Source organism: Enhydra lutris, unplaced genomic scaffold (assembly GCF_002288905.1).
Source record: "Enhydra lutris kenyoni isolate GAN:26980312 unplaced genomic scaffold, ASM228890v2 scaffoldscaffold13, whole genome shotgun sequence".
NCBI classification, from domain to species: Eukaryota; Metazoa; Chordata; class Mammalia; order Carnivora; family Mustelidae; genus Enhydra; species Enhydra lutris.
Window position 1 is genome coordinate 47,544,022 of NW_019154097.1, and position 134,242 is coordinate 47,678,263.

A 134,242-nucleotide genomic window follows, 5' to 3' on the forward strand; every position below is an offset into this window, starting at 1 on the left:
CCCCTTCCAAGGCTCCCTGGAAGCTGGAAGACCCAGACCCTGTAACTCCCAACACATTCTTCTACCAACATGACTCGCCGGCTGTGAATTGGAACTCAAGACCTGCCCCCATCTTGGCTTGCCTGAGCCCTGGGCACTTCTGACTGGCGGGGGTCAGGATTGCACCCTGTATTTTCTGCTGCTTTGGTATAACGATGAGTACAACCCACGCTGGATTCTTTTTTTCATATTCTTCACTATTATACTCACGTTTTTGTCTGATTCAAAAGAAATTAAAACATTTTTGTGGGTCCCTAAAAATACGTGGGCAGAGATACTCCATTCAACTGAGCCGCTGGGTTGGGGGTACAGTACATTTAGGGTGGGAAGGAGACCCCCCTGCTAACACTTCAGAATGTCAACCTTGTGCATTTCCAGCACCCATGACCACCCATGTCACTCCCCTGCTCCAAACCCTGCCCAGGAAAACGTCAGAGCTCTCCCCACAGTTGAGGCCCTCCACCAGCCACTTCCTATCTGCTTTCCCAGTCTCCTGGACCCTCGCTTCCTACTCTGCCCTCTTGGATGTTTCCAGAACATTCCAGGCTTCATCACACCTCCCCACCTGGGCTCAGGCTGCTCCCCGCATGGAGAGTGTTGCCTTCCCACCTGCGACCACATAGCGGACACGCCTTCCGGTCCTCCCTGACCCAGCTCAAATGCCACTTTCTCTGTGAGGTCTCCTGAGCACACCTCCCCCTCCATACTCCCCATTCGTGCTCTAGCACTTACCCACCCCTCTATGCACATTTCTTTCCTTTGACTGTGAACCCCTTGAGGGCAGGGACCAGGGCCTTGCACACAGCAGGTGCTCAATGAGTGCTGAGTCCATAAGCAGGTGGCTGAGTAAAGGACCAAATGAACAAGGAGCATAGGAAACAAGGGCCCCGTAAAGGGGTCTGCTCTGCCGTCCTCCACAGAGGAAGGGTCTGGACCCTGGGGTGGTGGAGCCAGGGCTGGGCACCCCTCATGGCCCTGACTCTGACTCACCCCTCCCCAGAGACTGATTTCTGGGAACACAATGACAGCTTGCTGGCCTCCCTGGCTGAATCCTCTCTGTTGACCGTGTTCTTCCTGGGGAGTCTCAGTGCTCAGCGGCAGTGCTCCCAGGGTGCATGGCCAAGGCCGAGACAGTGGTGGCTGGGGGGTGGGGGGAGTGCTCATGTGTCTGCGGCAGGGACCGTAGGTGGGGAGGGGGGCAGAATGGCAGGGGGAAGGCAGAGCACGAGGCCAGCCAGCTGCAGCCCCCACAGAGCCTCTGCCTTCCTGCAAAGTGGGGCTCACTGCTGGATGCCAAGCCTCCCCTCCCGAGATGCCATGGGAAGCTCAGGGAAAAGGGGGTGACGGCACCTGAACCCCCTTCCTCTATCCAGGGCTGTCCTCCCTCTCCCCTGCCCCATCTTCTGAGGTAGGTCCCTCCCAGCGCAGGTGCTGATGGCGCTGTCACTGGCCTTCTCACCCTGCATTGATGGGGCAGGGCAGTGGGGGGGATGCCACAGAGAGGTACTTGTGACAGCAACACCCTGGCATCCAGTGTCGGCCGAAATAAGGGGTCTGTGGTTAGGGCCAGCGCCGGGGGTGTCCTGACAAAGCCACTTTTGGCATTTGCTTTGAGACGTTGTTCTTGGCTGGGTACAACCTTTGGGCCTGGTTCTTGTCCTCCCAGAGAATCTGTGACACACTCCATAGCCTTCTAAAGAATCCCTTTCGGTTTAAATTAGTCAGAGCTGGTTTCTGTTGCTTGGAACCAGAAACCAGAGCAGCGTGGCCCAAAAAAGCTAAGGGGGTTGTGGGTGGCATCATTAAAGGTCTAGTGCCCAGACAAAAGGAGGGTTTGGTCTGTTCGTGTTTGCTTTGTGCAGCACAGCACAGCAGGGAGGCTCAACCCTTCTCCAGAAGCCACACTCCAGAAAGGCCTGTGACAAACTGGAGGCTTTCTAGGGACAATGACCAGGTCAGCGTGGGATCTAGAACTCATGGCAGGAGAAGGGAGCCTGGCTTGGAGCTGAGTAGGCAGAAGGCTCTGGGGAGAACAGCCATGGTTTAGGCTCCAAAAGTCCACTCTGGTAGCTTAGTGGGGTGGGGGGCGGTGGCAGGCCTGGCTCACAGCTGGAATAGTTTGAAGATGGACAGAGCTGCCTCGGGAGGAGGTGAGCTCCCCAGTTTTGGAGGTAAACAAGGTTGGATCCTGAAATGGACAAAAGAGCCCAGCCTGGGCTTCCCTGGCTCCGCTTGAGGGTGTGGGTCTCCAGGGTAGGGGAGAGATCAGCCTGCAGTAGCCCCCAAACATCAGACTTGACAGAAGCTCCATTGTCCACCACTCACCAACCAGGTCTCCATAACAGCCCACAGTGTGGGGGAGGAAGGGCGTGAGACCCCCATCTACCAAGAAGCCAACAAAGCTGCTTCTCACTCTCCAGGTGACCTGGGGTTGGAACACGCCTAAAGAATGACAAGGCAGAGGGGAGCAAATCTCAGTGACCATGAAGACTGAAGATGTCCCTGATAAACTACCTGAAGACATAGCCTTGGGTACCCTGAGAAACCATAATTTTCCCACGGATGATGCAGATGAAGATCACAGATTGATAACGGGGCATGCTGGGGACAACAAGGGGGAGCCGGCACGCTCCTGGAGGTCCTGTGTCCTCGGAACCACCACCGTGGCCAGAAATCTGCATCCCGCGTACGCACATCTTCTGGCCCAGGGATTCCGCTTCTAGGAATTTATCCTTAGCTGCATCTGCTAACATACGAAATGATGTGTGAGCCAGGCTATTGTCTGGTGAAAGGAACAGCCCATCCACGCACGGCAGAGCTGTGGAAGGGATGGGGGTGCATCCCCACACTGGAAAATGGGGCAGTTTGGCAGAGAATGAGAATCTGTTTAATGTATAAATATGTATGGCTTTCCAAGATAAAGTAAGAGAAACTGTAAGCAGAACCCGTTAGCCATTATTTGCATGTAAAAGGCAGACACATATGTCTGCTCTCGCCTTGTAGTCAGAGAATGTCTCCAGCAGGCTGTGCAAGGAATCGGGGCATGTGGGTGCCTTGGGGGAGGGAATGTGTGTGGCTGGGAGAGACGAGAGACTGACTTTTCATTGAAAACGTTTATTTACTTTTTACTTTTATTATATATATAAAGTAGGCTCTAGTGCCCAGTGTGGGGCTTGAACTCACAACCTTGAGATTAAGCATTGCATACTTGGGGTGCCTGGGTGGCTCAGTGGGTTAATCCTCTGCCTTTGGCTCAGGTCATGATCTCAGGGTCCTGGGATCGAGCCCCACATCGGGCTCTCTGCTCAGCGGGGAGCCTGCTTCCTCCTCTCTCTCTGCCTGCCTCTCTGCCTTCTTGTGATCTTTGTCTTTCAAATAAATAAATAAAATCTTAAAAAAAAAAAAAGGAGTTGCGTACTTTACCAACTGAGTCAGCCAAACGCCCTGAAAGCATCCTTTAATTTTTAAAAATTTATTATTATTTTTTTAAGATTTATTCATTTGAGAGAAAGACAGAGACAGTGGCAGAGGGAGAGAATCTCACTCAGACTCTCCACTGAGCAGGGAGCCCCACGTGGGGCTCCATCCCACCATCCCTGAGATTATGACCTGAGCCGAAACCAAGAGTCGGAGGCCCAACCAACTGAACCACCCAGGTGCCCCTATTTTTTTTTTTAAGATTTTTTTACGTATTTGAAAGAGAGTGAGAGAGTGCACGAACCGGGGGTGGGGACCAGTGGGAGGGGGAGAAGCAGACTCCCCACTGAGCATGGGACCCCCCCCATATAGGGATCAATCCCAAGACCCCAGGATCAGGACCTGAGCAGAAAGCACACGCTTAACTGACTGAGCCACCCAGGCGCCCCCAAAAGCATCTTTTAAAAGTAACCTCTAGGGGTGCCTAGGTGGCTCAGTCATTAAGCATCTGCCTTCAGCTCAGGTCATGATCCCAGCATCCTGGGATCGAGCCCCGCAGCAGGCTCCCTGCTTGGCGGGAAGCCCGCTTCTCCCTGTCCCACTCCCCCTGCTTGTGTTCCCTCTCTTGCTGTGTCTTTGTCAAATAAATAAATAAAATCTAAAAAAAAAAAAACAAAAAAACCCAAAAAACCTAAGGTGGAGCTCCAACTCACAATCCCCAGACCAAGAGTCACATGCTGAGCCAGCCAGGCACACTTTTTTTTTAAAGTAACTATTGAAAACATTGTAAACATTTAATATCTTTTGCATTTAGCCAAGTGTGCATGTGTTGTATACATAACAAAACAGGAAAAGAAAACAGAAAGTAAGAGAAAAATAGAACGGGTGCTAGGCACCCACACATACAGTGTTTCCTGGATGTCAATGGCAGGTGCCACTGCTCCCTCTTCGCGGGTGATGAAATGAATTCAGCTCATAGAAGATCAGAAAGCCACTCAGAGTCAGTGACTGGCAAGGGAGTGGTGAAGCTGGGTCTGGGACCCAAGTGTGCAGTGATGTTTGGGGCAGTGCCTTCCGGGGCAGACAGATGCCTAGGGCCAGCTGTGGCTGGGCTGGCCTCAGGACTGTGACCTCTCCATTTGGGAGAAAACCACGAAGGGGTTGCTCCTAGAAACCCAGCTCTGGACACTGAGTCTGGGAGAAGGATGGTGCCCCTCACGGAAAGGCCGGTGCTCATGGAGTAGCAGGGAGGCCAAGCCTAGCTCTGATCCCGCAAAACGCGTGACCTCTAGCAAGTGATTTTCCCTCTGTGAACCTGAGCGCCTCATCCAAATTCCCACTGCTGGGAAGGCAGGAGGCCTAAGTGAGGTGACAACTGAGAAAGCCCCCTCCTCCTCCGGGTTAGGTTCCCAAAAATAAACCTGATCTTTCAGACTCAAAAGCGTGGTCCCCAAAGCTCTGAACTGCCCTGGCTCTCGATGCCTCCTTCTGGGTCCAGGTGGCTCTAACACAAACAGACATACTGTTTGCTAAGTGCGTCCGATTGTGCATTCATTCATCTTACACCTAAGCAGGGTGTCCCACGCGCCAGACTCAGGTGGCCAGGGCGGTCCGCCGTGCGCGTCCCCGGCCCGCGTGTCCCCGCACTTGCCCACGCCTCTGAGCACATACTAGGGCCCATAGCCCCCGTGCACCTGGAGACTGGCACTCTGGGACCACGCCTGCCGCCCACGCGTACTGGCGGCACAGGCCACCCGAGCGCCGACCGTCGCGCCCTCACCCCACTGTGACCACCAGCCCGCGGCGAGCCAGCAGGGTAACAGCCCTGGGCGCAGGCCCCGCCCCTACCCCCAGGCGGCCAATGAGCGCCCTGACCCGATCCGGCCCCGCCCACCCGGGGGGCTCCGGCCGCCCATTGGCGGGCCCCGGCGCTGAGGCCCCCGCACGTGGGGCGGGGGCGGGGGTGAATGAAGTGGAAGAGATTCCCCCGCCCCCGCGCTTACCTCCCGAGCCCTGCGCGGCCCGCCCCCCGCGGCGCCCAGTCCCGCGCCCGCCTGCCCGCCGGCTGCACGCGACCCTGCGGTCCGGCTCCCTCGGGCGCCGACCCCGCGTCGCGGACCCGCGATGGCCAAGCGCAGCTCGCTGTCCATCCGCATCGTGGAGGGGAAGAACCTGCCCGCCAAGGACATGTGAGCGCTGCCGGGGGTGGGGGCCCCAACTTTTTGGGGAGGGGCACTGCCCCTTCCTTAAGCCTCACCTTTCTAGGGTCCACACGGCCCGCCCGCAAGTGGAGCAGCGGCGAGGGTGTGGCGAGTGTGGCCGCCGTGGGGGACTGGAAGGGAATGGGGACGGTAAGATTTGTTGCGAGCACGGGGCGGGGGTGGGGCGGGGGGACAAGGAAGGTCCGTGGACGGGGGAGGGGACGGGGGGTCAGTAAGGGGCCTGAGCTAGCAGGGAACTAGCGAACGGCGCTCAAGAAGGGAAGGGGCTTTAATAGGACAGGGACTGAGCGTGGGGGGCACCTCACAGGGAGATGTCTCCGTGAACTGCGGGGGTGTGGCTGGAGGGGGTGGGGGTGCCCCTGGGAAACGAGGGGTCTTCCTCGGTAGTTCCGGAACCTTAGGACCCGAGAGTGTGCACCTGAAAAAAGCCCCGGGGGGCCGGGCCTGTCCCGGGGCTTCCAGCTGTGCGCCGGAGTGAAGGGTGAACCGGTAGGTCAGGAGGCTGGGACCGTGCAAAGATGGGGTGGCCAGGGAGCAGCTGTTCCTTGTGCCCTGGGCTTTATCTGAGCCCTGCGGTGGCTTTACCTCCTCACAAGGACTTAGCAAGGCAGTTCTCATCATTCCATTTTACAGATAAGGAAACCGAGGCTGGGAGACCTGAAAATGCCGGCTCCAAATGGCAGAGGAAGGGCTTGGGTCCAGAGCTCCTAACGCCCGCCAACATCTAGAGCATTCCCTGGTCCCTGGCCAGATTTGAGGAGGTTTCCCAAGCCCCTTGTCCCAGTGCCTTTCTCAGTAGTCCCAGAGCTGAGGTTCCCCATCTTAGCTCTGAAGCCTCAGTTTCCCTTTCTGTAGACTGGAGGTCAAAATCCCTTAAGCACAGGGATGTTGGCTGGCTCAGTTGGTAGAGCATGGGACTCTTGGTCACGGGGTTGTGAGTTAGAGCCCTAAGTTGGGTGTAGAGATTACTTAAAAATGAAATCTTATTTATTTATTTATTTAAAAAGATTTTATTAATTTATTTGACAGAGACACAGCGAGAGAGGGAACACAAGCAGGGGGAGTGGGAGAGAGAGAAGCAGATTTCCAGCTGAGTAGGGAGCCCAATGCGGGGCTTGATGTGGAGCTTGATGTGGGGCTTGATCCCAGCACCCTGGGATCACGACCTGAGCCGAAGACAAGACAGACGCTTAACGACTGAGCCACCCAGATGCCCCTGAAATCCTTAAAAAAAAAAAAAAAAAAAAAAAAAAAAACCAAAAAAAAGACTCTAGGTGAACTGGCCCCCTGGAGCAGGGAATGGGGGAAGGGGAGCCCAGAGGCTGCATAGGGTCCAAAGTTCACTGTCTGGAATGCCCCCCCCACGCCCTTCCCCTGCCGGCCCAGGGCTTCTCAGCCGGCTCCTGGATGCCAAGAGGTGGCGAATGGGGAGGGGTGCAGGAGGCCGGGGCGAGGGCGTCTCTCGCACCCGGACAGTGGCCCCTTGTGAGTTAGCCTGCTCACTCAGCGCCTTGAGCAGTTCTAGTTCAAGGCCCCCTGGGCCTGGTGAGGCCAGGCTCAGCAGTTGCTATGGCAATGGGTAAGGGAGGGGGCTGGGCAGGCCGTCTCCTGGTGGGTTTCTCGTCTAGGGGCTAGGTGGGGTGGACGCTGGGAATGCGGTCTCCCGGGAGAGCCAGGAGGATGAGCTCTGAGGAGGGTCTCAGACTCCCGGCCCAGCCTCTAAGCAGCCCCCCCCAGGCTGGCACTGCTAACTAGGTCAGCTTGGCCTCCTCTGGCTGGTGGCTGCTGGGAGGAGCAGCCCCTCCGTCTGTCGCCTCCCTCCCCATCCCCGCAGGCCCTAGTGCCTGGCTCTAGGCTTTCCCCAGCCCCGGGGCAGTGAAGCCAAGGCCTGGGTCTCCCTGGGAGCCAAGGTGCCAGGTTCTCGGCCCAGCCCTGCCTCTGCCCAGCCCGGGGATCCTGGAGCTCCATCCCTGGGGGGTCGCCACTAAGTCCTGTTGGTTTAGCCTTTCATGGCCTGGCCCCCTGCCTGCTGACCTCTGTCACCTCCTGAAGCCTCTGGTCAGAGGGCTTCCTGTCACCTGGTTCCTAAATCCAGCTGTAACTCCCCCCCAACCCCCCACATTCGAAGCCCTGCCTTTGCACAGGTTTAAGGGGCTTCTGTCTTCAGACATTCCCACTCGGAGTCCTCCAGAAAACTCCTGTTCATCCTTCAGGACCCCTCTCAAACTTAGGCTGTGTTCCAGGGTTTTCCCTGGTGCCTCCAGCAGCACTGGTTCTCGTGCCCCGTCTTGTGCCCTCCGGAGTCAGGAGGATGCTCTTGGTAGCAGTCCCTGCCATGCTGTGTGACCATGAAGGATAGGGACCGTGACTCATTCGTCTTGGCATTCCAGGAGCCCTAGGGGGGGCTCCTGGCTTGTGGCAGAGGAGACTAAGGGTTGTGGAGGACCCTTCCATTCAATCCTTGTATTAGTTCTAGAAGGTAGATATGCTCAGTTTGCAGAAGGGGAAACTGAGGCTCGGGGTGGGTAAGTCCCTTGCCAAGGCCACATAGCGTTTAGGGAGAGAAGCTGGGATTCAAACCCACTCTTTCTGCTGCTGACAGGCCGAGAATCCTAGCTGGGCCGAGGCTGCAGCCTTACCATGGGCTTCAGTGGGGACTGAGCCTTGCAAATGCCATGCAAACCACTTGGCTCAGGGACAGCAGGGGTTCAGAGACCCCAGGAGGCCATCACTGGGTGCCGGAGGCTGGGAAGGGGCAGAGGCTGGGAAGGGGGTGGGCCTGCCTCACTGTGCCTCATCATCCTGTCTCCTGAGCAGCCTCCCTTCCAGCCAGGACTTGCACACCTCTGAGGACGGGGAGCTCACCACCTTTCATAGTGACTCATCTCAACAGAGACAGTTCTGAGGAGGGACACATCATCACAGCTGCCATTTCCACTCATGGGCTTTTAGTTCTCTTAAGGGCACAGAGCACAGCTGTGCTCCCTGTCACTGACCGTTTTCAGAGCCCACCTGTTCCCGTTCTATTGCCATCCACTGTCTCCCATCCTTGCGTGCCTGGATCAGCCAGACAGGAGCTAAGTCTCATAATGACTGGTGACCGACTGGCTCCCACGCCCAGTGGCCCTGGGGACCGGCCCAGGACTATTTCAGGGTTTACCCTGATCCTTCCCTTCCACAGCCTGGAAACTGCCAAGGGGCTAAATATAGAGGACTTGCAAGTAGCCAGGCTGGCTTCCCCAAGTGGCTTGGGGAAGGGGAAGGGGAAGTGGGGCAGGGGACCAGTCCCAGGGCCTCATCAGGACAGAGGGCACTAGGCAGGGGCACAGGTCCCAACAGCTGGCCGGGGATCATGGGTGGGCCTCTGTCCTCAGCCTGCTCCTGACACTGTCCCCTTTGCCCGGCTCTGATCCAGCCACCCAGCTTCTCATAGCCCCTGCACACCCAGGTCTGTTCCTGCCTCTGGGCCTTTGCCCACCCCGTGACCTGGCCCCGAACCCAAAGCCCAAACCTCACAGTTCATTCAGAGATTCATTCATTGAGTGAGAGCTGCACCGTGGGCAAAGTTGGGCTCACAGGGGTGCCATCCCAGGAGGCAGAGGCAGGGTAGAGGAGGCCTGTCCCCCACCCCCACCCCACCACTTTTCAGAGCACACGGACATCTTTCTCCTTCCCAGTTCCTTGTGCAAATATGCATGCAGCTGCTGGGGCCTGCTACCCAGCCCAGCTCTGGGAGTGCACAGGGGCCTGATTGCTGGAGGTCCGGAGTCCCCCAGATTTGGGGGGGGGGTGGGATGCAAGCTGAGGTGTTCCCAAGGGGCTCTCTGGAGGAGAGGGCTCCTAAGTGACAGGGAAAGGGGTGGCAGGCAGAAGAGCAGGGAGTCTAGGGCCATGCGAACATTTATTGAACACCTGTCATGGGCGGGCCCTCCCGTCAGACCGGGCACCTGGGGCAGCCACCCTGTGGGTGGTCATTCCGCGCCCCACTGCTCTGTGTGGGGAACTGAGTCCTGGCAGACGTTTCTGGTCAGTTTCCAGTCAGGTCAGTTTCCGGTCAGCATCGGGAGGACCTTCAGAGATCAGGGCTTCCTCTGTAGGAAGAACCCCTTTTGAGATGAGAAGTGGAGCTTGGAATTCCCCAGCCTCCCACATGCAAGTCATTTCCTTTTTATGGACACAGTCTGAAAGGCACTCCTGGAAACAGTCCTTACCTCCTCTCTTGCCTGGGACCAGCCCTAGGCCTGGCTGGGAGTGCCCCCCAACCCACCCCAGGAACTCCCTACCAACCGAGACCAGGGAGACCAGAGCACCTGAGCAGTCCCAGGTTCGTCTTCCTTTTCCTTCTTTCCCAGATGGCCAAGAGCTCGAGGCCAGCCTGTTAAATTTGTTCATTTATCCAGCAAACACCCCCGGACCCCCTGTCTTGTGCCCTGTCCTAGACCCTGGAGACACAGAAGCGGCCCCTCCCTCAGGTGGTGTGGGGACGGTGGTGGCAGCTGAGGACAGTGCATCGCTAGCAGTCCTGGGATGGAGGGAAAGACAGAGTTTGCAGGCACTGGGCCTGCAGAGGAGACCTTACTCCCTGCCTCTGGGGCGGGGCCGGGCTCTGAGAGGCCGGGGCCAAGGCTTGCAGGGGGAGGGGGGGGCGGGCAGCAGGAGCAAGGACTCCAGGGAGAGAGAACAAGGCGCCCACTTGGGTGTTGGGGATGGGGTTTCTGGACCTGGCCTGGGGCTGTTTCTGTCCTCCTTGGGGCAGAGCAGGGTGTGTGGGGGAAGGGGTGGCCGGCAGGAGCGTCCTTATCCCCCTGCAGGAGCAGGCGTGGCCTCAAGCCCTTGCTCCCCTGGTGCAGGGAGCCTCACGCAGGTTCCTGCCTTTTGCTCACCACCAGCCTCCCAGACAGATGGGGGGCACGGGGTACACGTTTTGAGCCGTTGGACCCCAGCCCAGGCTCCCCTTGCCTCAGACTTGATTGTCCTTTCCCTGGGGTCACCAAGGGCCGAGCTGCCTGGGAGCCCCTGGGCGCTCCTACCCTCTCCCCACCTGCCGCCGCTGCCGGCCAGCCCTGCCCTGCTCTTGTGTCTTGCAGCACTGGCAGCAGTGACCCCTACTGCATCGTGAAGGTGGACAATGAGCCCATCATCCGGTACGGCCCCCGCTACCCAGCACCTGCTCCTCCCCACGCTTCCCGCTCACACCCCGGTAGGGGAGGGGGCGGGCTCCGAGAGCAGCCGATCCCCAGGCCGGCTCCCCTGCCCTGACGCACCTGCTGGGAGGTGAGAAAACCCACCTCTGACTCTTCCTGCTGATTACTGACCTGAACGCCCATCCAGGGGTTGGATCCAAGGGCTTCTCGCCAGCGCTGTTCCTTTCTGTGATCTTTACGGCCCTCGGAAGGGACAGGATGATGATTAGTAACAGCGGCTGTGACTTCTGGAGTGCGGTCCGCCGGGCCCTGTGCTGAACCTTTTGTCTGCCCATTCATAACTTGCAAGGAGCTCGATGTGATATTATTAAGTTGCATTTACAGAGGAGGAGGAACCCGGGGACTGAGAGAGGGTAACTTGCTCAGGGCAAGTCAGACTGGAGCCCAAATCTGGCTGACCCCAAAGCCCGAGCCTCGTCCCCCTCTCTTATCCTGGCTTTCCCTCGGGTTTCCTGTGCCCTGAGAGATGCCCACCATGGTTATACCCCGGAAAGGCTGCTTCAGGCAAGGGGGCCCCAGCCTGTACCCAGAAGGGCCACTTTCCCTGGATGTGCTTTTGTCCCTGGGCTCCACGATTCTGGGCAGGCTCTTCGAGGTCCCGTTCCTTTTGTGTCTCTGGCCTCGACCTTGAACTTCATGACCAGAGCTGCCCCGCAGTTCTGCCCACCGGAATGCCCGTTGCTGACGGCCAGCCAAGGCTGTCGGGCTCGTGGTTCTTCCCCCTTGCAAATAGGACCCCAGGTCCTTCTTCCACATTTTGTCCAAACCAAGATACCAAGAAGGGGGGCGGGCAGGATGGCTCTGATTGTCTCTATGACAGACAGGGAAACTGAGGCCCCAGCGTTCAAGTCGCCTGTCGGAGAAGTGCTTGGGGTCAAGGTGATCATTTGAGCTTTCGTCCTTGGCCCGCCTTGGGGGTTTCGGCTCCCCAGCCCCCAGCATTCCCTGCTGAGTCCCCTGGGCTGAAGGCTCTGTCCTGGGTCTGGCCACGTAACACCGCTCTGGGTCAGGCTCTGCCACCGTCCTGTTCATGTGGCCTGAGGCTAGCTATGGCCCCCTGTGGTCTCAGTTTCCCCAAATGGAAAATGGCCTGCTAGATGCAGCCCTGTGCCCCACCCAGGGCAGAGAGGACTGTCAGGAGGGAACGGCTGATGGTGGGCAGTGGGGTCGAGGACCAGGAGAATCGTCAAATCCCGTGGGTGGGCCTGGGGCCTGCGGGTGGCCCGGCCAGGCACTGAGGGTCCTTTGCTGTAGGACAGCCACTGTGTGGAAGACCCTGTGTCCATTCTGGGGCGAGGAGTATCAGGTGCACCTGCCTCCCACCTTCCATGCGGTGGCCTTCTACGTCATGGATGAGGATGCCCTCAGGTGGGTGGGCCCCACCCTTCAAATGGGGCCCTGACCCTGCCAGCTGACCCCGCCAGCTGACCCCCTAGCCCATGTCATTGCTGGGCCTGCTGGGCCTGCCGGGCCTGCCGGTCACTTTGTGTCCTCTTTGTGGCCTGGAGCGGCGGGGAGCCCTGGGAGGGTCTGAGCAAGCAGGGGTCTACGGGGGCGGAGGTGTTCACACCGCTCACACCACATCACCCTTGTGCACGTGCGGGAGTAAAGGCACAGGTGTGCTGGGCTGTGCGTGGGGGCGCGCGAGCTAGGGAACCCAGGACAAACTTGGCATATATGTGAGCCCGTGTGTCTGTCCACGTGTAGCAACCTAGCACATGCCCGTGAGCGTGTCCAGAATGCAGGGCCCGCAGGAGGGTCACGGGTCCTGCTCTGATCGGCTCCTGCAAATGACTGGAGTGTCAGCCTCCCTGCTTCCCACAGGGCCCCTGAACTGGGCGGGGGGGCGGTGGGGGCGGGAGGTCCCAGGCTCCCTTCGGAGCCCTGCCCAGCTCTGGCCCCCTCTCCATCCTCCAGTCGGGACGACGTTATCGGGAAGGTCTGCCTTACCAGGGACACCCTGGCTGCTCACCCGAAGGGTAAGATTCCTGGGAGGGAGCCCATGGCCTGCTCCTGCTTCCTCTCCCCCGCCCCCTCCTGTCGCCCCTTACTGGAGGCCCTGTCCCTGGCCTTCCCCCAACTCAGAGATGCTTCCTCTAGGCTCCTTCACAGCCCATGCTCAGGGAAAGCCATGTGTGCCCTCCCTAGAAGGGCCTCTGGCCCATCTCCTGGCCCCGGCCTCAATGTCCTGGGCCCCATTCTGTCCCCTGCTGGGACTGCGTGCCTCTAGGGCAAAGAAAGGTTGCCAGTGCTGGGATCTGAGGCCTCTGCAGGCACAAGAAGGAGCCTCTCCACACTTGCAGAGGTGCAGAGACCCCTCCTGCCATCGGGCTGGCTCTTCCGGTACCCTTGGTGTCCCCTTAGCCTGGGCCCCGGGGCTGCTCTGCCCTAAGCCCTCCCGGCCAAAGTGGTGGGCCTGCGGCTAGGCTAGGCCCCTTGGATGATGGCTGGGATGCTGACACTGTTTTGAGGGGTCAGCCCTGCCCCATCCTCACTGTGGGACCTAGGGTAGCTGCTGCCTCCTCCAGGCTGGCTTCCTGGCTGCCAGTGAGGGTTCCAACCTGGAACTCTCAGGCGGTTCAGGTTTGGCTTGTGCAGCCCCTGTGACTCCTCCCGGGCCTTCCCAGCACACACCTGCTCCTGTCTGTGAGGCCGGGGTGGGCATGCGGGGGTGGGGGACTTTGCTGACTCATGGAGCCTCTCGGCCCCTGCCAGGCCCAGAGGCCTCTCCTGCCCGAGGCCCCCGCAAGCCCCTCGGGGTCCAGTGGCCCAGGGGATGCTGGGCCCTTAATGCTTCCCCCCCTGGGCTCGGCCCCTCCTCTGGCAGCCCCAGACAAGAGCCGCTGTTTTATGATGGAGAAACTGAGGCCAGAGAAAGAGGTTCTATCACAAGTTAGGTTCGGGGGCGGGGGGGCACGAGAGGAAGGACACAGGGGTCGCTGGACTTGGGTTCGCATCAAGCTTCTTCCAAGAGCCGCTGCTCAGCTTCTGTCCCGTGTCCCCATCTGTCCCTGGGGACGATGGCCCCTGCCCCCCCGGAGTTGGAGACGACCCCGAGCGGCCGGTGCAGGGGCGCTGTGGTGCCCGGCGGGGCTGAGCCGCTAGTCCCACAGGTTTCAGTGGCTGGGCCCACCTGACGGAGGTCGACCCTGACGAGGAGGTGCAAGGCGAGATCCACTTGCGCCTTGAGGTGGTCCCGGGGACGCCGGCGGGCCGGCTGCGCTGCTCTGTGCTGGAGGCCAGGTGAGACGGGAGGGGCCCCTGCGGGCGGGCGGGCTGGGGAAGTTGCCTGACCTCAAGGTGTTTCCTGGGTGACCCGGCCGAGGACGCCATGTCTCTTAAGGGACAGGGTGATGTTCTAATGGTGGGACTTCGGGCATCGTAAAGCAGGAGGCATAGCAGGTGAGAGGAGATCCCAAGCTCTGCACATGCAGCCCCCGTGCCAAGCCTGGGCTTCCCCTGGGGGTTTAACTACAGTATGAACTTGGCCTGGTGTGTGTGTGTGTGTGTGTGTGTGTGTGTGTGTGTGTGTGTTGCGGGGGGTGGGGTGCGGTTCTCTCCAGGAGGAACAGTGACTTGGGCAGAAAGGTGGGCCTGAGTCACCTACGACAGGCCTCCCTCCCCTCCCCATCCCCGGTATTTTTAGCTGTGGGCTCCCCTCCCGTCGGGGCCTGAGTGTGAGTCACACACGCTCCCTGAGGAGCTCCTTCCCTTGTGGCTCCAGGCCGCCTCCACAGGGTCCCTTGGCTGCCTCTGGGGCAGGAGGGCAGAGCCAGGCCAGTGCCCGTGGGGGAGCCGGTCCCCACAGGGGTGAGGGGGTGAGGGCTGTCAGCTTGCGGGGGGAGCGGGGGGGGGAGATCTCTCTCCAGCAGGTGGGGACGGTGGCTCCCCAGCTGGATTCCCTGTCCTGGGGCTGGAGTGTGGATGAGGAGGCAGCGGGAGAATGTGCAGACTTGGGCAGGGGCCGCTCACACCCTCACACTCGGCCCTTCCCGCCCTCTGGCTCACACGCACGTGCTGCTGACACTCCTGGGGACGCGGGGGCTGGCCCAGCCTGGCCTCCACTCAGCAGGTGCCTGGGCGGGAGGAGCCGTCTGTCCAGACCTCTGTGTGGAGCGTGGGGGGGTCTCGGCCCCCACCGCCCCCCGCTCAGACCACACTGGCATTCCAGGAGGCCCGAGAAGCTGTCTGTGCAGAAAGAACGTTTCTTCTCATCTTTCTGGGCAGATTCTCAAGTTCATGTTCTGGAATTCTCTTGGCTCTGAGGAGGCAAGAAAAGCCGGCACAAGAGGCTTTAAACTAAAAATATGGAGAAGAGCAGAAAATAGTACTTACAGTAAAAAGAAGAGGTTTGGGCTTTGCTGTTGCCCCACGAAGGGCTCTGAGCTGGGGTGCTGGGGTGCTGTGAGCGGATTTGGGCTTTGCAGAGCATTGGCAGGATGGCCCAGCAGGACTGCTCCCCAAGACCCACCTCCCCCACTGTGGGGCAGGCCTTCTAGAAGCCCGTGATCTCAGTTGTGGGGGTTATCTTCTATACTCTGCAAAGGGGAAACCGAGGCTTGGAGAGATGGCCCCAGCTCAGGGCTGCTCTGGCAGTCGGGGGGGGTGGGTGGGGGACACAGCCCAGGCTGTTCCACGATGTACTTGCCTCCCTGACTCCCCAGAGCAGACGATAAGTTCACAGCCCACCTGCGGCTGTCAACCCAGAGGAGCCATGGCAGGGGCCTGGTCTGGTGTGGGTGCCCCGTAGAGGCCTGTGGGGGGAACACTGAGGGAATCAGCATCCCGGGGAGAGGCGCTGGGCACAGATGAGCCCAGCGCGGTGGGGTGACCCCACAGCGGTCAGATGACAGTCTGGGGAGGGAGTGTGAGAAGTGGATGCCCTGCTTCCCTCCCAGGGACCTGGCCCCCAAGGACCGGAACGGTGCATCTGACCCCTTCGTCCGAGTGCGCTACAACGGCCGGACACAGGAGACCTCGGTGAGGGGGCTGAGGGGGGCGGGGAGCCCTCATCAGCTGGGCGGTCAGGCTGGGACTGTGGTCTCACAGAAGAGATTTAAGAAAGGCTGGGTGACCCTGGGGCATAGCAGGTCCCGGCTCTTCTGTCACCAACCCCTACAGCCCCAGCTGCCTTTCACTCCCGGCCTCCTGGCCCAAGACAGCTGGTGTGGGGTTCAGCTGCACAGTCCGATAGCTACCCCCGCATTGTTCTCCCCCAGGAAACAGCCAGGGTGGTGGGTGTAGCCCTGGGGTGGGCCAGGGGTGGAGGCCTGGTTTCTCAGTGCAGTTTGCTGCTACCTTTGTGCTGTGTGGCCTTGGACAAGTACCTTGCCCACTCTGGGCCTCCATTCCCCCCTTGAGAAATGAGCAGGAGTTTGGACAGGAAGGTTATACCTCTGCTGTTGCAAGGCCCCTGCAGGGATCCCAAGTGGGGTGTTTGGAGTGGCTGTGCCCTTGGCTGGGCCTTGCTTGGAGGCCCCCTTGGGGTCAGCCCACCTCTACTCGCCCCGTTCTGGACAGATTGTGAAGAAATCATGCTACCCACGCTGGAATGAGACATTTGAGTTTGATCTGGAAGAGGGGGCTGCGGAGGCGTTGTGTGTGGAAGCCTGGGACTGGGACCTTGTCAGCCGGAATGACTTCTTGGGCAAAGTGAGTGCCCCACTCCTTCGGGCTGCACCTGCCTCCATTCCGGCACCGCCCCCAGTCTCCCCCTGCCCCCCACTGCCCCAGAGGGGCACTCCCCAGAACCAGCCACTGGTGCTCAGGGACCCCGAGGAGGGACTCCCCCAAAAGGAACAGTAGTTGACTCTGCCTTACGCCCCAGGTGGTGTTCAATGTCCAGAGACTGTGGGCGGCCCAGCAGGAGGAGGGCTGGTTCCGGCTGCAACCCGACCAATCCAAGAGTCGGCGGGGAGAGTGAGTGCCTGGGCTTGGCAGTGGGGCTGGTGGGCTCCGGGCCCCAGGGGGTTGGGGGTGGGCGGGGATTCCTGACCATTGGCTCCAGCAGGCAGGCTGCACAGTGGGGGGCAGACCCTTTCCCTCCGGGCCAGACTCTTATCCTGACGGGTCCTGCGGCCTGGCCCTTCTCGCAGCCGTGGACTTGGCCCTGTCCTCTAAGCTCCAAGGCAGTACAGGTCTCCTGCTTTCTACCTTCTAGCAGATTCTGGAATAGGCCATCAGACTTTTTCCCTTTAAGGCTTTCCCAGCAGACCTCATACCAGGGTTCAAGTCCCCAGAGGTCTGACTCTCCCCCAGATTTTCCAGGAATGAGGTTGCCAGATAAAATATAGGATGTCCACGTAAAGCTGAATTTCAGGCAAACAGTGAATCATTTTTCCATGTGGTACTTCCGTGCAGCGTCGGAGACAGACTTAGGCTAAAGATACTCAAACTTACTGGGCGTCTTGTAGTTTTATTTTGGTTAAATTTGGCAACCCTATCAAGGAAGCCCTCTGGCCTCCTTGCCCACCACTCAACCCGGAAGTGGAGGGTCAGCAGTGTCCCCCACTGTGGATGGTTCAGCTCCGTCTCTCTGCAGAAAGTCCCAGACCCCCCATCCCTACCATGGACAGGGCGGGGGCGGGGGCAGACGGCTGTGTCCAGCCGCAAGGCATATCCAGAGAACCAGCCGGCACCGTTTGGAGGGCTTCTGGGGATGAGGCCGTGCTGAGCAGCAAACTTAGTGAACTGCACTGTGCTTCTGGAAGGGGTGTGTGGCTGAGAGACTGCTGAGGCTTGGTCAGCAACCCCGACAGGAGGGATCCGCCAGGAGGGATCCGAGCAGGAGAGCTTGGCAGTTAGATCTGTTGTGGCAAGTTCTCCAGCCTGCTCGAGCCTCAGTTGCCCCGGCAGGTTGTTAAAACCGTTGGGGACTTGCTTCCAGCTTAAAGCGTGTACACGAAGGAGCTGTTCTCTGAGAGTTTACAGATCTGAGGCTGGGCAGCCCAGCATGTTCGCATGGGTCAAGCTCAGAGTCCAAGGGGTCTAGAGGGAGCAGGGAGCCAGGCGGTGGAGATGGCTGGAGGCGGGAAGGGCTTGCCCAGCAGGGAAGGAAAGCAGCTTGAGGGGAAAGAACAGGAGCTGGGCCGTGCAGGGGGTGGGCAGGTGGAGGGTACAAGCCGAGAGACAGGCTGGCGCTGAGTAGGGAATATGGAGCCAGCGGGGAGGGGCCCAGCGCAGGCGGCCTGGGTCCCTGGTGGAGAGGTCACAGGCTGCCCGTTCCAGGGGCAGCCTGGGCTCCTTGCAGCTGGAGGTGCGGCTGCGGGACGAGACGGTACTGCCCTCCGGCTGCTACCAGCCCCTGGTGCAGCTGCTGTGCCGTGAGGTGAAGCTGGGCACCCAGGTGAGGGGGCCCCGGGGGAAGGTGGGAGGGTCCGGGGCCAGTAGGCCAGTCCTCCCTGTCCTACACCCGCTCTGAAGAGCAAAGCCCTCAGTTCTCAGGACGGTAAGAACTAGCCAGTACCCAGGGCCCCTTGCCATCCCTTGGGAAAGCACCCCCCTTCCCCGCGGTCCTCTGAGGTCCTCAGAGTGAAGGGTTTGGGTTCCCCTGTGGGTCCTCTAACCCTGTCTCTCCTTGCCGCTTCCTGCAGGGCCCAGGGCAGCTGATACCTCTTATAGAGGAGACAACGAGCACAGAGTGCCGCCAGGGGGTGGCCACCAACCTGCTCAAGCTCTTCCTGGGGCAGGGACTGGCCAAAGACTTCCTGGACCTGCTCTTCCAGCTGGAGCTGGGTCGCACCAGTGAGGCCTGGGAGGGGGTGGCCTGTCTGAGGGTGTGGTGGAGAGGGGGCCAGGAGCCAAGGACTGCAGAGATGCTGAGAGCGGAGAAATCTGGGAAGGCTTCCTGTAGGAAGCTGCTGGGTCCGATTAGGAGGCAAAGGAAGGAGCAAAAGGCATAGGTGGGGCAGTGTGCTGGGAAGGGGCAAGGAAGGTCCTTACAGAGGGGCCAGCTTAGGGCCCCCAGCCCCGTGGTCCTCCCTTCCCCAACCCCGTACCCACCAGAACCTCTGCTTGCAGGTGAGGCTAACACCCTGTTCCGGAGCAACTCTCTTGCCTCAAAGTCCATGGAGTCTTTTCTGAAGGTGAGGTTGAGTGGTATATGTCTTTGTTGCCTAGATGAGGAGACCGAGGTTCAGAAGGGACAAGAGATAAAGAAGTTCATGCATCTACTCGCGTGTTCATTCGCGCAGCAGCACTTGGTCTCGCTGTCCCCTTTGTGGGCCTGGCTCTACCCCGAGCGGACACAGCAGGCAGATGGCCCCCGGGGGGGGGGGGGGGGCTGGGAGGCCAGCTGCAGGGAGACGGCCCGGGAGCTGGAGGCAGGAGGCGGGACCAACGCCACCCCCCCCACGGCCCCCAGGTGGTGGGGATGCGGTATCTGCATGGCGTCCTGGGCCCCATCATCGACAGGGTGTTTGAGGAGAAGAAGTACGTGGAGCTGGACCCCAGCAAAGTGGAGGTCAAGGACGTAGGGTGAGGCCGGATGTGATCCCTGGGGCGGGGGCGGCGGTGCCAGGCCCTTTTTGCAAGTGGATGTTTTGGCTCCTCTGCCCGGGTCTACTTTTCCGTCGCTCTGCCCACCTGTGCGTTGCCTTTGTCCCTGCCTCTGCTGACGCCTTATTGCGCCTGTCTCCGGGAACCCCGCGAGAGTCCCGTGCAGGGGTGCTGACCTCCATCCTCTATGCGGGATCCACTCAGGTGCTCCGGGCTGCACCGCCCACAGACCGAGGCCGAGGTGCTAGAGCAGAGCGCGCAGACGCTGCGCAGCCACCTGGGGGCGCTGCTGAGCGCGCTCAGCCGCTCCGTTCGCGCCTGCCCCGCTGTGGTCCGCGCCACCTTCCGGCAGCTTTTCCGGCGCGTGCGCGAGCGCTTCCCCGGCGCCCAGCACGAGGTGCGCCCCCTGTCGGTGGGGCCGGGCGGAGGGAAGGAAGCAGTGTTGCGGGGTTGGTTAGAACCGCAGGCGGGGGCAGGGGGGCAGGCAGAGGCCGGGACAGCACCGAAGGCCCGCGGGCAGCCCAGCCCCGCTCTCCCGCGCCCCCCAGAACGTGCCGTTCATCGCCGTCACCAGCTTCCTGTGCCTGCGCTTCTTGTCTCCCGCTATCATGGCGCCCAAGCTCTTCCACCTGCGGGAGCGGCACGCGGACGCGCGCACCAGCCGCACCCTGCTGCTGCTGGCCAAGGTGGGTGCCCGCGGGGCTCCGCCCGCACGGCAGTGTGTCCCCGACTGGCTCCAGGGTCGCCCGTGGCACCACACTTGACACTGGACAAAGCTTTCTCGTGGTCACCCGAGCCCATGGACAAGGAAGCGGGTCCCTGCGGGGAAGGAGATTCGGCCCCGGAGCCTGTGTGTGTGAACGCGGGCCCTTTAGCCCCCAGATCGGCCTCTTATTCCCAGGCGGCCCCTAGCTGCCTGCCACCAGGCTGGGGCCGGCGTACCCAGGGGAGCAGTCTTCTCTTAAACTTGCCGAGGAAGGCCGGCGGGTTGGTCTCAAGTAGCCTCAACCGTCCGGTCCCGAAAGGCCTCACACCCCGTGTCGGTTCAGCCCCGAGCCGCAGTAGGGATGGAACGAGCCCCTGAGCAGAGCTTGTGCTGCTGCGGCCTCGGGTTCTACTACGGGAGTGGCACCCGATTTGGTGGCGGGGTGGGGGAGGTTGCGGGGGCGGGGGGGTGTTGACCCAGCAGGCCTGGCCCTTGCTGCCGTCCCGGGCAGGCGGTCCAGAACGTGGGCAACATGGACACGCCGGCTTCCAGAGCCAAGGAGGCTTGGATGGAGCCGCTGCAGCCCACCGTGCGCCAGGGCGTAGCTCAGCTGAAGGACTTCATCACGAAACTGGTGGACATCGAGGAGAAGGAGGGTGAGCACTCCCGGTTTGCCCCGCCCCCGTGCCCGGGGCCCCACCCACACTGGCCCCTCCTATGGCCCCGCCCACAGCCTCCCTGTCCAGTTTGCTCTGTCCTCTGGCCCAGGCCCCCACTTATCTTATCTCTGTGGCTTTTTGGTCGCACCCACAGCCTCTTCATCACGTTTGCACGGCCTTGCCCACCTGCTGCCTGTGCCCCTCCCCTCGCGTCTCTGCCCACCTCCCACTACATCCCTGGGCTCACATTTTATCCCCCTCCCGGCCCCGCAGAGCTGGACCTGCAGCGGACCCTGAGTTTGCAGGCCCCGCCGGTGAAGGAGGGGCCGCTCTTCATCCACAGGACCAAGGGCAAGGGCCCTCTCATGTCCTCCTTCAAGAAACTCCACTTTTCCCTTACCACCGAGGCCCTCAGCTTCGCCAAGACGCCCGGCTCTAAGGTGGGTGAGGAAGGAGGTGGGCAAGTGGGGATGCGAGGGGTTTATAACAGCTAGGAAGCACCCGTGCTCTGTGTGGCTGGGGTCACTCACAGAGTCACTGGGGTCACTTACAGAGCCGGGTCCGTGATGCTAACTCCCCAGGCTGTAGGAGGGGAGACTAAGGCCCAGAACTGGGACATAGAGGGGCCCCGGCTTGGACCCTGAGTCTCCCTGTCTCGGCCCACTCCAGAAAAGTGCCCTGATCAAGCTAGCCAACATCCGGGCAGCGGAGAAGGTGGAGGAGAAGAGCTTCGGCAGCTCGCATGTCATGCAGGTCATCTATGAGGACGATGCGGGCAAGCCCCAGACCGTGTACCTGCAGTGCAAGGTGGGGGCCGTGTGGTGCGCACTTGGGGAGGGCTGCTGGGGGAATGTCCGCCTGGGGGGCGCAGCTAGAAGGAGGCCCCAGTGAGCCTACTACCCCGTGTCAGCTCTATCAGGCCCAGCAGGTGTGAGATCTGATGTGTGTATGTGTGTGTGTGTGTGTGTGTGTGTGTCGTGGGCTCTGGGGGGCCTGGGGCCCCGTGCCCGTGGCTTTCCCTGGGCCTAAGCACCCACATCTAGGTCTGCGTGGTCCGGTATAGGACGTGTACGTTCCCGTCAGTCGGAGCGTCACACATTGTGCATGTTCGTTAGAAACTGGTTTTGTGAGTATCTTTGTTGGTGCCTGTGTGTTTGCGGTGCGATCGACACGCAGTCATCACGTTCGTGCAGGCGTGTGACTCTGGGTGCATGCTCTCCAAGTCTCGTCTCTTTATGCATTAACTCATCCATTCATCTGAGAAGTATTTGCAGAGCGTCCACAAGGCTCCAGGCGCGGGTTGTGGTGCTGGGGTACAGCAGCAGGTGAAACTGCCCTGCCCTCATGGGGCTGTCTCCCAGGGAGGCGGATGGACCGCTAAGTATTTCACGTCAGATGGTGGCAGCGCCTTGAAGGGCACAGAGGAGACTAAAGGGGAGAGGCAGGGGACAGAGTAGCATTCAGTAGGGGTTACTACTCTCTAAAGTGTGGGTGGGAGGGCCTCTGGCAGGTGGCCTCTGAGCAGGGGCATCGTGAAGGGGAAAACATCTAGGGGCAGCACACGGAGATCAAGAAGGAAGGCTGAAGTCAGAGGGGTTTGGCTTATCCCCGAGAGGGACTGTCCAGAGCCACAGGGTAAAACGGTGCCTACTCTGTACAGTTGGCAGGTTGTACACTGCTCAGGGCACGGCCATGGGGGGCAGCGGCTGACATCCAGCTGCCGCTCTGCTCATCAGGCCATGTGCCGGGGAGCTCCAGGAAGGGAGGGCGGGCTTCCTGGAGGAGGTGAATGCTGGTGTCCCCCTACACCCCTGCAGTGTGTGAACGAGCTGAACCAGTGGCTGTCTGCGCTGCGGAAGGTGAGCATCAGCAACCCCGGCCTGCTGGGCTCCTACCACCCTGGCGTCTTCCGCGGGGACAAGTGGAGCTGTTGCCACCAGAAGGATAAATCAGGTGGGAGCGGAGGCCTGGGCCCCCCTACACGGCACCTGGGCTCCCTGGCCGGGGCACGGGGCTTCCAAGCCGTGGCTGGCTGGCCTGGCTGGGGGGCCACCTGTGCACCTGGGGGAAGTCGGGGAAGTCAATGGTGGCAGGTTGGTCCCTGCAGGGATTCCAGGCGGGAAGGGTTCCGGGACAGGAGTTTGGGAAATGCTGTGTGGTGTGGGTGCCGTGCGTGTGTTCATCGAAGGCTCTGAGGAGGCCTGGAAACGAGCTGGAGTGCCATCCATCACGCTGTGTAACGCAGCACTCCCTCGCCCACATGACAGGGACCCTCTCTTGCCCGGGGAGGGAGGGGTCTGTGAACCAGGGCTTCTAGGGACACACCGTAGGGACTCCTTGCTGCCTTGGGCACAGGAGGGCCCCTGAGCTTCACTTTCCCACCTGGCGGCCTGATGCTGGAGCTGCGGGGGTGGGGGCGGTCCCCGGGCACCAGAGGGACGGCAGAGACAAGCTGCTGCTAGAACTTTCCGTGATGGTGGCAGCGGTGCCCAGGACTGTGTGTGTGCTTGTCACGAACACGTGTGACCAGACTTAAAGTGTGCCCAGTGTGGCCCAGGAGCTGAGACTTAAGTTCGTTTTAATTTATGCAATTTTAACGATTTTGCATTTAAGTGGCATTATGCGGCCAGCTGGCTTCCCCGTGGGGCACCTCAGTTAAGACCTTCCTTCTCTTACCTTCATCTGCTTTGCAAAACTCTTGCTCCCTGGTCTCAGAAGAGACCCGGCCCTCGGAGCCGGCTACACGGGGAGTCCCTGGGAGGCCGCCGCACCTGCTGCAGCCCGGCCCGGGTCTGGGAGGGGACAGCAGCTGCTCTATACAACAGTGTCACTGGTTGGTTGGCCGCTGGCTTTGACCTTTGTGGCGATGGCCTTTGTTATTGGTAAGGGGGGGGGGCTCCCTAGGGCTCTAGGAGGCAGGGTCTGGTAACCCATTCTATGGAGGAGAAAACGGAGGCTTCATGGAGGGGCCAGTGCCTCTGCCAAGGTCGTAAGACCAGCTCATTCCAGCTTCCGTCCCCATGGTCTTATGGTCCCAGGCCACTCCCTTCTTCCTTCCAGGCCGGCAGCCACCGGGAAAGCTGTCCAGCCCCCTGAGCTGTCTCCTGTGTGGCTCCCGTGCTCGGCCGTTGTGCATCTCTGGGCTCGGAGGCTGCCCCCAACAGAGATGAGCTGCTGCCCCTCCTGGGGCCCCTGCGCCCGTTCCTGTCCCTCTGCAGGCCTCGGTGTCCCCACCTGTACTGCCACGAAGTTGGACATAAGCTCTCACGGAGCCTATCTGCAACCCTGCCCTCTTTGTGTCCCCAGATCTGGGCTGCGACAAGACCCGGTCGCGGGTGACCCTCCAGGAGTGGAATGACCCTCTGGACCATGACCTGGAGGCCCAGCTTATCTGCCGGCACCTGCTGGGCGTGGAGGCCGCACTGCGGTGAGGAGGCCTGTGTGGCCCGCGGAGTGTGGTGGGAGAGGGCAGGAGCTGGGGCCCAGAGGCTGGTCTCCTGCTGTACATCAGGTCTGGCCCCTTCCTGCCTGTGGCCCCGCACCGGGGGAGGGGCACGTGGGTCTCCACGGCAGGAGGCGGGCTCACCCAAGGATGAAGGCCCAAGGATACAGAGGCCCCGGGTCACTGCCACGGCTATGTCTGGCCTCGGGCTGACCCAGCCTCCCAGCCTGTCCGGCCTTCCCGTTGTGCCCTGAGCACAGGGATTGTCCCCAGGCAGCTGCTAATGCCTGGTCCCGGCCCTGGCTCCCGCACAGAAACAACCAGAATGCCTGTGGCCGCCCCCACAGACTCAGAATTTCTGGAGGCGCAGTGCTGTGTGGGCTTACCTCCGAGTAGCCCCTGTTTCCCTAAGTGTGCTGGGATCGGGGCAGTTTTCTTTTCTTTTTCTTTTTTTTTTTTTTTTTTAAGGATTTTATTTATTTATTCGGTAGAGATCACAAGTAGGCAGAGGCAGGCAGAGAGAGAGGGGGAAGCAGGCTCCCTGCTGAGCAGAGAGCCCGATGTGGGACTCGATCCCAGGACTCTGAGAACATGACCCGAGCTGAAGGCAGAGGCTTAACCCACTGAGCCACCCAGGTGCCCTCGGGGCGGTTTTCTGTCGCACACCCCCATGCCTGCGTCCTGGAGGGGTGGTGGCTGTTGTCCTTGTTCCTCATCCACTTTTCCAGGGCGTTATTTCGTCCTCAGAAACCCTTCTGGGGCTCATGGGGTCGGACGAGAACCGCGCACTCCCCTGGGAGCTGCAGTGTCCAGTAGCTTCCAGGTCACTCCTGTCACCGGCCCCCTCTCCACCCCTCGTCTGGCCCCCTGGCTCGGGGACATCGTCCTCCACCTACCAGATACAGGCACCACCCTGTCTGCTCTTTTCTGGGGACCCACAGTTGTGTCCCCCATTTAAGCCAGGAAGCGGCGGAGCAAAGACTCGATCCCAGGCTACCTTGGGTTCAGGTGGTTCCCGCCATGGGACCAGTGCCATGGGCCTGACCACAGCCCCGTGCCTTGAGAGCCTCCGCATTTATGGAATCGCTTGGCCCCCCTTCTCTCGTTCGGCCTCGCCTCCTTGCCATCCTGCAGCGTCTGCCCTGGCCCTTCTGCCCCACCGGCTCATCTGGTCCCCTGACGCAGTGGCCTGGGGCTGCTGTAACTGATCACTGGACGCTTGGCTGGGAATGACCCAAATGTCTTCTCTTGCAGTCAGGGTTGAGTTAACAAATGAGCGGAGCGGGTCAGGGACCGACCCCACAGCCTAGAAGGCATCTGAGGGAGGAGGAGCGTGTTAGATCTTAGCAGAGGGACACAGCTCTTCCCAAATGGGTCAGGGAGACCGTCCAAAGGACCAAGCCAGTGGAATTCCTAAGTAAGGAGCTTCAAGCCTGGGGTCCCCGTGGCTGCTGGTTCTCCCTTCATGGAAGCTCCCAGGATCGCACCTCAGAGGGCTCGGGGATCTCCGGTGAACCCTGGTTAGGAATCGTGCTTAAATTGTCATTGTCTCCTACTCCCCTAAGAAGGAAAGTCGTTTCACGGCCAGTTAATACTGGGGACTTTCGGGCCCCAGTTGGCCCCTTCCCCCAGGGTCCTCTGTGGTTCGAACTTGGTTTCCACAGCACCTTCCGCCGTCCTACTATTGCGGAGGTGGGGAGGACCCGAGGAGGCTGGAAGAGGGAAGGTGGCAGGTGGCCGGGGGACCACGACCTGGGCCTCTGTTACTTCCCCCCAGATTGAAGGGGTCAGCCCCTCCCTCCCAGAATCCCCTCCCACTCAGGAGGCCCACATGGGGTTCCCTGGCCTTCTTGGCAAGGGCTCCACGAGCTGTCCCTCTGTCCTCCCCTGCAGAGAGAAGCACCGGGAGCTGAGTGCGGGCACAGAGGCAGGCTCTGTGCACACTGGCCCGGGGGAAGGTAGGTTGCTCCCAGCTGGACTCCCACAGTGGCCTGAGCTCCGTTTTGGGGTGCTGTGGGCGGGGCCGCATCCCCCGGGAGCCTCTGGCCCTGGCTGCTCTGCCCTCATCGTGCCTCTGCCTCCAGCCCCCGAGGACGCGCTGGCCCAGCTTCTGCAGGTGCTGCGGGACCTCCAGGAGGCCCACCGCTCCGGCCTGGCCAGTCCGCCGCCTTCGGAGCCCCGCCACCCCGGGCCACTGCAGACGTGAGGCCTGCCCCCCGCCCAGTGCCCTCGCCGAGCCCCCTGCCGGGTGCTTGGAGACCCCCGGTGCGCTTTTGGCTCTTCACTCCCACTCCTGGGGGAGCAGGGCTTAGGGCTGTCATGGGCTGGGTGAGTTGGAGGTCCAGGGGGTCCAGAAGGCCCGTCATTGGCTGCCCGAAGTCTCTAGGGGACTTGGCGTGCTCTTGCTCTTCTGTGAAGCCTGGCTGCTCCCCACGGCTCTTGTGGGCATCGCTGGCGCTCGCCCAGACTCTCCAGGGACCCTCCCTCCTGCCCAGGGCAGACCTGGCCAGAAACCACCCCTAGGATGGCCCGAACCCAGGGGAACTGATGCTCCTTGGACCCAGAGAGGTGGAAGGGAACACGGAGCGCAGGCGCCCAGGCCTTGACCTCAGCATCCCCTAGCTCCTGGCCGCCACGCCCCCTCTCCCCTCCAGCCACAGGCTGGGCGCCCTGGGAGAGCTTCGCCGGTGCTCTGTTGCTGACAATAAACCTGCTGTGACTGCTGGGCTCTGGGGTCTTGTGACGGGGGTCGGTGGAGGGCCTGGGCCTGGGGACTCCCGTGGCTCCTTGGGGTTGGCCAATGACCGGCACCGCATCCTTAGCCTTTGTGTAACCCATCTGCCCACCCCCCCACATCGCAGGGGGACTCATTTCTCCCCCAAACTGCTGTCCCCACCATATCCCTGGGTCCCACTGCTCCATCCCTCACAGGGTAGAGCCTGAATGTGCCTCACCTTCCCTTCCTGGCCCTGGGGCGGCTGAGTCTGCACCGCCCCTCCCCCATCGCCAACAACACCCTGTTCTCTGGCTCCTTCTTCAGGGCCTCACACAAGCCCTCATGTCTGTTCAGCCTCCTTGGGTTTCCAGGACCTTGTGGTCAGGAAGTACAGACCCCAGGGTCTACTGCACCCTAATACAGAACATGAAGGGACAAGAGAGGCGTGCCTTTATGGGGCTGCCACTGGGGCCGGAGTGGGGACGCACACACAGCCGCCCAGCAGCGACACCTTCCACCCTCTCCTCCAGAACGGTCCAGGCGTGGGGTGGCCGCTGCAGCCTGAAGAGGGGTTATAGTAAGTGCCTGGCCCTGGCCCTGCTGCCCATGTACCCCCTGCCCCCTGGGTTCTACCAGGCAGAGAGGGAGGCCCCCTCCCCCCAGCCAGCCCAGTTAATAGCATCCTTGGCCCAGACTTGGCCAGGATGGCCCGGAGGGTGGAGGTTCCAGCCCTAGGGCACCATCCCCTCAGTGCCTTCTGTCCCTTCCCAGTTAAAGAGCCCCCCTCTCCCACCACTTGGCCTGGAGAGTCAAGGCTGGTGTGGGTCTCAGGGGGAATGACACTTCCTCGGCCCAGGGCCCAAGGCTCAAGTAGGAGATGGCTCTTCTCAGAAAGTGGTGTGGAAGCTTCTGGTTTCCTTCACGGGTCCTCAGCTGCTGTGGCTCCAGCAGCTAATGGGAGACCCAGCCCCTTCCTTCAGACAGCGCGGTGGGGCCTTGATGACAAGCTGCAGTCTGCAAACTACCCGCCGTTCCCAGCGGGCTCCAACACTGGGCCCTCCAAGCCCCTCTCTCCCCGCTGGGTACACCTGCCTGACCCCCGCCCTCACCCGCTGTCTGCCCGACAGGCGACCAGCGGCTCAGGCCACATGCCCACTGGGCAAGCCGGCGACAACACGGTCGGGGAGGAGGGGGCCTCTGGTGGCAGGTAGCCTCGGCAGAGGGTTTAACAGCACCCGCCCCGATCGGGGCCCGGACGCCCACGAGGCTTCCCCGCCCCCCCCGCGCCGGTCCCCCTGCGCCGCGGCTCCATTCTCCACTTGAGGGCCCCGCGCTGGGTGTTCCAAAGGCACATTTCCAAAGAAGGATCACGGGGAGCGGAGAGAGGCCGTTGCACCGCGCACAGAGCAGTCCCGGGCGCTGCCAGCGGGGCCCCAAGCACAGCTACCGGGCGGCGAACGCGTGGATGCAACCCGGTTCACCCATGCGCAGAACCACCGGCCCCTCTCTGTCCCCGGGCTTTTCTCGCGCCTGCACTACATCCCCCGGGCCGCTAGGGGGCAAGCAGCCGGACTTCGCGGGTGGGGAGGGCGTTGGGGGCGTGCGGAGCCGCAACCCGGAAGCAGTCGCTAACCCGGAAGAGGTGGTGTTATAGGGCTTTGCTGGCGGTGGTGGCGGCTGTTGCGACTTTGGACGTTGGTGCGGCGCTAGGATGAACGCGCCTCCCGCCTTCGAGTCGTTCTTGCTCTTCGAGGGCGAGAAAAAGTAAGTGGAGCCGGCGAGGGGTGGGCCGGGGTCGCAGGCGGACTCTGGGGCTTCTCGGGCTCGTCCACAGCGGGGAGACGGAAGCAGCTTTTACTGTGTCTGCGGACTTGAGCCAGCCCTGCGGGGCGGTTGTCAGTGGCCCCGTGCTGCAGAGGAGGAACCCGAGGCGCGGAGAGGCTAGGGACCTGCCTGGGCCCACGGGAAGGGGCGGTGTGTATGGGAACCAGGGTGCCCGGCGCCACAGTGCTTTCCCTGTGGGATCCGGCAGCCTCCTGGCCGCCGCCTTTGCAAGCCAAGGGCTGGCTCTCCGGCTCACGACCGATCCTCAGTGGCCTGTGAGGAGCTTACAGGGGCTCCTTGCCTGCAGCGAGCAAGGGAATGTGGTCCCCTGGTCTCTCCGCCTGGCTCCCTCACTTAACGTCTTCATGTCTTTGGGCAAATGACTTAAGCTGCCCGAGGCGTGTTTTCCTTCTCTGGTAAACAGGCTTCCTGCTGCATTCAATCACAGGATGTTCTCCGAGGGGAGCTTAACGAGGTAATTTACTGAAAGTGCTTAGGCCAGGGCTCAGCACGCAGAAGACCCTCTGAAACACTGGCTTTTTCTTTTTTAAGATTTTATTTACTTGACAGAGAGATCACAAGTAGGCAGAGAGGCAGGCAGAGAGAGGGGGGGGAGCAGGCTCCCCAACTGAGCAGAGAGCCCGATGCGGGGCTCGATCCCAGGACCCTGAGATCATGACCCGAGTGGAAGGCAGAGGCTTAACCCACTGAGCCACCCAGACGCCCCAACGCTGGCTTTTTCTTAACAGCCTGGTATGCAGGGCTCTGCGGTCTAGCCCTTGCCAGCCTCTTCGTCGTCCTTGAGAACAGTGGTTGGCATCTGGGGCCATTTTGCTCCCCAGGGGACTTTTTCAACGTCTGCCAACAGTTCTGATGGTCACAAAGGGGGTGCTGCTCGTGAGTACAGACCGGGAAATGGTGCTCATATCCTACGGTGTACAAGACAGCGCCCTACGGAGTAGAATTATCCACCCTAAAATGTCACTGGTGCCAAGGAGCAGTCCAGAGCAGGTGAGGGTCTTGCAGAATCAGGGTGTAGCCCCTCTGCTGCTCTGAATCCGAGAGGTCTTTATGGCTGAAGAGATTGTGTCCTCACCTGTTGCTTCGTCCTCTTCCCAGGATTACCATTAACAAGGACACCAAGGTACCCAATGCCTGTTTGTTCACCATCAATAAAGAAGACCACACGCTAGGAAACATCATTAAATCGTAAGTTCCACGTCAAAGGCTCTTGGAAAGCGTTTATTGGGGGTCTTTGAGGCAAAGCACACATTCGGGAAGATTTCCCGCAGTCTCTGAGCTGCAGGAAGGTCTGGGGGATTGCTTTGGCAGTTCCCGCATTCCAGTTCATTCTCTCCAAGATGACGCTGACCTCGATCCGATCACACTGCCGTGTGTCTGAGTTATCTGGGGCGAGCCAGAGAAACGTGGCCTGCTTGTGTTTCTGTGCTGAAGAGCAGGGAGGGGCGGTCGGGCGTGCTGCCACCCACCCCTCTTCGGGACGATGGTCTCTGGGACAGCTGGTACACACAGACAGATGTGCCAGACATTGGCTCTTATTAGGAGGGGAGAAGGTGGGAGAGGCTCTGCGGCTAGCCAGTGCCCCGGTGGACAGCGGTTGTGGGCCGGTGGGTGCGTGTTTACACCAGTGTAGTCCTGAGCAGCTAGGAGGTTGGCGATGTGGTCACTGTTCTGGTCTGAGGTCTTGTCGTTTCTCTGCTGAAGGCACCATGGGTGAAGCCGGGTCTTTCCGCGGTGTGCACGTGTGGGGTCCCGGGCGGGAGCCCAGGAGGTGGAGTTGGCGGTCTTCTGCCACGCCAGTGGTGCCCCCAGGCCCTTCTAGGGCTTTGTTGATCCCCTGCTCTGGGAGCCGTGTCCCCACCTATGCAAGGGCCCTCCCTCGTGGTGCGCACCGCTGACCGAGCTGCTGTCGAGGACCCCGTGGGCCCAGGGCATGGCGCGCGGACGCACACGCAGGCCGCACAGCCTTGCAGACAGGGCCCCAGGGCTGCGGGCGGCAGCTGCCAGCCTGTGCTGCCCGGAGGACTTCCATTCACCAACTGCTCAGGGCCCGAACCTTCTCCCCCTGTTGCCTTTATAGCTGTCGGATGCTCGTCCTGGGCAGGCTCCTTGAGGCAGTCGCAGGGTCCCCTGCTTCCTGAGGGAAGAGTTTGCTGGAGATCCTGCTTAGCAGCTGGGGTCCTTGGAGGGGGTGTGTGTGTGTGTGGTCCCCATGGGGGGTGGTGATGGTGGGGTGTGTGTGTGTGTGTGTGTCTTTGTCTTTTTTGGAATGTTTCACTTGGTAGATTTTTGCGGGGGGCGGGGATCAAGAGCAGGGAACCTGCTGGGGTCAGCCCCCCCAGCTGTACTGGCTTCCAGGCCTCAACCCAGTGGGAAGAGGCCTTGGTTAGAGCTTGGTCATCCCCAGGGGTGCTCGGCTCAGCGCCCCGTGTCACATCCCCCCGCAGACAGCTGCTGAAGGACCCGCAGGTGCTGTTCGCTGGCTACAAAGTCCCCCACCCCTTGGAGCACAAGATCATCATCCGGGTGCAGACCACCCCGGACTACAGCCCGCAGGAGGCCTTCACCAATGCCATCACGGACCTCATCAGCGAGCTCTCCCTGCTGGAGGAGCGCTTCCGGGTGAGCGGCGCTGGGTCTGCCCGGAGCTGCGGTGTCCTCGTGCCCACAGCCCGGACAGCCCGTGGAGAGTGTCCTAAGCTCTAGGGGGCGTGGGGGGAGGTGGTTCCAGAGGACGTGGACGAGGGGCAGGGCGTTAAGGCTGGGGGCCTGTTGGGTGCAGGCACGGGTGGGAACCGGAGTGCTTGCTCCAAGGGCTCCTGCGGCCCTTTGGGACTGCTCCCCCGAGCCTTCTCTGGTAAGGCCTAGCCACTTCCGGGGTGTTTGTGTAGGGGCAGCTCATCCCAGGGTGGGGCCCCACAGTTAAGGAGGCCGAGAGGGGTGGTCACACCTGTCCACGCAGAGGGCCTCAGAGTCTGACCTGGGTGTAGGGGAGAGACTCCTGCTTGGGGGGCTGGGAGGCCAGCTGCAGGGAGACGGCCCGGGAGCTGGAGGCAGGAGGCGGGACCAACGCCACCCCCCCCACGGCCCCCAGGTGGTGGGGATGCGGTATCTGCATGGCGTCCTGGGCCCCATCATCGACAGGGTGTTTGAGGAGAAGAAGTACGTGGAGCTGGACCCCAGCAAAGTGGAGGTCAAGGACGTAGGGTGAGGCCGGATGTGATCCCTGGGGCGGGGGCGGCGGTGCCAGGCCCTTTTTGCAAGTGGATGTTTTGGCTCCTCTGCCCGGGTCTACTTTTCCGTCGCTCTGCCCACCTGTGCGTTGCCTTTGTCCCTGCCTCTGCTGACGCCTTATTGCGCCTGTCTCCGGGAACCCCGCGAGAGTCCCGTGCAGGGGTGCTGACCTCCATCCTCTATGCGGGATCCACTCAGGTGCTCCGGGCTGCACCGCCCACAGACCGAGGCCGAGGTGCTAGAGCAGAGCGCGCAGACGCTGCGCAGCCACCTGGGGGCGCTGCTGAGCGCGCTCAGCCGCTCCGTTCGCGCCTGCCCCGCTGTGGTCCGCGCCACCTTCCGGCAGCTTTTCCGGCGCGTGCGCGAGCGCTTCCCCGGCGCCCAGCACGAGGTGCGCCCCCTGTCGGTGGGGCCGGGCGGAGGGAAGGAAGCAGTGTTGCGGGGTTGGTTAGAACCGCAGGCGGGGGCAGGGGGGCAGGCAGAGGCCGGGACAGCACCGAAGGCCCGCGGGCAGCCCAGCCCCGCTCTCCCGCGCCCCCCAGAACGTGCCGTTCATCGCCGTCACCAGCTTCCTGTGCCTGCGCTTCTTGTCTCCCGCTATCATGGCGCCCAAGCTCTTCCACCTGCGGGAGCGGCACGCGGACGCGCGCACCAGCCGCACCCTGCTGCTGCTGGCCAAGGTGGGTGCCCGCGGGGCTCCGCCCGCACGGCAGTGTGTCCCCGACTGGCTCCAGGGTCGCCCGTGGCACCACACTTGACACTGGACAAAGCTTTCTCGTGGTCACCCGAGCCCATGGACAAGGAAGCGGGTCCCTGCGGGGAAGGAGATTCGGCCCCGGAGCCTGTGTGTGTGAACGCGGGCCCTTTAGCCCCCAGATCGGCCTCTTATTCCCAGGCGGCCCCTAGCTGCCTGCCACCAGGCTGGGGCCGGCGTACCCAGGGGAGCAGTCTTCTCTTAAACTTGCCGAGGAAGGCCGGCGGGTTGGTCTCAAGTAGCCTCAACCGTCCGGTCCCGAAAGGCCTCACACCCCGTGTCGGTTCAGCCCCGAGCCGCAGTAGGGATGGAACGAGCCCCTGAGCAGAGCTTGTGCTGCTGCGGCCTCGGGTTCTACTACGGGAGTGGCACCCGATTTGGTGGCGGGGTGGGGGAGGTTGCGGGGGCGGGGGGGTGTTGACCCAGCAGGCCTGGCCCTTGCTGCCGTCCCGGGCAGGCGGTCCAGAACGTGGGCAACATGGACACGCCGGCTTCCAGAGCCAAGGAGGCTTGGATGGAGCCGCTGCAGCCCACCGTGCGCCAGGGCGTAGCTCAGCTGAAGGACTTCATCACGAAACTGGTGGACATCGAGGAGAAGGAGGGTGAGCACTCCCGGTTTGCCCCGCCCCCGTGCCCGGGGCCCCACCCACACTGGCCCCTCCTATGGCCCCGCCCACAGCCTCCCTGTCCAGTTTGCTCTGTCCTCTGGCCCAGGCCCCCACTTATCTTATCTCTGTGGCTTTTTGGTCGCACCCACAGCCTCTTCATCACGTTTGCACGGCCTTGCCCACCTGCTGCCTGTGCCCCTCCCCTCGCGTCTCTGCCCACCTCCCACTACATCCCTGGGCTCACATTTTATCCCCCTCCCGGCCCCGCAGAGCTGGACCTGCAGCGGACCCTGAGTTTGCAGGCCCCGCCGGTGAAGGAGGGGCCGCTCTTCATCCACAGGACCAAGGGCAAGGGCCCTCTCATGTCCTCCTTCAAGAAACTCCACTTTTCCCTTACCACCGAGGCCCTCAGCTTCGCCAAGACGCCCGGCTCTAAGGTGGGTGAGGAAGGAGGTGGGCAAGTGGGGATGCGAGGGGTTTATAACAGCTAGGAAGCACCCGTGCTCTGTGTGGCTGGGGTCACTCACAGAGTCACTGGGGTCACTTACAGAGCCGGGTCCGTGATGCTAACTCCCCAGGCTGTAGGAGGGGAGACTAAGGCCCAGAACTGGGACATAGAGGGGCCCCGGCTTGGACCCTGAGTCTCCCTGTCTCGGCCCACTCCAGAAAAGTGCCCTGATCAAGCTAGCCAACATCCGGGCAGCGGAGAAGGTGGAGGAGAAGAGCTTCGGCAGCTCGCATGTCATGCAGGTCATCTATGAGGACGATGCGGGCAAGCCCCAGACCGTGTACCTGCAGTGCAAGGTGGGGGCCGTGTGGTGCGCACTTGGGGAGGGCTGCTGGGGGAATGTCCGCCTGGGGGGCGCAGCTAGAAGGAGGCCCCAGTGAGCCTACTACCCCGTGTCAGCTCTATCAGGCCCAGCAGGTGTGAGATCTGATGTGTGTATGTGTGTGTGTGTGTGTGTGTGTGTGTCGTGGGCTCTGGGGGGCCTGGGGCCCCGTGCCCGTGGCTTTCCCTGGGCCTAAGCACCCACATCTAGGTCTGCGTGGTCCGGTATAGGACGTGTACGTTCCCGTCAGTCGGAGCGTCACACATTGTGCATGTTCGTTAGAAACTGGTTTTGTGAGTATCTTTGTTGGTGCCTGTGTGTTTGCGGTGCGATCGACACGCAGTCATCACGTTCGTGCAGGCGTGTGACTCTGGGTGCATGCTCTCCAAGTCTCGTCTCTTTATGCATTAACTCATCCATTCATCTGAGAAGTATTTGCAGAGCGTCCACAAGGCTCCAGGCGCGGGTTGTGGTGCTGGGGTACAGCAGCAGGTGAAACTGCCCTGCCCTCATGGGGCTGTCTCCCAGGGAGGCGGATGGACCGCTAAGTATTTCACGTCAGATGGTGGCAGCGCCTTGAAGGGCACAGAGGAGACTAAAGGGGAGAGGCAGGGGACAGAGTAGCATTCAGTAGGGGTTACTACTCTCTAAAGTGTGGGTGGGAGGGCCTCTGGCAGGTGGCCTCTGAGCAGGGGCATCGTGAAGGGGAAAACATCTAGGGGCAGCACACGGAGATCAAGAAGGAAGGCTGAAGTCAGAGGGGTTTGGCTTATCCCCGAGAGGGACTGTCCAGAGCCACAGGGTAAAACGGTGCCTACTCTGTACAGTTGGCAGGTTGTACACTGCTCAGGGCACGGCCATGGGGGGCAGCGGCTGACATCCAGCTGCCGCTCTGCTCATCAGGCCATGTGCCGGGGAGCTCCAGGAAGGGAGGGCGGGCTTCCTGGAGGAGGTGAATGCTGGTGTCCCCCTACACCCCTGCAGTGTGTGAACGAGCTGAACCAGTGGCTGTCTGCGCTGCGGAAGGTGAGCATCAGCAACCCCGGCCTGCTGGGCTCCTACCACCCTGGCGTCTTCCGCGGGGACAAGTGGAGCTGTTGCCACCAGAAGGATAAATCAGGTGGGAGCGGAGGCCTGGGCCCCCCTACACGGCACCTGGGCTCCCTGGCCGGGGCACGGGGCTTCCAAGCCGTGGCTGGCTGGCCTGGCTGGGGGGCCACCTGTGCACCTGGGGGAAGTCGGGGAAGTCAATGGTGGCAGGTTGGTCCCTGCAGGGATTCCAGGCGGGAAGGGTTCCGGGACAGGAGTTTGGGAAATGCTGTGTGGTGTGGGTGCCGTGCGTGTGTTCATCGAAGGCTCTGAGGAGGCCTGGAAACGAGCTGGAGTGCCATCCATCACGCTGTGTAACGCAGCACTCCCTCGCCCACATGACAGGGACCCTCTCTTGCCCGGGGAGGGAGGGGTCTGTGAACCAGGGCTTCTAGGGACACACCGTAGGGACTCCTTGCTGCCTTGGGCACAGGAGGGCCCCTGAGCTTCACTTTCCCACCTGGCGGCCTGATGCTGGAGCTGCGGGGGTGGGGGCGGTCCCCGGGCACCAGAGGGACGGCAGAGACAAGCTGCTGCTAGAACTTTCCGTGATGGTGGCAGCGGTGCCCAGGACTGTGTGTGTGCTTGTCACGAACACGTGTGACCAGACTTAAAGTGTGCCCAGTGTGGCCCAGGAGCTGAGACTTAAGTTCGTTTTAATTTATGCAATTTTAACGATTTTGCATTTAAGTGGCATTATGCGGCCAGCTGGCTTCCCCGTGGGGCACCTCAGTTAAGACCTTCCTTCTCTTACCTTCATCTGCTTTGCAAAACTCTTGCTCCCTGGTCTCAGAAGAGACCCGGCCCTCGGAGCCGGCTACACGGGGAGTCCCTGGGAGGCCGCCGCACCTGCTGCAGCCCGGCCCGGGTCTGGGAGGGGACAGCAGCTGCTCTATACAACAGTGTCACTGGTTGGTTGGCCGCTGGCTTTGACCTTTGTGGCGATGGCCTTTGTTATTGGTAAGGGGGGGGGGCTCCCTAGGGCTCTAGGAGGCAGGGTCTGGTAACCCATTCTATGGAGGAGAAAACGGAGGCTTCATGGAGGGGCCAGTGCCTCTGCCAAGGTCGTAAGACCAGCTCATTCCAGCTTCCGTCCCCATGGTCTTATGGTCCCAGGCCACTCCCTTCTTCCTTCCAGGCCGGCAGCCACCGGGAAAGCTGTCCAGCCCCCTGAGCTGTCTCCTGTGTGGCTCCCGTGCTCGGCCGTTGTGCATCTCTGGGCTCGGAGGCTGCCCCCAACAGAGATGAGCTGCTGCCCCTCCTGGGGCCCCTGCGCCCGTTCCTGTCCCTCTGCAGGCCTCGGTGTCCCCACCTGTACTGCCACGAAGTTGGACATAAGCTCTCACGGAGCCTATCTGCAACCCTGCCCTCTTTGTGTCCCCAGATCTGGGCTGCGACAAGACCCGGTCGCGGGTGACCCTCCAGGAGTGGAATGACCCTCTGGACCATGACCTGGAGGCCCAGCTTATCTGCCGGCACCTGCTGGGCGTGGAGGCCGCACTGCGGTGAGGAGGCCTGTGTGGCCCGCGGAGTGTGGTGGGAGAGGGCAGGAGCTGGGGCCCAGAGGCTGGTCTCCTGCTGTACATCAGGTCTGGCCCCTTCCTGCCTGTGGCCCCGCACCGGGGGAGGGGCACGTGGGTCTCCACGGCAGGAGGCGGGCTCACCCAAGGATGAAGGCCCAAGGATACAGAGGCCCCGGGTCACTGCCACGGCTATGTCTGGCCTCGGGCTGACCCAGCCTCCCAGCCTGTCCGGCCTTCCCGTTGTGCCCTGAGCACAGGGATTGTCCCCAGGCAGCTGCTAATGCCTGGTCCCGGCCCTGGCTCCCGCACAGAAACAACCAGAATGCCTGTGGCCGCCCCCACAGACTCAGAATTTCTGGAGGCGCAGTGCTGTGTGGGCTTACCTCCGAGTAGCCCCTGTTTCCCTAAGTGTGCTGGGATCGGGGCAGTTTTCTTTTCTTTTTCTTTTTTTTTTTTTTTTTTAAGGATTTTATTTATTTATTCGGTAGAGATCACAAGTAGGCAGAGGCAGGCAGAGAGAGAGGGGGAAGCAGGCTCCCTGCTGAGCAGAGAGCCCGATGTGGGACTCGATCCCAGGACTCTGAGAACATGACCCGAGCTGAAGGCAGAGGCTTAACCCACTGAGCCACCCAGGTGCCCTCGGGGCGGTTTTCTGTCGCACACCCCCATGCCTGCGTCCTGGAGGGGTGGTGGCTGTTGTCCTTGTTCCTCATCCACTTTTCCAGGGCGTTATTTCGTCCTCAGAAACCCTTCTGGGGCTCATGGGGTCGGACGAGAACCGCGCACTCCCCTGGGAGCTGCAGTGTCCAGTAGCTTCCAGGTCACTCCTGTCACCGGCCCCCTCTCCACCCCTCGTCTGGCCCCCTGGCTCGGGGACATCGTCCTCCACCTACCAGATACAGGCACCACCCTGTCTGCTCTTTTCTGGGGACCCACAGTTGTGTCCCCCATTTAAGCCAGGAAGCGGCGGAGCAAAGACTCGATCCCAGGCTACCTTGGGTTCAGGTGGTTCCCGCCATGGGACCAGTGCCATGGGCCTGACCACAGCCCCGTGCCTTGAGAGCCTCCGCATTTATGGAATCGCTTGGCCCCCCTTCTCTCGTTCGGCCTCGCCTCCTTGCCATCCTGCAGCGTCTGCCCTGGCCCTTCTGCCCCACCGGCTCATCTGGTCCCCTGACGCAGTGGCCTGGGGCTGCTGTAACTGATCACTGGACGCTTGGCTGGGAATGACCCAAATGTCTTCTCTTGCAGTCAGGGTTGAGTTAACAAATGAGCGGAGCGGGTCAGGGACCGACCCCACAGCCTAGAAGGCATCTGAGGGAGGAGGAGCGTGTTAGATCTTAGCAGAGGGACACAGCTCTTCCCAAATGGGTCAGGGAGACCGTCCAAAGGACCAAGCCAGTGGAATTCCTAAGTAAGGAGCTTCAAGCCTGGGGTCCCCGTGGCTGCTGGTTCTCCCTTCATGGAAGCTCCCAGGATCGCACCTCAGAGGGCTCGGGGATCTCCGGTGAACCCTGGTTAGGAATCGTGCTTAAATTGTCATTGTCTCCTACTCCCCTAAGAAGGAAAGTCGTTTCACGGCCAGTTAATACTGGGGACTTTCGGGCCCCAGTTGGCCCCTTCCCCCAGGGTCCTCTGTGGTTCGAACTTGGTTTCCACAGCACCTTCCGCCGTCCTACTATTGCGGAGGTGGGGAGGACCCGAGGAGGCTGGAAGAGGGAAGGTGGCAGGTGGCCGGGGGACCACGACCTGGGCCTCTGTTACTTCCCCCCAGATTGAAGGGGTCAGCCCCTCCCTCCCAGAATCCCCTCCCACTCAGGAGGCCCACATGGGGTTCCCTGGCCTTCTTGGCAAGGGCTCCACGAGCTGTCCCTCTGTCCTCCCCTGCAGAGAGAAGCACCGGGAGCTGAGTGCGGGCACAGAGGCAGGCTCTGTGCACACTGGCCCGGGGGAAGGTAGGTTGCTCCCAGCTGGACTCCCACAGTGGCCTGAGCTCCGTTTTGGGGTGCTGTGGGCGGGGCCGCATCCCCCGGGAGCCTCTGGCCCTGGCTGCTCTGCCCTCATCGTGCCTCTGCCTCCAGCCCCCGAGGACGCGCTGGCCCAGCTTCTGCAGGTGCTGCGGGACCTCCAGGAGGCCCACCGCTCCGGCCTGGCCAGTCCGCCGCCTTCGGAGCCCCGCCACCCCGGGCCACTGCAGACGTGAGGCCTGCCCCCCGCCCAGTGCCCTCGCCGAGCCCCCTGCCGGGTGCTTGGAGACCCCCGGTGCGCTTTTGGCTCTTCACTCCCACTCCTGGGGGAGCAGGGCTTAGGGCTGTCATGGGCTGGGTGAGTTGGAGGTCCAGGGGGTCCAGAAGGCCCGTCATTGGCTGCCCGAAGTCTCTAGGGGACTTGGCGTGCTCTTGCTCTTCTGTGAAGCCTGGCTGCTCCCCACGGCTCTTGTGGGCATCGCTGGCGCTCGCCCAGACTCTCCAGGGACCCTCCCTCCTGCCCAGGGCAGACCTGGCCAGAAACCACCCCTAGGATGGCCCGAACCCAGGGGAACTGATGCTCCTTGGACCCAGAGAGGTGGAAGGGAACACGGAGCGCAGGCGCCCAGGCCTTGACCTCAGCATCCCCTAGCTCCTGGCCGCCACGCCCCCTCTCCCCTCCAGCCACAGGCTGGGCGCCCTGGGAGAGCTTCGCCGGTGCTCTGTTGCTGACAATAAACCTGCTGTGACTGCTGGGCTCTGGGGTCTTGTGACGGGGGTCGGTGGAGGGCCTGGGCCTGGGGACTCCCGTGGCTCCTTGGGGTTGGCCAATGACCGGCACCGCATCCTTAGCCTTTGTGTAACCCATCTGCCCACCCCCCCACATCGCAGGGGGACTCATTTCTCCCCCAAACTGCTGTCCCCACCATATCCCTGGGTCCCACTGCTCCATCCCTCACAGGGTAGAGCCTGAATGTGCCTCACCTTCCCTTCCTGGCCCTGGGGCGGCTGAGTCTGCACCGCCCCTCCCCCATCGCCAACAACACCCTGTTCTCTGGCTCCTTCTTCAGGGCCTCACACAAGCCCTCATGTCTGTTCAGCCTCCTTGGGTTTCCAGGACCTTGTGGTCAGGAAGTACAGACCCCAGGGTCTACTGCACCCTAATACAGAACATGAAGGGACAAGAGAGGCGTGCCTTTATGGGGCTGCCACTGGGGCCGGAGTGGGGACGCACACACAGCCGCCCAGCAGCGACACCTTCCACCCTCTCCTCCAGAACGGTCCAGGCGTGGGGTGGCCGCTGCAGCCTGAAGAGGGGTTATAGTAAGTGCCTGGCCCTGGCCCTGCTGCCCATGTACCCCCTGCCCCCTGGGTTCTACCAGGCAGAGAGGGAGGCCCCCTCCCCCCAGCCAGCCCAGTTAATAGCATCCTTGGCCCAGACTTGGCCAGGATGGCCCGGAGGGTGGAGGTTCCAGCCCTAGGGCACCATCCCCTCAGTGCCTTCTGTCCCTTCCCAGTTAAAGAGCCCCCCTCTCCCACCACTTGGCCTGGAGAGTCAAGGCTGGTGTGGGTCTCAGGGGGAATGACACTTCCTCGGCCCAGGGCCCAAGGCTCAAGTAGGAGATGGCTCTTCTCAGAAAGTGGTGTGGAAGCTTCTGGTTTCCTTCACGGGTCCTCAGCTGCTGTGGCTCCAGCAGCTAATGGGAGACCCAGCCCCTTCCTTCAGACAGCGCGGTGGGGCCTTGATGACAAGCTGCAGTCTGCAAACTACCCGCCGTTCCCAGCGGGCTCCAACACTGGGCCCTCCAAGCCCCTCTCTCCCCGCTGGGTACACCTGCCTGACCCCCGCCCTCACCCGCTGTCTGCCCGACAGGCGACCAGCGGCTCAGGCCACATGCCCACTGGGCAAGCCGGCGACAACACGGTCGGGGAGGAGGGGGCCTCTGGTGGCAGGTAGCCTCGGCAGAGGGTTTAACAGCACCCGCCCCGATCGGGGCCCGGACGCCCACGAGGCTTCCCCGCCCCCCCCGCGCCGGTCCCCCTGCGCCGCGGCTCCATTCTCCACTTGAGGGCCCCGCGCTGGGTGTTCCAAAGGCACATTTCCAAAGAAGGATCACGGGGAGCGGAGAGAGGCCGTTGCACCGCGCACAGAGCAGTCCCGGGCGCTGCCAGCGGGGCCCCAAGCACAGCTACCGGGCGGCGAACGCGTGGATGCAACCCGGTTCACCCATGCGCAGAACCACCGGCCCCTCTCTGTCCCCGGGCTTTTCTCGCGCCTGCACTACATCCCCCGGGCCGCTAGGGGGCAAGCAGCCGGACTTCGCGGGTGGGGAGGGCGTTGGGGGCGTGCGGAGCCGCAACCCGGAAGCAGTCGCTAACCCGGAAGAGGTGGTGTTATAGGGCTTTGCTGGCGGTGGTGGCGGCTGTTGCGACTTTGGACGTTGGTGCGGCGCTAGGATGAACGCGCCTCCCGCCTTCGAGTCGTTCTTGCTCTTCGAGGGCGAGAAAAAGTAAGTGGAGCCGGCGAGGGGTGGGCCGGGGTCGCAGGCGGACTCTGGGGCTTCTCGGGCTCGTCCACAGCGGGGAGACGGAAGCAGCTTTTACTGTGTCTGCGGACTTGAGCCAGCCCTGCGGGGCGGTTGTCAGTGGCCCCGTGCTGCAGAGGAGGAACCCGAGGCGCGGAGAGGCTAGGGACCTGCCTGGGCCCACGGGAAGGGGCGGTGTGTATGGGAACCAGGGTGCCCGGCGCCACAGTGCTTTCCCTGTGGGATCCGGCAGCCTCCTGGCCGCCGCCTTTGCAAGCCAAGGGCTGGCTCTCCGGCTCACGACCGATCCTCAGTGGCCTGTGAGGAGCTTACAGGGGCTCCTTGCCTGCAGCGAGCAAGGGAATGTGGTCCCCTGGTCTCTCCGCCTGGCTCCCTCACTTAACGTCTTCATGTCTTTGGGCAAATGACTTAAGCTGCCCGAGGCGTGTTTTCCTTCTCTGGTAAACAGGCTTCCTGCTGCATTCAATCACAGGATGTTCTCCGAGGGGAGCTTAACGAGGTAATTTACTGAAAGTGCTTAGGCCAGGGCTCAGCACGCAGAAGACCCTCTGAAACACTGGCTTTTTCTTTTTTAAGATTTTATTTACTTGACAGAGAGATCACAAGTAGGCAGAGAGGCAGGCAGAGAGAGGGGGGGGAGCAGGCTCCCCAACTGAGCAGAGAGCCCGATGCGGGGCTCGATCCCAGGACCCTGAGATCATGACCCGAGTGGAAGGCAGAGGCTTAACCCACTGAGCCACCCAGACGCCCCAACGCTGGCTTTTTCTTAACAGCCTGGTATGCAGGGCTCTGCGGTCTAGCCCTTGCCAGCCTCTTCGTCGTCCTTGAGAACAGTGGTTGGCATCTGGGGCCATTTTGCTCCCCAGGGGACTTTTTCAACGTCTGCCAACAGTTCTGATGGTCACAAAGGGGGTGCTGCTCGTGAGTACAGACCGGGAAATGGTGCTCATATCCTACGGTGTACAAGACAGCGCCCTACGGAGTAGAATTATCCACCCTAAAATGTCACTGGTGCCAAGGAGCAGTCCAGAGCAGGTGAGGGTCTTGCAGAATCAGGGTGTAGCCCCTCTGCTGCTCTGAATCCGAGAGGTCTTTATGGCTGAAGAGATTGTGTCCTCACCTGTTGCTTCGTCCTCTTCCCAGGATTACCATTAACAAGGACACCAAGGTACCCAATGCCTGTTTGTTCACCATCAATAAAGAAGACCACACGCTAGGAAACATCATTAAATCGTAAGTTCCACGTCAAAGGCTCTTGGAAAGCGTTTATTGGGGGTCTTTGAGGCAAAGCACACATTCGGGAAGATTTCCCGCAGTCTCTGAGCTGCAGGAAGGTCTGGGGGATTGCTTTGGCAGTTCCCGCATTCCAGTTCATTCTCTCCAAGATGACGCTGACCTCGATCCGATCACACTGCCGTGTGTCTGAGTTATCTGGGGCGAGCCAGAGAAACGTGGCCTGCTTGTGTTTCTGTGCTGAAGAGCAGGGAGGGGCGGTCGGGCGTGCTGCCACCCACCCCTCTTCGGGACGATGGTCTCTGGGACAGCTGGTACACACAGACAGATGTGCCAGACATTGGCTCTTATTAGGAGGGGAGAAGGTGGGAGAGGCTCTGCGGCTAGCCAGTGCCCCGGTGGACAGCGGTTGTGGGCCGGTGGGTGCGTGTTTACACCAGTGTAGTCCTGAGCAGCTAGGAGGTTGGCGATGTGGTCACTGTTCTGGTCTGAGGTCTTGTCGTTTCTCTGCTGAAGGCACCATGGGTGAAGCCGGGTCTTTCCGCGGTGTGCACGTGTGGGGTCCCGGGCGGGAGCCCAGGAGGTGGAGTTGGCGGTCTTCTGCCACGCCAGTGGTGCCCCCAGGCCCTTCTAGGGCTTTGTTGATCCCCTGCTCTGGGAGCCGTGTCCCCACCTATGCAAGGGCCCTCCCTCGTGGTGCGCACCGCTGACCGAGCTGCTGTCGAGGACCCCGTGGGCCCAGGGCATGGCGCGCGGACGCACACGCAGGCCGCACAGCCTTGCAGACAGGGCCCCAGGGCTGCGGGCGGCAGCTGCCAGCCTGTGCTGCCCGGAGGACTTCCATTCACCAACTGCTCAGGGCCCGAACCTTCTCCCCCTGTTGCCTTTATAGCTGTCGGATGCTCGTCCTGGGCAGGCTCCTTGAGGCAGTCGCAGGGTCCCCTGCTTCCTGAGGGAAGAGTTTGCTGGAGATCCTGCTTAGCAGCTGGGGTCCTTGGAGGGGGTGTGTGTGTGTGTGTGGTCCCCATGGGGGGTGGTGATGGTGGGGTGTGTGTGTGTGTGTGTGTCTTTGTCTTTTTTGGAATGTTTCACTTGGTAGATTTTTGCGGGGGGCGGGGATCAAGAGCAGGGAACCTGCTGGGGTCAGCCCCCCCAGCTGTACTGGCTTCCAGGCCTCAACCCAGTGGGAAGAGGCCTTGGTTAGAGCTTGGTCATCCCCAGGGGTGCTCGGCTCAGCGCCCCGTGTCACATCCCCCCGCAGACAGCTGCTGAAGGACCCGCAGGTGCTGTTCGCTGGCTACAAAGTCCCCCACCCCTTGGAGCACAAGATCATCATCCGGGTGCAGACCACCCCGGACTACAGCCCGCAGGAGGCCTTCACCAATGCCATCACGGACCTCATCAGCGAGCTCTCCCTGCTGGAGGAGCGCTTCCGGGTGAGCGGCGCTGGGTCTGCCCGGAGCTGCGGTGTCCTCGTGCCCACAGCCCGGACAGCCCGTGGAGAGTGTCCTAAGCTCTAGGGGGCGTGGGGGGAGGTGGTTCCAGAGGACGTGGACGAGGGGCAGGGCGTTAAGGCTGGGGGCCTGTTGGGTGCAGGCACGGGTGGGAACCGGAGTGCTTGCTCCAAGGGCTCCTGCGGCCCTTTGGGACTGCTCCCCCGAGCCTTCTCTGGTAAGGCCTAGCCACTTCCGGGGTGTTTGTGTAGGGGCAGCTCATCCCAGGGTGGGGCCCCACAGTTAAGGAGGCCGAGAGGGGTGGTCACACCTGTCCACGCAGAGGGCCTCAGAGTCTGACCTGGGTGTAGGGGAGAGACTCCTGCTTGTCCATGTCCACTACCGTGGCCCCTGCGCCTCACGCAGATGGGGTGGGGGGCGTGCAGGGCCACGGGGTTGCCTCCATGTCCACTACCGTGGCCCCTGCGCCTCACGCAGATGGGGTGGGGGGCGTGCAGGGCCACGGGGCTGCCTCCTCACCGTGGTCCTTTAAGCTAAGCGGCCACCGCCCCCTCCACTCAGGTGGCCATTAAAGACAAGCAAGAGGGCATCGAGTAGCAGCAGGAGGAGTGTTGCTGGGCCGGCTCCTACGCTGCGCTGGAACATTGTTCAGCTCCCAGTAGAGGAGAGCAGCTTCCCCGGCGTCGCGGACATCGTGGTGAGCCCGTCCCCACCGGCGTGTCCTGCACAGTCTTTCGCTTTCCTGATAAAGAGCAGCAGGAGGCCTGGCTGGGGGCTGCGGCGGCAGCAGGTGCATGGGGCGCGCGGAGGCCGAGGACTGGTTTCCCATCGTGGACGGGCCCTGCACCCCGGATTCCTGGCTGAGGAGCTGGTGGGACTGAACTCCTTCTAGACCAGCTCTCGGGAACCCAGGCCAGGCCGGGGGTTGGGGGGCAGCCAGGCAGCCTCTGCTCACCGGCTCGGCCGGCCTCACGCCGCGTCGGCGCACCAGCCGGGCCCCAAGCAGCTCTCCAGCCTTGTACACAGCAGAGAATTTAATAAAAATATTCCCCAATAAAAACAGTCTCGTCGTTTGCCCCGGAGCTGAATAGGTTAAGTCGGACCCCCAGAACTCCCGCACCTCCCTAGAGGCAGGAGCCCTGCGCTGGCTACTGTCTTTTCCAGATGGCCACGATGTTGGAGTCCGTCAGAGCCGTGAGGTAGGTAAAGGTGCGGTTGGCCGCCACCGTGTTCACCATCGTCTTGGTCACCATCTGGCCGAGGGCCCAGGGCTGGGGCCACTTAAGGATCTGGGGGGGGGGGGGGCAAAAGAGGGGGGCGGGGCTCCAGCTTCCTGCTCACGGCCTCCGCAGCGGGCGGGGGGCCGGCAAGGGCGCCTACCTGCGTTGGGGCCTGTGGCGCGGCCGGCAGCGGCGCCTGCTGGCTCAGGAGGTCCCGGACGTCGTAGAGCCACACGTTGCCCTCCTCGTCCCCACACAGCACGATCCCCTCATCTGCCGGAGGCTCAGAGTGAGAAGCGGCCCGGGCGGGACACAGCCGCAGCGGGAGGGCAGGGCGCGGGGCTCACCGGGGCAGGTGCTCAGCGAGAGGTAGGCCAGCCTGGTGGGGGACCACTGCAGCCGCGCCAGCACCGCCACCGCCAGCGGGGACTGCTTGCCGCGCGCTCCCCACGTCCGGCTCCAGCTCCACAGGCAGATGGTGCCCAGGCCGCTCCCCTTGGAGGCTGGGGAGTGCGGAGAGAGCGGAGCTGGGCGGGGGCCCCTCGCCAGACACTTCATGGTGCCCGCGGGGGACCCCTCAGGAGCCCCCAGCCCCAGGAGAAGCTGCCCCCAGAGGCCTTCCAGGGCCTGTCTCGGCTCCCAGGAGGCCAGGCTGTCCCCTGCGCAGGGTCTACTCACCCACCACATCTTCGTTCACAAACGCCAGCCCGTCCACTCTCCGTCCAGCTGCCTCCGAGTCCTCGGAGAACACAAACTCCACCTCACACACCCTGGGGGACAGAAGGTGCTGGTGAGCCACCCCACGGCCCAGGAAGCCGCTCCGGGAGACGCACCCACGGAGCTGGGTTCTGGGCCCGGGAAGGGGAGGCGGCACGGCCGGGGTGCAGGCTGGCACGGGACAGGAAGGGTCTGGAGAGGCAGGGACTTAGGGCCGGGGAACAAGTGGCTGCCGCACGGTCTCCAGTGGAGATGCACGCGGGGTCACACGGTGCTTGCAAAGGCAGCCACATGTCAACACAAGGAGAAGCAGACACCTCTGCCGCATGACCGCCACCGGGCTTGGGGCCAGGCAGACCGCGCGCTGAGCGGGGAGCAGCGGAAGCCCTGGGCTTCACTCCCAGCTGTGGCAGGGGCCCACACAGGCACTTGGCTGGACAAAGGCCACCGCTGGGCCTGACACTTCTGCTACCTGCCCCCACGTCACAGCTGCTTCACTGCTGTCACCCCGCCCCTGAAGGTCTTCCCAGACTGTTCACCGCACTGGGGACAAAATTCAGTCTTGCCCCAGCAGATGGAGCCCGTTTCCCCTGGCCCAAGCTGCCACCTTACCTTGTGGCACGTCCTCCCACCTCCCAGGCTGGACCGGACCTCCCTGGTGGGACCACCCCTGTGCCAGCACCTTCCCTCCTGCTGCCTGCGGGCTCCCCTGTTGGGATCTAGGCTTGTGCCCATCCGCCGCCACTCACCTCCTCATCGTCCCCTTACTCTCCTTCCTTCACACTTGACACTACGCTTTGGGGGCACTAACAGGCCACCTTCTGTAAGGATGTGGGCCGCACGAGGGCAGGGGGCCAGCCTAAGCACGGGCCCAAGCCTTCCGGGCAGTACAGAGGAGCCTTTCCGGGGCCTCATCCCTGTCCGGACACCATCCCTGACCGCCCCTCCAAGGTGAAGTGAACACGGCTCCGAGAGCTGCCCCGGCCCGGTCCCACAGCTAAGCAGCCGTGAGGAATGAGGCACGGACCTTTCCTTGAGAGACTAGAGGAGGTGGGGACAGGCCAGCCCCATGAAGAGGCCCCTGAAAGCAGCCCCTGGCTGCTCGGGATGGGGCGGGGCTTAAGTCCCACCCCCGGCAGATGTGCTGGGGGTCAGGCATCTGGACAGCTCTGAGGCTGGCATTCAAGGCCTCCCCGGCCAGCCTCACCTCCTCTTCTGGGGCTGGTCCAGCCGCACGTCCCAGCAGCAGCAGCCACCCTCGCAGCCGGCCAGCAGGTAGGCATCTGGGCAGGAAGCCACGGGGCAGAGGCGCAGAGGGATGGACGCCGTATCCAGGGTGAGCAGCTGGCTGCCAGCGGGGAGATGGTGAGGCCTCGGACCCAGGCGTCTGTCCGCCCTGGCAGCCCCCGGCCCAGCCCCCAGCCTCACCTGGCCTGAAATTCATAGTCGTGGTTGGGCACCCCAAGGTCCCAGAGGATGATCCGCTTGTCATAGGAGGCCGCTGAGCGGGGAAGGGGAGAAGAGGCTCTGAGGAGACCCCGTTCGCTCCAGCAGGCTCCATTCCAGGATGAGACCATGGTCGCAAGGCCACCCACCCCGCCAAGGTGTGCAGGGCCACAGCTGGGACGTGGAAGATTTGAGGACCACCAGTCTCTACCTCACTCTCTGCTACCACGGCCCGTGCCAGGCTCACACATCCCTTCTTGGGCTTAGCACACTTAGCACCCAGGTCACAGGGTGGCCCAGCCACCTGGCTTCCAGGCCACAGAGGGGGAGAAGGCAGGAGCTAAAGCCCTGTCAGTCGTCCACCAAGCCACACTGCTTCTGGCCTGGCCGGAGCTGACCCCGGTGACCCGTGGTGATGCCCACCAGCCAGGGCACTCCCTCCCGTCCCGGATTGCAGGACAGGATGCTGGGGCCCCCTCAGGGACATGGGAGAGGGTCTTACTGAAGAGGTGGGTCTCATGGGTGGGGCTGAAGCAGAGGGTGGCGATGGCCTTCTTGTGGGCCCGGATGACCCCGCAGCAGAAACCAGCCTGCACGTGCAGCAGCCGGACCAGGCCCCGCAGGCCCGCGGCTGCCAGCACGCTCCAGCGCTTCTTGTGGCCGGCCTGCGTCACCACGGTCAGGGCTGTCCAGGCCACCGAGAAGAACTCCTGGGTGGGGATGGGGGCCGGAGGGGGGAGTGGGGTCACTAAGGGGCAGAGCTGCGCATGCCAGGGAGCTCCGGCCAGTGGAAGCGAGACCCAGCGGGACCAAGTCATCTGCCGCCCCTTCCCTGCCCCCTCGCCCCACGGGAGCAGCCCTGGGCCCTCACCTCACCAGGGGCCTTGTACTTGTGCAGCACGATGCCCGTCTGGCAGTCTATCACACACACGGCCTCCCCACCGCACGTGGCCACCGTCTGGGAGGTGGCCCCCGCGTGCCCTGTTTTGAGGGGTCAGCCTCAGTAAACACGTCGTCTGCGAAGTCCGCCCCTGCAGCCTGTCCTTCCTGGCCCTGACGATGCTCCAGGGGCTGTCTCTCCCAGGACCCCCATCCACCGAGGCGGCCCCCTCCAGGTAGTGTCCCTGGGCCCCCTGTCTAGACAGCTGGTCCTGCCGGTTCCCTGGGGTGCTCGCCCTGGCCCTGCCTGCCCGCCGTGGCTGTACCCTCCTCCCAGGCCGGCTCAAAGGCGCAGGCCCAGAGCTGGGTCTCCAGGTCCTGAGGGCTGTTGTTCTTGCTGTGACATTGCAGGAAGTGCAGGGGCTCCAGGTCCAGCGCAGGCTGTGGGGGCAGAGGGGGCGTCACAGCTGCCCCAGCCTGTGCTCCCTGCCGGCTGCTCCCTGCCCCCTGGCTGGCTTACCCGGCTGCCATCAGAGCCCGGGGCGCTGCCCTCCACGCAGACCGAAGAGGAGGTACACACCCGCTTGTTGGGAGACGGGTTGAGTGAGACTTCATCCGGCCGTTTCACAGCCACGGGCCTGGCCTGTGGAGGGGGTCGGGGCTGGGCTGAAGGCCTGGGGGCCACAGGCCCATCTGCCTGGCGCTTCCTTCCCCAGCATCACAGGCTGGCCTGCACCCTCTCACGGGGGCAGAAAGCAAGGGCTGGCCCAGGGTTAGTGGGAACGAGCTCAGGCATCAGGGACCGTCACCTGGGCTCATTTCCAGGACCCCTGCCCCATCCCCTTTCCCTACAATCTCCCTAGGCAGGCCTTGGGAGTTGCAAGGTACCACACTTACCCTGGGTTCCTGGGCAGCTGGGGCTTCTGGAGGCCTCTCCGGGACGTCTGCCTCACGCACCTGGGCCCCACCAGAGGCCACCAGCTCCTCAGAGATCATCCGCACCTACGTGGGGTGGGGACATTGGGGAACTAGATACAGTCCTAGGGGCCCTGGGCCCCTCTCCCAAATGCTGGGGCAGAGGGAACTTCTGCTTCCCGAGGTGGGAAAGGGCCTTTTTTTTTTTTTTTTAATTTGACAGAGATCACATGTAGGCAGAGAGGCAGGCAGAGAGAGAGGAAGGGAAGCAGGCTCCCCGCTGAGCAGAGAGCCCGATGCGGGGCTTGATCCCAGGACCCTGGGATCATGACCTGGGCCAAAGGCAGAGGCTTTAACCCACTGAGCCACCCAGGCGCCCGGGAAAGGGCTTTTCCAACCAATAAGTCTCCCTTCCCTGACCCACCCCACTCTCTACCACCCCTTATGGCCAGAGGCCTCTAAGGCAGCTGGATCCAATCAAGGAGCTGGGAGAATGGACTCTGAGCACAGCAGACTAGGTCATACCCGCCACTGGGTGAACTCGCTGAGGGACTCAGGCCCATAACGGATGTCCCTGACAGCAGACTTCACAAAGTCAGCCTGGGCCTTCTCTGCCTCCTCGCCTGGGCTCAGTGCAGCCTTGAACTTCTCCCAGTGAGCTGTGACCTGGAACAAGAGGGACCAGATTCAACCCCAGTCCACCCCAGATCTCCTGGACCCCTGCCTCCAATCTCATGGGCACAGGTGTCTCCACTTCAACGCCTCCTGGAAGTCTCCCTGAACTACAGCCTTAGCGGCAGTGTGCACAAACCCACACAGAATGCGCGTGCACAGACACACACACAGCAGCCCCGAGGAGGAGGAGGAACAGGAGGCGGCGGCGGCGGCGGCTCGGTAGTTTCTGGTCCCTGGCTGGGCCCTGCCTGCACACCCAGAGAGCAGGACCTTCCTTGAAAGAGGCCAAGCACCACAGCCAGGCTCAAAGTAACACATCAGGCGAAGGGATAGACGCCGCTCAGTGTCAGGGCAGAGAGTCCCCGGAACGCCTCCTCGGGGTCCTCCGAACGTCCATTCTGTCGCTCGCTCCTCAAGGCCCCCCGACTACTCCAGAGACGTGGGTCCGCCCCCTTACCCGGCTGGTCAGCTCCCGGTTTAGGTTCTCCACCTGAGAAGAGGTGGACGAAGCATCCTTGCCATTGACCTTACGGAGCTTGGGCAGGAGAAAGGAGACTTTCAGGTTGTCACTGACCTGGGGGATGAGGGAGAGCGGCTCAGTGTCGCCCCAAGCTGTGGCTCAGCCCCGCGGGAGTGCTGGCCCTGGGTCTGGGGCAGGTGGGGGCCCCCACTTACAGTCAGGAAGGGGTTGCCCTCCAGGCTGAGCTCCTCGAGCTGCGGGAACTGGCACAAGGCAGTGACGTCCCCCAGCTGGTTGTTGGCGCAGCGGAGGACGCGCAGGTGGGACAGGCCCAGGTTGGCGGGCAGCGTCTCCAGCTGGTTGTTGGAGAGGTCAAGCTCTTGAAGCTGCGTCAGGCGGCTCAGGAGCTTGGGGTCCAAGTGCTCTGAGAGCAGCTTCAGCCCCGACAAGCTGGGTGGGGGCAGACAGGGAGGGCTCAGGCGGTTGGGCAGGCCTCACACCTGGGGCAGTCCTGGGCGCCTGCTAAGGCCAGGCTGCTCTACACGCTTTCTGCAGGGCTGTCTCCCCCACAGCCGGGACCCCTTCCAGGGAGAGGCCACTCGGGGCCCCAGCCCGCCCGTCTCTTAACAGGAGCCCAGCGTTCGGCCCGAGTGTCGGAGACTCCGCCTAACCGACAGGGCGATAACGGGGCCAGGCAGGGAGTGGGCAAGGGTCCCAGCCTTACTTCCCGATCGGCCGGCGACCCAGGCCCGGGTGGCGGGTTGTGTGGCCGCGGCCCCGCGGACCCCCGTCGCCCCCCGTCCCGCCTCTTACTCCAGGCTCCGTATCTTCCCCAGTCGGTCGCTCTTGGGACGCCCTCGCTGCATGAGCAGCCGCGCCGACAGAGGGCCCATGGCGACGAGGCACGGCCCGCGCTGGCCGGTTAGCGGTACCGGCGTCCGGCCGAGTCCGTGCCTCCTAGAGACAGACGCTAACGTCCGTCCCCGGCGGAACTCTGGAGGCGGCGCCGCGCGACGACCGGAAGGAAGCGGCCCCGCGTACCTCCTGTCCCGCGGGCGGACTACAACTCCCAGCGGCCCCCGCGGCTCCGCGCCTGCGCCCTGGTCGCCAAGACGCGACGATGGCGGCTGCGGCGGTGGCTGCCCCAGAGGTCCTCCGGGAATGCGGCTGCAAGGGCATCCGGACCTGTCTGATCTGCGAGAGGCAGCGCGGAGGTGACCCGCCCTGGCAGCACCCCCCGCAGGTGAGGGCTGGGGAAGGGGCCGTACCACAACTCCCTTCTTCATACGGGGAAACTGAGGCCCAGACTGGCTACGGAAACGGGCCCCGGATCAACCCCTGTCAAGGGCCCTCGCTGTGGGGGCGTTGCAGGATGAGATGAGAGCTTTGAGGGGTGGGCTTGGAGTGGGTGCCATCCGACCACAACTCCCCTTTGAGTCCTGGGGAGAGTGTGACAGCAAACCTCCACGTAGCGCCCCCCGCCCCGCGCCCCCTACCCTGCGTCCGGGACTGCGAGCTTCACGAAGTGGGGAGACGACCAGGAAAGAGAAAGAGGATGCCGAAAACCAGGCAGGGCAAAGTGCCCTAGACACCGTTGAGCAGAAGTGGTCAAGGAGGAAATTAATTCCAATTAAGGAAAAAGGATCCAGAGCCTTTGTCGGGCCGGGGGTGGGGGTGGGCCGCGTCAAGGGCGTTCCCGCTGGGGGACTGCTTGGGTACAGGCCTGGAGCAGGTCCCTGGGCTTGGAAGGAGCCTGACGCTTCAGGGGCTGGCCGCCCTGACCCAGAGGGCTCTGTGTGTGGTGGCTGGGTAGGCTGGACTTGTTCTGAGGGCCCCGGAGAGCCGCTCAGGGTTTTAAAGGAAGTTAGGGGTGAGTTTTGGAAAGGTCCCAGGACATGGGGAGGCAGATGGGAAGGTATGGAGTCTGGGAAGCCAGTGCAGAAACTCCCACAGCGTCCCCGGTCAAAGCTTGGAAGGTCCTGTGGAAAGTGATCTGGTGATGTCTCAGCAAACGAAAAGTAGAATTACCGTGTGATCCAGCAGTTCTGGGTAGAATCGAAAGAAGACCCTTGATGAGAGACCTGTACGCCCCCGTTCCTAGCACCGTGGTTCCCAGTAGCTACGACATGGAAGCAGTGAAAGTGTCCAGCAGTGGCCGAGCGGGTAAACAAACGTGGCCTGTGTCCCATGGAATGTCATGTGCCTTGAAGGGCGTTAGACACCTGCTGTGACTTGAATGGATCCTGAGGTCATTATGCTGAGTGAAAGGTCCCTCACGAGAGGATTAAATATTGCAGGATTCCGCTTCCGTGAAGCCTGTAGAGGAATCACATTCATAGAGTCAGCAAGTAGCATGGTGGGTCCCTGGGGCTTGCGGAAAAGAGCGAAGCGTTGTTTCAAGTCCAGAGTTTTAGAGAGGTGGGGATGGGTGCAGGACAACGTGACTGAATTTAATTTACCTGTACACTTAAAGATGGTGACGATGGCAGTTTTATGTCCTGTATATTTTGGCTACAAGGAAAGCCTGAGAAGTGCCGAGAGTCTGAACTGTGCCCGTTCCCGCGGGTGTGGGGGTAGCCCGACTTGCTGGCTGTGGGATGAGCAGAAGGTACAGGGTGATCCCCGATTTCAATGTGTTCTGTGTGAGGTGCCAGAAGACGGAGGACACGATGGTTCCCAGCCGGGGTGGGCAGGAGGGGCCATGAAATGTAAAGGGTTTGGGGTAAAGGAGAATTAACTGGACGGGGCGGACCTCAGACTGCCATGCAGCTGGGACAAAGTCATGGCCAGTCCAGCTGGGAGCTCCTGAGCAGACTGATAGATAGAGGAGTCCCGAGTTGGGTAGAAAGAGCCAGACCTGTGCTGAGTCATTGGCTGGGGGCTGCCTGGGACCAGGGTGGCCTTTGCCCCAAACTTGAGGTGGCAGGAGATTGTCCGCTGGGCACTCCTCAAGGATGGCTGGCAAGTTCTCTCTTTTGAATGAAAGTTCAGGCAGTGCCTCTGCAGCCGCAGAGCGGGGCGGGGCCCAGAGTCACCCCCACCGCGGAGACGGCCTCTCCCCTCTGGCTGCCCAGCATGCTCGCCCTCTGGAGAGCCCTGGGTTCCTCTCCTTTAGTCCCCCGCCCCCCATGGCCAGGGAGGCCGGAGGACACCCCACAGCAACACTAGCACAGTGTGGACTCCCAGGCAGCTCCCCGCTGTGCAGCCTCAGGCTCATTCCTTAACTTTGCTGGGCTGGGTCACCTCATTTTTAAAACAGAGAGCAGAGAGTAGTTACGTGGATGCTCTTCCCTGTAAGATGAGGAAAGTGAGAAAGGACGGGCAAAGGGCCCTTCCCAGGAGGCAGCCCCAGGTGGGGAGGGGTTCTGCCTCCCTCCGGACCCCAGCTGCTTTCCAAAGTGGCTTCAGGGGCTTCAGGTCCCTCCTCTTTCTTTTGCAGAAAACGCACCGTTTCATTTACTACTCTGACACTGGCTGGGCCGTGGGGGCCGAGGAGTCTGACTTTGAAGGCTGGGCCTTCCCCTTCCCCGGTGTGACGCTGATAGAGGATTTTGTGACCCGGGAGGAGGAAGCTGAGATGGTGCAGCTGATGGACCGGGAGCCTTGGAAGCTCTCCCAGTCTGGACGGAGGAAGCAGGTAGGCCTGGGGAGGCGGGGAGGACCGGGCTGGCTGGTCAGGGAGGAGTCATCCTGCTGGGCCGCTCCGGACTCCTTGCCCCACACCCCTTTGCTCATATCCCTCCCAGCGCCTCTCTCTGCAGCCAAGCACCCCAAGGCCGTTAGGGGGTGAGCTCCCCTGACCCTGGGACTTGGGCAGCCAGGGGAGCGGTGTGTGGCGTGTGTTGGAGGAAGGGGCACAGGCAGGCCTGGACTTCTCCGCTTCCCACCAGACGCACCGGATGCGGTGCAGCAGGGCCGTAGGGCAGACTGATGCTCCGCTCTCAGGGTTTTTAGAGGCCACTGCTCACCTTCCCGCTCAAGTCCTTCCCCCATCAGTTTTGAGATACTCGGACCCCCAAGTCCTGGCCTCTTCCTGGCAGTACTGTCCGCCTTCTCTCCCTCCCTCCCTCCTAGTGACTTCAGGCCTGTCAGATCATCACACCACTTCCCCTGGGGCTCCTGTGCCCTGTCGCCCCCCCCACTGTCCTGCTCCGTCTGCTGAACTCCAGCCCCGGGCAAGTCCGGCTCCTCTGGCTGCTGGCCTCATGCCCTGCCGCCCTGCTCCGGCGGTCACATCAGTCTCCCCCGGGGAGACTGGACCTTCTGGACCTTCCCCCTCTACCCGCCACCCCGAGAAAGCCACGCGGGCCGTGCCCTTCTCAACCCCCAAGCCAGGCTTCTCTCCAAGCCCCCCTTGAACTCCGAGGTACTATCCGACCCTTCTCCCCTCTGTCCTTGACGTCATTCTTACCTCAACTGGATCTTCTCCCCCAGACCACCTGTAAGCTCCCCTCCCACTTCTGCAGCCAACTTCTCCGTAGTGTCGTCTATTCTGTCTTTACTGTGTCTCCTGCTCCCGCTTCACGCCCTTGCCGCCTCCACCCTGGGTCCTGGCCTCCGCGCCCCCACCCAGTGGCCAGTTGTCAGGCCCAGCCCTGGGGCCTCTCCGTTGCCCGAGCTCCCTGGCTGGTCTCCGTGAGTCACGACTCTGACACCGTGCGTGTGTTTGTGACTCCCACGTTTGTGTCTCCAGCCAGCTTCCCGTGTTCGTCAGACCCTCACTGAGTCTTGGCCCATCCCGGTGCCCCCGCAGTGTCCCCAGTGTGGCAAATTCCCCCTTCCATCTGCTCAAGCCGGAAACTGTGCAGCTCTCCAGATTTCTCTCCCTCGCCCTGGTCATCCCTGTCCACTTGCTTCCTTCAAAACATACCCGGAATCTGAGAACACAGCACTCTGCACTCCCACTGCCCCCACGGCCCCCACCCACTTCTGCTGCTGGGATTCCTTCTGGAGCTTCCCGGGGTCCGGCCCCCCTCTTCAGATGGACCCACTGCTCCGCTACAAACCCACCAGGCCTCCCATCCCAACCTCCGCTCCCCCCGCTGCTCTGTGGGGTCCCTGTAAGCCGCCTCTGTGCTCCGGAGATGCCGCAGGTCACACCTCTCTGTGCGCTGCACCCCGAGCTCCTTCTCCGCCTGCCGCTGCTCGGGGCACCCAGCCACGCTGACACACTGAAGCTGGAAGGAGAAAGACATTTGCACCGGATACCACCACTCACGACTGGGTGGGGGGCCCGAGGGGAGGAGTCGGTGGATAAATGCTCAATCCCTTGGGCCACAAGTCTGAGGGGTGTTCTGGAAGCCTCCTCCCTAACAATTGCTTTTTTTTAAGATAGAATCCACAGACCATAAAATTCGCTCATTTAACATGTACAGTTTGCTCTATTCAGATTGTGCAACCTTCTCCACTGCCTGCCTGTCACCCGCAAAGGACATCTGTACCCAGGAGCAGTCGCTCCCTGTTCCCCGTCCCCTGCCAACCACTAATCTTTCCGTCTGGCTTTGCCTGTGCCGGACATCTCACGTAAATGGGATTATAGAACACGTGGCCCTCTCTGTCGGCTTCTCCCCCCGACAGTGCCGCGTGGCGTTTGTGGCCAGATGGCCCTCTTGTGTGGACCTGCCCCCACCCCTTCATCCATTTGTCCCATCACGGACACCGGCCTGTGCCCGCCCTTTGGCTGTTGTGCCCCGGTGTCGCCGTGAACACCCATCGGCAAGTGTCTGCATGGCCGTGTTTCCAGTCCCGGGCGTGTAGCCGGGAGCGGAACTTCTCTGTCTCGGTTCTGAACCCCCGGGATCCCCAGCTCTGACCACGTGATGAGGCTGCCTCCCTCCCTCCCTCGCGGCTCCTCCGTCTCGCATCCTGACTTTGGCCTCACGGCCCAGAACGCACTGCCTGTTCGCAGGTCCTCTGTTTCCCTCCCTCTCTGCCTGCACACGGGCTAAGACAGCCCCCTGCCCCGGCACATCACAGCCCCTTCCCTCCTTCGTTTCCTCCCATAGCGTTTACCGCTGGGGCTGGCCGCCTCCCGCTGGGAGCACATCCTGATCCAGAGCCAGGCTTTTTGCTTCTCTTGGTCTCTGCGGTCAGATCCTTCAGACCTGGCCCGTGATAGCCATTCCTGTAAACTCAGACGCTTCTCCACTTCCTCTCCGTCCTCACCCTTCAGGACTATGGCCCCAAAGTCAACTTCCGGAAACAGAAGCTCAAGACCGCCGGCTTCAGAGGCCTCCCCAGCTTCAGCCGGGACGTGGTACGGAGGATGGGCCTGTACCCCATCCTGGAGGACTTCCGGCCCGTGGAGCAGTGTAACCTGGACTACTGCCCCGAGCGGGGCTCGGCCATCGACCCCCACCTGGATGACGCCTGGTTGTGGGGGGAGCGGCTGGTGAGCCTCAACCTCCTGTCCTCGACCGTGCTGTCCATGTCCCGGGAGGCGCCCGGCAGCCTGCTGCTCTGTCTGGCCCCTTCTGGCTTCCCGGAGGCCTTGGTGGAAGGGGTGATGGCCCCCAGCAGGTCCGTCCTGTGCCAGGAGGTGGAGGTGGCCGTCCCCGTACCCCGCCGCTCCCTGCTCGTGCTCACGGGCGCCGCGCGGCACCAGTGGAAGCACGCCATCCACCGCAGACACGTCGAGGCCCGCCGCGTCTGCGCCACCTTCAGGGAGCTGTCGGCCGAGTTCTGTCCCGGCGGGCGGCAGCAAGAACTGGGGCAGGAGCTCCTGCAGATCTCGCTCTCCTTTCAGGGGAGACCTATGTGAGCCACCTCCCTGGGGACGGGAGCTGGGGTCGGGCCTGGCCAGGGCGCCAGCTCCGGGCCTGACTGTCTGCCAAGATTTGAGGCCGGGAAGCCCGGCACGGGGGGCTTTCTCCCCAGCTTAGTAGCTTTTAAGAGAAGACTGCTCAGCACCCTGACACGACCACGGTGTGGGCCCTGCCTGGGAGCCAGATGGGATGGAACCGGGCCTTGGGTCAGTCCTGTCTGACCTACCCCATGGCCGCCTGTGTGGCCGGCTTGCCACAGTTGGAGGGCAGTGGGGTCATTTGAGCTTAAACACGTTGGTACCACCTAAAAACGTTTTCTCCTTTATCCCTCTCTCAATGAAGTTCCCTGATAACCCCATTCTCCGGTCCTTTCATTTGGGGAGCGAGTCGGAGAGCAGAATCGACAGACCTAAAGTTACTATTTCAGCCTTCAGAGCTGGTGACCGCCTCTGCGTCAGGCTCTGTCACACTTGACCCCCCAGAGGTGTTGGGGGCCATGAGGACAGAGAAATCTCCAGAGTCTGGTCCCACCTTCCTCCCCTGCCTCATGCTGTGAAAAAGTAGGGGGACACTGGTGCCATGCGGGGTACTCACATGGATGGCGGCCTGCCCTCTTCTGCTGCTCCTAAGACCAGATACGCTCGCCAGCCATAGGCTCAGTGCCAGACTTGGGACCAGGGCCCTATCAGAGCCCAGAAAGGTTCATGGTCCGCGCTGGTCTTCAATCATTCTAGAACCTTCTGTGAGCTGTTGGCAGTGGGAGGGCAGTCACTGGCCACCACGCACTGTCTGTGCAGTGGCCTCGCTCTGGAGACCCAGGAAAGGCCGCTGGGTTTCTAGTGGCTGAACTGAGCCCAGCTGCAGAGTGGGTGGTTCTTGGGGTCAGCTCGCTTGGAGCAGGAGGGTGGAGGACGGCTCCCTCCCGGAGTTGTGACCCACACAGACGCTGCTCTGGGTCCCCCACTGGGCTTCAGATGCAGGCCTGGCCAGTCCTGTTGCATGTGAGCAGCTCGGTGGGCTTGCAAGCCTGGGGGTCTGCTCCACGGGGGCCTGGGGGAGGCGCCTCCGCCCTGACAGGCCAGGCCTTGGAGCACCCCTGTGTGGAGCCTGCACGATGCTCTGCCAACACTTCTGTGTGGGAAACGCACCCCCAGGCCTGTGCGGGGGGGAGGCCCGTGAAGGCCGGGAGAGCCGCTCAGCAAAGAAGCCTGTTGCCCCCAGAATCACCCAGTGCTGGCCAGACATTTGACAGTGGGCCCTTCCTGCAGTCCCGCAGAGCGCCCCTCAGGACACACCCCATGCCATGGTCCATACGGTCCCCGGAGCCACCTCAGGACATGCTGCATCATGTCATGGTCAAGTTGGTGACTCTGGGTTGGGTTTGTCCTTGAAGCTACAACACGAAGAGCATCAGGTTCAGTGTGCCCACTTCGGCATCCGCCGCTCATGCCGCCCACTGGGACGGGGCTGGGAAGGCCAGGCTGGGGCGGCTCAGCCATAGGCTGAGGGGTATAGCGGCTGCTTAGCCCTGTATTTGAGGTGGCCGTCACTGCGTTCCCACGCTCTGCGTCCACACCAGACACGCTGTGCGGACCGTTCTGTCCCAGTGGTCTGGTGGCCTCAGGCTACGAGGAGTGATGGGCCTTACGGGAACGTACGAACACAGAAGCGTCTAGTCTGAGGCTGGCTTCCTGCCCCATCGTCTTCCACAGTCAGACGGAGCACACAGCTGACAGCCTGTCCTACTTCGAAAGATGTTAAGGAAACTCAGGGCCATTTATTGGAGGTGGGGCTGGTCCCGGCGGGCGGGCGGATGGGCGGGGAGCTCGGTCCGGGAAGCGTCCTCTGGGTTACTCCTGTTGAGACTCAAGTAGAACCTGTCTGTACTGTGTCCCCAGTAACTGTGGGGGCGCTGCAGTCATCAGGGGCTGGGAAGAGGGGTCCGCAGGTTCTAAATGGGCCCAGTGAGGAATCTCGGCTCAGTCCTGTGCCTTTTGCCCCAGGCTCCGTGGACCCTACCTTGCCACCTTCTGGAGGCATGTGAGTCGAGACAGCCTTCTGTGGTCGGCTGCACTCACCAGGGAGATGGTCGGAGCAGGGGGCTTGCTGGACCTGGGCTTCTGCGGAGCTCAGCCCTCCTTTAGACCCAGGGGCCTGGGAAGTCCTCCTCCTGGGCGGCAGCGGCAGGTGGGCCACCCCCTGGCTGGATTGGCAGAACCGGTCCCTGTTTGCACACCTGACTCCTAGGAGCCTCTAGGTTGAAGCGCCTGCAAGTTAAAAATAATAAAAGACAGACGTCCTTTCCCAGACGGGGGCCTCAGCGGGTAACAGTTACAAAACCGAAACGTCTGGGAGCTTCTCAAAAGTGTCACTAGGCTGCGGGAGAGAGTCCCTGTCCTGACGCCAGAGCCGCGGGTACCTGGGACAGAGAAGACGCCACTGAAGGACCAGAGCCCCAGTGGCTCCTGACCTGGAGGGTGTGGATGAGGACCGTCAAGCAGGCCCTGTTCAGATGGGCTCTGCTGGTGCTCAGCCACCCGTGGGGCTGCCCCTTGCTGTGTTTCCAGAAAAGCGGGAGCCCACTGGGGAAGAGAAGGGAGGCAGCAGGCAGAGACGTCCAGTTCTTTCGGGGCCGCACCTGGAGGGACCCTCCCAGCATGTCTGGGCCTGAGCACCCCGCCTCCCCGTTCCAGAGGGGTCACCACCCTCGCCTGGGAAACCTGTTAAGACGCGAGGCCGGTGACCAGCAATTCGGAAGAGGCAGGAGGGGCTTCAGGAGGAGGGGTCTGCCCTCTGGGAGGCACCAGACACTGCAGGGGGAGGGGGTAGTGGGGGAGCGCCAGGGGCTCCAGCCTGTCACCTCCGCCACGGCGCTCTGCCAAGAAGAGAGAGGACGCGTCACAGATGGACTTGTTTATTTAGCTCAATCCCGGGCAACTGCTGGAAAACCCACGCACAGGCCAGGGGTCATGTTCACCGGACGTGAGGCCCAGCGTCGTGCATAATGAATCAATCAGTGCGAGACAGGTAACGGCGGCCGCTGAGCCCTGAAGCACTCAGACTCAACGCGGTTTGAGCCCCACCAGACTTTCCTAGAAGACGCTAGAATCCACTCTGCCCTCGCAGTTTCTAAAATAGAAACACTTGAGTTTAGAAACTTCTGGCCAGGTACTAAATGGAGACCATGCTCCACTTTGGGAAGGGCCTCAGCGCACCCGCGGGTGCTCGGCTCGGGAGCACCAGGAAGGCTCCGCTCGGAGGAAACTAGGCCAGGCCCTCGCTGGCTCCGGGGCACCTCACGCCGAGCGGCTGAGACGGCTGGAAGGCTTCCCGACTGGGTTCAACCTCCAGAAACTGCCGTTCCAGCTCGTCGGTGGCCTCCGCTCTCCCCCCGCACACCTGCTGAGTTGCATCTGCAGCTCCAAACGGCAGCTGACCCTCCATCTCCCCCAAAGCTCTGGGGCTACCCTGGGACTCCACACCGATCGCCAGTCCCCAGACCCATGGTCCTCTCTGTCCCGCAGAAACTCCGCCTCGGGGAGCTGGGAGAACACTCCAGACGATGGAACGAGAGTGACGTTCTAATCAGCGTTAAGAACACAGGATGCGGCATCTTCGCTACCCATGTGGCATCGTCCCGGGTCACTCAGTGTCCCGCCCGAGGTGGCGAGGCCAGCAGCTCTGTCCGCGGAGCAGGCATTAACCACCGGCCTCCCAGCTGGCTCTGGGGGTGCTTTCCAGTCTGGCAACCTGGCACGCCTGGCACACCTGGGGCAGGGGCACCCGATGGCCCAGGGAAGTGAGGCCAGCACGGCCCCTCTCCGAAGGCTCAGGCTGGAGGATGGGGCTGCTGCCCACTCCCAGCTGCGGGGAGGGGCCGCCTGCGCTGTCCCTGCCAGGACACAGAGCAGTTGTCTTACAGCGACGCTGACACAGAGCAAACACACACGAAGCCAGACAAGCCTTTTCAACAAGGCTGCGGGACAGGACAGACACGCACCAGACAGCAGGCAAGCATGGACAGAGGTCTGCGGAACAGCAGGGCCGCGCCCATGGACGACGCCGGGCTCTCGTCTGGCTCCACGGAACCCGACGTCTGGACTCCCGTAACCTCCCGACTTACCACGGCGACTCCCGGCACGGCTCCCAGACAGCCCCGTGGCATTTTGGTTATGTGTTAAGGTTTATGTCCTCAATGGTACGTCACGTTCCCTGCAGCCACAGCCAGGCCAGCCGGGATTTCTCGGCACGGGTCACCCAGACCCCACAGAGACGCCCTCAGAGCATGACGTCCCACGATGATGGGAAACAAGGCAGGCTCCCTGTCCGGGCTGCTGCTGGCCGCTGTGGGAAGTGTGGGTTTGGAAAGCAGCTCGGGGTGCAGCATGCTCACCCCTAAGCTGAGCCGTAGTATGTACGTGCGCGGCCGTGGAAATGGATGAGCCGGATCAGGCCAACAGACCTTGTCTAGAGAGGAAGTCCCCCAGGCCACACCCTCCCTCCTCCTGGGGTCACAGGCAGCGGGGAGCTAGGAAGCATGCTCCGCTCTCTGGGCAAGGGCCTTTGGCAGCTGTAGCCTGGAGGGGCTGCTGACATGGGTTCAGAAGCTAGTTTGTAGATGGAGGCCTCTGGACTGTGAACCCTTTCCCCAACCTGGTGACTTTGCTGGGTTAATACGCCCAGGGCTCCAGGCTGGCTAGGCAGAGAGAACTTGAGCCCAGTGTGCCCCAGAGCACCCAGTTAAAGGTCTCTGTAGGTGGGCATCTCCCATGGGATGCCCAAAGACGCACCTCCCGGCCCGGCCAGGCCTCTGTCCTTGGAAGTCTTCCCTGGGGGCGAGACCAGTCCGATGCCCGGCTGAGCGCCTACTGCGCCCGCTGAGCGGACCTGGGACCCCAGCTCCTGCCCTCCCCCGTCAGCCCGGCCACCTAATCCCCCCAGGACAGGGGAGCGAAGCACCAGGCCAAGCTGTGGGCCTGCACCCCATCTCCTTGCAGCAGGGTGGCACATTGAGACCCACACCCCAGGTGGCACGGCGCAGTCCCTTCTCTGAAACCCTCAGCCCTCCCCCGAGCACCGAGCCTGCCCGTGACACTCGTCTCCTGCCGCAGGGAATCCCCAGGCCCCAGGACTCAGGCGGTTTTGCTCTCAGCTCTTAGCAACAGAGTCTCTCTTTTTCTACAGATCGCCATTTTCTGCAGGAGGCCCAGACGGCCAGGCTTTCTGGTGCGAGGACGGGGGTAAGACTTTGGTCTGGAACGGCGCGGCAGTGTCGGGGCGGCCTGGCCGGCAGCTCCACGCCCGCGCCGGGCCGGGCCGGGCCGGGCCGGGGGTGGGGCAGGGGCGCGGCGCGCTCACACCGCCTGCAGGCTGCGCTCGTGCCCGTCCAGCCGCACCTTGAGCTTGTGCAGCTCCTCGATCTCGCGGTTGTGCCGCTCGGTTTTGTGGCGCACCAGGGAGCGGTAGAAGTGGAGGGTGAAGACCACGAAGATGAGGCCCACGGGCACCATGATGATGGTGGACACGAGGGCGGCCTGCCAGCCCGTGTGGCCGCCGGGGCCGGGCGGGGGGCCGGGCTGGCGGCGCGCGTCCACGGGCAGGAACTTGATCCAGCAGAGCAGCACGACCTCGGCCAGGAAGAGCAGGATGCCCAGCACGGTGGAGAAGCCCCAGGCCAGCTCGATGTAGGGGTGCATGCGCTCGTGCGGGGACTCGCTGATGGAGTTCAGGTTGTGGATGTTGCTCACGGCCTCCACGTTGGGCAGGATGCACGTGCTGATGAGCAGGGCGAACAGGTGCACGGCCACCAGCACCGTGGTGCAGGCGCTGAAGGCGACGAGCAGCGGCCGCGGGTACTGGTACTGCGTCTCCAGCTGGACCTCCACCATGGCCACCTGCGAGGCAGAGCGGGGTGGGGAGGGGGGCGCTGGGCCAGGGCCACGCAGGGCAGGGGGCGCCCGCCTCGCCCTTCGCACGCTTCAGTTTCTGTTTTCTCAGGCGCTAAAGGACTTCCCACCGAGGACGGAGCTTGAAGGCATAGGGTGGGGAACGGCAGGGCTCACCCCCCCGGGGGCCTTCCTGGCACTGAACACGGGGTTCTCTGGGTGCCGGGCTTTGAGCCAGGACAGAGGCCACACTCCTCGGGAACTCGTGGCTTGGCTTAGCCACCAAACAATGCTGTTTTCAAACACTAAAAAACTGGGACGCCTGGCTCAGTCGGTTGAGCGTCTGCCTTCGGGTCAGGTCGTGATCTCAGGGTGCTGGGATCGAGCCCTGTGTCGGGCTCCCTGCTCAGCGGGGAGCCTGCTTCTCCCTCTCCCACTCCCCCTGCTTGTGCTCTCTGTCAAATAAAAAAATAAAATCTATAAAATACCTGTAAAAAAACCCCCACTTTCAAAGGGTAACAAGAGAAAGGTAGTACCGGGGACTCCTGGCGGCCCCTGGACTCAGAGCTACAAACCTGGACAGCCTCACGTGGACAGTGGGTGCATCAGGCAGTGGAGACCAGACGCCCTAGGGAGAAGCCCGCATCTCCAAGGCCAGGAATGGTGACAGGAATGAGGGCAGAGGTGACAGGGGCTGTGGGGAGGGGGCTGGGCTGGGCAAAGAGCTGAGTCATCACCCACAGTCGCAGGGAGACAAGGCCAACAGGTAAGGCCTGAAACGGATAAATCCAGAAACAACAGTCTGGAGAAAGCTGTTCAGAAAGGAGGGGCCTGCAGTCACTGCTGCGGTGGGGACGGGAGGCAGCTTAGAGCCTCAAGCGCTCCTTCGTTTGTAAACTGCCAGCATGTATTAACTTTGATAAAATAAAAACCGTTTTTGTTATCTTTTTTTAACCAAAAAAATTTTTAAGCTCACGCCCCTGAGATACAGGGTAGCCCGCTCAACGGACTGCCAGCCAGGCGGCCCCAAAACGAGTTTTAAACAAAAGAAAAAGGGGGACCTGGTGGTGCAGTTGGCTGAGCGTCCGACTCTTGGTTTTAGCTCGGGTGGTGATCTCAGGGTCGTAAGGTCGAGCCCCACATCCGGGCTCCACACTCAAGGGAGTCAGCTGCAGATTCTCCCTCTCTGTCTGCTTTTCCCCCCCAACTCATGTGCGCATGTGCGCACTCTCAGGAAGGAAGGAAGGAAGGAAGGAAGGAAGGAAAATCCTCAGAGGGAACCAGAAGCCCCAGCCTACCTCTGTGGCAGTGGATGCCTATAGCCAGCAGGGCAGGACCTGCTCAGCCTAAGGCCTAAAGGGCATTCAAACCTCAGACTAGGAAATGGGCTCCAGCTTTGCTTCCCCCAGGGTGGAACCCAGTACATGGAGAATGGCTCCCTCTGTGGCCCGGCACTGTGGACATCCCCCAGGGGACGGTTTAGTCCAGGCCTGGCAAGGACTCTAGGGCTCACCAAGGGCCTTCTCCTGGGTACCCAGAAGTAAGAAACCAGACCAGTCATGGAAAGGGGAGGGAAGGCGGAATGAAGCCGGAGGAAGGCTTTTCTACCCACTGTGTTTACTTCCTAGATCTAAGCCATCCCGTTTTTAAAATTTTACAAGAAAGATTTCACAACTTTTAGCAACTACCGCCTCCTAGAGTGAGTGACTCATCGTCTCAGCAGAGATGGAACATTTGGTAGGTAAAAAGAAGATAGGGCAGTCCTAGTGGACCATAGCTGAACAGAAACTCAGAAGTGGTCACTGCTCCATACAGACAGTTGTCACACCACATGAGTTGAGGGACGGTCTTTTCTCGGTGCCCCCTGTGGCCTGGGCAGGCTCTTGCTACCACAAAGGACATGCTCAGCAAGAGGAGGTTGTAAACCACAGAGAGCACCGAGGTAAGAAACAATGATAAGTAAAAGGCCTACAGTAAGAAACCAGTTTTGTTCAGCCTTCAGGAGAGAAAGGGCCCAAAGGCCATTTTTCAATGTGTTTATGCAAAGATTTTATGAGGGGGCCTCGGATCACTGGTTCTGTGTGTTTGCAGAAGGATAAACATGAAGAAACAGGCTCACCGTAGGCAGAAGTGCTTTGCCGTTAGAACAGCTTTGCACTTCTAATTAGGGGATACAGAACACGAAGGGAGAGACCACCTAGCAAACTGCCTCTCCACTTGTGCTCGTCCCTGCCCCACCGTGGGCCACGGTGTCTGCGGCTGACATGCTCTCTGCCCATCTGTGTGTGTCTGCTTTCTCCCGCACTCGCCCACCCTCCGAATCCTGAGCTGGTCTACGCTACGTAGTCCATTGGGTCGGCTGCTGCTGTCCCTACTGCTGGTCTTTGCACGCCCCCGTTTCTACTGCTTTCTACTTCCCCATTACGGCTGACTCTCTGGTGTGTATTAGGCTGTGGCAGCCTCCCTGAAAGGAACATTCTAGAAGGGAGGGTGAGGGCACGGTACAGCTCCTGAAATGTATCCCAGACTGCGTTAAGGGAGCACGTGCAGGGAGAGGAGACACTCTGTAAATGTTGAAGAAAGGAATTAGTACTGGCAAGGGTGACTGCCATCACCAAGCTAGGGATGGATAGCACCCTGTGGGGTACATCCGGGCCCTCCCATGCCTGTCTCTCTGTGGTCACTATTTTCATTCTAAGACCATTTCATACCCTGCTGGCTGCCACTCTTTGTTTTATAACCTGAGGAACAGGGCCCATTTCCTGATCTCATTTTATTTATTTATTTATTTAAGACTTTATTATTTACTTTGAGAGAGAGAGGGAAAGCTCACACCTGAGAGTGGGGAAGGGTCAGAGGGAGAAGCAGGCTCCCCGCTGAGCAGGGAGCCCGATGCGGGGCTCGATCCCCAGACTCTGGGATCATGACCCGAGCCGAAGGCAGATACTTAACCGACTGAGCCACTCACGTGCCTCCCCACCCCATTTTCCAATTTTAAATGAGTAGTTTTGGAGGCTTCAGTGTGGGTGAGCCCTTTTGTGGGCTGGGAAAACAGCTTCTCTAAGTCTGCAGATCCAAGTGTCTGGAAGGCCAGGGTTAAAGAATTTAAGAAGACATTGAAGCCAGGAAAGGACTTCTGAGACCCGGGTCCCCCACACAAAGGAAACCCGACGTACATGATACTCCCCATGGTTTGTTTTCCACAGTCCCAAAAATAATCCTAAGAGTGGGCCAGACAAAGGTAATGCAACCCTATAATTCCGTGGTGGAGAAAACAAGCTCTCATTTTCATAGTGTTGTTTATACTTCTCACACGTGTCCCTTCAAAGGAACCTTGAGATAGCATTCTGTCTTTTGCTCGTTATGGAAACCACGGGAAGAAAATCACTCTAAACCAAGGTTGCACCCCGTGCGAGTGTACCCTTCTGAAGTTAGGTTAAGAATAAGTAAATCAATACCATGCAACACCGAAATGAAGCCTTCGCTTTAAACTACAGATCTAAATCCATACTTCTAGCCTCTAAGCTTGGTGGCCTCCGCCATGCCCTGACCACACAGGCTCTCGGTTTTCCCAGGGTGGCCTGTACCAGCGAGAGAGCAGGCCCCTGCCACAGGACCGGCCACAGTGGCTCATTCTGATGGCTTATTTTCTGTACTACCGACCTGACAACAAACGCTCTGGGCTTTGGAAAAATAACAGTTGTTTTTTACATTCAGGAAAAAAATTGGGGCACCTGGTGGCTCAATCAGTTAAGCATCTGCCTTCGGCTCAGGTCATGATCCTGAGGTCCTGGGATCAAGCCCCATGTGTGTGTGGGGGGGTCCCTGCTCAGTGGGGAGCCTGCTCCTCTCACTCCCTCTCCATCTCCCCCTGCTTGGGCGTGCACTCTCTCTCTCAAATAAAATCTTTTTTAAAAAGATTTTAAAATGAAGAAAAACATTATTCCCATCAGATAGGACCTCTAAGCATACAACAGAGAAAGAGGGGCGATCACTCCCGTGTTCATACTCTGAACCCTGGCTTAGGGCACGCGGTCTGCCCAAGACCGACTCTTGCCCCAGGGAATGACTCAGAAGGAAAGCTAAAGGTGACAGCCTGGAGGCAGGCCAGGGGCTCCGCTTCATCACCAGGAGGCCACATGTGGGACGGCGGGGGAGGCGATCTGTGTCCCGAGCCGGGCTAACCCAAGCGAACCCCAATCGATCCCAATCCCGCTCCATCCTGCAGATTTCCCCTCTCAGGCGGTGCTCGGGGTGGGGCGGACGTGGGCACTCTCCTCCCTGTACACTGAAGCTGTTTCCATCGAGCTCGACTTCCCTGCCAGGTAACTGCTCTGTGGGAATGTCAGAAGGGGGCTTTCTCGGGGCGCCTGGGTGGCTCAGTGGGTTAAGGCCTCTGCCTTCGGCTCGCGTCATGATCCCAGGGTTCTGGGATCGAGCCCCGCGTCGGGCTCTCTGCTCAGCGGGGAGCGTGCTTCCTCCTCTCTCTCTGCCTGCCTCTCTGCCTACTTGTGATCTGTCAAATAAATAAATAAAATCTTTAAAAAAAAAAAAAAAAAGAAGGGGGCTTTCTGTGGCCTCCAGGGCTTGGGGACTCCTTGGGGAGATTTCCTAAGGGTCTGTCCTAACAGCCAGTAGGGCCCAGAGAGAGCACTTTGCTCCCTGGAGCGCCATAGGATTCCGACAGCAGAAGCCCACCCTGCAGGCCGCGGGTCCCGCCACGGATCTGCACTCACCATGGCAAAGCCCGAGAGGAGGGCAGAGGTCCGGCTGGAGGCCTTCAGCTTGGCTCTGCTCAGGTAGAGTTTTCTCCAGGACAGGGCCTGCACGGAGTGGTGGTTGGACGTGACCAGCTCCAGGTAGCTGCGGCGGACCCAGTCTCGGTAATCCATGCCCTTGTGGCCGGGTTCAGAGCAGGCGGGAGTGGAGGGGTCCACAGGCACGTTGAGCTCTGCGCTCATGGTGGGAGCCAGGCTGGGGGCAGGAGAGAGACACTCTCAGGCATCCCAGAGGGTCCCCGAGACCTGGAAAAGCCAGAAGCTGGGCAAGTTAACTTTCTCTGGGACCTGCTGTATACACCCTACACCAGGGGCAGTGTTGCGTGTGGGGCCCATCTGCTGGGGAGGAGGGTCAGGAGTACATTTCCAGGACACCCCCCGCCCTGCGCCACCCACATCGCATCCTTCGTGCCTCCACAAAGCTAATGACCCAGGCTTCCACCCCTACGTCAGAAATGCTCCAAGCAAGTGTGGCTTGTGGTTGAACAAGCACAGAAGGAATCCTCCAAATTGTTCCTCTCTTCAGGGAATAGGGAGCTACGGCCTGTATACCAATCCTAGGACCCGGTCACTAGGCCGGGATTGGCTCCCACAGTGTGATCCTGGACATGACATCTGAACGTTCTGACCCCAAGCATCTTCCAGTGGGGACATCTCTACCCCTACAGGGCTCAGAAACAAAATAACGGACCCGAAGACTCAAAACCGCTTTTCAACGCCCAGGCGCCAACCATGAAAAACACATTTCCACGCCGGGGCTCATTTCTCAAATCCAACTTGAATTTTGATTGGCGCAGTTCACCCCCAGAAATACTTGGGGTTCTGGGACTAAAGGAAAGCCGCATCCAGGCTCTGATGGAAACTGTGAGCAAAAGGAAAAACTGAACCCACCCACAGGAGCAGGTTCCACAAAGCAGTGGAGGCTGACGCCATTGCAGTCATCCCAGGTAGGTATCTGCTTTGATAATAACATGGCACGAAGATCGGAGGGACCAATCTGTTAAGATTTGTGAATTTAAACCCAAATCTCCAGTAATCCAAATAGGGGATTGACCGTCTCCTATGGCCCAAGGGGCCGGCCCACGCGGCAGCACGCCGGGCTCGACTCTAATTAATCTGTAGGACAGACTTCAAGGGCACAGGCACCTCGCAGCTTGCCTGGCATTAATATATTACTTGTACGTTCAGGGCCCCACAGGCCCCAATGAAAGCCTACTTAAAGCTACTATGAACAGATCAGTGTTTCCAGGTCCCAGGGAGCATGGCTGGGGTTGGGGGGACGGAGAGTACGGGCTGTTTACCAAGGTCAGTGGCTGTGGGAAGGGGCCAAGTTGGATCTATCCATGTCAATCTCTAAAAGGGTTCCGTGGGAAGGTCCGGGAGGCGGGGGAGAGCTCTCTCTTTTGGGGTGCCTTCCTCCTTGTTTTTCTTTTTTCTTCTCCCACACATCACAGAAGTGAGCGGACGGGTGAGAGTCACAGGCTTCGCCCCCTCAGAGGATCCGTCCTCTGCACTCCGTCCAGTAGGTGCTTACTGGGCTCTGAGGTCAGGCTGCATCTGGTACTCAGGCCTCAGAGATGGAAGTGGTGAGGGTCTGCTCTGCCGCTCCCAGTGGGGGAGCAGCTTCGGGGGGTGATTATCACCCAGTGGGGGAGCAGTCTCAGCAGGTGATTATCACCCAGTGAACTAAAGGCTGCTTTAGTGGCGAAGGGGTGAGGGTCAAGGAGCAGAGGAGGGGCTGGCTGCCTCGGCCTCAGCGAGACGGTCCCTACTGGGTAGCAAGAACAGACATAGTAAAGGCAACCCTGGCAAACAGGGACCCTCCCTCAAAGATGAGACGCTGCCCGCATGGGAGGGTTCTGAGAGGCAAGGGGCCGTGGCAGGAAGGCCAGCTGGCTGCAGAAGGGGTCCAGGAAATGCAGGGGGAAGGCTGGATGCGGGCAGTGTGTGGAGCCGGGGGCAGCCCAGGCAGGGGGACTGAGTGGGCCTCTCAGAGGCGCCGCGCGGAGGCACTCTGTAGGAACCAGTAAGAGGAGCAGCGTGCGGTCAATCTGGTCTGGATGTCCACGGAGACGGTTGGCGGGATGGAAGGACCGGGGAGCCCCCCAAGGGGGAAAGGCATGTGTGGGGTGAAGAAGCGGGAAGCCCAGGGGCCATCAGTGGGCATGGGCTGGGCTCAGGATGGACAGTGGAGGCAGAGGGCTTTGGGGGCAGTGAGGGCCGACGGTGGCCTCTGGGTAGTGGCCAGCCAGTCACAGCCCCGCACACGTCCTCAGAGTGGCAGGGAGTGGAAGGAAGGGCGGGCTGTGTGTCTGCTTGGAGTCTGGGTCTCCAGGCAGGCCTGCGGGTCCCGGAGATAGAAAGGCCACTTCCTGCTGAGGGAGCAGCCCGGACCCGATTCACATCCATCCAAACCGTCCTAGCACCAGTGTCCTACCTTGCGCCAGGCCTCCTCTCCCTACCCCTGGGAGAGGTAGAGTCTGGTCCTCACTCTCCCGGACGGGGTATGGGGTGGGGTGAGGCAAGATGGAACCGGACATTTCTGTCAGGTGGCAGAGGCTCCAAAAAGTGCTCTCCTGGCTGAACTTTGCAGAGAATTTTTGTTTTTTTATACATACGGGTTAGAGAAAAAAGCTCTTGTAGAATAACGGTGACTCTTCAGGATGAGCTATTCTTCTTGGCAGGCCTGTCTGAATCTTTTCCAGGGGGTAGGTTTGGGGTTTGCCTGTCTTACTTCCTTTAAACATCTGGGGCATGAGCAATGGCGAGTCTGTTTCTGACTCGGTCTTTGTCACACCCACGGGGGAGGGGGGGCGCACAGTCCCCACAGGGGTCTCCCAGAGGCGTCCACCTGCATCTGAGTCCCTTTCCCTAGGGAAGCCTCAGTAGCCGCAAGACACACACTCTGCCCCTGTCCCCGACCTCTGAGCCTTCTCAGCGCCGCACCCCGCGAGGATCCCATGGGGTCGGGGCCACCTGGCCACCCTCCAACCCCCCGCAGCCACCCCATCCCGAGCCTGCCCAGGAGAAAGCCCATCCCCTCCCCCCGGTCGAGTCTCCCGGTGCAATTCCGTTCCGTCCCCCAGCAGGGCGGGGTACCCCCCCACACCCCGCCAACCCCCCACGGCGAGCACTCACCGAGCTGTTCTGCCTGCCCGCCCGGCTCCACTCCGGCTCGGGCTTGCGGCGGGCGGCGTGGCCGCGTTGCCCTGTGGCCCCGTGGACCGGCCAGGGCGCTGAGCACGGCCCCCTCCCTCCTTCCGCGCGTCCCGCCGGGTCCCCCCTCCCGGCCCCGCCCCGCCCCCGCCGGCTGCCCCGCCCCCGCGGGCCACCGCAGCCGCTGTCAAGGCAACGGCGCGCCGCCATCACGTGGTTGGCCCATGGGGGCGCCACGGGCCACGTGACCTGGCAGGCCGGGAGGGGAGGAGGGGGAAAGGGGGGGACGGGACTCGCTGCCCCTCCTGGGGGACCCCGGTGGCGCGGATCTGCTGGTCAGGATCACCTGGGCCGGAAGCCGGGGAGCGGAAACTGGCAAAAGGTGCGCATCTCTCCGGTTCCCCGGGCGCGCCGTGGGTCACAGTGAACACGGGCTGGCTCGGCAGCGGAGGGGGCGGGAAGCCTGGGCATCCCTCGCTCTCACCACCCCCTTCTTTCTCCCCCAGTGGTGCGGGCGGACAATACGGCTGCGCTTTCTCTGGTCCCTGGGTCTGGACAACAGGTGCTCGGCCTGCTCCAGTACTCGGTACTTGGGTACTCACACCCAAAGCGAGCACGGAGTCCCCAGGGTGAGTCCCAAAGGATGCCCAGGACTGGCCATGGGCCTTGTGGAGGGGTGGGGAGAGGCCAGGAGGGCACACCCTGCGGGGAGAGGGAACAGGTATCCCATTGTCTGGCCACAGGGCCGGAGGGGTGAGGTGGCTGGAGTGGGGAAGAGGGAAAGGTTCCCGCAGCCACACCCGTTGGCCAGGGTGGACCGTGGTGCTGCACACAGCTTGCTGGAGCTGGTCAGGTGGTCACGGGGACTGTAGCCAGCCACCCCACCCCCCCAAGCGACACGACCAGCCACACACGCAGGGTCCTCACCCGCGTGCAGCTCACTTGGCTCCTAATGGGCGTCCACCAAGCCGAGCTGTTCTACCGAGCTGTTCAAACAGGAACATTCTTTTCAGGAAGTGCGTAGGAATAATTAACTAAGAGACTAACTGAGAGGCGAGATGGGTTCATATCAAGCCCCTGTGCCAGAAGGCCCCTCACAGTCCTTCCTGCATGCCCTACATAGGATTTTTCCATCTGTCACAACCCTATCCGACGGTGACACATTTATCCAAAGGAAAGAAAAATCCCACTCATGTCAACTGGTCCAAGTTTTCTGACAGCCGTAAGAAGAGAGGTGAATGCATGTCAGGCCAAATCCGTTCCTCTCTCAAGATGTATCTTAGAGGCCGTTACTGAGAGCCAGAATGACACCTTTTAATTCAGGAAGACACTTAAAAAACAGACCAGGAAAACAGCCTAGGAAAATCCCAGGGTCTGATTACTGACCTTCCGCCCAACACACATGCACACACGTTACAGAGGGCTGTAAGAAAGGGATCATTTGCATTTTAGGGGACAGAACCCTCAAAACCCAACAGCTCTTTGTAAAATGATGTGGAAAACAGGAAGAAACACTTTGTAAACTAGAATCATTGGCATCACAGATGACCATTCTTTCCACAACAGAATCACTTGCTCTAATTTTCACCCTTGGAGTCTGACTGCACACCCTTTAGAAACGTTCCAGCGAGTGGTGCCTCCAGCCCCAAGCGCACTCACCCAGCATGTCCAGACAGAAGCAAGATCTAAGTCATCATCGCCAGTGGTTTTCGGAGCCAGTTTCCTAACCAAACACAGAAAACGGCTTTCTCCCCCATAGAAGATTAAGGAAGGTGCCAGCACCGTGCTGAACGGAGAGGAGCAGTTAGAATGCCAGCAGTTGGAGGGCCCGTCAAGTGCACAGAGGAGGATCAGGGCAAGGCCCATGGGAGCGCCACCCAGCTGTCATGTCCAGGTACAGTCTGGGCTGTGATTTCCTGAGGAGTTTGGCCACGGCAAGTCGCTTCTTCTCCTTGGGCCTCAGCTTGGAAGACCCAATTCTCCAAGGCACATCCCATGGGTCGATCATGTTCTGATTTTCCCACCAATGCACACCCTCTCATTCCAGGAAGAACACGGCCTCTGCTTTCCTTTTCCCTGGGTCTTCTCATCTGGCTGGCTGCTCACCTGCTCGGGACAATGTATCCAGCCTCCTGATAATTCCGTCCCCTTGGCCACTGACTCCTATGGCTAGTTCTTGTCACTGCCCTTTAGATCTTAAATTTGCACCTCCCACTTCCTGAGCTTTTCTCACCCAGCTGCCAGCCTGTTCCACCTTGCCTCCTAGCCTGTGCTCAGACCAGCGCCTCCCACCCCCGCCTCCCCTCCCATTCAGCCTGACCCCTTCTGACCTCTCCTACCACTGCCCTTCCCCCCTACCACTGCCCTTCCCCTACTTCATGCCACACTTCTCAAGAGAGCTGTCATCACCACTTCCTTCCCGGCCCTCAACAGCCCACTACCACTGTGAAACTAACTCCAGGACAGATTTCCGCTGTGCCTTCCTCCCATCTAGAAACAACTCTCCTTGCTCCGGTGCCCTCACTTTTTTTTTTTTTTTTTTTAACCTGTGCAGCCTCCCCCTTTGCTGTCTGTCCCCTAGATGTGGGGGTTTCCCCACTTCCCTCCCAACGGGTCCCACCCACTCCCCTTGTTTCAAGGAGGTTGTTGACTCCAATGGTCATCTCCAGCCTGGATCTCCCTCAGCCTGGCAGGGCATGTCCCAAGACACCCTCCCCGACCCCCCACCCCCCTGCCACCCGCCACACTCACAGCTGAATTCCTTATCTTTCCTCGCCTGCTTGCTCTACCTCCTGGGTCCCCTGTCTCAAGGAGTTCCACCAGCCACCCAGCTGGTGACATTACAGATCTGCCGTCATTCCTGATTCCTCCCACCCCCAACCAGTCCTGTGAACTCTCCCGTTTCTCCCTGGTCCCACAGGTCCCACGTTAATTCAGGCCCTCGTCACTCCTGTTCTGCATTCCTGCAAGATCTTTCCACCTGTCCCCTTCCCATCTAATCTCCACACTCTGAAGTGGAAAAATTCCCATCTCTCCGGCACCCCTCCAGCCCTTCAGGTTTCCCTGCGGCCTTAGATCAACTTTAATCCCCTTAACCTAGTGACTCAGGCTGTGACAGGGCATCTGCTACTAATCCGGACTCAGCTTGCTTTTTGAAAACTGCTGTGAGCCACCCAGCTCAGCTCAGCCCTGCCCACATCCCGGAGGCCTGGGTCACATGCCATCCTGTGCTACCGGGCCACCACACTGACCTTTCTCTTGTCTGTGTCTCTTATCAGATCTGGAGCTCCTTCAAGCCAAGGCCTGTGTCTTGCTCACCATCATCCCCAGTGCTGGGCCAAGTACACTTACGGATCTTTGAGATTAAGCTTTTGGTCCTATTCAACATTTGCTATATTCTGTGGAATAAGAAAACTGAAAAGTGCCTCAGGACCTCTGCCATGGTGTTTTCTTTACAGAAATATATTAAAATATGGTAACGGTAGCTCACTTTAGTCAAGTATGCGCCAAAAGGTAGACATAAATGAGCTTGCACAGGGCAGAAGGCGCACCCGGTTCCGGCGCCGCTGCAGAAGGAAACCGAGCTTTCCCCGCTCTCCTTCCAAGCAGCCTGGAGACGGACTGAGTTATATTCCTATTTCCAAAAGTCAACAAAATATCACTCCTCTAACTCTACTGAATAATTGGCTTTTTCCAAAAAGCTCCATGTCGCAAACAGGAAAGGGAACTTGAACTAGTTACAGTCCTCCACCAGTTCCAAGCCAGTTTCTGAAGATACAGGGACACCTGCAGCAGGGGTTGTGGAGGGCACGTCTGAAATGCCTGAGCAGTGAGCAGCTGGCCTCCGGGACCCGGCCTGACAGTCTGGAGGTCTGAGGCGGGGTCTGCGGCCGCCTGGGGCATCACATCTGCGGCTCCGGCACACATGGCTGACCGTGTGCCCCTGTTCAGGCTCTTCCTGCCACAGGGGCCAGATTTTCAGGTACGAACAACTTCCCTGCTCGCTTTCAGGCCCTGAGATTTGCTCAGTCACCGAACCGGACATCACTGAGTATCTGTGATGTCCAAGGCCCTGTGCTGGCACTAGAGGTACAGCAAAGCACAGGACAGGCAGGTTCCTGCTCTGGTGGCGCTCAGAGTTGAGCGGGGGATGTGAGGGATGCTGGTGTGGCAGGAGGCTGAACAGCGTACAAAGGATGGGTGCAAGGAAACAGAACAGGCTGGGTGGGAAGTCAAGGCCAGTGCATGGGCGGGAAGAGGCAGAGCAGGGGTGAGGGGAGTGGGACACGGACCCAGGCTGAGGCAGAGGCTCCAAAGGCAAGCTGAAGCCACAACTCGGAAGACAGCCGTGAGGGCGGTATTTAAAGCTGCGGGTCAGACTAAGATCTCCTGGGGCCTGAGTGTTGACCATAAAAGGCAGTGCACTAGGTCACCCTAACATTTAGAATTTGAGCAGAGAAGCAAGCCAGGGAAAGGCAGAAGGCAGTGCTGTCAGCGATGCTAAGGGTTTGGGCTTCTATACAATACAGATGCCCCCAGGGCTGGATGCGGCAACACTGGAGGCTCCCTGGAATGATGGGAGAGGTGGAAGCAAACAGAGACTTCTCTGGAAATTGGGCTGAGAAGGGAGGAGGTACATGGGGCGGCAGCCCTGCTCTGTTGTTGTGGCTGGGGCGCAGTGGGGCCTGCACCAGGCAGTGCACCTGGAGGGCAAGCCGGGCGGGATGAAGTGGTGGGGCATGAGGCCTCGGCCTGAGCCTCTGCTTTCTCTCTGCTCTAGGAGACGGGTACCCGCTGCGGGGGACAGGGCCGGGAAAGGACACATGAAAACACATGATGGTGGGAGATGAACACAGTAGGGAGACCGAAGGATAGGTGGGGAGTGCTGGTTCCCTCCCATGTGACTTCTCTGGTCCTACATTCAAAGTGGGACTGAGGAGTCCAGCCCCGGATCCCCCCGGTGAGACCAAGTACTGTGCGCACAGGGAACACAGCAGTGACGTCCAATCCGTGCTTTAGGAAACGCTGCTCTCCGGAAGGCCAGGCTTGCTTGTGCACGCTCCCTCACTCTCCAAACACACGCACAGTTGGTTCTCATGATTCATGGTAGTTATTATGTTCCAGAAAGTCACTGCAAATGCTGGGTGCTGATTACTGAATACTGAACCACTGCTGCTTGGGGAAACAGGGGTGTTTTTGTGACCCCCCCCCCGTCACATCAACCAATCGTCACATAACCGTGTTTTATGTGTTTTTGTTTATAAACACTTTCATTGGGGGTGCCTGGCTGACTCAGTCGGGGAAGCATATGACTTTTTTTTTTTAAGTTATTTTATTTTATGGGGGGGAGGGGCAGAGAGAGAAAATCTCAAGCAGGCTCTGTGCCAGGGGCTTGGTCCCACGACCCCAAGATCATTGATCTAGGGCTTGTGAGTTCAAGCCCCACGTTGGGTGTAGAGATTACTTGAAAAAAAAAAAATCTTAAATAAAAATTTAAAAAATGAAAACACTTGCATTAACATGTATTGATTCATTAATGACGAACTCGCGGCCAACGGCACTGTAACTCATGCCTAAACAGAGCTCATCTAAGGCACATCGGCCTTCTTGTTTAGGACACTAGACAGTACTTCGAGGACTGTGCTTTGGGGCCATTTTAAAAGGCAAAATCATCCAGGAAAAGCAAAAAATGCAAAAAAAAACTGCCATTAAATAGACACGTTTGAGCCGAACAGGAAGGCAGAGCACTGCTTTGTTTGAACTCAGCTGCAAACCCTTCATGGGGCCACTGGAATTCGTCACCACTCTGTGCACGTCTACCCGTGACCGCAAAAGCATGAGTATTCATCTTGGCATCACAGGTAAGCGTTAGTGAACGGGTGAATTCACGAACACAGCCCTTGTGAAGACTAAGGGGCAACTGTATTTAAAACTAGCATATAGGGGCGCCTGGGAGGCTCAGTGGGTTAAAGCCTCTGCCTTCGGCTCAGGTCATGATCCCAGGGTCCTGGGATCGAGCCCCGCATCGGGCTCTCTGCTCAGCAGGGAGCCTGCTTCCCTCTCTCTCTGCCTGCCTCTCTGCCTGCTTGTGATCTCTGACAAATAAATAAAAATAAATAAAAATAAAAAAAATAAAACCAGCATATACGTTATTACACACGCACATGCACCTGGAGCTTACTGAAGGAGCGGCCTTCAGCCTACAGCTCTGGCACCAAGAGCGCTGCACCGGCCTCCCTCCCCAGCAGGTCTGGGCCCCACACGTTCTCCCCGGAGCAGCACAGCACTACGGTGCAGGGGCTGGACTGTGGGATTCTGCCACTTACTTGCTGGGTGATCCGGGCCAGTTTTCAGACCTCTCTGTACTTATAAATCTCGTCTGGTAAACCTGTAAGGGACATCTAGTTGAAGGATGCAGTGCTCTAATGCAAACGACTCTGGCTGGTATAGGGCTGTCCCATGAAGTGCTCAACAAACGCAGGGAGCGAGGAAGTAAATGAAGCGAATCAGAATTCTTATACGTGTGGCTTCCTGAGACAGCCAAGTTAGGCACACCTTTGTGGATCAAGTCCCCATTGCCGCCCCCCCCAAGCTGATCAGCGAGGGCATTACTGAACAATTTTCTCCTCCTCATGGCTTTTCTTGGCAGGGGGAATAGGATGGGAGTCTCTCCGTATCTCCTACTCCCTTCTCCATGATGACACCTGTTTCCTTTTCTCAAACAATACCCTGAAGACCGTCATTTACCTGGTACTGACAGCCCCTTAAAAATTGCCAGAAATTGGGGCACCTGGGTGGCTCAGTGGGTTAAGGCCTCTGCCTTCGGCTCAGGTCATGATCCCAGGGTACTGGGATCGAGCCCCGCATCGGGCTCTCTGCTCCGCAGGGAGCCTGCTTCCTCCCCCCTCTCTCTCTCTGCCTGCCTCTCTGCCTACTTGTGATCTCTGTCAAATGAATAAAACTAAAAAAAAAAAAAAAAAAAAGTAGCCAGAAATTACTACACATTTTCTACCTAAACATCCTCTTCCAAAACCCACGAAAGGTGCAGAACATAACCCTTCAGCGCGACATCCTGCTGTTTGCTCTGGCATTCGCCCCCCACCGCCCCCACTGCCCCCCACCCATCACATTAATAAGCTCTGGGCCAGACGTACCAGAGGTGGCGTCAGAACTGGATACTCAGCGGGGCACCTGGGTGGCTCAGTGGGTGAAGTGTCTATGACTCGGGTCACAATCTCGGGTCCTGAGATCAGGCCCCACATTGGGACCTGTGCTCAGCAGGGAGTCTGCTTGTCCCCCTCTCTGCCATTCGTGTTCTCTAATAAAATCTTCAAAAAAAAAGCACTGGAATACCTAGGTCTTCAGGCTCCAAGCTCTAGCACTGTGGACAGCCTCCAGGGCGAGAGAACACCCATGAGATGCAGGCTGGAGATTCAAAGCAAGAGTCGTGACACACATCTTTCGGGGAGATAAGGAAACCAACAGTACCAAGATAGTAGAACAAAAAATAAACACAAAACTAACCAGCCGATCCCTGGCAGCGAGAGAAACACAGGTTCCAAAATGTACAGCCACGGGGTGTGCTAATTTATTAGCGCTGATTTTCCATTTCAGCTCCCTGGGAAAGAAAAATTCCTGTGGCTTGAATTGCTTAAAGGACAGAAGTGCTCACAGATGTCGCCTGGCTCAGGGTGGGGCCAGGAAAATCCATACTGCAAAAATGAAAAAACAAGTGAAATGCTTCTTAGTTTCCCTTCGCTCCAAACCACTATTTCCTTAATTCTATCACACTCAATAAAAGGCACAAAATATACTTAGAAACTTGGAACGGGAGATAAATAACCCCAACAGTCTAACCCTCAGCTGGAGGAAGTGGGGGTCCTGCAGTGTGGGCTGCCTCAGAGCCAGGGCCATTTCCTTCAGCAAGCCTGGAAACAGGCCACCCTGTCACGTCGCTTCCCAGCCGTCCCTGTAGCTTTGGAACATTAGACAGGTCTGAACAAAACCTGATGTTTCTGTTCTTTACTAAATAAACGTTTCTTTCACAGAAACTGGTCCAAACTCATCACTGTCCAAACAGGAGAGGAGGCACCAGGGGCAGAAGGTGATACGTGTTCCCCATCAGCCGGAACATGAATGAACTCTGCTCGGCGGTGCCCCAAGGGTCCAGGACATGGTCCTCTCTGTCCCACAGGCATGGAGGCCTGCCAACAGGCGGGGCTGTCCACAGTCAGGATGGGTTCCCGCTTGCTTCTCTCCAGCAAGGCGCTGGGAGGAGAACTGAGCTGAAACAGAGCCTCCTTTGGCCTCGGGTTGTGTGGAGGCTTTTCTGAGGCTCGGCCGCAGAATGGGCCGGGCTCCAGACAGCCACTACAGCAAACACTGCCATCGCCCCATGATGAAGCTGGGCTGCTCCTCCTCTTCCTCCTCTGTTCCAGATGCTTCCTCAGAGCTACTGGATGGCTGCTCCTGAGACTGACTGGATCCTGTAATTACACGACATCTGATTAGAGACAAACGGACCCAGAGAACCAAGGGACGCTTTAAAATGGAGGAGCACGAAGGAGAAATTATGAACTACAGGTTGCCCTTGAACAGTGCAGAGGTTAAGGGCACCCATCCCCCATGCAGCCAAAAATCCACACAGAATTTTTTTTTTTTTAAAGTAGGCTCTATGCCCAGCGTGGCTTGAACTCATGATCCTGAGATCAAGACCTGAGCTGAGATCAAGAAGGATGCTTAACCAACTGAGTACCTTGGTGCCCCTTCATGTATAACTCCTGACGCCCCCCAACAGAACTACAAACAGTTTATTGACGAGAAGCCTTACCCGTGACATAAACAGACCACTAGCACATTCTGTATGGGACATGTATTGCGTACTGCATTCCTACAGTAAAGCAGACTTTAAGAAAAGTAAGCCAGATATAACAAAATGTTAAGAAAATCAGGAAAATACATTTACAGTGCTGTACTGTAAAAAAAAAAAAAAAATCCACATATATGCGGACCCACACAGTTCACACCCGTGTTGTTCAAGGGTCAGCTGTAGTTGTTCCCACACAGCGTGAGGAGCCAGAGGAGGTGCTCACGTCGTCAGTCCCATGTGCCACGTCTCGAATATAAAGGGTGGGTCCCAGAACCGGTCTGCCACAGCTGGCAGCTGGATCCCATCTTTGTGAAGAAGGTCCGGAAGCATCCGTAAAGGGAACCCAACACCCCATCAACTGGGCCTCACTGCTTTTTATTTTACTTTTTAAAAGATATTTATTTATTTATTTATTTCACAGAGAGAGAGAGAGAGAGAGAGAAAGAGGAGAAACATAAGCAGAGGGAATGGGAGAGGGAGAAGCAGGCCTCCCTGCTTGGGCATGGAGCCCAATGCGGGGCTGGATCCCAGGACCCTGGGATCAGGACCTGAGCTGAAGGCAGACACTTAATGACTCAGCCATCCAGGCGCCCCTTATTTTTTTCTAAAGATTTTATTTATTGGGGTGCCTGGGTGGCTCAGTGGGTTAAAGCCTCTGCCTTTGGCTCAGGTCATGATCTTGGGGTCCTGGGATCGAGCCCCACATTGGGCTCTCTGCTCAGTGGGGAGCCTGCTTCCTCCTCTCTCTCTCTGCCTGCCTCTCTGCCTACTTGTGATCTGTCAAATAAATAAATAAAAATCTTAAAAAAAAGAAAAGATTTTATTTATTGGGGCGCCTGGGTGGCTCAGTGGGTTAAAGCCTCTGCCTTTGGCTCAGGTCATGATCCCAGGGTCCTGAGATCGAGTCCTGCATCGGGCTCTCTGCTCGGCAGGCAGCCTGCTTCCCCCCCCCTCCCCTGCCTGCCTCTCTGCCTACTTGTGATCTCTGTCTGTCAAATAAATAAATAAAGTCTTTTTTAAAAAATATTTTATTTGTTTTTTGACACAGAGAGAAAGATAACAAGTAGGGAGAAAAGCAGGCAGAGAGAGAGGGAGAAGCAGGCTCCCCAATGTGGGGCTCGATGTGGGGCTTGATCCCAGGACCTTGGGATCATGACGTGAGCCTAAGGCAGAGGTTTTAACCAACTGAGCCACCCAGGCAGCCCCCTCACTGCTTTTTAGAGGTCGCTCCCCCTCCGACCCATGTGTGTCACTCTCACCATGGCAGGGCCATGTCCCCAGCCACCACTTTAACACTTAACATTAGGCCAACAACGCTCCCACCCAAGTCTCAAGCTCTCACGACAGGACTTAAAAACTATGTAGCAGAGGGATCTGCCCACAACAAATATGCCAGCTTCCCGGCTCTTCCCACAGACCCAGAAACCTTCTCTGTTGACACTCCACGTGCATCTCTTAATTCCAATGTTTCCCCGGCATGACTGTCGGTGCCCACGGTGCAGCTGAGCTGGCCAGAAGCCAAGCAGAAAGACAACTTGTTCCCAGCTCCTCCTCCCCCTCCTCCTCTCCTCTCCTGGGGAGCAGGGGCAGTGGGCGAGAGTTGGAACAGGAGAGCCAGAGCCCACAGAGGCAGTCCTGTCCTCCAGCCCCCTGCAGGCACCGTGGGCTCCCCAGGCCCACCAACAGGCCTCCTCCCTGCAGATATGCAGGAACTCGCTCTAGCACCCCCCAGAGCCCCCAGGGACCCAGAGTTGTGCTACTGCTGTCATCACAGGGCCAGACAGACAGCTACAAGGTGGGAGGCCTGGGGTGCCCCGGGCACAGCGCGGTCTACAGTTCACCCTCACACCCCAGGCTGGGCCACTGGAGAGCACTCCTGGCAGAGGCTGGAACCGTCTCTCAGACTCGGTTTCACCGCTTTAGGATATTCCTCCTTCTCCGCAACCTCATGCCGAAAGGAATGAGAAGTTTCAAAAGTACAGTGAGCACGTTTTATTCTTTAAAGTTTATTTCTTTATTTGAGGGGCGGGTAGAGAGAGAATCTCAAGCAGACTCTGCACTGAGTGGGGAGCCCAAAGTGGGGCTCAACCCCACAGCCCTGAGATCATGACCTGAACCAAAACCAAGAGTCCGACATTCAACCAACTGAGCCAGCCAGGCACCCCGAGCCTATTTTAGTAACTAATATTTGTAGAAAAATTCTTATGTGGGGGCGCCTGAGTGGCTCAGATGGTTAAGCATCTGTCTTTGGCTCAGGCCATGATCTCCAGGTCCTGGGATCGAGCCCCGCATCGGGCTCCCAGCTCAGCAGGGAGTCTGCTTCTCCCTCTCCTTTTGTCTCTCCCCCTGCTTGTGCTGTCTCTCTCAAGTGAATAAATAAAATCTTAAAACGTAATGAAACAAAACCCTAAAAAACCTGTTAGGTGCCAGGCACATGCTAAGTATTTCCATACACCACCCTGTTTTATTCTAACGGGCATCTATGAGATGGGGCCACCTGGCCAGCTCAGTCCGTGGAGTGCACAACTTGATCTCAGATTGGTGAGCTCGAGCCCCACGCTGGGCGTGGAGATTACTTGAAAAGAGAAGTCTAAGAGACAAGCACCACTACTCCAGATCCACTTCACAGAGGAGGAATGGAGCTCACAGAGGTTATGTAACTGGTTACTCAAAGTCTCAAATCACTAGGAATCAGGATTCGGACCTGGACGGTCTGGGCCTCCGCCAAACGGTGCCTGCAGAAGTGCACGAGGAAACGGAGGCAAAAGGAAAACCCGGTGGAGACGGGGGTGAGGCGGGCACACTGACTGGATAAGCAGAGTGGAGTCCGTGCACACAGCAGAGGATCACTCAGCGTTAAAATGAAGGGCATTCTGACTCCTGCCACAACATGGATGAACCTTGAGGACATTATGTGCAGTGAAACAAGGCACCACAGAGCCAGGTGCCTATGATTCCAGAGCACGGAGACAGACAGTGACCTGGTGCTTGCTAGGCTGGGGGGAGCGGGAGTTCATGTTTAAGTAGGTACAGTTTCCATTTCACAGGATGAAGAATTCTGGGGAAAGATGGTGGTGACGGCTGCACAACAGGGCGAACGCACTTAACGCCACTGAGCTGTCACTTAAAAATGGTTAAGATGGGAAATGTTATGTGTATTTTTACCACAATACAAAAAGAAAAAAAAAAAAAGGGAATCAGGAAAAGAGAAACTGTGCATACCATGGAAAAATGGAGTGAAAAACTAGGGATGTATCAAAAACCTGGCTCTGAGCCCCCAGACGCCAGGCCAGTACCCCCAGCTCCCTGAGCGTGGCAGGCACAGGAAAGAATGCTATTTCTATGGCACGTGGTATGACTGGTCCAAGGCCTACAGCCTCCGTCTCCACCGCGCAGGCCAAGGGGAACACAGTCCTTGCCACTTGTAGCCCATTCCCTGTATACCAGCGGGGGGCCTTGCTCTAGAACTTGGGCTCCAAGGTGGAAACTGCTGACGATTTTGCTTTGTTCCATAACTTACTCATACTCTGCCTCAAGGTTCTCTAAGAACCACCAACCCCTCCTAACAGTAAACACAACTGATGCATACGTGTGGGAAATACGTTGTCGGGGCCTGGAAACATCACTCTCAAGGAGAGGCTTAGGAATCTGGTGCACACTCAAGTCCTTTGGTAATCCGACAAAGTTATTTCAGTTGCTCCTTCTTTCAATAATATAAACAAAAAATAAAGTGTTTATTACTACTAGGTTTAATATCTAGGACACAAGAATCAAAAAGAAGCCACCCCAAATTAAAACAACAGTGAGACAGCACAACACAGACTAGAATGGCTACAACTGAACACAGGGGCGCTGCCACTTGCTGGGGAGGACGTGGAGGACAGCAGCCCCTGTTTACTTCGCTAGGAGTGCGGGACGGTCCGGCTGCTCTGGAAGCCAGTCTGCCAGTTTCTTACACAGCGAAACACACTCTTAACACAGGAACCAGCCATTACCCTCCCAGGCACACACTCAGCGGACCTGAAAACACCCACGCGACAGTCATGACACAGACGTCTGCAGCAGCTTTCTTCCTAAATCACCTGAAACAGGATGCAACCCAAATGTCCTCTGAAAGGTGACTGGAGAAACCAGCCGTGACCTAGCTGTGGGATGGAAGGCCGTTCCACGATAAAAAGGACGGAGCTATGAGGCCAGGCAAAAGCATGGCTGGATCTTAAGTGCATATTTCCAAGTGGAAGAAGCCGGCCGAAAAGGCCACGTGTTCTAGGACTCCAACTACATGGCATTATGAAAAACGGTGAACAGATGGGTGCCAGGGACTGCGGGTGGGAGGAGGCTGGAGGTGGAGCACAGGATTCTTTTTTTTTTTTAAGGCAGTGAAACGATTTCCCAGGACACTGTAATAGTGGATACAGGATGCCATGCATTTGTCAAAACTCACGGAACTTCACAGCACGAAGAATAAATCTTAATGTATGCAAATTTGAGAAGTTATTTAGGATCCCAGGACGAATGCAAAAGGTGACACATGAATCCAACCCTATACCAAATGGATGAAACAACTTCTGTGAAGCAGGGGGAGAAAAGTGCTGCCCTAAGGAATTCTGGAAATAGTGGCGTCTGTATGACCAAAGGCAAAGGAACTGTACAGAACACCGGACTCTACTAGCTGAGAAAATGGTTTCGCACAGGGAACAGGTTAACAATTCTGAAGGCACCACCCACAGGCACTGGAGCTGGACAACGGGACAGGTAAGCGGTGGAGGGCAGAGGCCAGGCTCCTCACTGTCAGAGTGGCAGGTTACAGGCAAACAAGCTGGAATGAGGCTGGAGGCTCATGCCGGAAGGCTGGAACGATCCATGTGGTCACGGATCGGAGCTGGAGACATCAGGATAAGCTCAGGTTTAGTGTAACCGAGAACAATACACATGGTTATGTCTAGAAATATCCATAAATACGTGTAAACACACTGGTTAGTACGTGCGCATGTTTCCTTGTTCTATCAGTTAAACAAACACCACCACCCAGTGGCAGAGAACATGCCTAGCCCCCAGATCTTGGTTTCTAAAACCATTCCCCAAAAAAGTGAACCAAACCTCCTTGGAGAAATGGCTGGTTCTAGGTCTGGGGCAAGAAATATAAAAGGTAAGTCTGGAATAGGTTATAGTGCCAGAAAGTAAGGATGTGCTTTAAAAAAGAAAAAAAAGTCCAAATCTCTTAAGGAAGGAAGTATGTAAAGGGGCCACACAGAAGCCAAAGGAAAGAGGCCCGCATGACCAGAGCTGGAACGAGCTAAGCGACTAAAGAAGTAAGGGGTGCTGCATTCGACCTAAAGTATAAAATCAACATCCACAAGGCCATACTGATATACACAAGCAGGGGAGAAGAGGACAATCTGTGCAGAAGAATTTCAGATCATCCATGTGGTTACTGCACCTTCACAGAGAGGAGGTGCTAACTCCTCAGCTGATTCACAGTGTGGGCGGCAGGCAGTCACTTCTTTCCAGAAAGTACAGTGTGAGAAAGGGGAAAAGCAGAGTGAATTTACAGTAGACAATCCTGGCAGGCGTTGCCTCTCCGCCAGGCAATCAAGGTCAACGCATCCACAGTGCAAGTCATCTCAATAGTATATAGTCTTGATACAATGGATTAAGAGTGGGACTTTATCTGTGTGGCCTTCCTCCCCAAAATAAAATAACTCCAGGCTAATCAGGAGGAAAATATCAGACAAAACCCAGTTGAGGGACATTCTACAGGACATCCAATCCTCCATCCCTCCAAACTCTCAAAGGCATCAAAAACAAGTCTGAGAAACTGTCAGAGCTAACAGAAGCCTAAGGGTACGTGGTGATTAAAGGTAATGTGATATCCTCGATGGGATTCTGAAGCCAGAAAAAGGCATTAGGTACAAACTAAGGAGATCTGAATAAAGTAGAGACTTCAGCTAATGTATCTATCAATACTGTTCATTAATTGTGATAAAATGGTTAACTTCAGATGTTAATAAAAGGGAAAGCTGGATATGGAAATCCTTGGGATTATACTATCTCGGGACTTCTCCTGTAAATCTAAAACCATTCTAGAAATTTTTTATTAAAACAAAACAAAACAAAACAAAACACTGCCCTACACTCATAGAACTGGATTTTACAGTGAAATTATGTTGGGAAGAATTTCCTACCCTACCCTTCAAGGTCCTTCTAGCTGGACTAAGAACCAAATGACATGAGACATTAGTGGGAGAAAATCAAATCTAGTTTTTTATGTATGGGGAATGTGGACAGACACAAAATTCCAAAAACAGGCAACAGGAAGGCTTAAGTGACATCCTGAGCACAGGAGAGGGGTAGGAGTCTGAGGATACAAAGAGGCAGAAGACCATTAGCAGGAAGGTAACAGGAGATGTTTGGAAAACAAAGTGTGCCCTCTTGTGCAGGTAATTTCTGTTCTGTTCTGTTCAGAGCTCTGTTAATAGCTCTCTTCTTGGTACAGCAGGCAGTTGACGGGGAGGTAAAGAGCTTTTCCTGAATCTGCTGGGTTTTGACTGCTTCTAACTCGTGAAAATTAGTAACAGGAAACTTTACCAAAACGGAGTTGAGGGGGGTTGGCGCCGTACCCTCACCATCAGCTGCAGACCCAACAAGAAGAGAGGGACTCAATCTTTTCTGTGGATACTGCTCTACTGTCCCGGCTGGAGAAAGAAATGCCTTCCACGTACGCCCCTGCCCCAAAAGCTTAGCCAATGAGAAGCCACCATAGTTTGAATTCCAAGTTTACTCTACTGAACTTTTAGTTTATAACAGCCTTCCTAACTTACCCCTTTTCTCCTCAAAAGCATTTCCTCAGGGCACCTGGATGGTTCAGTTGATTAAGCCTCTGCCTTCAGCTCAGGTCATGATCCCGCAGACCTGGGATTGAGCCTCACACGGGGTTCACTGCTCAGCGGGGAGTCTGCTTCTCCCTCTCCCCTCTGCCTGCCCCCTACCCCTGCTCATGCTTGCTCTCTTTCTCTCTCTCACTCTAATAAATAAATAAATAAATAAATACAATCTTAAAAAAAAAAAAAAAAAAAAAAAGGCATTACCTCTCCTTTGTTCTCTAGACTTGCCTGCGCTTTGGGAACAGCTTGTTTGGGCCAAACCGCAATTCTCTTATTCCTGAATAACGCCCTTTTTGCTGGTCAAGTAACTGGCAATTCTTGTGTTTAAGGTTAACAAACTCAAAAACAATGTTCATGCCCACGTGGCCCATCTTGGGGCAGCCTGACCTTGGCTCCTTCAAGAGATAACCACATTAGGTGACTTAGCAGAGTGTCCAAACCAAGTAAGTGCACAGCCCTCTGGGAGCAAGGCGGAGGGAAAGGCTAGATGGTTCGGTTGCGGAGGGAGGGTAGGAAAGGCTTTAAAAAGAGAGAGAACATGGCAAGAGGAAGGTGTAGGATGACGAGAAGGTGCAGTATGACTGCAGGAAAAGGTGCAGATGGGGAGCCAAGCAGCAAGGAAAAGGACAGAGCACAGAGCCCGGAGCATGGGAAACAAGGAGGAAGAACAGAGGTGTAGGGCACCTGGGTGGCTCAGTGGGTTAAAGCCTCTGCCTTCGGCTCAGGTCATGATCTCACAGCCCTGGGATCAAGCCCCACAGTGGGCTCTCTGCTCAGCAAGGAGCCTGCTTCCTCCTCTCTCTCTGTCTGCTTCTCTGCCTACTTGTGATCTCTGTCTGTCAAATAAATAAATAAAATCTTAAAAAAAAAAAAAAGTCTCATGTTCCATCAACTGAGCCAGCCAGGTGCCCCTGTTACACAAAATTAAAAAAGAAAAACAAGTAAAAAATGGAGTCATTTGCCCCCACCCCCAAAAGCAAACCGAGACTTAATTACTTTCAATCTATCCCAGGAATGTGACCTTTTAACAGCTGATCTGAAATTTCCTGATCAACACTAGAGAGGTCATGTGCGTGACTAAAAACCCGGCCATTAATTTCTTGCCCCACCCTCCTTCCAATAAAAACCTTCCTTTTTTATACCTCCAAGGGGCATCTCTCTACTTGCTAGATGGGATGCTGACTCATGAATTGCGTAATAAAACCAATTAGATCCTTAGATTTACTTGGATGAATTTTGTTTTTTAACAATAAGCAAAAGAACAAATGACCGTCTAATCTCTGTTTTAACCAGAGCTTTGGGGACTGTACAGAGGTGGAAGAAGTGGGGGCTGGGCTGGGAAGAGAGTGGAGGCTGCCACCCTGGCGTCCGGCCAGATCTGGATCTGGATCTTTGTGCGGTTTTTACTAAATCCCCAATGAGACCAAGACTGCTTTTGAAGTCACATTCCTATCCACATGGAGGAATAATTTTTAAAAGCCAGTGCTGGCAAGGAAACGGCAGAAGTGGAGACTGCTGCGTGCTGTTGATGTCAGTAATAATTAGTATGACTCCTCTGGAAAGAAATGTATTTCAAGAGTCATTAAATCTTTTTATACTCTGTGATCTAGTAATCTCCACTGCTGGAAATTTGTCTTAAGGAAATAAACCATAAAGGGGGTACATAATATTCACTACAAAGTGTCTTCTAAAGAAGACAAAAATGAATCAATCTAATGTTTAACAAAAGGCAAAGAGGTGTGTCGCAGCGTGACAACTGCTGGATGTCGTCAGTCACTCAACAAATTATGAAGGACAGGAAATGCTCACGGTATTAAATATGCAAAGTGGACAACTATTCACACGCTACGCAAATGACATGCACGTGCAGGAAGAGACAAAGCAAATGGACAGAAAGAGAGGGGACTGATTAGTAGGATAGTATTTGAGCTGTTTCCATTACTGTTACACTATTGTTTACATAATATTTTAAAATCTAGGAATCTGAGATTTTATTCCTGTATTTTAGGAATACCAGGTAAATGTCACTGAATGTAACTGAAACTCATTTATTTACTTTTTTTTTTTTTAAGATTTTCTTTATTTATTTGACAGAGAGAGAGATCACAAGTAGGCAGAGAGGGAGGCAGAGGTGGGGGGGAAGCAGGCTCTCTGCTGAGCAGAGAGCCCAATGCAGGGCTCGATCCCAGGACCCTGGGATCATGACCTGAGCCGAAGGCAGAGGCTTAACCCACCGAGCCACCCAGGCGCCCCTCATTTATTTACTTTTTAAAGTTTACTTGTTTTTGTAATCTCTACACCAACATGGGGCTTGAACTCATAATCCTGAGATCAATCAAGAGTCACATGCTCTTCTGAGTCAGCCAGGTGCCCCAAAACGGATATTAACTTTAAAAAAAAAAAAAAAAAAGAACAGATTAAGAAAAAATCCTTCCTTGTACTATGGAATTATAAGGACATGGGAAAATATTTATGAGACAATGTTATGTGATAAAATTAGAACAAATATAAATACAGTATTTACATAAAGAGGCTTATGTGATATATATTTAAAAACAATTAAAAAAGTCATTTAAAATGTCAAAATGACTTTTTAGTCAGGATTATAGATAACTTAAATTTTTGACTTTATTCTTCTATGCACACTCCAAAAACTTCTAAAATACTCATATATTATCTTTATTCTCTCCCTCTCTTTTTTAAAGATTTTATTTATTTATTTATTTGACAAAGATCACAAATAGGCAGAGAGGCAGGAGGAGAGGAGGAAGCAGGCTCCCTGCTGAGCAGACAGCCTGATGCAGGACTCCATCCCAGGACCCTGAGATCTTGACCTGAGCCAAAGGCAGAGGCTTAACCCACAGAGCCACCCAGGCGCCCCACCCTCTTTCTTTTTAAAAAGATTTTATTTAGGGACGCCTGGGTGGCTCAGTTGGTTAAGCAGCTGCCTTCGGCTCAGGTCATGATCCCAGCGTCCTGGGATCGAGTCCCACATCGGGCTCCTTGCTCGTCAGGGAGCCTGCTTCTCCCTCTGCCTCTGCCTGCCATTCTATCTGCCTGTGCTCGCTCGCTCTCCCTCTCTCTCTCTGACAAATAAATAAATAAAATCTTTAAAAAAAAAAAAAAGATTTTATTTATTTATTTGACAGACAGAGGGAGAGGGAGCACAAGCAGGGGGAGAGGGGAGAGCAGAGGGAGCACACTCCTTGCTGAACAGTGAGCCTGATATGAGGCTTCATCTCGGGCCCTTGGGATCACGACCTGAGCCAACGACAGCCGCTTAACTGATGAAGCCACCCAGGCGCCCCTAATTAGCTTTATTCTCAAAAGGCACAAAGCCTACAGATAGTTTTCCAACATAGCAAATATAAGAATTTGGGCACTGAAACAACGGTTCAGTCTAAGACATATACTCAGTACCTTCTGAACACCAGATACCAGCTGAGAGAGAAGTCTTAATCCAGGCAATTTTGTCGCCTCCCCCCTCTCAGCCCTCCCCCGAGAACATCTGGCGAAGTCTGGAGACATCTGCGACTGTCAGTGACCAGGGGGCGGCGGGCACGACTGCCATCTAGTGGGCAGAGTTAGCAGCGAACGGGACTCAGCCCCTCACAACAAAGAATTCTTCCGCCCAAAATGCTGACAGAGCTGAGCCTGACAAAGGGCTCTAGACGTACCTTGTCACGAACCACCCGAGGCCGCCCTAGGCTTTTCTGGTGGGCCGGCCTGTTGGGATTAAGTAACGCTGGTTTGGGGAGTTCAAGGTTTCAAAATAATCCACACTGGCTTAACGCCATCCCATGGGGTCATTCGGACTGGTCATCTCCACTGAATCACTGGACCAGTGTGGACAACAAATGGGGACAGTTTCTCTCCAACAACAGAACAGAACGCCCAGCCTGCTGCCTGCCCCTCACCGCTTTCTAGAAGGGCTTAAGAAGCTGCAGTGATCTTCCGTCCAAGTTCCTCAAGAACCCAGTGGTGCCCTGAAGCCACCTTGTGGCCCAACCCAGTACCACCACACTCAGTTTCTCTTCATGTCAACCAGACAGCAAGAAAATCCATTTTCTCTTTCACAAAGTGAAAACTGAGGAAGGAGCCAGAGAAGGCACACACATCGCCTTCCCGACCAGCACCCTCTCTCCCGCTCACCGGTACAAGGCCTACCCGGCCGTGTCATCGTGCTCGCCGCCGTCTAGTCCGGGCAGCTGCTAAATTCACGATGACGCGTAAGGGCAGGGCCCACGTCCTACAACAGCGATTTTCAAATTTGCTGGATGGTAGCCCACAGCCAACACAGAAACTGAAAGAAAATTTCACAGATCCCTTTATCCAGAGGTGTGACGCGCTCGGACGATTTCTAGCCTGCTCTATTCACGTTGGGAAAAACGACGAACGACAGCGGCAACCTGGAAACCGACTGCAGGACTCGGCGAGCAAAGATCACAACCTCGGTGTGACAAAACACCGTGTTACAAGGTGTGACTCCACCTGGGCACAAACACTGTCTTTCTGACAGAACCGAAGCTCGAGACGTGGGGAGGGGTGACGGGGGGGCAGTGAGAGGCCCAAGGCCGCCGTCAACAAGCTGGAGGCTCTGGACGTGAGCTCCCTGGGAGCACCAGAGCCTGCTCTGTGAGCTCAGATCCGCTTTGCAGCCTCGGGCAAACTGAAGAAAGGTTCCAGAAAACGGCAGGGTCCATGCACCTAACGTCTAAAAGAGGTTAGAGGAGGAGGATTTGAGAGGCCCCAGCTCTGTGCCAGTGCCACCGGTCTCCTTCGATCACAGAACTGATGACTAAAAAGTTACAACATGACCCCTAAAGACCCAATACAGTTCATTAAGTACAAATACAGAGCAAACTAACCTCAGTTTCCTGTTATGGAAGAGTTTTTAGACGCACTGCTGAGGGAACCCCCCGAAATGTGGTGTGTATCTCAATTACAGCAAGATGTCTGGCAAAGTTATCAAACTGTAGACTTTTAGATCTAGAAAGTGCTTATCAATTATAAGCTAAAAAAAAAGAAATCTGCTCAAATAAGAGAAGCCAGATGCTCGAGGTCAGGGTGAGCCGGAGGGAGAGCTAAGCCTAGAACTTACGTCTGCTGTACCCATTCCACACCTCAAATTACCTCTGAATTTCTTATGACACGTCTGGGAGTAAGGGAAGAAGAGGGAGTCTGGCTGATTCTTAGCTGGAGAATTAACTCCACCCTAAAAGTCTTAGTGAACGGGTCCCTGCCAGCCAACACGGAGCTCCCCCGGGGATGCTAGAGGGCTCAGGCCCTGGCCCAGGCCCAGTCTGGCTCAACATTTTCATTAATGACAAAGGAGTTATGTTTATCAACTCTGCCCATGACAACCCCAGAAAGTCATGGTAACATGCTGAATTTCAGAATCAGAACTCAAAAGGATTTTGGAACCTGAATCAGCACCAGGCTGAAATGCAAAAGAGCTACAGTCCCGCGTTTAGATTCTAAACAAAGACAGAAACAGAGGGTTCTAGGTAAGATAGAGCAAGCACATCTGACTCCTTCTCTCCACTGAATATCGCTATAGGATGTGGACAGAATGATGGACTCTTTTTTTTTTCCTTAAGATTTTATTTACTTATTTGACAGACAGAGATCGCAAGTAGGCAGAGAAGTAGGCAGAGAGATAGAGGGGGAAGCAGGCTCCCTGCTGAGCAGAGATTCTGATGTGGGGCTCTAACCCAGGACCCCGAGATCATGACCTGAGCCGAAGGCAGAGGCTTTAACCCACTGAGCCACCCAGATGCCCCAAATGATGGGCTCTCGAAAAGCAAGCAGATTAGGGGAAAAGACCAGCATACAAAGTGCCATGGGAACACCTCTGAATTTCTGAGGACTCTTCCCCTCAGTACCCCCAGCCTGGAGTCGGGGCGATTTGACATGCAGTCATGGAGCCCAGGCAGCGAGGGAACTTCCCAAGAAACCCTCTGGTTCTGGTCTGAGGAGAAAAAAAGGGATTCCCGATGCTGAGAGTAAGGGAAATTCTTGGGTCTCCTTTTTCCCCATTCACTCAGACCCTAGCGCTCAGGCAATCCTGCGCGAGTTGCCGTGGCAACAGCACCTGTGGTGGCAATGGGGGCTTGCGGGCACACACACTTCAGAAGAGGGGAGCCTTTCTTTCTGATCAGAGGAGCTGTGGTCTTAAGATGGCCAGGGAAGCCCTGCTGCCTTTCTTCTCTGTCCTCCCACTGCTCAGCCCCGGAGGCAGGCACAGCTGAAGGCAGCATGTGCCAGCCTGTGACTAAAGCCCCAGTTTTCCGGCTGGGGGTCTGAGAAGGGGAGTCCCAGGAAACCAGAAAGTACAGCAGAGCTCACGGAGAAAAAGGAGGTTAGAAAAGACACCGTAAGTCATTTCTGAACTCCCGGGCTCAGCCTAACAGCACAAGCTTGGATGTGGCCGGAATCATCATACCGAACAGTTCAAGAACCGAACTCAAAAGAACTAAGCCCTGCCTGGCCACTGGGTGGCACACGCAGGACACACCTGGAGAGCAGGGCGACGCTCGGAAAACCGAACTGAATGTGGAACCACAACTACAGGAGGCTAGGGAGAACCTGTGTTCTGGAACACAGCCAGGCTGACTACCTACTAAAACAAATACCACCAAGACCAAAGCCTCATAATATAATATTCAAAATGCCCAGGGGATGGCCTGGGAGGGTCAAGTCGGTTAAGCGTCTGACTCTTGGTTTCAGCTTAGGTCATGATCTCAGAGTTCTGGGATCAGGCCTGCTCAGTGGGGAGTCTGCCTGTCCCCTTCCCTCTGACCCCCAGTCCAGTTTGTGCAATGTCGCTCTCTCTCCAATAAATAAAACATTAAAAAATGAAAGTCAAAATTATAGAACTTCCTGGAAAAAAAAAAAAAAAGAGTAATTGCGATAAAAAATTCACTGGGTAGGATCAACAGCAGAATAGAAATGGCAGAGGAAAGAGATAGTTTGAAGTCAGATCGACAGGAATCACCCAACAGTTAGAACAGAAACAAAAGACTGAAAAAAAAAAAACCTTCCAAATTTGACAAAAGACACATATGTCTAGATTCGAGTAGTTCCATGAATCAAACAGGATAAACCCAATGAAATCCACATATAGACACATCATAATCAAACTGCTGACATCTAAAGACAGAAATCTTAAAAGCAGCCAGAGAAAAACAATGATAGAACAATTTGAATGACTACAAAATTTTTATCAGAAACCGTGGAAGACGGAGAAAGTGGAATGGCATTTTTAAAGTGCTAAAAACAAAAAAAAAACCAAAAAAAAAACCACACACACCCAAAAAAACCTGACAAAACTGTCCACCCAGAATTTTGTATCTAGTGAGAATGTCTGTCAGGAACAAAGGTGATATGAAGACAGCCCCATATGGAGAAAAGCTAAGGAAATTCATAGCCAGCAGACCTCTTCTAACTGAATGAATAAAAAGGTTTTCAGAGAGAGGGGAAATGATGCCGCAGGCAAGCTTGGATCAAGCACTTCTGGGTTCCCCCATGTGTAGGGAGGGAGAAGTAGTCTGGGAAAGTAACAGTGTAGGTCTATTTGAGGAATGAGTTTTTAGCATCACATTTTCGTGTAGTAAAATAAATTACTCTAAGAAATAGTAGGAAATAGTTTAGAACTACACCATATACAGTGTGTCACGTAGTATGTTCGTAACTTACAAGGAAACAGGTTCTGGAAGGGACAAATCGTATTTAGTGTATCAGGGAAAGTCTCACTTCATCTGAAGACCAAAAATCACAACTGTCCTCACAGGAGCCACGGCTGGTCAATCAGGGAAGCGCCACCCATTCAGGACTGTGGTCTGCAGCTGTCATGTGCTTGGTCTCTTGGCATCCTTTATCCTTCCCACTGGAGACCGCTTGTTCCCTGACTCTCAGCTCACGGGCTCTCAGGCGAGTGGCTGGCATCTCTGGCCATGTGACGGGCGCAGAGGCGGACAGGACTGGTAGCACAGTGGGATGCTGATACACGACTCAGCCCCTAGTCCTCCCTGTTTTGTTTTTTTTCTTTTACGATTTTATTTATTTATTTGACTGAGAGAGAGAGATCACAAGTAGGCAGAGAGGCAGGCAGAGAGAGAGCAGGAAGCAGGCTCCCTGCTAAGCAGAGAGCCCGATGCGGGGCTCGTTCCCAGGACCCTGAGATCATGACCTGAGCTGAAGGCTGAGGCTTAACCCACTGAGCCACCCAGGCGCCCCCCTATTCCTCCCTGTTAACAAAATTTCATCTTAGTCTAAGGTGGCAATGTACCCAGCTTCCAGGGATGAATCCTGACAGGTTACAAAGATAGTCACAACAATTCTGTTTTCTATTCATCTAACCTAACAGCAGCAAGGAATGGCAAAGTGACCTAGCACTGACCAATGAAATATAAAATGACATCTGTTGGGCACTTTTGGGGATCTTTTCTCTTCTGTTACAAATAGGAAAAAAAAAAAAAAAAAGACAAGTACCACTTCTTTCCCCTTTCTTTCTTCTTTGAACACTGGTCTGATGGCAGGAGTCGCAGCAGCCATCTCATGCCCACAAAATAAAGGCCAAGAGAACTGCCGGGATACTGGGCCTGACGCTACTGAGCTGCTGAACCACATGGCTGCCCCCTTCCACCAAATTTCTTGTCACATGAGAGAAATGAACTCCTCTTTGTTTAACTACTGCTATTTGAGTTTTCTGTTTCTTAGAGACCAAAGCATTCTGGTTCTGTTTTGTTTTTTTAAAGATTTTATTATTTGACAGAGAGGGAACATAAGCAGGAGGAGTGGTAGGCAGAGGGTGAGGGAGGCTCCTTGCTGAGCAGGGAGCCCGACTGAGCCCACTGAGCCGACTGAGGCAGGGTGCAGCCCCAGGGACCCGTCAACCACCGGGAGAACATGTGCCTGCCCGAGGACAAGGGGCCAGGGGACAGAAGGAGACAAAGAATGCCACTGACATCACTGAGTTCCTCTACTAGCCATCCCTGAAGGGAGGTCTGTCCTGACTTAACATAAGCCAGTATCTTTCCTTCTGTTTACCTTTCTGACACTTGCAATTAAACAAGTCCTAATTAATAGAAATAAGTCCTTGTCTCTTCAGTGGCCAGCCAACCAGCTCCAAACTCTAAATCTCTCTTTTTTTAAGATTTATTTGACAGAGAGGGAGAAAGAGATAGCGAGAGAGGGAACACAAGCAGGGGTGTGGGAGAGGGAGAAGCCCCGACGCGGAGCTCCATCCCAAGACCCTGGGATCATGACCTGAGCTGAAGGCAGACGCTTAACAACCGAGCCGCCCAGGCCCCGAATATCTCATTCTTGACAGGTCAGCCATGGTGACCAACACCAAGAAAGATCACAACCTAGAAAAGTAAGTACCACTCACCTTCTTTTTGTTTCTTCTGTTCAACTTTCATCTTCTTTGCCAATAATTTCTTCTCTTTTAACTTCTGGCTATAAATATAAAATACATGAATTCCTTTACTAACTTACTGTATGTTCTAGAAAATAAATATCTACTTATAGGGTGTTTAAAGACCTTATAATAACACAAACACTATAATAATGAAAAGGAAGAAATACTTTCCCATGATTCTGCTACTCCAACACCACCAATATTACCAAGCTGTTTTCTTCCCGAATCAAAATGAAATCGTTTGTGGAGTCCTGACGTGACTACTGAAAATGTTTTTCATTCTGAGATATTTAGGGACTATTTTTATTTACTTATTTTATTTTATTTTATTTTATTTTTAAAGATTTATTTATTTATTTGACAGACAGAAATCACAAGGAGGCAGAGAGGCAGGCAGAGAGAGAGAGGAGGAAGCAGGCTCCCCGCTGAGCAGAGAGCCTGATGCAGGGCCCGATCCCAACCCTGGGATCATGACCTGGGCCGAAGGCAGAGGCTTTAACCCACTGAGCCACCCAGGCGCCCCGACTTGTTTATTTTATTTTTTTTAATGACAACACTTTATTGCAGTATCAGCTTTCTAAAGCTGGTGGAGACTGAGCATTTCCATGTGAAATGTTACAGCTTTACAACTTTTGTTTCTTATTTAATTTCACACACAGAAACAAAAACATGGTAAAAGAAAAAAATGCAAAATAGCTAGAAAAAAAAAAGATGTAACCAAGCTGTAGCATACAGACATGCTCTGTAACTAAATTTACTATGCATATCAGAAAGCAAAAGAAACGGGGTGCCTGGGTGGCTCAGTGGGTTAAGGCCTCTGCCTTTGGCTCAGGTCATGATCTCGGGGTCCTGGGATCAAGCCCCGCATTGGGCTCTCTGTTCAGCAGGGAGCCTGCTTCCCCCCGCCCCTGCCTGCCTCTCTGCCTACTTGTGATCTGTCAAATAATTAAATACAATCTTTAAAAAAAAAAAGAAAGAAAGCAAATGAAAGTCTATCTCAATAAATTAACAGACTGCCAGAAACAGACTAAGAATTAGGAACTGTTTTTAGAATCCTGCTTAGTTCTCCAAAGGACAAGAGAGCATTTACTAAAACACACACACACACACACACACACACACACACACACACACACAGTCTACATAATGATGTAATGTCACTGAGGGAGGTCACACACCCTAATTTAAGGAAGAAGCTAAACAAAGTTTGCTCACAGCATACTGTTAAACTCGATGTTAAAATACAGACGTGGAGGAAACCTAGAAATCCACCTGATCGCCCAGGCGCCGACCTGAGCTGCGGAGAATCTGTAACGGGGAGATATGGGGGGAAGCATCAGCAGTAAGTGACTTAGTCTCTCAGATACTCAGATATCTCAGGTCGTCCGTCTACTGGGTAACAACCAAGACCTCGACAGGTCATACAATGAACTTCTGACCGCAAGGACTACTCAGCTCTCACATTTCCCGCCTTTAGGCTTCATTGGTTAGGAAGAGCCACAGAGCCCTTACCGCTTTTTCCGCCGCTTTGCCGTCTGCTCCTCCGCAGCAATTTTATTCCTCTCCAGTCGCTTCTGAAACTCTGCATCCAATTTTTGCTGTGAAAAAACACATCATTTAGACAGACTCTGGGCCACGGATGAGAGCTCTAGAAGTCACACCACTGGGGGTGCTGTAGGCACACCACGTCTGCAGGGCCATTTTAACTGGAAGAGGTTGCCCCACAGGTGGGGCAGGAATCGATATACGGCTTCCTGCACTCGGATGGCGAACGGGACTGCTTCGGTTCAGTAAGATACCCTCTTGCCCAAAGAAACATGAGAGCGTGAGAAAAGGCACAACTACTGGTTATGTAGCCAGGGTCCTGGCGAGTGTGCTATTGTGATTTATAGTAAGAAATCTAGGGGCTCCTGGGTGGCTCAGTGGTTAAGCATCTGCCTTCAGCTCAGGTCATGGTCTCAGAGTCCTGAGATCGAGTCCCATGTCAAGCTCCCTGCTCAGTGGGAAGCCTGCTTCTCCCTCTCCCACTCCCCCTGCTTGTGTTCCCTCTCTCACTGTGTCTCTGTCAAATAAATAAAATCTTAAAAAAAAGAAAGAAAAAAAAAAAAGAAATCTACACAACTGATCTTCGAACACTGGTGTGCACTGATGGTAGCCGAGCCAACTGCCTACTCTGTTTCCTTCCCTCTAAAGTAGTTTAAAAATTTAAACAGTGCTTCTGATAGTTTTTACATAGAGTTTTCTTATTCTTGACAGTGGAAAACCCACCATGGTGACTAGGTATAGCTGTGGGACAAGCCACCACAAACTCCCCACTAGAATTGACAATGTCACAGGCAGAGGATGGCAGTAGCTACAAAAGAACCACCAACGGCTGGGGACCAAGACAGGCCGCAGGACAAGCAAACACCAGGTGAAAACCACCACGGCAATGATTCCATTGCCTTCCCAAATCCTAAAGATATTTTTCAAACTCAATTTTGGCCATTCCAGTGAATTTTTACTTTCACTTATTTTCTCCTGTGTCATGTCTATCTCTTTAATACTTTTTTATGTTTTAACATTGTTTTTCGTTGGAACTGTTTTATGTTGGAAAATTTCAAACACAGAAAAGTTGAAGGAATTATGCACTCCATATGCCCACCACCAAGATCCTACAATTGACATTTTGCTCCTTGCTTTATCACATCTGTCCACCCAGCTATACCACTACCCATCCATCAACCTGTCTTTTTTTTTTTTTAAGATTTTTATTTATTTATTTGACAGAGAGAAACCACAAGTAGACGGAGAGGCAGACAGACACAGAGAGAGAGAGAGAGAGAGAGAGAGAGAGAGAAGCAGGCTCCCAGCTGAGCAGAGAGCCCAATGCGGGACTCGATCCCAGGACCCTGAGATCACGACCTGAGCCGAAGGCAGCGGCTTAACCCACTGAGCCACCCAGGTTCCCCTGTCTTTTTTTTTTAAAAATACATTTCAAAGTAAGCTGCGGACACCAGGACATTTCACCTGCAAAGATTTAAGCATGCATAGCATTAACAGGGTTTAATACTTGTTAACAGTTTTTCTATTTTTTCCGCTTAAGGTAATACATACAACAAAATGCTCAATTGTGAGTATACTATCTAATCACACTAGAAAGTTCTCTCCTACCTCTCCCTATGCAACTCCCATAGACAATCGTTCTGAAACACATATATGGTTTAACATAGGTTAGTCCTGCCTCTTGTAGAACTTCGTATAAATAGGACCATATGACAGGCTCTCTCATGCAAGGCTTCCTTCGCTCAGCACAATGTTTCAGGGATCATCGTATCATTAGTCTTTTCCTTGTGATTGCTAAATAGTATTCTATTTGAATGAATAATCGTTTTAATTTTTTTAAACGTTGTATTTACTTTATATAGGAAGAAATTCTACAGTGAGTCTTTTTCAAACCAAATTACCAGAAAATCAACTGTTACTGGATAAAGTGATTTCCTCTCCTTTTTACAAAGCGAACATATACCACCGTAAAGTATGTAAAGCTCTCTAAAACACACTGATGTATTCAAGGAAGTAACAGGCATCGTGGTTAGACTGAGAAAAACGTCTTTTCCAGTGCATGCTGTAAGATTAAGAGCAAGGGGCAATCTCTCACACGTTAGGAAGAGAGATCAGATATGGAAAATCATGAAGAATTAGCCAAATAATATTTGTAGGGTTTTTTGGTTTTGTTTTTTGTTTTTTAAGATTTTATTTATTTATTTTGAAAGACACAGAGAGAATGAGTTGGGGGAGCTACAGAAGGAGAGGGAAGAGCAGGCTCCCTGGTGGGCAGGGAGCCCGATGCAAGGCTCGATCCCAGGACCCTGGGATCATGACCTGAGCCAAACGCAGACGCTTGACTGAGCCACCGAGGCGCCCTTGGTTTTTATTTATACTCAGGTGGGAAAATATAGGAGTACTAAAATGTTAGTATTTTTTTTTCTGATTTTTACTAATCGCCAGTAATAAAATATAAAGGAGCAACTAGCACCACTGCAATCAAAAAAACATGATCTTTGAACAAATGTGAGATCTATACCAAATCTCTAATCATCACTGAGAGATTCAGAAAAAAAAGGAACATTTCTAGAGAGGATGCCTAAACACTGTAACATCCATCCTCATTCAATTTAAGTTATGGACTCAACTCAATTCTAGTTTAAAAAAAACAAAACAAAAAAAACCAACAAGATTTTCTGGTGTGGGTAAAGTAACTCCAAAGTTCTATCTGAAAACTAAACAAAATATCCGAAGAGTATTTTTTAAGAACAACAAGAGAGAGGTTTTGGGGTCTCCTGGTCAGGTGATAAAAAGCTTAATAGTTCTACATTACAATTTCTAAGGCTATTCCCAATTCTTGGTTAGTATTTCACACCTGCCATGAAGAAATGCCAGCCTCTAACTAGACCACTCAAAGAAGCAGACACATGAAAGCACACTGCTATTCACACCAAATGCACAGCTACAAAGAATTATAGGAATTCAGCCAAAAAAAGAGAGAGAACAGAAATAATAACTCGAGTGATGTGGGAGATCCTGCTTTCTGTTCCATTTCAGGACAAATGGCCTGGAGGGGAAAGGGGACTCTCCTGTCCCTTCTACGCACAGGGAAGTCTCCCTCCTCTTATTCATCTCCTAGTGGGAGCACCCTGATGTGCTGAGTCTGACCAATGAATAATCTGGATCTGATGTCTGTTTCCCACGCTGACTTTAGAAGGCAGCCTTCACACAGGCCAAGAACCAGGTGTTATTTTCTCTTCTTTAAATGCTTTTTCCTAAAAGTCCTAAGTGCACATTGCCCAAACCCAAGGGGTCAGCCAGCCTCTGTGCTCACTGACCTTCTCCGCCATGGCATCCATGTAGTCCTGTCGCTGGTACTCTCTCCGCCGCAGATGTCTGTACACGTGGAACTCTCCACTGCCAGCCCCAGCGCTCGAACCTACAGTCAGGAGAGTCCAGAGTTCTTAATGAAATCCAGTTACCAACATAGCCTACCCTTAATCAAAAGGGACCAAAGAAAGAAATCGGAAGTAATCGAAAGGATCACCCCCCATTGTATTCCAGAAGCTGGCACAGTGACTTGCCTAGCACGGTAATCATTAAATAGTTGTTGCATGAATGTTGAATGCGAAGTCACTAGTAATTCCATTCTAACACACTAAGAGGAGGAACACACTGTGGTTGAGAGATCAGAAACCTAGAAGATAGCTTAAGACCTTTACCTCCCCTGTCAGATGATTTCACATTTGATATCCAGCTGAAAAGATGTCCATGTATATTAAGTTTAAAACAAAGCAAAAAAAGTTACTAAGTAATTGTGTTGAACAACCAACAACCAACCATTTTTATAAAATCATTTTTTCTTAAACCCAAGTGGTTTTGACTAGTTTGAAAGGCTGTATCAGAATGTTACAAATGGGGGGCACCTGGGTGGTTCAGCTGGACTGAGCAGCTGACTCCTGATTTAGGATCAGGTCGTGATCTCAGGCTCCTGAGACTGAGCTCCATGCTCAGTGGGGGGTCTGCTTGGGATTCTCTCTCTCTCCTTCTCCCTGCTGCAGGCAAGCACTCGCACTCTCTCTCTCAAACAAATAAATAAATCTTTAAAAAAAATGTTACAAGGGGAATGGTGGAATTATGGGGGTTCGAAATTTTTCATACCTCTGTTATTTATTCTTCTTTATAATTAGTACGTTAGTTTACAACCCCAAAACCATGTTAGAAAAAAACCAACACGATGCATTATTTAAAACAATGCAGAAGAAAATTCTCTAGTGCCAAACTGTAAGCAACACCCCTTCTTTTTAAGTACAAAATTACAGAACCAGGGCGCCTGGGCGGCTCAGTGGGTTAAAGGTGGCTCGGTGGTTGTTAAAGCCTCTGCCTTCGGCTCAGGTCATGGTCTCAGGGTCCTGGGATCGAGGAGGAAGCAGGCTCCCCGCGTCGGGCTCTCTGCTCAGCGGGGAGCCTGCTTCCTCCTCTCTCCCTGCCGGCCTCTCTGCCTACTTGCAATCTCTATCAAATAAATAAATAAAATTTTTTAAAAAAATTACTGAACCAGTGAACTCTTTTTTTCCTGTTAGAAATCTAATTAACAAATACTAACTGCAGGGTTTTTACATCTATGCTTCAAAAATTATATTCACCCACACACACATATCAACAGAAGACATTACCCATTACATCTCGAACAAATTCTGGGGGAGGCCGAGGTGCCCATTCGCTCATTTTTTCTGGAATTGGAACTGCTTTGTCCTGCAACATTTAAACACAGAGGCATCCTTAAGTACAAAGCTGCTGACAAATTCACATCTCTTTGAGACCAAAGCATTTTAACTGGATGGGTGAAATAAGACTGCTTTGCTCCTTGGACCTAAAGCTGATTTTCTTCCCTTAGATTTACTCCATCCCCTGTACTCTGGGTTCTATCACAGCCCATAGCCTCGCCAGGGCTACACCTAACTTTCCAAAGCGGAATTCAGAAACGTAAGTCACCATTTATGGCTGGAAACCTCTAACCTTAACTCCAGGACACCCGGAGTCAACCCTTTCTAGCCAAGGCTGTAAGAAGAGACCTCATCCAATTATTTTTATGACTTAAGGGACCGAGACCCTGACGGGAGAGTGACTTGTCCCAGCTATGTAGGCCAATGCCCCTCTAACAATCGATGCTGTTTAGAAGAAAATAAACCCTTGTGTCGACCCATAGATTCTATCTTTCCTGTCAGCGCTTCAGTTCACAGAAAGGTAAACTAGGAGTGCCTCAGAGCACGGGAAACCGTTCCACAGCGCCCTCACCCCGCCTGGGCTCCAACATAAGGCCAGGGGAAGCTCACTATCTCCGGGGTAGCCTACTCCTTCCTAGGGACTGGCCCTGGGGTTCGGGTACTGAGTTTCTAAGTCTGCAGCCAGGGGAGGCGGGCCCGCGGGTTCCCGAAAGCGCTGGAAGACGCCGTCGAACCAGCGCCTCGTCTTACCGGGTTCTTCATGAGCCGCTCCAGCTTGAGCTTCTGCTCTTCGGCCGCATTCTTTGGGATGACGAGCGCTTGCGGCTCTTTCTTGGGCCTCGGCGGTCGCACTGAGGAAGCAGCCGAACTCGCCATCACAGCTCCCCTTCACTCTCGGCGAGCGACGACGGCGCGCGCCTTTGACGACCCGTGCGCCCGTGGCGCAAGCGCAGTCCGCTAGCGGGGCGGGGCTGGGGCGGAGTCCCAAGCCGGAAGTAGGCTGCTGAATATTCATGAGCTCGAGGCCGAGCGGGTTATCGTGATCAAAGCCGCTTGATTTCATTTCCTGCGTCTGAGCAAATCAGGGCCGACGAGCCCCCACGTTTCTCTGGGAGAGGTGGCCTTGCACGCCCGAGGCTTCGACCCCAGGCGACCTCTCCAGTCCGCGTGCGCGTCGTGGCTCCGCCGGCAGCTCTGCTAATGGCTCTCAGCATCCCCCTCCCGCCCACGGGTCTTTGTCCCCGCGGTTCCTTGGGTCTGGTCCATTCTCCCTTCTATTTCTGACAATCTATTTAAAACAGCGCAGACTTGTCACTGAGCTCCCTGAGGACTGGGGCCGTGTCTCTTTTGTCCTCCTCGAATTATTCTGCACCTGACACCCAGAAAATCTGCAAGGCTGGGATGAATGGGAGTCTTTCTTACGGGAAAGAGGAAAGGGCCCCTCCCATCTGGGAGCCAGCCTGGCAGTCCCAGGAGGCCTTGATGTCCTCCTCCTGGACATAAACAATTTCCCGGAACACCAACAGCACGCAAGGCCATTCTGTCACCATGATGGAGTGAGGCATAAACACATGTTTGCACGCAGATGAAAAAACAGGAATATTGTTGGAACCGCAAAAAGACCAAACGTTTTCCTCATTCTGTCTCTTACGAGTAACTGCTGTCTTCTTTAAAGCATTAGCCTCGGTTCACTTTAAATATTTATGAAGACAGCCAGTCACAGAATTGTGTCGCTTCCTGACAGTGTCTAATCCAGAGTTAAACCCACTTGCTTGAACCCTCCACAAGTCACTTCACCCAAGCCCAAATCCTGTAATAAGTCCTCTTTCATACCCCCTTGTTGAATGAAGCAAGTGCAGTCTTCCTGCTTGAAAGACGCAGAAGAACCTGTTTTTCAAGTACAGCTGTGTTTCCGGTGGTCTTCACACTTGCTGGTTTTCTCATTTTGTTAGTCACCCACTAAAGGGTGGACATTCCGTTCACTGCTGTATTCCGACGTCTGGGGCAAGGCCTGGCTCAGGACAAAGTACTCAGGTTTTGCTGGATGACAGTGGGATCTTGGGGGGCTAGGCACCTCAGGAACCACTGTTGCTGCTGCCTGCACAGCCTGCTCTGCCCAGGACAGCTCTCCCACGGAATGTCCCCTGCCGGCCAGGCGACCCTTGTGACAGGATATTGTGTTAGTGCCCTAAGGCCATTCCTGGCCCCCTGAGAGTAGGTGATTTTCCAGTGACGAAGGCTGATGAATTAGGAGAAGTCCTCGACTGGCCCAGTTCTGTCACTGGAACCCCTGGAGGGCTTGGCTTGGGTGGGTCATGGACACATGACCCTGTAAAATACACTCCAGCCACCAGATACCTCACTTTCCCCTGAATGTGCCACATACCCAAAAAGACTTTACCTGGAGTGTCTTTACCTTCCTGGAGAACTCCCACAACACTTCTCAGCTTTGCTTAAATGCTACCTCCTCCATGAAGCCTTCTCTGATTACCCTATTCTCCCCCCCAACCCCCTGCCCTGTCCCCATTCCCTTCTCCAGGCAGTCAGTTGCTCTCTTCTTGGTGCTCTCCCTGCTCTGGGTCCCGATGCCTGGCATATGGTAGTTAGCACAGCGTGTCCTCACCATCTGCCTACCCACAAGTTTGGGAGGAGGGTTGAGCTGGAATCCCAGCATCTAATCCTGGCCTCGAGTAGAGTGGTGCTTCCAGAATGCTTGCAAAACAGAGGAACTAGGGAAGGAGGAAAGAAGGGAGTCCACAACTGCCTTAAAAAAAGAAAGAATGAATGAATGTGTAAACGACATAACCAGGGGATAGATGAATGAATGAACATGTGAGATAGTGGATGGGCAGACAGTGAAGAGCCTGAGAGCAGCCATGTCCCCATCACTACCCCACCCCCACCCCCAGCTCCAGGTCTGGCACAGAGCCAATGTTTGGCAGAAAGCTGCTGGACGGAAGTGAAATGAATGAATGAAATGAATGACTGCACCAGGGTGGGGGGGTATGTGGGCGCATTGGAGTTCGTGATAACAACCTCAGTGTCCAAGCCTAGTCTAGGTGTGTCTACATGTTTATCCTCCTGAGTTACAAGTAAGGAACTGAGGCCCAGAGGGGTGGGGGACTGGCTCAGGGTCACACAAACTCAAACCCAGCACTCTGGGCACAGGTCTGTGAGGGCCTGCTGGATCATGAGTCTTAAGAATGGAAAGACCATGACCCCCAGCAGGCCTTGGTGGGGTCCCTCCATGGGACACCCTTCTAGGACCGAGGCCAGTTTCGATGTCCTGTTCCAGGACTCCCACTACTGGCTGCCCCACAAGCGTGGACTCGGACCCAGAGCACTACCTCCTCTGCCACCAGAGGGCAGCAGAGCTCCACCCAGGTGCACCTGCTGGCCTGTGCCCAGGAGGCCCAGGACTAAGGCGCTTTGCAGTCTGGCAGACCCAGAGCCAAAGACTGGCTCTACCTACTCCGGAGTGTGGGCTGGGGAAGCAACTTAACTTCTTGAAGGCTTTTTCTTTATGTACAAGTAAGTAACAAATCCACCTTGACACTTGGTTGTGAATGAAACGATGTGACGGACTTTCAGCATGCTGACACTCAACAGTAGGGTGACCACATACCCCAGTTTGGGGCCAGGACTGAGCAGTTTCTCAGGATGCAGGACTTTCAGTGTTAAAAGGAGAACTGGGGCGCCTGGGTGGCTCAGTCGTTAAGCGTCTGCCTTCTGCTCAGGTCCTGGTCCCAGAGTCCTGGGATCAAGCCCTCCCATCGGGCTCCCTGCTAGGCAGGAAGCCCGCTTCTCCCTCTCCCACTCCCCCTGCTTGTGTTCCCTCTCTTGCTGTCTCTCTCTGTCAAATAAAAAGAATTTTTTTTTAAAGGAGGAGAATCTTGGGCAAACTGGAACAGCTAGTCACGCTAGAGGGGTGGGCACTCCTTTAATCCTTTCAGTTGTGGTTGGTACGTAAAGAAATAAAACAGCAAAAATGTTTACAACTATTCTGTAATTTAAGTTTCTCATGGAATTAGCAAGTCATTGGTCTTGCCACTGCGGTCCTGCTGTCGATGACAAGAGAATGGTTTCACCAAGGGGACTCAAAACTGAGATAAGATATACCCACTTGGCAAAAGAGTTTGTCAGTTTCCTGTAAAGAAAAACATGCAGGGGCGTCTGGGTGGCTCACTCAGTTCAGTGTCTGACTCTTGGTTTCGGGTCAGGTCATGATCTTGGGGTCATGAATCGAACTCCACATTGGGCTCCACACTCAGCAAATGAAGAGTCTGCCTGAAGATTCATTCTCTCTCTCCCTCTCCCTCTGCCCCTTCCCCAGCTCGTGTGTGCACACTCTCTCGAATAAATACATCAATCTTTTTTTTTAAGATTTTTTTTTTATTTGACAGAGAGAGAGATCACAAGTAGGCAGAGCCACAGGCGAGAGGGAAGCAGGCTCCCCGCTGAGCAGAGAGCCCGATGCGGGGCTCCATCCCAGGACCCTGAGATCATAGACCTGAGCCAAAGGCAGAGGCTTAACCCACTGGGCCACCCAGGCGCCCCATCAAATAAATAAATAGATCTTTTTAAAAAGACAAGTGTACATGTACCATACGACCCAGCAATCTCACTGCTAGGCATTACTCCACAGAAATAATTGTCAGGCTGTGATATATCCACATGGGGATGTACTGCTGAGGAATAAAAAGGAAGGAACTATTGATATTTGCAACCACATGGATGAACTTCAAAAGCATTATGCTTGGTGAATGAAGCCGGATTCAAAAGGCTACAACCTTTTGAATGATTCCATTGCTCGACATTCTGGAAAAGCCAAAATGATACGGACAGAACGCAGCTCAGTAGATGCTAGGAGCCAAGGGCAGGAGGAGGCATCTGACTTTTAGGGGTGATGCACTTGTTGTATGTCTGGATTGGGGTTGTGGTTATGCAAACATACACATTGGTCAGACTCATGGACGTTTATGCTCAAAAAGGGTGAATGTGGGTCACCTGGGTGGCTCAGTCGGGAAGCCTGCTTCTCCCTCTCCCACTCCCCTGCTTGTCCTCCCTCTCTCACTGTGTCTGTCAAATAAATAAATAAAAATCATTAAAAAAAAAAAAAGAAGGGGTGAATTTAATTGCATGGATAATGATACTTTAATACGCTTGACATGATAAACAAAAGTGTCCTTGCCAGGTTGCCTAGGTGCCGACCTCCTCTTGTCTGGATGGCTTTGGAGAGCACTACCACCTTTGAGCCCACTTTGCCCACCTGAGGTGACTCATACCTTCTAAATCTGTCCTGCTCTATCCTGTCCAGTGGGGGGCTTAGGGGCCGGGTGGCAGTAATTAGGCTTTCCGAAGCCCAGAGGCCAATGTGGACGAAGCTCCCATGCTTCTGTCCCTGGGCCCCAAGCACCCACAGGACAGGGTCCGGCATCTCTGGCTAAACCAGGTCAGCACCCACAGGCTGGGGCACCTTCTCACCCAGGCCATGCCCAGCAATGGTAGGAGGAGCTTGGAGCTGCTGCTGGCACAATCTCATTCTCCAGACCTCCCAGTCTGACTTCCTATTCTTGAACTTGGCCCCCCAGTTTAAGGGACGTCACCCAATAGGAGAGCTGCATTGCCCTGATGAGGCTAGCCCATGAGCCCTCAACTCCTGACACAGTCTGCCCCATTTGTGCCCCACGCACCTTCCCTAGCCGGCTGCCCATGGATATATGGAGCACCCGCAAATCTGCTGAGTTCCACACGCAAGGGCAGGTCACATTCAGAGCCCCCCCCCCATCCGATGACAATCACAGTCATTCACCGTGGGTGGATACTTGCCCATATGCCAGGCTCTTTGTGATGGGGTCCAATGCACTATCTCATTTAAAGGCCACCAAAAAAACCTTCTGAGGGGCCCCTGGGTGGCTCAGTCGGTTAAGCATCTGCCTTCGGCTCAGGTCATGATCCCAGGGTCCTGGGATCCAGCTCCACCTCGGGTTCCCTGCTCAGCGGGAAGCCTGCTTCTCCCTCTCCCTCTGCTGCTCCCCCTGCTTGTGCTTTCTCTCACATAAATAAATAAAATCTTTAAAAAAAAAAGTCCTTCTGAGACAGACACTCTTTTTAAACTTCTAAATCATGAAATGAAACACACACACAGGGGTGCCTGGGTGGCTCAGTGGGTTAAGCCTCTGCCCTCAGCTCAGGTCATGATCTCGGGGTTCTGGGATCGAGCCCCGCATCGGGCTCTCTGCTCAGAAGGGAGCCTGCTTCCCGCTCTCTCTCTGCCTCTCTGCCTTCTTGTGATCTCTGTCTGTCAAAAAAAAAAAAAAAAACTTTAAAAAAAAAAAAAAAAAAGAAACACACACACAGAAAAAAATGTAGAAAAACAAGACACCAAGCCAACACCCGTGGGACTCCATTCCCATCAAGGTCTAGAACACAGACCTCAGGCCACTCCTGAGGCTCCAAATCATGACTCCCCCCACCCCACCATCCTCTCCTGGCTTGAATGGTAATTGCGCTCCACCTCTTCTTAATATCTTTATATTTTCACACCCGAACCCTACATCCCTAAAATTCATACGGTGGGTCCTGTTTCTGGACCTCTGCCTACTAGGAATCAGTCCGCCTACTAGAAATCAGTCCGAGGGCATCTTCCTCCCTGTGCTCACCTGTTTTCTTACTTAAGAGCATCAGTTGTCAAAAAAAAAAAACTATATTCATTCAAATACAGTCAAATTTACCACATTTCCTCTGTTTAGGGCTTTCTGTGTCCTATTTTTAAAAATCTGTTCTTACCGCAAGGTTACGAAGAAACTCCCCTCTGTTACTTATTAGTGCTCTCTTGGCGTGCCTTTCCCATTTGGATCTGCCATTTCCCTAAAACTGTTTTGGGGGGTGGATGTAAAGTCAAGAACTAATTTCGTTTTTCCACATACCAATATCTGGTTTCCCCAGAATCACTTATTGAAAAAAAATCATCCTTCCTCACTGCTCTTGTGCCTTACTTTAAATCTTCCCAACCAGACTTTTAATTGGGGCCTTGCTCCCCCCCCCCCCCCACCGCCCCCCCCCACCTCCCAGGGCATGACACAGCTCTTGCTTCAAGGTCTTGGCCCCTCTGTGTGCTCGCCCAGATCCAGAGCCGGCCTTGCGAGGGGAGTTAACATTACATGTGGAATGCTTGACCAATGGGGACAGGAGTTGGATAAATGCTTCTCCCTTCCACTCCCTGGGTGGAAAGTTCTGAACTGTGCTCTATATGGCTTCTTAGAGGGTCCAAGTTGGCTTGAGCCCAGGAACACCCACAGCAGGGAGCAGCTCAATCCTTCTCTCTTGGATTGGGTTTTTTTTTTTTTTCCTTCCCTGTTTCTATCTTCCTTGTCCTCTATGTTCTGTCACCCTGGGATCGCTTCCCAAAATAAATGACTCACACTTCTGAATGGAACCCAGACGAAGACAGTCGCTACTAGAAGTGACTCAAGAAAGCAGCATCTTGGGATGGGATTATAAGATTGGATCGGGCACTGGACAGGCTGCATTTGGGATCCCCATGCTAGGGGTCAGTGGGGTGGTGATCCCCCCCGGCAGGCAATTACAATGTAATCACTCATGCTTTCTCCTGTGACAGCTGGAGTTGAGATTTAGGTAGAAGGCACTGCATTGGCCTAGATGCCCTGATGATCCTTGAAAGACCTAGGAGCAATGGAAAGTAAGAATTGTGCTGTTGCCTGTTTTCTGAGAACTGCTTTAGAAGGGTTGAAAGAAGAAAATGCAGGCTCGAGTTAGCCAACCATGAACTCAGGACAGGCTGAGGAAGTCAGAAGGCGACCAAGGTGACTGGCAACACCAGGTAGACAAGATGGCTTGTCTAGGACGGGTCATCCAGCATCTGTCCTAAGCCACTCCAGGGATGGTGAAACTGGTCCAGAACCAGACCTCCACTCAACCACACAGAGAACAGAAGTTCAAGTGCGATCAGAGGACGGTGACAGGGAGATAGCCTGCCATGTCCTGGGAGGCCTCCCCTTCCTGGGGCTCTTTGCAGCAGCTGCATTTGCATGAGCTTTATTTGGAAGATTTCCACCCTTTGCTGACTCATACGCAGCTCAGGTCAGCTCACACTCCCTGTGTTCGCACCCCGCACCCCACCCCGGTCTGTTGAAGCTGCTGCAGAGGGGGAGGGGGACACACCTGATGATTCTTCCTGCTGAATTTCCTTCTGGGGACACTGCTGTCTCACTGGCTGGCCCGGATAATCTTGGACCAGGGGCATGACTCACTCCTCTTTAGCTCCCTGGCAGCCCCAGTGGGATGCGCAGGGCCGGCACCCTGTCCTTAACAGCTACCACCCAGCTTCGAGAGGGAGAGAGGCCAGCAGTCACAAAGTCTGCAGCTGCTGTCCCCTCACTCCCCTCCAGTGGCTGAAACTCCACCCTCGCCGCCTCCAACCTGTCTCACTGCTACAAGCTTTGGAAGCCTAGGAACTTGGATTTCGACCCAGGCTCTGCGCTTTGCAGGTTTTCGGACCCTCAGGGAGTCACCAATCTTTCTTTCTTTTTTTTTTTTAAGATTTTATTTATTTATTTGACAGAGAGATCACAAGTAGGCAGAGAGGCAGGCAGAGAGAGGGAGGGAAACAGGTTCCCTGCTGAGCAGAGAGCCCGACGTGGGGCTCGATCCCAGGACCCTGAGATCATGACCCGAGCCGAAGGCAGAGGCTTAACCCACTGAGCCACCCAGGCGCCCCAGTCACCAATCTTTCTGAGCCTCAATCCCTGACCTTTAAAATGGGAATAGGGGCATCAGGGTGGCTCAGTGGGTTAAAGCTTCTGTCTTCGAATCAGGTCATGGTCCCGGGGTCCTGGGATGGAGCCCCGCATCAGGGCTGTCTGCTCGGTGAGGAGCCTGCTTCCTCCTCTCTCTCTCTCTGCCTGACTCTCTGCCTACTCGTGATCTCTGTCTGTCGAATAAATAAAATCTTTTTAAAAAATACAGTTATAAAATGGGAATAATAACGCTATCTCATGGGATGGTTTTAAGGGCCAATTAAGATCGAACGTGGCATTTGGCTAATGCAGGCTGGGATGTACCTGCCACCCTCGACAAGGTCAAGCCTGCCACTTGGGCTCAGCGTCCTATTTCCGGGGACCCTCCAGAAGGCAGTTCGTCTGTTCTTTTCAGTCTGTCCATCAGCATATAAACATGCCCTCTCCCTGGACTTAATGTCTCCTCTTCACCATCAAACTTGTGCCTTTTTAAAAAGCTGAATTGTGGGAGCGCTTGGGTGGCTCATCCTTAGCTGAACATCTGATTCTTGATTTCGGCTCAGGTCATGATCTCAGGGTCATGAGATTGAGCCCCGTGTTGGGCGCCATGCTCAGCGCAGAGTCTGCTTGAGATTCTCTCTCTCCCTCTCCTATTGCCCCTCCCCCCACTCATGCTCTCTAAATAAGTAAATAAATGAATAAATAATTTTTAAAAGTTTAATTGTGGGGTTCCCGGGTGGCTCAGTGGGATAAGTCTCTGCCTTGAGCTCAGGTCATGATTCCAGGGTCCTGGGATGGAGGCCCACGTCGGGCTCTCTGCTCAGCAGGGAGCCTGCTTCCCTCTCTCTCTCTGCCTGTGCTCTTTCTCTCAGTCAAATAAATAAATAAAATCTTTTTAAAAAATCAGTTAGTTTAGGGGTGCCTGGGTGGCTCAGTTGGTTAAGTGTCTGATTTTGGTTCAGGTTACGACCTCTGGGTCCTAGGATCAAGCCCCGTGTCGGGCTCTGTGCTCAGCAGAGTCTGGTTCTGCTTCTCCCTCTGCCCCTCCCCCTGCTCACACGCGCTCTCTCTCTTAAATGAATAAATAAATAAAATCTTTAAAAAGTCAGTTAGTTTATGGGGTGCCTGGGTGGCTCGGTTGGTTAAGCACCTGCCTTCAGCTCAGGTCATGCTCTTCAGATCCTGGATCTAATCCTGCATTCAGCTTCTTGCTCAGCAGGGAGTCTGCTTCTCTCTCTCTCTCTCTCTCTCTCTCTCTTTTTCTCTCTTTTACTCTCTCCCTCTGCCCTTCTCCACCACTCACTCTCTCTCAAATAAATAAATAACATCTTTTTCAAAAAGTTCATTAAATATATATATATATTGTGCCCAGATGGCTCAGTCGGTTAAGTGTCTGCTTTTGGCTCAGGTCATTATCCCAGGGTCCTGGGATTGAGCCCCACCTCAGGCTCCCTGCTAAGCAGGGAGTCTGCTTCTCCCTTTCTCTGCCCCTCCCTTGCTTACGCTCTCTCGCTCTTTCTCTCTGACAAATAAATAAACCCTTTCTAAAAAAAAGGAGTGAGAAATATATAAATCACATCCAATTTACCATTTTAGCCATATTTTTTTTCATTTTAGCCATGTTAAGTGTACAATTTAGGGGCATTAATTATATTCACAATGTCGTGCAACTATTACCATGTCTATGTCTAAAACTTTTCTGTCACTCCACATGGAAATTTCATATGCATTAAGCAATAACTTTCTCTCTCCCACAAGTCCTCGGTAACCCTTAATCCACTTTCTGTCTCTAAGAATTTGCTGGTATCTTTTAAAGCTTCTGAGCACCAAATTTTAATCTCAATTAAGTCACAAAATAGAGTTCCAGGAGCACCTGAGTGTCTCAGTCAGTTGTGCAGCTCTTGATCTCAGCTTAGCTCTTGATCTCAGGGTCGGGAGTTCAAGCCCCGAGTCGGGCTCCAGGCTGGGCATGGAGCCAACTTAAAAAAAAAAAAAAAAAAAAAAGTCTTCCAATTTACAACGCCTCATGCTGAAAGTCACAGTGCATAAGTCTACACGGGCATAAAATCTGTCAAGGTTTTACTTTTAATTAATTCTCTCCAGCTAGTCTAAAACAGGGAGAGTAAGGTCAGTGAGAGAACATTTTCCAAGACCACACAAGAAAGACCCCTTTCACCTCTAAGGTCTGGGTCCTTGTCCAGTTTGTTTTGCAAGATCAGAAGTCTTGATCATGTTCAAGTAATCGGGAGGTTAATTTATGCCACAAGTGGACGGTCGGACAGGGAGACCAGCAGAGGGCTCTTTGGACAGGAAGCATTTGATTCTTTTTTTAAAGATTTTATTTATTTATTTGACAGAGAGAGATCACAAGCAGGCAGAGAGGCAGGCAGAGAGAGAGGGGGAAGCAGGCTCCCTGCTGAGCAGAGAGCCTGATGCGGGAGTAGACCCCAAGACCTCAGGATCATGACCTGAGCCGAAGGCAGAGGCTTAACCCACTGAGCCACCCAGGTGCCCCAAGGCATTTGATTTCTTATTGTGCCGTTGTTTCTCAGCCGCTTCTGGACATTCTTTTTCAAATACATGTAATTTGTCTTCACTCCATTTTTTTTTTTTTTTTTTTAATGTAAGCTCTACACTCATTGTGGGGCTTGAACCCATGACCCTGGGCTCAGGAGTGGGATGTCCTGCGGGCCGAGCCAGCGAGGCGCCCCTGTCTTCACTCTTCAAGAGCGGGGTTGTTCATCTGAAGGCCTGAGATAGCTCATGCATAAATCATTCCGTAAGTCCATGAACTTGAACGCGGATAAAATTACATCTTTAATTAACCTCTAAGAACTACGGTTCCTTGATTTAAGGAGAGACCACAGCAGTATTAGCGGCTCCCGCTGCTTCGCCACGGCTAGAAGTCAGGCATATTTTCCTATCAGATCTCGGTGGTTGCAGAAACTTTGAAGTGTGAGTTACACTAGTCACTCTTTGGAATTACGGTGGTTATTAGCGCCGCTGCTAGAGCTTGCTATTTGAAGTGTTAATAAAGAAGCATGTATATTACCGTATCACAAGTCCAAAATTTTACTTGATTTATTTTTTTTAAAGATTTTATTTATTCATTTGACACACAGAGATCACAAGTAGGCAAAGAGGCAGGCGGGGGGGGTGGTGCTCCCCGCTGAGCAGAGAGCCCGACGCGGGGCTTGATCCCAGGACCCTGAGATCATGACCTGAGCTGAAGGCAGAGGCTTTAACCCACTGAGCTACCCAGGCGCCCCTGAATTATTTTTTTCTTACAGTTCATACTTGGGCTGAATTCCAGTATAATTTGTTTTCTTTGTGAGTCTACACATTTGTTTCACAGGTTTTAAAACATTATTCTGAGCAGGAGTCCTTTGGCTTCATCAGACTGCCACAAGGTCTGAGGCAGAAAACAGACTGAGGACCTTGTCCTTTCCTACCTGCAGGATGGCAATTGGGCCAGATGAATCTTTTTTTTTTTTTTTTTTTTTTTTTAAGTAGGCTTTATGCCCAGCTTGAAGCCTTAGGTGGGGCTTGAACTCACAACCCCGGGATCAAGATCTGAAGAGAGATCAGGTGTTGGACGTTTAACTGACGAAGCCACCCAGGTGCTCCCTTTTTCACTTAAAAAAAAAAAAAGATTTGAGGGGCACTTGGGTGGCTTAGTTATTAAGCATCTGCCTTTGGCTCGGGTCATGATCCCCGGGTCCTGGGATCGAATCCCGCATGGGGTTCCCCACTCAGCTTCTCCCTCTCTTAATCCCCCTGCCTGTGTTCCCTCTTTCGCTGTCTCTCTCTTTGTCAAATAAATAACTAAAATCTTTAAAATTAAAAAAAAAAATTTCATTTATTTCTTTGAGAGGGAGAGAAAGCATGAGTTGGGGGAGGGGCAGAGGGAGAAGCAGACTCCCTGCTGAGCACAGAACTGGAAGCTGAAGCCTGCTCCATCCCAGGACCCTGAGATCATGACCTGAGCGAGTCACACGCTTAACTGACTGAGCTACCCAGGTGCTCCCCCCTTTTTTTTTACTCTTTTAAAGGATTTGGGGAGAATGAGGATTCAGTACTCAAAATTTGCATTCGAGGGCTACTCTGTTGTCTCTTAATGCTGAGCTAGGAGAAGCCCCCTAGGTCCCAGGAATTTTCTATCTTCTATCCCAAAAGGGTCCAGACTTGGTGGTGAGGAGCACCTACCTGAGAAGACCGTTCATTTGCATCACTGCCGGCACACTGATTCTATTTCTGAAAGTACTTTCACCACCAGGGCCATAAAAGCCTGGCTTTGCGAGTTGACGGAGCCGGCGCAGGTGCAGACCCTCTGCCCTCCCCACGTACCTCCATTCCCGTGGGAATGGCTGCCTTGGGGCAAGTTCAACGTCCCGTCCCGTCCACAGGCAGGGCGGAGAGCATTTTCGCACTTCGTGCTCTGGCTGGTGGGTGGCTGAGTAAGGGAAAACCCACCTCTTACCTCAAGAGAGAGCCCAAAGAGCTCACAGAACCGGTTGGATGGTGAGGTCCGGGCTAGAGAGAGACAGACTGTCCCTGGGACCCCTGCTGGAGGCAGGCAGGATTTCTTCCTTCTCTCCTAGGTGGGACTGGAGGATTGGGGATTGGAGTCCGAGTTTTCCAAGTGGGTCTGACTGGCCTCCACCCCTCGGTCTGCGGGTCTGCAGCCCATCTTTTCCTCCTCCTCCTCTCCGCCCTGGCCCAGCTCAGTGCCCCGCCCCACACCTACAGCAGCCAACCTGGCCCCTGCCATCTCGTTTACTCTGTCCAATCCATCCTCCTCCTGACCCTCTGGCCCCACGGTGATCTGTCTAAAACACAAAATGGACCACCTTCCCTCCCATCTCCAACTGGCTCTGGATCCCCAGTGCCCTTCAGTTCTGGCTGGCATTCAAGGCCTTCTCAACCTGGCTGCTCTCATGTAACCACTCCTGTGGTCCCCAGCCCCCTCAAGACCCCAGCTGGCAGCCCAGGCTCGTGGGCCATGTGACTGCAGCGCATGGGCCAGCCCTCTGTGGCTGCCTATCGCGCCGCATTGGGCCTCCTGGGCTGTCCCCTGCTACACTGTGGGCCTGACCTGGCACCTAGCGGGCACCAGAAGTGCTCCCCCCACCCCCAGAGATGCTGTTGCTGCCACTGGGCCACAGCCGTGGTTTCCCCAGGGTCCCACGGAGTCTGGGCTTTGTGGAAGCACCACTTTGAGTAGTAGGTCTGAGGGTCTCACCCTGGGGGAGAGAGCCTCCTTTCCACTTGCCCTCCTGCTGCTGGGCCCTTGTGTGCCGTAGAGAACCCAGGGTGGTCCCCATTCTCTGCTGTTCTCCCCCAAATTCACTTTACCCTGGGAACACCTCAAGAACAGTGCCTGATGACCATCCCTGGGGTGGGCGCAGACCCTCTCCCACTTTCTCATGTGCACCCAATTCAGCAAAGGCAACAGGCTCTAGTGTCCTCTGCCCTAACTCCATGCCCAGATTCCTCCCCGGGGCACTCCGCAGTGGCCAACTATGTCAGGAGGGAGAGAGGGGAGGACCTGAGGTCGATATGCTTCGTATTCAAGTCTTACCTCTCCCCTGAGGCTACTCTGAACCCTTGCAAGTGGCAATCCAGAGGGAGTAAGGTTGGAGCCCCAGGCTTGGGGTGATGTCTGCGGCTCAGCGTCTTGCTAGAGGGGAGGAATGTTCCAGGACTCCAAATGACCGAAGGCAGAAAACAGCCAAACGGAGTTCTCACCAGCTCTTGGGCTTCTGCCCAGGGTGAACCTTACCCCAGGCCCCCTGTGCTTCTGTTGGGGTGGGACAACCCCAAACCACCAGGGCATGGGGGCAAGGAGGTTCCAGGCACCTGGATGGAGATACTGGGATGCAGGCCGCTCCCCAGAGCAATGGCCTTGTACTCCTCCCTCTCTGGGGTGAGGTGGGAACACTGCTCAGTCCCTCCCAGGTCATTCTGTGAATCGGGACTGGGCAGTCTCGGCAGCAAAGCCCTGGGAGCTCAGTGGGGGAGCTAATGCCCCTCAGGTGGGGAAGGGCCTGTGGGTGCTGCAGACCCAGGAAGGTGGGGGTTGGGGGTCTGAAATGCATGTCATGGACTCACGCCCTGCAGCGGCACTCCTGGGTGGGGGAACCTTGGGTCTGTGGCCAGAGATGTTTGCACTGGAGGAGGGGGTGCTCTTTAGCTCAGCAGGAAGGAGATCGTCCTCAGGGGGAGCAGTGCCTGAGAGCTGGGTGCTGTGACCTTGAGCAGCCTGTGTCCCCAGTTCCCCTGGGGACACAGGAGCCGCTGCTGGACCTCGGCCAGCAGGGCAACATGGGCTGGCCCTGCGGGAGGGAGGGTGAGAGGTCCCGCAGGCCTCTTCCAAGTTTGAGTCAATTAGCCTCCCCCACAGCCCAGTCCTCCAAAGGGCTAATGTGGAGGAAACCCGCCCACCACCCACTGACCTGCAGTTCCCTAGGGGAACACCCTTACTCTCTCTTAGCCAGCAGTGGGGGACCAGATCCTCATCTTGGCATTCAAGATCCCTATGACTTGCCCCCGACCCCCATCTTCACCATGTCCTTGCATCAGGGACCTCTTCCTTCTCCTCTTTCCCTCTGCCGCCCTGTATTCTTTCCCCTAAGCATCCGCTCAGGTCACCGCTCACCCGGAATTCCACTAAAGCCCCCTCCCCCATCCCTACCCCGTGGGCAGTTCCCTCGAGGGTCAGCTCTGTGCCTCCTTCAGGTACCGCTGGTTATCTCCCCTCTGGATGTCTCCCTGCCAGACGGGGAGCTCGGTTCCCTCAAAGACAAAGCTGGGTGGGGGCCGGGCAGGCCCCAGGCCACTGTGGGCTCCATGCGGAGGAAGGAGGTGGAGGTGTCATGTGTGGTTCCCCGCCCCACCCCCGCCGTCCTTTCCCGCAGTCCCAGAGGAGCGATGTCCGAGAGCAGGGCATCAGAAAGGATGACAGGAGAGCCTTGTGCAGTCCCTAAAACAGGCTCTTTAATAACATTTATGTCTTCACTGAAGAGCTTCGCTTTTCCCACCCAGCGCCGGGCTGGGGCCGGCCGGACGGGCGGACGGGCACGGGGGCGACCGCACGGCGGGCGGCGGGGCCGGGTGGCCCCAGGGCCTTGGCGCCGGCGCGCCGGGCTAGTAGAAGGAATACTGGTTCTCGACGGCGCGCGTGCGGCCCCGCGCTCCTTCGCCCGGCGCGGCCTCCGGGGGCTCGTCGGCGCCTCCGCCCGCCGCCTCCAGGAGGCGCTCGGCGCTGTTGCTGCGGCTGCGCGCGCTCAGCGGGACCTCGGCGGGGCGCGGGGCGGCCGGCACCGACGCGGCGGAGGACGACGAGGCGGACGAGGACGAGGCTCCGCCCGCCTCGGAGGGCGAGGCGGGAGGGCAGGCGGCGGCGGCGGCCAGGCTGGAGAAGTAGTGCTGGCCGGCCGGCTCGCTCCAGCAGGCGGGGGGCGCGGGCGCGGGCGCGTCGCCGGCCGAGGGCCCCGGGGCTGTGGCGGGAGAACAAGGGCGCGTCAGGGCCCAGGCGGCCACCATCGTCCCCGCTGTCCCCAGCCCCTGCGCGTCACACGGAGACCCGCAGGGGCCGTGTGACCTGGCTCTCCTGGTTCTAGCCCCCCTCCCTGGATACCTGATGTCCCATATACGCGCATGCCGGACACCCTAACAAGCCCCTCCAACACTTCCTTCAGCCGCTCCGGGGAGCCCCAACTTTGCAGGGGATCCCTCCGTGCTGCCTGTGAGCCACCTCCTTCCGCCTGCCCCTAGTCACTCAGGACCTGGACGGGGCCCGCGCCGCCACTCTCCCTCCAGTCCTGCTGGCCCGGATTGCTTCCACCGGCCCAAGACCCCGTGTTCTTCCCACAGAGACTGGGTAGCAGCCTGTGGGTGCCTCCCTCTCCCTAAGGCGCACCTGTCTTCTAGAGCCATCACATAGGCCACCTGGGGAAGTCTTACCGGGTGGGGAGCCCTGGGCCCGCACGTAGCTGCGTAGGGTGATATCTGCAGAGCCCCCGGACTCCAGTGGGATCGGGTGGGTGTGGAAGTGACGCAGCATGTCTAGCACGGACTGGAACCACAGGTGCTGTACGTGGCACTGCCCATGGCTGTTCAAGGACAGGCGCAGGTGCTGTGGGCACAGGTGGGTGTGGTCAGCGGTGGGGTCCCCGGCCAGCCAACTGCTTTGCAAGCGCCTCTGGGGGTTATTACCAGTACCAAGTCTCACAGAGGTCATGCGGGGCTGTGTCAGAGCAGGGGCACCTCACACACTGAGCCCCATCTCAGGGGGTCACTCCCCTAGTCGGGGGGCAGGGTAATAGCCAGGCTGGGACGGAAGCGAGCCACGCGTTTGGTCCCTATGTTAGGAGCACACGCCTCATGCCCTCTGCACCCCCATCTCTAGTCTCCAACAGTCCCAGAAGGTAGAAATGAAAGCCCCCATGTTAGCGATGGGGAAACTGAGGCATAGGGAGGGAGGGAGGGACTCCCTCCCCCACCCCAGTCACAGAGTTAGGAAGAAAACTCATTTGTGTGACTCTCCCACCTCGGCAGGCTAGGAATCTGCCTGCTGCTGTTCCTGCAGAGCCGAAGCCTGGGAGAGGGGTGTCGGGGGGTGCGGTGGGGGAAGCAGAAACAACCCTGAGGCTAGCTGGGGAGGAGTGACCCCATGTCCTTCTTAATGGTGTTGCAGCGAGAGCACCGGGACCACGAGGAACAGGGCTGGTTCCTCCGCGGGTCTCCAGGGCCCACATGTGACAGGTGCGTCAGGGGGATGAGCCACAAGCCAGTGTGGTCTCTAGTGGCGAGCCACAGGTCTCTGGCTTCGGCTCTGTTTTGCTCAATGCGTGTCCCGCAGGAGGAAGACCGGCTGTCTCGTGGGGGGCGAGAAAGGGTCAGAGATAGAACGGCTTTAGGGTATGCGTGTGACTCCAAGCCCAGGAGGGCAAGGTGGCCTGGCCCCCTGCATAAAGGACAGAGAAGCCCCGGGGGTGGGAGGCATGAAGGCACCTCCTGAATGAGTTCTGCCACTCAGCAGGGCCCGTAATTGCCAGAAGAGTGCTGCGAACCCACAGAGCATTCCTGGCAGCCCAGGGCAGGGTCTCAGCGGGGAGGAACAGCATAGTGGGAGGGGTTCCGGCACAGCCTCAAGTCTGGGTGCGGCCTTCAAGGGCACGGGTCCAGGCAGAGTTGGGCCTCAGGGGGCCGGTGCATCTCAATTTTCGGGAAAACCTTCCAGATGTTTCTTATCTGAAGGTGAAAGGAGCTGCCTAAGAGGTGTGCACGCAGGGGACTGGAGGTCCTGCTCTACCCCACAACCAACTGGTCAAACCGTGGCCAGTCACCCAGCTCTGAGAGGGCAGCCGTTGGGGCGAGTTCAAGGCCGGGTCATGCCCCAGGAAGGAGAGGAGCCTCCCGCCCTGCTTCAACCGCCCTCTACTCCCCTTCGCCACCATGCCCCACAGAGGGCTGGGCCGCATCCTAGCCTCTGGCTTGGGCATGAGTCAGATCCAGGCGCTCCCGGGAGGCCGCCTGGGGCGGTGTTGGCCCAGAAGCAAACTTCAGGCTGCTGGGGACAGTGTTAAGCGCCCGGTTGCCAGAGGAACTGGTAAGGGCAGCTGCTTTCCAAGGAAGTGTCCCCGGTGGGGAGTGCTGCCTCTTCCATGCTGGGGCCACCGCTGCCAAGGAGAGATGCCCAGGGGAGGGCCTGGGCCAGGCCAGTTGGGGGTTGGGACACTGACCACCAGGGCAGGCCTGGAGCAGAGTCCTGGGGCGCCCCCTCCTCCAGCAGGGACAGACGGGAACCGTGTCCTGGGAGGAGCCGGGGCCAGGTCTCTTTCTTTATCGGAAATTTGGGATGGTCGGGGAAGCGGGGTTGAGGTTTCCGCCCATTCTGGTCTCTTTGTAACCACAAGCCCCCCCCCCCCCCGCCCCGACATCATTTGACTTTTCTGTCATAGTTTCCTTTGTACCTTATAATTATTAGCACACAGGGTCCTTCCTTGAGAGCCCCCCGATCCGGGCGCACTGCTACCCCCTTGCTGTGCTCCATCTGGATCACCCTTCTTCACCTTGAGGATTCTCAAGGTCACTGAGCCCTTACTCTGGCTGTTGGGGTCGGGAGAACCGCTCGCTGTAAATGTGCGGCAGCCCTGTGGCCTAGTCCGCGGCCTCCCCTCCTGCCCAGCTCTTGAGGGCCTGCCTGGGTGTGGTTCTGTGATCCTGGGGCTGCCACAGGCCTGGCTCAGAGCTGGGGCCCAGGAGGTGTCAGTGAACTGACCCAAGCTGGGAAGAAGAGGGGCTATCTGCGGGTGGGTGGGGCAGGAGGGCCTTGGTTGACCTTGGCCCTGCACCAGTGTGGCTATGGGCAGAGACCCTCAAAAGCCTTAGTGGTAAGCGATTCCCCCGTGCACAGGGTCAAACTGAAACCCTCAGAAGGGCCCGGCCTCCTGTGGGCTCAGCCACCAGTGGGTGACTTCCCCATCTGGATAATTAAGAAGCCATATCTGGGCTGAATGCAGCCCTCAGGGAGGTGAGTGGGGGGACGCAGGTGGGGTACAGGCGCTCCTGTGGGAAGTCAGGCCTGCTCCCGGGGCACGGGCTCAACCTCGGGCCCAGGACCATCTCAGTACTCCTCCCTCAGGGCTGGCCACACTGCCCCTGCGCACCCCACCTCCCCCCCGACCATCCCCAGCTGACTTGCCTTGGCTTTGCCTTGGAAGTTGAAGGTCAACACGTACTCCCCAGGCCGAGTCTCACTCTGGCGGATCACGAAGAGGCCGTGGCTCCGGGGCCCCCCTGCTAGCACCAGCTGAGCTGCCCTGACCCTTGACAACGTCCCGTGGAACCAGGGGTAGTCGGAGAGCTCCAGCTGGGGCTCAGCCTCGGGCTCTGGCTCCGCTCCCTCTTCTCCTAGAGAAGGACGATGGTGTGAGGGGCATGGGGGAGCTGAGGCAGGGAGTCAGTGAGAGAGGACCCGCAACGGCTTCTTGGGTATTTGCATGCAAAATGCTGTTGGAATGATCTTAGAACGAGTCAGGGAGCCAACCCAATCCACTAGTTCAGCGTATCAGGTAAACTGAGGCAGGGGGAGACGGACGATCCTAGAATCAGTCCGTAAGTCAGCAGGAAACCTGGGAACAAGTCAAGTCTCCTTGTTCCCGACCCTGCTCCCAACCCTTTATCCTCCACTCCTTCCTCTGAGCATCTTTTATGGAATCCAGGGCCTGTGGGTAGGGTCACCTTCCCGGACTTCCCCATAAAAGCCAGAACTACTGAGTTGCCACGCAGTGTGCCCGGTGGGATGGAACGTCATGGCTTCTGAGGCTCGAGAAGGGCCTCGGAGGGAGCCTGAGGGCCCCTGTGGCCTGGGGTGTGTGGGCAGGGGGCGGGGGGCGGGAGGGCAGGAAGGAGGCCCAGGGACAGAAGACTGTGCACACACCTGTATTACTGCTGTCCCTGCTCCCACCGCCTGGGGACTCCAAGGTCTCCAGGAAGGTCTCCAGCGGGACATGGGCCAGGGACTCCCCAACGCCATCTCGAGCTCGGCTGTGTGGAGCGGTCACCACGGCTACCGTTGTCTCTGGGGGCCGGGGCAGGTCGCCTGCTGGAGAAGTGGCAGGTGGGAAGCACATCATCTGTTGAACCATCCGGGCCCCAGCGCCCCCTCTGACCCTGCCCTCAGCATCCCCAGCCTGCTCCGCCCACACATACCGTCGGTCAGCAGCTCACAGCTGCAGGAGGCCACTCGGCCGGCCAGGCAGCCTCCCCGGGCACAGGACAGCTCAACATCTTCCTCGCTGTCCCTGCGAAGGTGGGAGGCACAATCGTGTCCCACCACGGGACTCAGACCCCAATCACTGGCTGCTCGTGGAGCCCCCAGCGATGGCTGACGGTCCCATGGCCAGCGGCAGCCCTATCCTGCTCATCTGGGTCCCTCTGCCTTCATGTCCCCCTGTCCCATACCATCAGCTTGCTCTGTGACCACCAGGGACATGAATGAGCCATATGGGGAGGTCTCCGAGTCAGTGCAGTCCTCCTCGAGGCCACGTGAACCCTGCCCACTGACCCATGAGGGGCTGGCCTCATCTTGGGACCCCGGGGGCTGTCCCTCAAATGATGGCAGGACAGCTCCCTTCCCCGCCCTGGCCTTTGTCTCCCTGTCTGTGACATGAGTTGTCTGGGACCCAGCCAGCTCCATAAGACCGCAAAGTGAGGTTCACCTTCACAGGGGCTGGGGGAGGAATGTGCAGGGCAGATGGCTGGGAGGGTGGCAGGGGAGGGATTATAGCCATTTGGGGAATGGGGCGGGGGTGGGGCAGCCTGGAAGGCACTCAAGCCTTTAATTGCGCTTCCTCAAATGAAGCTATTAATTAGAAAGCAGCGGCCCCTCCTCCCCGGGCCTGGCTCACCCCATTAGCCAGAAGAGCTCCTGCCAAATGCTTGGCTGTTGGCCGGCCTGCCCCTCCTACTCCTGGCCTCGGGATCTCTCCCGGATCACGAGGCCAGCCTCCCGGCCGCGCGTCCGCACACAGCGGACCGTAACTGCCCTCTGCTCACTCCTAGCCATGGCTGCTCACTGCCCCCACCTACCAGCCTCCCAGGCTCTCATCAAGGCCCCCCGCTGCATCAGCTCTACATCTGGCTGCTGAAAGGCCCGGCCATCCCCTCTAAGCCCCGGGCCCTCGTGCCCCTCTGCCTGGCTCAGGCCTGCTCTTCCTTTAAGTCTTGGAGAAAGGGAGGACACACCTCTGAGCCCCAGAGCTGGATTCGGGGCCTTGCTTCTGTTCCGTCACCCCTAGCCCTTTGGGCTCCCCCTGTCATTGCCCGTGTCCTAGTGGTCTCAGATTCCCCTACTGTAAGGACAAGTCTCAGTCCAACTTTCTTCTGGGTCCCTAGGCCTTGGCCCTATGGAGCGGGTCCCAAAGAGCCTGTTGGGGCTGGGGGTACAGGCGACCCCAGACGGGACTGCCATGAGAAAACCCACTTCCCAAACTCAGGTTCTGCCCTCACCAAAGACCCCACCCTGTATGGGGGCACCACAGGGCACTACTCGGTCAGCACCCCCAAACCCATTCTGGGGCCGCCCGGGCACTCACCCGGGGTCCGCGCAGCCCTGGATGTCAGCTACCCACGAGTGCTTCTGCAGCGAGTCAATGGTCTCCAGGATGTACTCGGCTCCATTCTCGACCTGGGGACAGAGTGGCCCAGAGTCCAGCCCTCAGCACAGGGCTGTAGACTCTGGGGTAAACATCCCACCCCTCCCCCATGGGGGCTCACGGGCACGGGCAGCAGGGATGACAGTGGGGTCACCATCAGGCACCACCTCAAGCCTAGGTCGGGGGCCGGCGGCAGAGCTGTGGCCGCACCTTCAGCAGCCCCTCTCTCTAGGACCCCGCAGTGGGGATCGCTGGGGCTGAGGTCCTGCCCCGCCTGAGCTCAGGTCCTCGGGTCCTGGAGCCGCAGCCTCTGAGGAAGCCATGCTGGCCTGGCACCCCGGAGACAGGGCGGAACAGCACCCCAGCCGTCAGGCCCGTGAAGGGCCGGCTGGCCTGGCACGTGGAGCTAAAGGCCTCCCACGCCTTAGCGCCTGGAACCCTATCTCTGGGGCCATGTGAGCGGGAGAGATAGCGCCCAGAGCGTCATCCTGCCCGTGTGTGACGACCTCCTCCCAGCGAGGGAGGCGGCAGGTTTTCCCCATTTCACGGAGGAGAGGACTGAGGGTCAGAGAGGGCAGGTGACTTGCTCGCACATGCGCTCAGTGGCAGCACTGGAACCCGAACCCAGATCTCCGTGATACCAAGGCCCCGGGCTCTCAGCTTCCGGTGTGTGTCCTGGTGAAAGCGCAGTTGGCTGCCTGCCAGCACCTTGGAGCTGGGAGGGGCTCAGAGACTACCTTCCACCCCAGTCTGAATAGATGGGGAAACTGAGGCCCAGCGTGGGGCCGGCAGGGATCCCCCTTGTCGGGGCTCCTGGGTGCAGGTGGCAGCATGGTGGCCAGCTGGCTGTCAGGAGCGAGGCCCTGGGCCTGTCTCACCCAGCAGACAAGCATGCCAGGCGGGGAGGGACTACGTCCTCAGCTCCGGGGACCTGGGGTGACTCAGGATATGGGGTTGACACATGTTTGGTAAATGAATAAGGGAGTCTGTGGCTAACTCTGGGCCTCCTTGGGGACTTGGCTTGACAAACACCCAGTGCTTTGAGGAGGTCCAGGGCCACAGCCCTGGCAGCCGGGAGCTGTGTCCTCAGCAACCCAAGCCGGTCGCCCTGGCGAGGTGGAGCCTGGGAAAAGGACGAGGGGCCCCCAGACCCACCGGGGTGCCTCCCCACCCACCGTGCCTTTGTGCCCTCTGTGGGACCAGGCCGGTTCCCACACTCCGGTGCCCAGAGCCGGGGGCATTTGCATAACTGCCACAGGCTACGGGGTGGGTATATGCTGGGTCCAGTTGGGGAAGGGGGGGGCGAGGAAGTGAAACTCAGGGGAGCTGCACCGGGCCAGGAGGAAATGGGAACTGGGGGCCCCAGACAGTGTGACACCCTGAGCCCACAGCGCTATAGCTCAGACCTGGATTCAAGTCCTAGCTGTGTGCCAGACACCTGTGGCTGGTCCGGGGCCCTGCCACCACAGCTCCCTCCCTGGGCCTCTCGGCTAACTCCTCACCTCTCTCCTGCGCTAGCCTCAGGCTGTGCCGCCCAAGGCGGCGATGGCCTGGGGTGGCCGGGGGATTTCTGGGGCCGGGGGTGGGTCTCACCTTGAGCACAAACGTGTTGTCTTTCTCTGGCATCTCCAGGGGCATTGTCGTGCGGACCTCGATGATGGCCGAGAGAGGGATGCTGACCTTGGGCCTGGAGGCCTGGGAGGCCAAAGGGGCAGTGAGAGAGTCAGCCAGGGTCTTCTGAAACGCTCTGCACCCTCCCACCCCTCCGAGGTCAGGGGCGCCCTCAGCTGGGAGCACCATGGCGGCCCTGGCTCCAGTTCCCAGATGGGTAAGTTGAGGGAGCTTCTGGGAAACAAAGGGGCCTCCCCACACAGTCACACAGCAAGTCACAGAGCTGGAACGGAATTCTGAATCTCCCACCTCTGAGCACCAAGGGGAAAGCTCCACCCGGGCTGCCCTCCTGCCCTGGGCACCCACCACATCTGTGGTTTTCACATTTTTTACACTGACCCATACCAAGCAATAGATTTGACATTGGGACCCACTACATGTTAACTTAGGTAAGAATGTCTTTGGAATGAACATCTCACCAGACAATGTTTATCCTGTGTGTAACGGGGTAAGATAATTTCAAGTCCATCTTAGTATGCCTGCGGAAAAAAAAATGCTACCCTCCCCGCTTCAGACCAGACTTCCCAGAGCATGGCTCTGGAGTCCCTGACTTAGAACGGGGCTCCTGGAGCAGGGCAGGGCCGTGTCCCGGGTGGAGGGAAAGGGACCAGTGTGGGGTTTAACCAAGGTGAGCTGTCAGGGCTCCCATGGAGGGCCACTTGGCCCTTCCCACTTTGCTCCAGAGCTCATGGCCACAGCCCTAAAATCCCCCAGGGCTGGCTTGAGACAGCTTCCCAGCAGGGCTTGGGCTCCTGAACAGGGACTTTCTCAGTAGGAAAGGGAAGAGCCACACACTGGGTGGGCAGGCTGATGGGAATTCCTGGTAGCCCTGGCCGCCAGCCAGCAAGCACAGGGCTGGGCTTGGAGCAGAGACTGAGGGCCTCAGTGGACCAGGGCAGGCCATCCTGCCAGCCAGTGGGGCAGGGGGTCATGGTCCCAGAGTCGGGAGAGCAGACACAGATGGGACGGTGCGGGCCCGGACTGGGGGCTTTAGCTGGGCTCCCACTGGCCGGAGGGGCTGATACCCGTGCCTGGCCTCTGAGATGTGCCGTCCTAGCTCAGTGAGTGGCCTCTGCCCCTGCTCTAGCCACACCTCACCGTTCCCATTCCCTGGCCAGAGCCAGCAGGCAGTGTCCCGCCTGTAGCCTTTGCTCCCTCAGCTCATGCCTCCAGAGAGGCCGGTCTTGGGGGCTCTGCTCCTAGTGGACACTGAGACAGTCCAAGCTTCCCCTCCTTCGGGCCCCCAGAGGTCCCACTGCCCTCTCCCCCGAGGTTTACCATCCCGTCCTACACATGCTGGTTTCCTGATGGCTTCTGATGGCATGGGCCAGGCCCACTGCTCCCTGGCTCCCCAGGGCTGTCCTGGCAAAGGACTTCCTGCAGGACGAGGGTGCAGGTGTCCAGAGCCTTGACTCATGGAGCCATGTGAGAGGGAAGTCTGAGGACCCTGGGGAAAAGGTCCCTGAACTGCAGACCCCACGCTCCTGGGCCCTGAGGGTACGGCCAGGCCTCCAGGGGCAGAAGGAGATCTGGACCGTGGCGGGGTACACAGAACTAAAAAGCACTGGGAAGGGGTATCAGGAGGGATGCCCCGTGGGGGCTCACTCACCCTGGGGCCCAACACATTTGGGGAGCCTGACCTGAGCCCTTACCATGGGTATCACCTGCCTTCCACGGGGCTCTCTCCTAAATTCACAAGTACTTCCTTGGGAAAAGGAGGGTCCAAGGCCAGATCAGGGGTTAGGAACCCAGCTGCCTGCCTTCCTGCAGGGGCCCTGCCCTCCTCCAGCGGTGCATGGTAGGACAGGACATACTCAGGGAGAGGCCCAGCCCCTGCACCCCTCCCCCACAAGGGCAGCAGACACTATTTACAGCCGGGCAGCTGTCACTGCCACTCAGGCCCAGAGGCATTGAGCCCTGGGCCTCTGCCCTTGCCCTCCGGGTGACTCTGGACCAGCCCCACCCCGCCTACCCCACTCACCAGGACTCAGTCTCTCTCTCACAAGTGGTGGAGCTGGACTTAGTGGTCTAGGAATTCTCTCGGGGGCCTAATGGTTGGGGGCCTGGCAGGGAGAAAACCCTTGGGATGTCTGGGTCCTACAACTCAAAGGAATACGTGGGTTTCCCGGGGAAATCATTTCTCCAGAGTCCACGTGGCTTGTGGGTGCCCAGCCTTGGGGAGCCCACACCCTGCCCCTCGAGTGGGGAGAGGCAAGGAGGCGCACCCAGAGTCCTGACAGCCTGGGAGATGGAAAGAGGCGCGAGGCTTGGGGTGATTAAAGGTGCCAGGGAGTAGAGTGGGCCCAGGAGTTGGGGGAAGGCTGGCTGGTTCTTAGGGTGCTGCCAGCTGCTGTGCCAGCACAGCCTCCCCCCTTTCTGAACTTCCCAGCACACAAGCAGCTCCCATGTCCACGCTCCTCCATTCTCGGGACCACCAGGGTAGTGGGTATTAATAGCCCAGCTCTGCCACCCACCAGCTCTGGGACTTTGGACAGGCCACACCTCCTCTCAGAGTACTCCTTTGTTCCTTCTTCTGTGACCTGGGGACCGTGATGCCCATCCTACAGGGATTCTGGGGGATGAGACTGGGCACCACACTTAGAGCTCGGTGTGCCGGGTGTCCTCGGAGAACAGGCACTATTGTTCCACTGATTCCTACTTTCCCAGTACGGCAGGTCTGCCATCCCGGAGGAGGCCTGCAGCTGCCCCCCCGGGCTCTGATGGCCAGCCCCCAAGTTGGGGAGAGGGCAGGCTGCTCTCACGGGGTCAGCAGTGCTGGAGACAGCTAGACGCTTAGCTTTCAAAACCTGGGCCAGGGAAGGGCCACTCACCAGGGGCTGGGCTGCAGCCTGGGGGGGCGGGGACGACACATTAAGGGCACCCTCCCTGAAAGTGCGACTGTCACTGGTGTTTGGGAGGTCCCAGGGGACAGCAAGTCATCAGGCAACCGGCCGGAAGCCAGCCCTGGCACCCTCAGCAGCTGCCTGGGCAGGGGTTGGGCACTCACCTTGGGTGGCACGAAGAACTCCAGCCGGAAGCGCTCGCCGGCCACTGCCCGGCGCAGGAGCAGGCGGCACTTCTGCCACTGGGCGGTGCCGCCAGAGCCCGCGGCCGCGTCGTCCGCCACCATGAAGCGCAGCGCGCCCTCACGCTGGATGTCCACCAGCTCCACCTTGGCCGCCAGCGTCCGCGACAGCCGCAGACGCCTCGTCCACTTGTCACGCGGCTCGGCGGGGGGCTCGGCGGCCCGCGGGGCGGCCCCCACGTCGGGCTCGGGTGAGGCGCGCCGGTGCCACATGTCGCGCACGCCGTCCACCACGCAGAGGCTCATGTTGCGCAGCGAGAAGCCCTTGCGGACGCGGGCCTTGGCCACCGCCTGCGTGGACACGTCCTCCGAGCTCCGCGAGTGGCCGTAGGCGGCCGCCTTGAGCGCCGCGGCCCCCGCCGGCTCGGGCTCCATGGCGTCGGGGGGCTCAGCCGCCCCCCGCGACGCCGGCCCGGCCACCAGCACGCGGCGCACCTCCTCCCCGAAGACGTCCAGGAAGTTGGTGGCGAAGTGGCGGGAGAAGGAGGCCCCGGCGTCGGGCGTGTCGTAGGCTGGGTTGTCCCGCAGGAAGCGGCAGAACTTGTGCGCGAAGTCCACGGCGGCCGCCTGCGCGTGCAGCTCGCAGAACTGCCGCCAGTCGGGGACCGGGGCGGGGGCGGCGGCGGCGGCGGCGGGGCCAGGGGCGGCACCATTCATGGCTCCCGTCCCATCGCAGCCCCCTGCGGCTGTGGGCGACAAGAGCGGGAAGTGACTCTGGGGCCTCAGCACCCACCGGGCCCCTCTCCCTGGGACTCCCTGGGGCTGTGTGTGGGGCGGGGGATGACATCCTGCAGCCGTTCAGAGCAGAGAGGGACAACCAGGGAGGTGAAAGGCAGTGTCTGCAGAAGGGGGTTCCCTCTTCCCAGCCACTCTTCAAACGGCATTCTCAAGGTCATTTCTGGGGCCAGTGGAGGTTGGGTCCCTGGTGCCTAGATTTGAGGTCCCCGAGAGTCTCCTGTTACCTACCTTCCAAGCTGACCTCTTCTGAGGGCCCCCAGAGACAAGTAGACAGGAGGAAGTCATGTGCATTCCTCTTGGCTCTGCCTTTGAAATTATGCCAAGAACTCAACCTTTCTTCCACTTTCCATCAGGGCTGCCCTCTGGGGCCCCACATGGACCCCTTCTCTCCCCTGCCCTACTTTAGCAGCCTCTTCACTGGTACCCCGGAACTTCACCCCTCAGGCACACCACCCCTACCGCTCCCCGCCATCACTCTGTTCTCCACCCAGGAACACAGTCATCACTCCTAAAACAAGACAGATCAGGTCCCTTCTTTACTCATAATCCTGGATCGCCTCCCATTCCACTCAGAGTAAAAGTAGCAGTCCCACTCATAATCCCCATGGTGTCACATGGTCTGCCTCCACTTACCTCCCAGAGCTTATCTCCTGCCACTCTTCCCACCCACTCTGCTCTGGCTGCTGCTGGGTCCCACCCCAGGGCCTTTGCACCTGCAATTCTGTCTTGCACTTGCCTGGCACGTTCTATCCCCTACACTCTCTCAACTCCTTCAGGCTTCTGGTTCTATACCATCTTGCCCAGTAGCCTTCCCTGACCCCACTCTACTGAGAGTAAGGAATGTTCCTACCCCACCCAGCGCTGCCTTCTGCAAGTCTTATGCTTGCTTACTTTTCTCCATGGTTCTTATCCCCATCTGACACACCATTTGTTTCCTTGCCTGGTTGTGTTGTCCTACCCCCACCCCCCCCGCTCCCCCCCACACCCTTCCCCTGAGAATGCAGTTTTAAGCTGCTGTGTCCCCAGTGCTGGGCTCATGGCAGGCATGGTAAACACTGAATGAATGGGGGCGCCTGGCTTGCTCAGTCAGCAAAGCATGTGACTCGATCTGAGGATCGGGAGTTCAAGCATATAGAGATGACTAAAATAATAATAATAATAATAATAATAATAAAACACTGAATGAACAAATGAATGTGTCTGGTACACGTTCATACATGGATGTGTCAGGCATGTCACAGCTGTCACTGCCTAAGCCCTCGCACGGGGCCTGAGATCACGCAGCTCGTTAGTGATGGGCCTGGATCCTCCCCCTGGGTCCCGGACCCCGGGGCTTACCCCTCCAGTGTGGATCAAGTAGGACCCACTTTTCCTACTGGCACTGAAGGCACGTTGCCCTCTTAGACCGCTTTCCGTCCCCGTGTCTCCACTCTTCCCACCTTTTGGAATCCTGTTCCCTCCGGGGCTCCCATCCAAACCCATCCTTCCTGCAGAGGTCCCGATGTAGGGACTCCGGCCTGCTCCTCGGCCAGCTTCCTCCGGTTCCCAGGCCCGTCCAGCCTTTATTACAATGGCTCACCAAACTACTGGTTGTGCCCAGGCATTTGGGGGCCTTGCCTCCTTGTCCCCCAAGGTAGCCACCACTCCTGGGGCAATGGTCCAGCCCACTGTGTTTATATATCCTACCCCTGCCCCCAGGCCAGGGTGAAAATTACCAGTGGGGAGTAGGTGGGGTGGTGTGGTCCCACCCTGCCTTGGGGAGCCCCTGAGGGGTTCAGGGAAACTAAGACAGAGGGTCATGCCCTCACCTGTCCTCCCAGGATCCCCACATTTCCTGGTGTGGCCTTTCCCTCGGAGCTCCTGGGAGCACCCATCTCATCTCTCCTCTGGGACCCAAACTCTGTAATTAAACACCTCATAAAGATAGCTGCCCCGCTTCTGTGCAATCCTCTGTGGGGCCTCTGGGCCATAAGGCCCCGTGGGAATTCCCGCTCAGCTCAGCCATCGATCTGCAGTCAATAACCACAGGACAGCCCCAGGGAGGACACAGGCCACTTGATGAGGCCACTTAGCACAGAGGACAGGTTTCCGAGCCAGCGGGGCTGCTTAGAGACTCCTGCCCGGTACTGGGGAGGAGGGGAGCAGCGAGTTGGGCAGGATCCTGGGGGGGGGGGGGGCTCTGCGCTGGCCCTTATGACAGTGAAGAGAGAAGTGAAGAGTGACCCCTCTGCAGGGATGAACGGTAACTGGGAGGCAGACTTTCAGGACATAGTGGGAGGGACTGTGGGAGAATGGGGCCCACTGGTCTTCCTTTCTTCCTCTGGCTAACTCCTACTCATCTTTCAATAATGAATCCAGGGGCCACTTCCTCCAGCCTTCCCTGACCTTCCCTCTGCCTCCCCCGACCATGAGGCAGGAATGTCTCCTCCAAGCTCCAACAGTCCCCTCCCAGGACCCCCTCTAGCAAGGTGCCAGTTATGGGGTGCTCCAGGTGTCCATTCCCAGGTCTGTCTCCCCATTTGGCATAGACGCTCCTTGGGAGCAGAAGGCAGGCCCAAGTCATATGCCAGAAATGACGGCAGAGGTGGGAACAAACCTGCCACCACCACTGAGGCCTCGAGGGAAGGTTGAGAGCCAAGGCCCTGTCCTGACCTGCTGAGGCGGCACATTTGGGGGGGGGGAGGAGTCGGGGGGAGAGCCCTGCAGCTAAGCCTGTGAGGCCCTGCTCCAAGCCCATCCATTCACCCAGCAGGGCCGTGCTCCCTATAGTGGCCGCTCCTCCCCCTGGACCGCCAGGAGGCTCACACTGGGTCACACAGCAGCCTGTGTGAACACCCGTCTGCCCCACCAGGGGCTGGTGGGGGGCGGGGCAGGAAGGAAATCAGTCCCAGTGCGCATCTTTGCACATCAATTCCTGGTCCTCCCCGTTCTTCCTGCTGGGTGAAGGGGCAGAGCGGAGGGACAGGGCCCTGGGGGGAGGCTCTCACAGCATGGGTCCCAGCTAGTCCTCATAGGAGGTAGGGGTGGGACTTGGAGGAGAACCTGCCACAGATATGGTGGCTCCCGTCATGTCCTGGGTAGGGACTGGCCTGGGAGGCACTGGGAGGTCAGGCCTGCCTTGCCCTCCCCTACCCACCCTTGCTGGCTGGCCAGGAGCCTGGAGGCCTGAAGCCCAGCCCAGCAGCCCTCAGCGTCCCCTGGGTCTAGTGGGGGCTACACGGAAAGGACAGGGGTTGAGCCCTCCAGAGGTCAAAGTTACAAGCAGCAGGGCCAGCAGGGAGCCCCACACTGGGTACCGATGGGGAGATGGAGGCCCAGACGTGGCAGCCACAGAAGAGGGCTCAACCCCAACCCAACGGTCCTTGGAGCCCAAACTGGGGATGACACCAAGTGCAATGAACTTGGCTGTCCTGGGCCAGGCCTTCTGGCCCCACTACCCCCTGGGTGAGGGACGCTGATCACAACACCCACCTCTGAGCCTGTTTGCTCTCTTTACGGGAAGTGAGAGCCACCCCTTCCCGGAAGGACAGCATAGGGTGTCCGTGTGGCCATGGGCAGAGCCGGGGGCCCCCTAACCTCTGCATAATGGAGCCAGGAGGCCTTTCCAGCCTTCTCCAGGGACCAGCCAGTAGACAGGTCCCTCTCCCATTCTGCAGGTGGCCAGACCCAGATGTGGGAAAAGCAGAGCCAGGGGGAAGGGGATCCCCGTGGTACCAGGAGCAAGATGGGCAAGTTCAGTCTGGACCCCTCTGTCTGGCTGGCCTGGAAGGCTCGTGGATGAATCCAGCTGGCCCTGGGCTCTCCCTCGTCCAGCAGCTCCCTGGGGATCCCCCTGGGTGTTTGCCTGTGCCGCTCCCCTGCTTGGATGGCCGTCTTCGCTCTACTGACTACTGAAATTCTCCTTGGCATTTAGACTGCGTAAAACTTTTTTTCCAGAAAGCCTTCCCCCTACACTGGCCCTCCCTCCCTGAGCTCCCATGAGGTCCCTGTGGCCCTTGGCCCTCTTGCTTCTGTGGGCAGGATCCCAGTTCCTCTGCCTATGGCCCCAGGGAGCCGGAGAGACCTGCTGAGTCAGTAGGGGAAGGCGCTGGACTGGGCAACAGGGGGCTCGCCATCTCAGCCCAGGCCCTGGGTCTCCTCCGGCCTTGGCTCCCCACCAGTGACATGGGGGTGCTAGGCAGTGGCCTCTAAGGCCTGGGGCTGTCATGGCCCTTGGACACTGAGGACTGGGGTCCCATTGTCACCCCCCCAGGGACCAGGGACAGGCAGGGGTTGTCTCTCATCTTCAGGCTTCTTCCGGGAGGACTGGAGCTGGAGACGAGGGGACCAACCCGGACAGACCACCCTCCCCTGATCCATCACCCTGCGGGTTTCGAGGCGCCGCTGACCTGCCTGGCTCTTGCTTTCTTTTTTTTTTTTTTTTTTTTTTAAGATTTTATTTATTTATTTGTCAGAGAGAGGGAGAGGGAGAGAGAACGAACACAGGCAGACAGAGTGGCAGGCAGAGGCAGAGGGA

At 57.4% G+C, this 134,242-nt stretch overlaps 10 protein-coding genes across 20 annotated transcripts in view; 6 read left to right on the plus strand and 4 right to left on the minus strand.

Annotated features, from left to right (window-relative positions):
• Positions 1–5,477: 5,477 nt before the first annotated feature.
• Positions 5,478–26,464, plus strand: LOC111145929 (ras GTPase-activating protein 4). Of its 2 annotated transcripts, XM_022501247.1 has the most exons (21): positions 5,478–5,645; positions 10,766–10,822; positions 12,137–12,250; positions 12,800–12,861; positions 13,996–14,125; positions 15,781–15,862; positions 16,403–16,534; positions 16,710–16,801; positions 18,110–18,227; positions 18,475–18,625; positions 18,902–18,966; positions 19,245–19,357; positions 19,583–19,775; positions 19,927–20,064; positions 20,596–20,740; positions 21,017–21,183; positions 21,413–21,550; positions 22,561–22,696; positions 24,050–24,170; positions 26,079–26,143; positions 26,270–26,464. In XM_022501247.1, exons 1-21 carry the CDS (start codon positions 5,581–5,583, stop codon positions 26,389–26,391), a joined length of 2,406 nt encoding a protein of 801 aa, XP_022356955.1. In that variant the 5' UTR covers positions 5,478–5,580; the 3' UTR covers positions 26,392–26,464. The 2 variants fall into 2 exon arrangements, with proteins under 2 accessions (XP_022356955.1, XP_022356956.1); XM_022501248.1 differs by lacking the exon at positions 21,413–21,550.
• Positions 26,465–28,536: 2,072 nt separating this feature from the next.
• Positions 28,537–31,731, plus strand: LOC111145838 (DNA-directed RNA polymerase II subunit RPB11-a-like). The gene is made up of 3 exons (XM_022501102.1): positions 28,537–28,665; positions 29,845–29,934; positions 31,194–31,731. Exons 1-3 carry the CDS (start codon positions 28,613–28,615, stop codon positions 31,450–31,452), a joined length of 402 nt encoding a protein of 133 aa, XP_022356810.1. The 5' UTR covers positions 28,537–28,612; the 3' UTR covers positions 31,453–31,731.
• Positions 31,732–31,844: 113 nt separating this feature from the next.
• Positions 31,845–39,060, plus strand: LOC111145821 (ras GTPase-activating protein 4-like). The gene is made up of 10 exons (XM_022501073.1): positions 31,845–31,953; positions 32,179–32,371; positions 32,523–32,660; positions 33,192–33,336; positions 33,613–33,779; positions 34,009–34,146; positions 35,157–35,292; positions 36,646–36,766; positions 38,675–38,739; positions 38,866–39,060. Exons 1-10 carry the CDS (start codon positions 31,850–31,852, stop codon positions 38,985–38,987), a joined length of 1,329 nt encoding a protein of 442 aa, XP_022356781.1. The 5' UTR covers positions 31,845–31,849; the 3' UTR covers positions 38,988–39,060.
• Positions 39,061–41,123: 2,063 nt separating this feature from the next.
• LOC111145948 (DNA-directed RNA polymerase II subunit RPB11-a) lies at positions 41,124–44,736 on the plus strand. Of its 2 annotated transcripts, none has more exons than XM_022501269.1 (4): positions 41,124–41,261; positions 42,441–42,530; positions 43,792–43,966; positions 44,546–44,736. In XM_022501269.1, the coding sequence occupies exons 1-4, from the start codon at positions 41,209–41,211 to the stop codon at positions 44,579–44,581; spliced, it is 354 nt and encodes a 117-aa protein (XP_022356977.1). In that variant the 5' UTR covers positions 41,124–41,208; the 3' UTR covers positions 44,582–44,736. The 2 variants fall into 2 exon arrangements, with proteins under 2 accessions (XP_022356977.1, XP_022356976.1); XM_022501268.1 differs by having other exon boundaries at positions 43,792–43,999; positions 44,546–44,581.
• Positions 44,737–45,115: 379 nt separating this feature from the next.
• LOC111145947 (leucine rich repeats and WD repeat domain containing 1) lies at positions 45,116–51,304 on the minus strand. The gene is made up of 15 exons (XM_022501267.1): positions 51,110–51,304; positions 50,512–50,746; positions 50,294–50,410; positions 49,687–49,827; positions 49,144–49,248; positions 48,767–48,889; positions 48,573–48,687; positions 48,239–48,348; positions 47,870–48,077; positions 47,350–47,422; positions 47,129–47,269; positions 45,883–45,974; positions 45,552–45,707; positions 45,365–45,477; positions 45,116–45,273 (listed from the first exon to the last, which is right to left on the minus strand). The coding sequence occupies exons 1-15, from the start codon at positions 51,187–51,189 to the stop codon at positions 45,133–45,135; spliced, it is 1,950 nt and encodes a 649-aa protein (XP_022356975.1). The 5' UTR covers positions 51,190–51,304; the 3' UTR covers positions 45,116–45,132.
• Positions 51,305–51,404: 100 nt separating this feature from the next.
• Positions 51,405–57,418, plus strand: LOC111145577 (alkB homolog 4, lysine demethylase). Of its 2 annotated transcripts, XM_022500536.1 has the most exons (3): positions 51,405–51,539; positions 53,736–53,933; positions 56,469–57,418. In XM_022500536.1, the coding sequence occupies exons 1-3, from the start codon at positions 51,417–51,419 to the stop codon at positions 57,054–57,056; spliced, it is 909 nt and encodes a 302-aa protein (XP_022356244.1). In that variant the 5' UTR covers positions 51,405–51,416; the 3' UTR covers positions 57,057–57,418. The 2 variants fall into 2 exon arrangements, with proteins under 2 accessions (XP_022356244.1, XP_022356243.1); XM_022500535.1 differs by lacking the exon at positions 51,405–51,539 and having other exon boundaries at positions 53,010–53,933.
• A 2,540-nt stretch (positions 57,419–59,958) lies between these two features.
• LOC111145578 (ORAI calcium release-activated calcium modulator 2) lies at positions 59,959–72,425 on the minus strand. Of its 5 annotated transcripts, none has more exons than XM_022500538.1 (3): positions 71,807–72,425; positions 67,682–67,969; positions 59,959–62,954 (listed from the first exon to the last, which is right to left on the minus strand). In XM_022500538.1, exons 2-3 carry the CDS (start codon positions 67,904–67,906, stop codon positions 62,415–62,417), a joined length of 765 nt encoding a protein of 254 aa, XP_022356246.1. In that variant the 5' UTR covers positions 67,907–67,969; positions 71,807–72,425; the 3' UTR covers positions 59,959–62,414. The 5 variants fall into 5 exon arrangements, with proteins under 5 accessions (XP_022356246.1, XP_022356248.1, XP_022356245.1 ...); XM_022500540.1 differs by lacking the exon at positions 71,807–72,425 and adding an exon at positions 70,862–71,003 and having other exon boundaries at positions 67,682–67,919; XM_022500537.1 differs by lacking the exon at positions 71,807–72,425 and adding an exon at positions 70,862–71,003.
• LOC111145494 lies at positions 70,230–75,897 on the plus strand. Its single transcript, XM_022500387.1, has 4 exons — positions 70,230–70,234; positions 71,136–71,508; positions 72,639–72,773; positions 74,158–75,897. Exons 1-4 carry the CDS (start codon positions 70,230–70,232, stop codon positions 74,356–74,358), a joined length of 714 nt encoding a protein of 237 aa, XP_022356095.1. The 3' UTR covers positions 74,359–75,897.
• Positions 75,898–78,451: 2,554 nt separating this feature from the next.
• LOC111145580 (PRKR interacting protein 1) lies at positions 78,452–103,232 on the minus strand. The gene is made up of 6 exons (XM_022500542.1): positions 103,061–103,232; positions 102,260–102,338; positions 100,922–101,022; positions 97,569–97,654; positions 96,027–96,094; positions 78,452–79,365 (listed from the first exon to the last, which is right to left on the minus strand). Exons 1-6 carry the CDS (start codon positions 103,184–103,186, stop codon positions 79,250–79,252), a joined length of 576 nt encoding a protein of 191 aa, XP_022356250.1. The 5' UTR covers positions 103,187–103,232; the 3' UTR covers positions 78,452–79,249.
• A 14,817-nt stretch (positions 103,233–118,049) lies between these two features.
• The window catches only part of LOC111145688 (SH2B adaptor protein 2), a 23,044-nt gene continuing 6,851 nt past the window's right edge, over positions 118,050–134,242 (minus strand). For 2 of the 4 annotated variants that reach the window (XM_022500792.1, XM_022500791.1), the window contains exons 2-9: positions 128,911–129,674; positions 125,826–125,927; positions 124,173–124,264; positions 122,788–122,879; positions 122,516–122,680; positions 121,778–121,986; positions 119,035–119,206; positions 118,050–118,568 (exon numbers count right to left, since the gene is read on the minus strand). In XM_022500792.1, the coding sequence (XP_022356500.1) occupies positions 118,216–118,568; positions 119,035–119,206; positions 121,778–121,986; positions 122,516–122,680; positions 122,788–122,879; positions 124,173–124,264; positions 125,826–125,927; positions 128,911–129,645 (1,920 nt within the window). In that variant the 5' untranslated portion in view covers positions 129,646–129,674 and the 3' untranslated portion in view covers positions 118,050–118,215. Of the gene's footprint in view, positions 118,569–119,034; positions 119,207–121,777; positions 121,987–122,515; positions 122,681–122,787; positions 122,880–124,172; positions 124,265–125,825; positions 125,928–128,910; positions 129,776–134,242 lie in introns of those variants that run through there. The other 2 variants (XM_022500794.1, XM_022500795.1) reach the window with 2 other exon arrangements.

Bases quoted from the DNA above. Each gene is read 5' to 3' on its own strand.
- LOC111145578 (XM_022500538.1), bottom strand. From the start codon at position 67,906: ATGAGCGCAGAGCTCAACGTGCCTGTGGACCCCTCCACTCCCGCCTGC. The intron at 62,955-67,681 runs GTGAGTGCAGAT...TCTGCCTCGCAG, and splicing joins TCCTCTCGGGCTTTGCCATG to GTGGCCATGGTGGAGGTCCA.
- LOC111145838 (XM_022501102.1), top strand. From the start codon at position 28,613: ATGAACGCGCCTCCCGCCTTCGAGTCGTTCTTGCTCTTCGAGGGCGAG. The intron at 28,666-29,844 runs GTAAGTGGAGCC...TCCTCTTCCCAG, and splicing joins CTCTTCGAGGGCGAGAAAAA to GATTACCATTAACAAGGACA. The intron at 29,935-31,193 runs GTAAGTTCCACG...ATCCCCCCGCAG, and splicing joins CTAGGAAACATCATTAAATC to ACAGCTGCTGAAGGACCCGC.
- LOC111145494 (XM_022500387.1), top strand. The intron at 71,509-72,638 runs GTGAGTCCCAAA...TCTCCCCCATAG, and splicing joins GCGAGCACGGAGTCCCCAGG to AAGATTAAGGAAGGTGCCAG. The intron at 72,774-74,157 runs GTACAGTCTGGG...GTCTCTTATCAG, and splicing joins CACCCAGCTGTCATGTCCAG to ATCTGGAGCTCCTTCAAGCC.
- LOC111145577 (XM_022500535.1), top strand. From the start codon at position 53,595: ATGAGGAAAGTGAGAAAGGACGGGCAAAGGGCCCTTCCCAGGAGGCAG. The intron at 53,934-56,468 runs GTAGGCCTGGGG...CTCACCCTTCAG, and splicing joins AGTCTGGACGGAGGAAGCAG to GACTATGGCCCCAAAGTCAA.
- LOC111145580 (XM_022500542.1), bottom strand. From the start codon at position 103,186: ATGGCGAGTTCGGCTGCTTCCTCAGTGCGACCGCCGAGGCCCAAGAAA. The intron at 101,023-102,259 runs GTAATGTCTTCT...TCCTGACTGTAG, and splicing joins ATTTGTTCGAGATGTAATGG to GTTCGAGCGCTGGGGCTGGC. The intron at 97,655-100,921 runs GTCAGTGAGCAC...GTTTTTTCACAG, and splicing joins TGGATGCCATGGCGGAGAAG to CAAAAATTGGATGCAGAGTT.
- LOC111145948 (XM_022501268.1), top strand. From the start codon at position 41,209: ATGAACGCGCCTCCCGCCTTCGAGTCGTTCTTGCTCTTCGAGGGCGAG. The intron at 41,262-42,440 runs GTAAGTGGAGCC...TCCTCTTCCCAG, and splicing joins CTCTTCGAGGGCGAGAAAAA to GATTACCATTAACAAGGACA. The intron at 44,000-44,545 runs GTCCTCGTGCCC...CCCTCCACTCAG, and splicing joins GGTCTGCCCGGAGCTGCGGT to GTGGCCATTAAAGACAAGCA.
- LOC111145947 (XM_022501267.1), bottom strand. From the start codon at position 51,189: ATGGGCCCTCTGTCGGCGCGGCTGCTCATGCAGCGAGGGCGTCCCAAG. The intron at 48,078-48,238 runs GTGAGGGCCCAG...ATCCCCACCCAG, and splicing joins AGTACAAGGCCCCTGGTGAG to GAGTTCTTCTCGGTGGCCTG. The intron at 45,478-45,551 runs GTGAGCCCCGCG...AGCCTCCGGCAG, and splicing joins CTCGCTGAGCACCTGCCCCG to ATGAGGGGATCGTGCTGTGT.
- LOC111145821 (XM_022501073.1), top strand. From the start codon at position 31,850: ATGCGGTATCTGCATGGCGTCCTGGGCCCCATCATCGACAGGGTGTTT. The intron at 31,954-32,178 runs GTGAGGCCGGAT...GGATCCACTCAG, and splicing joins GTGGAGGTCAAGGACGTAGG to GTGCTCCGGGCTGCACCGCC. The intron at 36,767-38,674 runs GTGAGGAGGCCT...CCTCCCCTGCAG, and splicing joins GGCGTGGAGGCCGCACTGCG to AGAGAAGCACCGGGAGCTGA.
- LOC111145929 (XM_022501247.1), top strand. From the start codon at position 5,581: ATGGCCAAGCGCAGCTCGCTGTCCATCCGCATCGTGGAGGGGAAGAAC. The intron at 15,863-16,402 runs GTGAGGGGGCTG...CGTTCTGGACAG, and splicing joins GCCGGACACAGGAGACCTCG to ATTGTGAAGAAATCATGCTA. The intron at 21,184-21,412 runs GTGGGTGAGGAA...GGCCCACTCCAG, and splicing joins CCAAGACGCCCGGCTCTAAG to AAAAGTGCCCTGATCAAGCT.